The 144,179-nt window shown below is 43.9% G+C and overlaps 5 protein-coding genes across 14 annotated transcripts; 4 read left to right on the top strand and 1 right to left on the bottom strand.

Moving 5' to 3' along the window:
* Nucleotides 1-22,834: 22,834 nt before the first annotated feature.
* Nucleotides 22,835-83,887, top strand: LOC129855105 (neurogenic locus notch homolog protein 2-like). Of its 3 annotated transcripts, none has more exons than XM_055922436.1 (34): nucleotides 22,835-23,162; nucleotides 32,744-32,825; nucleotides 52,537-52,802; nucleotides 53,358-53,699; nucleotides 57,946-58,068; nucleotides 58,237-58,470; nucleotides 58,621-58,776; nucleotides 58,930-59,115; nucleotides 59,206-59,319; nucleotides 59,417-59,530; nucleotides 59,662-59,895; nucleotides 62,867-62,977; nucleotides 63,086-63,278; nucleotides 63,371-63,516; nucleotides 63,641-63,754; nucleotides 63,871-63,990; nucleotides 64,104-64,256; nucleotides 64,443-64,671; nucleotides 64,929-65,130; nucleotides 65,217-65,370; nucleotides 65,536-65,720; nucleotides 65,821-65,953; nucleotides 66,097-66,348; nucleotides 66,445-66,557; nucleotides 67,208-67,749; nucleotides 71,128-71,481; nucleotides 71,617-71,759; nucleotides 71,983-72,187; nucleotides 72,460-72,541; nucleotides 73,248-73,401; nucleotides 73,527-73,846; nucleotides 74,565-74,712; nucleotides 77,358-77,455; nucleotides 79,868-83,887. In XM_055922436.1, exons 1-34 carry the CDS (start codon nucleotides 23,090-23,092, stop codon nucleotides 81,239-81,241), a joined length of 7,449 nt encoding a protein of 2,482 aa, XP_055778411.1. In that variant the 5' UTR covers nucleotides 22,835-23,089; the 3' UTR covers nucleotides 81,242-83,887. The 3 variants fall into 3 exon arrangements, with proteins under 3 accessions (XP_055778411.1, XP_055778410.1, XP_055778409.1); XM_055922435.1 differs by having other exon boundaries at nucleotides 58,918-59,115; nucleotides 72,460-72,535; XM_055922434.1 differs by having other exon boundaries at nucleotides 58,918-59,115.
* A 3,118-nt stretch (nucleotides 83,888-87,005) lies between these two features.
* LOC129855102 (UDP-N-acetylglucosamine transporter-like) lies at nucleotides 87,006-94,470 on the top strand. 4 transcript variants are annotated; one of them, XM_055922431.1, is made up of 9 exons: nucleotides 87,006-88,410; nucleotides 88,896-88,995; nucleotides 91,022-91,261; nucleotides 91,456-91,610; nucleotides 91,933-92,055; nucleotides 92,162-92,348; nucleotides 92,890-93,008; nucleotides 93,342-93,475; nucleotides 93,577-94,470. In XM_055922431.1, the coding sequence occupies exons 3-9, from the start codon at nucleotides 91,072-91,074 to the stop codon at nucleotides 93,665-93,667; spliced, it is 999 nt and encodes a 332-aa protein (XP_055778406.1). In that variant the 5' UTR covers nucleotides 87,006-88,410; nucleotides 88,896-88,995; nucleotides 91,022-91,071; the 3' UTR covers nucleotides 93,668-94,470. The 4 variants fall into 4 exon arrangements, with proteins under 4 accessions (XP_055778406.1, XP_055778407.1, XP_055778404.1 ...); XM_055922432.1 differs by lacking the exon at nucleotides 88,896-88,995 and having other exon boundaries at nucleotides 87,006-87,543; nucleotides 91,046-91,261; XM_055922429.1 differs by lacking the exon at nucleotides 88,896-88,995 and having other exon boundaries at nucleotides 87,006-87,543.
* A 283-nt stretch (nucleotides 94,471-94,753) lies between these two features.
* On the bottom strand, nucleotides 94,754-100,665 carry LOC129855103 (protein FAM78B). Of its 5 annotated transcripts, none has more exons than XR_008759419.1 (3): nucleotides 99,359-100,665; nucleotides 95,884-98,195; nucleotides 94,754-95,851 (listed from the first exon to the last, which is right to left on the bottom strand). XR_008759419.1 is itself a non-coding variant. In XM_055922433.1 (2 exons), exons 1-2 carry the CDS (start codon nucleotides 99,619-99,621, stop codon nucleotides 97,673-97,675), a joined length of 786 nt encoding a protein of 261 aa, XP_055778408.1. In that variant the 5' UTR covers nucleotides 99,622-100,665; the 3' UTR covers nucleotides 94,754-97,672. The 5 variants fall into 5 exon arrangements, 1 of the variants encoding a protein (XP_055778408.1); XR_008759420.1 differs by having other exon boundaries at nucleotides 94,754-95,888; nucleotides 95,921-98,195; XR_008759418.1 differs by having other exon boundaries at nucleotides 94,754-95,920; nucleotides 95,953-98,195.
* A 27,887-nt stretch (nucleotides 100,666-128,552) lies between these two features.
* LOC129854758 (forkhead box protein E4-like) lies at nucleotides 128,553-130,160 on the top strand. Its single transcript, XM_055921909.1, has one exon. The coding sequence runs from the start codon at nucleotides 128,553-128,555 to the stop codon at nucleotides 129,801-129,803; it is 1,251 nt and encodes a 416-aa protein (XP_055777884.1). The 3' UTR covers nucleotides 129,804-130,160.
* A 4,501-nt stretch (nucleotides 130,161-134,661) lies between these two features.
* On the top strand, nucleotides 134,662-136,999 carry LOC129855101 (forkhead box protein D2-like). The gene has a single exon (XM_055922428.1). The coding sequence runs from the start codon at nucleotides 135,116-135,118 to the stop codon at nucleotides 136,214-136,216; it is 1,101 nt and encodes a 366-aa protein (XP_055778403.1). The 5' UTR covers nucleotides 134,662-135,115; the 3' UTR covers nucleotides 136,217-136,999.
* The last annotated feature ends 7,180 nt before the right edge of the window (nucleotides 137,000-144,179 follow it).

Below are 144,179 nucleotides of genomic sequence, written 5' to 3'. Positions count from 1 at the left end.
CTATAATCAACTCCTCTGAGGGAGAGGTTGTTGTCCTGGCACCACACTGTCAGGTCTCTGACCGCTTCCCTTTAGGCTGGCTCATCGTAGTCGGTGATCAGGTCTACCACCGTTGTGTCGTCTGCAAACTTGATGATGGTGTTGGAGTCGTGCGCGGCCACGCAATCGTGGCTGAACAGGGAGTACATGAGGGGACTAAGCACGCACCCCTGACGGGCACCCGTGTTGAGGGTCAGCATGGCAGATATGTTGTTGCCTACCCTCACCACCTGGGGGTGGCCCGTCAGGAAGTTCAGGATTCAGTTGCAGAGGGAGGTGTTTAATCCCAGGGTCCTTAGTTTAGTGATGAGCTTGTAGGGCACAATGGTGTTGACCACTGAGCTGTAGTCAATGAACAGCATTCTCACGTAGGTGTTCCTTTTGTCCAGGTGGGAAAGGGCAGTGTGGAGTGCAATAGATAATGCATCATCTTGTGGATCTGTTGGGGCGGTATGCTAATTGGGGTGGGCTTAGGGTGTCTGGGATGATGGTGTTGATGTGAGCCAGGAACAGCCTTTCAAAGCATTTCATTTCTACAAATGTGAGTGCTACGGGGCGATAGTCATTTAGACAGGTTACCTTGGCGGTCTGCTTAAAACATATAGGTGTTACAGACTCGGTCAGAGAGAGGTTGAAAATGTCAGTGAAGATACTTGCCAGCTGATTAGCGCATGCTCTGAGAATGCATCCTGGTAATCCTTTCATGCATGGCTCAGTGTTGCTAAACATGCTTTGTTATCCAACTGATCTTGTGTCCTTTCTAACCTTGTTTATTGCTACCCGCATCTAAACTATAAGGTTAATTATTTAGGCTACATGGATGATTCAAGGTGGAAGATTAACGCTGCTGCAAGGTTTGTACAGGTAGTCTATCACCTCCAGACCAGGTAGGCCTAGTCTATATGATGCTTTGTAGGCTGCTGTATGACTAGCTATAGTAAATTAAAATATTCTTGTAAACTGGCATTCAATTCATGAGATGCCATAGCCTACACACAGAAACGGGCTCTCCTATAATCAAACTCATGGCTCCTGACAAATAAGATATCAAAATTGTGCTATTTCTTACGGCACTTATCACCCAGCTAGCACATTACGTTCTGAGAACCATATGTTTCTTCGAGTTTGGTCTTTCTTAGAGTTTGGTGAGTTTTGTGAGTGTGGTTGTCCTGTGGTTATTTTGCATACAACCTTCCCACAACGTTCTGGGAATGGTGCAGGATAGTTACTTGGCTTTGGAACTTTCTCATCACATTTAAGGATCTTGACAAAATAACATTATTTTCTTGGTATTTCCTAAAAGTTCAAACATGGTTACATTTATTTACATTTTTGGTCATGTTCTAGGAATGTTCTCCATCTGGTTTGACATTGGGAATGTTCTCCAATAGTTCAGAGGATGTTAAGACACAACATTCTCCTGTGGGAATTTCAATAATTCAGCAAAACGTTTCCACCAGGTTTCTTCATGGTTCTATTTAAAGTCATGTTTTCTCTAATTGTTCTGACAACGTTAGGAAAAAACATTATTCTGTGAGAATTTCAGTACTAACGTTTAATTTCAGCATAACGTTTTCTACAAGTTTCCTAATGGTTCTATTTAAAGTCATGTTCTCAGAATGTTTAGAGAACGTTAAGAAACAACGTTCTTCTGTGGGAATTTCAGTACTTCAGCATAACATTTTCTGCAGGTTTCCTCATGGTTCTATTTAAAGTCATGTTCTCAGAACATTAAGAAAACTTTCCATTGAAACCACAAGAAAGCATTAATAACGTTCAAAGAACGTTCAAAGAATGTTATTTAAAAACATATACATTCCATTCTCAGCGTCAACAAAACTCTCTCTGTCCTCTATCTTGTTCAGTGTGTTCAGGTGTGTTGGCCACGCCCACTATTTACACTCCTAGAACAAGCAAAATGTTCTCTTCTGTTCTCAGAATGTTAAAAAAAAACATTCCGTTTTACCAGTCAGGAAACTTATGACTTCGTTCCCAGAACCAATGGGAAAGAAAAAACGTACGTATTCACAACCTCCAACGAACCAAACGTACTAGTAGGGCAAGGTTTAAAAAAACATAACTTCGTAAAAACCGACATAAAAAGCACATGAACTATATTTTTGAGCACATCTTATAGAATCACGTAGGCCTACCTTACTGTTATCCTCCATATCTCAATTATGTTGAAGGAACATCAACATCAACTTCGGTTTCGAGTAACTTTGTTTTAATCAGGCTGCTTCTTCTCCAATAGTGATCTCCTGCTTACTGAAGTTCATACATGACGTTCACTGCCCCTATCTCCCCTGTTATGTGTCCACATACTGTAAGTTCTCCAAAACTGTAAAAGTGTCATTTGGAAACAAAGTAGAAAATTAGTATGTGATGATTTATGCAATGTCTTCACCTCATGGTGGGAGAGCTGAAATGTCAGGCTGATAAAAAGACTGAAGGACTTGTGAGAGCAATATACTTCTCTACTTTCTGTCCTTTTTCCCTCCTCTGTATGTTACCATGGCAGCAGTAACAGTCATGTGAATAGGAAGCTGATTGGATTAAAATACTTTGTGTGATCAGGGGTCAGGAAAACTGCACACGCACTAAACGCACCATAAACGGATTATATATATATACACAGACACAGGCAGACACACACACAACATACGTACACACACATTCACGTTAAGTTCATAGCGCATAGCATCCAAATGTAGACCACAGTGACATAGACACAATAGGCAATGCATGCCCCGCTTACTTCATTAAAGAAGTTTACTGCAAAAAAGACTTACAAACAGGCGAATAGGTACCCTTAGTCCTTCATGTCTCCTGCACTTCTTAATTTAAAAAGCAGCAGCACCTTGAAATTTATGACATCCGAGCCACATTCTGTAGACCTTGTTTGAGTGGAAATTCAATAACAGATCGATATTTCAAGCTTATGAAACATGGATTCAGTCCAGACCAGGAGTCTTACTAGACAGGATGTGAGGATATAAAGGCCCACACACACAACTGTCCTGTGTAAATTACCCTGAGTTTAAATGTGCATGTGACCCTGAAACTTACAGGAAGTGGTATCAGTTTTTACTTTAGTAGTACAAGGCTCTCTATTGTAGTTCTACAACTTCAATATAATTATATTTACTATAACGGAAAAATATAATTTATAAAAGTTTTGTCACCTACTGTTATGGATAATTATATGATGCTGACAGTAAATGGGAGTTCCTCCTTTCCCCTGGTCAGTATTGAATAATATCAATAACAATCAATGTCATGCAACCAGTGTGTCTCCTCCCAGCTGTCCTGATGCTTCCCTGTCCCTTCCTGTTCCTCTTCTCTCACACTCCCTCCCATCCAGGCACATGGAGGCAGCAGCTGTACGGCAGTGGACGGGGTTGTAAAGTGAGGGCCGAAAGAGGAAGTAAGGGGGACCTTCTGAGTTATTACCCTCCAACGTACACACGGGGGCCTGGGAACTGTCCTCTTCTCACAGAGGACCACGGTGCAGCGTGGAGCAGGGCTGTTCTCCGGGCCTGCTTCCCCCATCACCCTCTGTGTACTTTACCACCCCATCACAAGTCCACAGCCGTCATAATGAGACATGAGAGTATACAGTATGGACAACAAGACACCGTTTGCTCCATAATAAAACCATTTGCTTACCATTGCTTTACAACAGATTTGTTCCCACCATGATCACATGCAGGTACTGCGTGGCCCTAAACACACGTCACAATGGGAGAATTTATGGCAAAGTCACAAGTCTGGCAACAGAAATAGAAAATGTGCACTATGTACTTTATGTCTGAATGGGTCAGATATTAGGTCACTGTCTGCCATTATATTGGATACACCGAGATGCGGACCATTTACAATTTCACCTGACTGTGGAGGCCTATGGTTCTTGTGTTGAGATGGTGATGCACCATCTGAGTTTATTAATAGTGTCCTATGTGGATCCCTGGCCTCTTCTCTGAGCTAGAACGGTGAGGTGTGAATACCAGTCATGCCTATCCTCTAACAACTCATGAATTTATGATACAATTAACCCCCGCCTGGAGAAACGACAGGCTCACTCACTTTACACTATCTCTAGGCTAGTGGCAAAGCCCCACATTTATTTTTAGATACCCATACCCAAGGTATAACAAAACACAAGCATGTGTTTTCATATCTGTAAGGTCTCTTTTTAAGGTCTCCCATGTACTGCAAAAGTGGATAGATTGATAGATATTCAGCGCTGTATAGTTCTGCCTGACAAAAATGCATACAGTTACAATGTTTTTGATGTTGTGACTTGTAATTGGCTCTAAGAAAACTAAGTGGGCTCAGACATGTTCCTTAAAGGATTTTGAAAATGTAGCCTCTAGTCTTGCAATTAAATCAGGTGGCCATCACAGATGATCTTCATATTTAGCCTCAGATCCAATATGGCGTCCAAAATCCAATATGGCTATCATAATAACTTTGATGGAGGTTAAATCACCTGTAAATATGTTTTTTTGTTATTATTGTGTACAACACTCATGCCTATAAATACTGTTGGTGTGAATAATTTTTTATCTGAATCCAATATGTCCAACATGATTACACTCAAACAGTCACCTGATTGTAAGTAGCCCCTGTTAATTTTGTATTGTGTTATTCTGTCTTTAAAATGGTTTCGTAAGGCTCTTGGTATATTTTATCTAGGACTATGAGTGGCACTGCCATGACTCTGTTGTGTTTGAATAGCCGAAGCCAACTAGTTTTTCAATGTGTGTTCATGCTTTAATCTCATTCACACACTTACGGCATATCAACAATGGGAAATTCCACAAAATATAATAACAAGCCTTTCACAACACGAGCACACATTAGTGTAACCAAGTTACAGGAAAGTAACCATAGTACAACAGTTAGCTACTCTAATAGTTTATATGTATAGCCCTCTTTTCCCAACTACAACTAAGTATGCAAGGTTGATTCAAAGTCTTTGAGGTGACCAGGACATGAGTGTGTCCTTAACGGGTGTGGAGACAAATTAGCAAGTGGTGGTTGAAGTTCTGGGGCCTGACCAGCAGCAAGTGGTGGTTGTAGTTCTGGGGCCTGACCAGTAGCAAGTGGTGGTTGAAGTTCTGGGGCCTGACCAGCAGCAAGTGGTGGTTGTAGTTCTGGGGCCTGACCAGTAGCAAGTGGTGGTTGAAGTTCTGGGGCCTGACCAGCAGCAAGTGGTGGTTGTAGTTCTGGGGCCTGACCAGCAGCCAGTGGGGGTTGAAGTTCTGGGGCCTGACCAGCAGCAAGTGGGGGTTGAAGTTCTGGGGCCTGACCAGTAGCAAGTGGTGGTTGAAGTTCTGGGGCCTGACCAGCAGCAAGTGGTGGTTGTAGTTCTGGGGCCTGACCAGTAGTAAGTGGTGGTTGAAGTTCTGGGGCCTGACCAGTAGCAAGTGGTGGTTGAAGTTCTGGGGCCTGACCAGTAGCAAGTGGTGGTTGAAGTTCTGGGGCCTGACCAGTAGCAAGTGGTGGTTGAAGTTCTGGGGCCTGACCAGTAGCAAGTGGTGGTTGTAGTTCTGGGGCCTGACCAGCAGCCAGTGGTGGTTGTAGTTCTGGGGCCTGACCAGCAGCCAGTGGTGGTTGTAGTTCTGGGGCCTGACCAGCAGCAAGTGGTGGTTGTAGTTCTGGGGCCTGACCAGCAGCCAGTGGTGGTTGTAGTTCTGGGGCCTGACCAGCAGCCAGTGGTGGTTGTAGTTCTGGGGCCTGACCAGCAGCCAGTGGTGGTTGTAGTTCTGGGGCCTGACCAGCAGCAAGTGGTGGTTGTAGTTCTGGGGCTTGACCAGCAGCCAGTGGTGGTTGTAGTTCTGGGGCCTGACCAGCAGCCAGTGGTGGTTGTAGTTCTGGGGCCTGACCAGCAGCCAGTGGTGGTTGTATGTCTGGGGCCTGACCAGTAGCAAGTGGGGGTTGTAGTTCTGGGGCCTGGCCAGTAGCAAGTGGGGGTTGAAGTTCTGGGGCCTGACCAGCAGCAAGTGGTGGTTGTAGTTCTGGGGCCTGACCAGCAGCAAGTGGGGGTTGTAGTTCTGGGGCCTGACCAGTAGCAAGTGGTGGTTGTAGTTCTGGGGCCTGACCAGCAGCAAGTGGGGGTTGTAGTTCTGGGGCCTGACCAGCTTGCACAGCTAACTGGTGATTCTGTGCAAGCTGACTGGCGGGGCATTGGGGCTGTGGTGTGATCCGTTTCCATTTCTACAGTTCGCTATAGGCAGTTAGCAGATGCAGCTTGCATACCAAAGAGAACCAATGACTAACAGGAATGCTATCAAAGTCTGAATGATGATGCTGGGGATACTCAAGTAGTAGAATGGGTGGTTGTCTGGTTCTGAAGGAAAGTCTGTGAAAGGGCTGTCACCAACAGACATTTCCAATGCCTAATTGTGGGTGGAGTTTTTTATGTTGAATGTGGCAACAAGTCTTGCAGGTGACATCCTACATATTTCTTTATATTCCTTTGGAAGTCAGATAGGATTATAATTTGGCTGATATTAACTGTGGGTGGTTGGTATTGATTACAGACTGTGGCATGCCCAGCAGGAGATGAGGAGAGTAACTGAACCGGTAAGGGTGAACTCAGGTTAATTAGAGGCTACTTGGAGTGTAGGTCATAGACTATGACTAAGAATCATTGGTTGTGAGGAACGAAGCACAGCTCCACACACATATACATTTTGATATACATCACTGGGCTTTGATGAACAGTAAAAGGGTTGCAGAGGAGGTGGAGCTGATGAAGCATGGTCCACAAAGACCACTATCTCACAGTCAATACCCAGCCACCATAAATGATCACACACAGCAAGTTTTACCATCCTACAGGGCCTCTTGTTTGCCATAAATGGCATGTCCGTACAAGGATGTTGGGATTACTGTAGTTTCCCAAACCAATGCATGAGTCACCCCAGCATGAATGCTCATTCTTCACATCTGAGTCCAGTTCAAGTGTCACATGGGCTGGCCAGCCAGGGTTAATAGCAAAATAGGTACATATGAGAATAATGCACGGCAGAAATTTCCAGACAGCATTTTCGCTGTGGAATGACCTCCTGACATGTGGCAGTCCAGTTCCATGGTGTCTCTGTCTCTAGTAACTGCCTGAGGGGAGGACTGATGGTGGAGTGGGCCTATCATGGACATTTCTGGGAGATTCAGGATGACATTGAAATTGGGGAGGTGTAAGTCCTATGACATGAAGGCCCAATAAGTTGATGGTATTTCTTATCGAATGAGTGTCAGGTTGTGTTGGTTCATTGTAGTGAACACCTGTCTTATGGCTTGTCATGTGTGGTTGCATCCTCCCCATACACCATAACTGTCACCAAGTCAACATATATGGCAACTCCAGGCCAGACAGTCAGGAAATTGGATATGATTGTCTGGAAGAAGCAAAGTGGCAGGTCAACCCAAACAGGATAAGAGTGCACCGGAACATCCTAAAGTGCATCACAAATGCAGTGAGCCAGCAATAAGGTTATGTTGGATTCAGGCAGATGTATTGGACTAGCAATGAATCAAAGCTCACATCTAAATGATAAGGAGGTGACTTAAGAGCCCAATCCTGGAGGGGCAAGTTATACCACAGTGGGGGCAAGTTGTAGAGTTAGGGAGAGGATGTTAGAGTCCAGGGGTGGATTTTCTTAACTTTCGTTGGAGCCTCCTAGTTGTCTTATTGATCCTCAAAGAGGCTTGTGACTAAGAATACTTGGTGTTGCCATGCCAAGCTGTCTGCTGCATTTTATATATCCAGATAAAGGTGTTTGAATGTATATGGTGGGCATATTGGATTCTTAACATACAGTAGTTGACATACACAAAAATAGTATTGAGTACAGGTCAGAAGTACAGTACACAAATCTGAAAAATGGCTCTCATTTAAAGCATGTACAGATACAGGTGATTAAACCACCGTTTAATGGTAATGTGGCAGCCATATTGGATTTGGAGTCAAATCTAGGGGGGCCCCCTAACGTAATTGCAAGAGTAGGGGCTAAACATATAACATCCACAGAGGAACCTTTGACTGGGAAAAATGACCATTTTCAGTATCTGAGCCCACTTGCCTTAGAGCTGGTTACAATGGCCATAACATCAAAAAACATGTATGCCTTTTTCTCAAGCAGGACCATACCACAGTAGGTTGGTGTTAAGTGGGGAGAACGGGCTTGTGGTAATGACTGGAGCGGAATCAGCGGAATGGTATCAAATACATCAAATGGTTTCCAGGTGTTTGATGCCCTTCCATTTGCTCCGTTCCGGCAATTATTATGAGCCATTCTCCCCTCAGCAGCCTCCACTGGCACCATACAGCACTGAATGAGAGCAAATTTGAACAGCAACCAAAAGGTGAGGTTTATATTCATCATAAATATTCATAGTTGATATTTCAGACTATTGTATCTGTGTGTTTACAGGTCTATATTTCCAAGATGCATTAAGATATCCTAATGTTGTTGTTTGTGTATGTAGTGCAGACAACTGACTACTTGCTCTTTTTTTTGCAATATCAGAGCTTGCAGTATTGGGTTACATGAGCTTAGGTCACTCACCACCCCTCCAGCCAGGCATTATTCTGCACTGTTTGAGTTAAGGGGGTGTGTCAAAAATATCTATCACTTTAACCATTTAAAAAATATTTGTATTTTTATATGGGAGACCTTAGTGAAAAACATGGCTGTGCTTTGTTATACCTCGGGAAGGGGAATATCAAAAACCAAAGCCCTTTTTGAGCATTGGCTACTAGCCTACTCAGTGTGTCAAACTCGCACACACAAACACATACAAGTACAAACACACACACACACATGCACTCATGCACACACCAGTGCATTCACTTGCACAAGCCTGATAAACACTCATCACTGACTTACAGCACCAGTACTTCTCTGTACAATGTTTTCCCGACATTTTATTTTCACTTTTTCTCTCTCTTCCCCCTCCCACTCCCTTCCTCTCTCACGTTCTCACCCAGTCAGTGTGTTAGTGTGGTTAAAATGTCATAGACTATGTTAAATTAGTTTGACCTCAGTGTACCCTGGGGCTAGAGAGGCAGGGGGAGGGAGCTGGCACTATGAACTCCAACGTCAGCCCATATACCAAATCAAATGACTCCAACATACACATGCATTTGTTATGGTGTAGTAAAGAGGTCCTGGTATTGACCTCAGTACGCCCCCTATTATTCCTCTAACTAATCTGCTCCAGTCACATCAGCTTCAACCCTACCACCCTACAAGCAGACCTGGACCCTGTGGCAGACAGTTCCACATTTCATGTCTTTGAGCCTCCAGGTCATAAATATTACTTTGAGAAATAAACCCTGCAGAACCCAGCTCACACTGCTGGGGCCATCCTTTTCCCACAGTGCAGTATAAATAGCCCAGGGTAGAGTAGGGTGGGGTGACGGCAGGGCCGCTCAGGGAAGATCCCATGCACAGCAGCACATTCTAGCCCACCTAGCTCTGCCAGCACCCAGGTCACCTTTCAGGACCTATGCCTCCCCTCCCACTTCCCCAAAGAACCTCACACCTTCAAACTGCTTCCCCGCCGACCACTTCTTTCTCCACACCCCCCTTAGCAGGACCCATTTGCTCTGAAGGCATCCAGCCTATATCCTGCCTGCCTGGTCACTGGGTCGTCGGTTCGCGCTCACTGACCCTCTAATCCTGACCACTGTGGAACGCCATGACTTGGCACGTTGGCGCGCCAATGACAACACAAGCACAAGCAAGAGCCTCATGCACTGCTAACCAACTTGTTCTGGTGAGGTTTTGAAATAAGCAGATTTGCATGTATGAACATCAAGTGCAATATGATATTGTGTGCTGCTGTAGAACCTGATGGAGTTTTGTATGGGATTTTGTAATTGGTCACTCGCTGTATATCTCAACCAGTGTGTGGAGACACTACGGAGACCAAGGTCTCAGGCCGCATCTCTTATCTAATGGACATTTACCCTGCCCCCAATGGACATTTATCATTGTTACAGTTGTAAATATGTATATATATATATATATATATATATTATTTGTTATTATTGTTTCATTCTCTTCTCTTTTTGACCTGCACTGTTGGATTTCTGAGCTTATGAGTTTCACTGCAATTACGTCTGCGAACCTGTGGATGTGACTAATAAATTAATCTAATCTAATCTAAATGTCAAATCTTATAGGAAGGTCAACAAAAGGAATGCTGTGGTAGCCATGCTGGTTGTGTGCCTTGAATTCTAAATAAATCACAGACAGTATCACCAGCAAAGCACCCCCACACCATCACACCTCCTCCTTCATGCTTCACGGTGGGAACCACACATGCGGAGATCATCCATTCACCTACTCTGCGTTTCACAAAGACACGGCGGTTGGAACCAAAAATCAAAAATTTGGACTCATCAGACCAAAGGACAGATTTTCACCGGTCTAACGTCCATTGCTCGTGTTTGCCCAAGCAAGTCTTTTCTCCTTATTGGTGTCATTTAGTAGTGGTTTCTTTGCAGAAATTCGACCATGACGGCCTGATTCTGTCACGCCCTGGCCTTATTATTCTTTTTTTTTCCTTTATTATTTTAGTTAGGTCAGGGTGTGACATGGGTAATGTTTATGTTTTGTTGGTTTTGGGTGTTTATTTGGTAAAGGGGTTATGGGGTGTAGTAGATGGTTTTGTGTTGAGTGTATATGTCTAGCGTTGTCTATGTTGGTTAGTTATCTAGGAGAGTCTATGGTTACCTGAATGAGTTCCCAATTAGAGACAGCTGATTTCGGTTGTCTCTGATTGGGAGCCTTATTTAGGGTAGCCATAGGCTCTCATTGGTTGTGGGTAATTGTCTATGTAAGAACGTTAGTAGCCTGTATGTTTGTGCACAGCGTTTGTAGCTTCACGGTCGTTTTGTTGTTTTGTTGTTTTGTTATTTTGTTAAAGTGTTTTTGTGTCGTGTTCATCTTCGTGTTGTTAAATAAAAGAAGATGGCTTATTTTCCAAAAGCTGCATTTTGGTCCGTTAATCCGCCACACGATCGTGACAGAATTACCCACCATAGGACCAAGCGGCATGGAAGGCGGCAACAGGACCTACCCACAAAGGATTTCTGGACATGGGAGGAGATACTGGATGGTAAGGGGCCGTGGGATCAACCTGGAGAATATCGCCTCCCTCGTGAAGAGCTGGAGGCAGCGAAAGCCGAGAGGAGGCGATATGAGGAGGCAGCACGGAGACAAGGCTGGAAGCCCGTGAGTACAACCCAAAAATTTCTTGGGGGGGGCCTTAAAGGGAGTGTGGCGAAGTCAGGTAGGAAACCTGCGCCTACTCCCTGTACTTACCGTGGAGAGCGAGAGTACGGGCAGACACCGTGTTACGCAGTAGAGCGCACGGTGTCTCCTGTACGCGTGCATAGCCCGGTTCGGTACATTTCAGCTCCACGTATCGGCCGGGCTAGACTGAGCGTTGAGCCATATGTCATGAAGCCGGCCCAACGCATCTGGTCACCAGTGCGTCTCCTCGGGCCGGCGTACATGGCATCAGCCTTACGCATGGTGTCCCCGGTTCGCCTACATAGGCCGGTGCGGGTTATTCCACCTCCCCGCACTGGTCAGGCGACGGGGAGCATAGAACCAGGTAAGGTTGGGCAGGCTCGGCGTTCAAGGGAGCCAGTACGCCTGCACGGTCCGGTATTTCCGGCGCCACCTCCCCGCCCCAACCCAGTACCACCAGTGCCTCCTCCACGCACTAGCTATATGGTGCGTGTCTCCAGCCCTTTACCACCAGTGTCTAAACCACGCACCAAGCCTCCTGTGTGTCCCCAGAGTCCTGTGCGTCCTGTTGCTGCTCCCCGCACTAGCCCTGAGATGCGTGTCCCCAGCCCGGTGCCACCAGTCCCGGCACCACGCACCAGGCCTACAGTGCGCCTCAGCCGGCAGGAGTCTGCCGTCTGCACAGCGTTGACTGAACTGCTCGTCTCCCCAGCGCCATCTGAGCCATCCGTCTCCCCAGCGCCATCTGAGCCATCCGTCTCCCCAGCGCCATCTGAGCCATCCGTCTGCAATGAGCCTGCAAAGCCGCCCGTCTGCCATGAGCCTGCAAAGCCGCCCGTCTGCCATGAGCCCACTGAGCCGTCCGCCAGACAGGAGCCGCTAGAGCCGCCAGCCAGACAGGAGCCGCTAGAGCCGTCCGTCAGACAGGATCTGCCAGAGCCGCCAACCAGACAGGATCTGCCAGAGCCGCCAACCAGACAGGATCTGCCAGAGCCGCCAACCAGACAGGATCTGCCAGATCAGTCAGCCAGCCATGAGCAGCCAGATCCGTCAGCTAGCCATGAGCAGCCAGATCCGTCAGCTAGCCATGAGCAGCCAGATCCGTCAGCTAGCCATGAGCAGCCAGATCCGTCAGCTAGCCATGAGCAGCCAGATCCGTCAGCTAGCCATGAGCAGCCAGATCCGTCAGCTAGCCATGAGCAGCCAGATCCGTCAGCTAGCCATGAGCAGCCAGATCCGTCAGCTAGCCATGAGCAGCCAGATCCGTCAGCTAGCCATGAGCAGCCAGATCCGTCAGCTAGCCATGAGCAGCCAGATCCGTCAGCTAGCCATGAGCAGCCAGATCCGTCAGCTAGCCATGAGCAGCCAGATCCGTCAGCTAGCCATGAGCAGCCAGATCCGTCAGCTAGCCATGAGCAGCCAGATCCGTCAGCTAGCCATGAGCAGCCAGATCCGTCAGCTAGCCATGAGCAGCCAGATCCGTCAGCTAGCCATGAGCAGCCAGATCCGTCAGCTAGCCATGAGCAGCCAGATCCGTCAGCCAGCCATGAGCAGCCAGATCCGTCAGCCAGCCATGAGCAGCCAGATCAGTTAGCCAGCCATGAGCAGCCAGATCCGTTAGCCAGCCATGAGCAGCCAGATCTGTCAGCCAGCCATGGGCCGTCCCTCAGTCCGGAGCTGCAGTCCCTCAGTCCGGAGCTGCAGTCCCTCAGTCCGGAGCTGCCATTCCTCAGTCCGGAGCTGCCCCTTACCCTGGTGCTGCCCCTTACCCTGGTGCTGCCCCTTACCCTGGTGCTGCCCCTTACCCTGGTGCTGCCCCTTACCCTGGTGCTGCCCCTTACCCTGGTGCTGCCCCTGACCCTGGTACTGCCCCTGACCCTGGTACTGCCCCTGACCCTGGTACTGCCCCTTACCCTGGTACTGGTCCTTAGTCCGGAGCTGTCCCTTAGTCCGGAACTCCCCCTTAATGCAATGGGGTTAATGTGGAGGGGGGTCGTTTGGAGGAAGCCTAGGAGGTGGTTAGGTACTGTGGTGACGTGGGGACTACGACCAGAGCCGGAGCCGCCACCGTGGAGGGGAGCCCACCCAGACCCTCCCCTAGACTGTGTATGGTGCGCCCGGAGTTCGCGCCTCAAGGGGGGGGTTATGTCACGCCCTGGCCTTATTATTCTTTGTTTTCTTTATTATTTTAGTTAGGTCAGGGTGTGACATGGGTAATGTTTATGTTTTGTTGGTTTTGGGTGTTTATTTGGTAAAGGGGTTATGGGGTGTAGTAGATGGTTTTGTGTTGAGTGTATATGTCTAGCGTTGTCTATGTTGGTTAGTTATCTAGGAGAGTCTATGGTTACCTGAATGAGTTCCCAATTAGAGACAGCTGATTTCGGTTGTCTCTGATTGGGAGCCTTATTTAGGGTAGCCATAGGCTCTCATTGGTTGTGGGTAATTGTCTATGTAAGAACGTTAGTAGCCTGTATGTTTGTGCACAACGTTTGTAGCTTCACGGTTGTTTTGTTGTTTTGTTAAAGTGTTTTTGTGTCGTGTTCATCTTCGTGTTGTTAAATAAAAGAAGATGGCTTATTTTCCAAAAGCTGCATTTTGGTCCGTTAATCCGCCACACGATCGTGACAGATTCACACAGTCTCCACTGAACAGTTGATGTTGAGATGTGTTTGTTACTTGAACTCTGTGAAGCATTTATTTGGGCTGCAATATCTGAGACCGGTAACTCTAATGAACTTGTACTCTGCAGCAAAGGTAAATCTGGGTCTACCTTTTCTGTGGCGGTCCTCATGAGAGCCAGTTTCATCATAGTGCTTGATGGTTTTTTGCGACTGCCCTTGAAGAAACTTTCAAAGTTCTTGACATTTTCCGCATTGGCTAACCTTAATTTCTTAAAGTAATGATGGACTGTCATTTCTCTTTGCTTATTTGAGCTATTCTTGCTATAATATGGACTTGGTATTTTACCAAATAGGGCTATCTTCTGTATACCACCCCTACCTTGTCACAACACAAGTGGTTAGCTCAAATGCGTTAAGAAGGAAATAAATTCCACAAATTAACTTTTAAGAAGGCACACCTGTTAATTGAAATGTATTCCAGGTGACTACCTCATTAAACTGATTGAGAGGCAAAGGGTGGCTATATTTTGATTTGTTTAACACTTTTTTGGTTACTACATGATTCCATATGTGTTATTTAATAGTTTTGATGTCTTCACTATTAATCTACAATGTACAAAATAGTAAAAGTAAAGAAACCCTGGAATGAGTAGCTGTGTCCAAACTTTTGACTGGTGCTGTGCACATGAGATGAGTAAAGCAGTATGTCAACATTATTTAAACATGATTAAAATGACTAGTTTTTCATTAGTAAAGTTGCCAGGGATTTGAAGTCTATATAGGGCAGCAGCCTCGAAGGTGCAGGGTTGCGTAACCGGGTGGAAGCCGGCTAGTGATGGCTATTTAACAGTGTGATGGCCTTGTGATAGAAGCTGTTTTTCAGTCTCTCGGTCCCAATTTTGATGCACCTGTACTGACCTCGCCTTCTGGATGATAACGGGGTGAACATGCCGTGGTTTGGGTGGTGATGTCCTTGATGATCTTTTTGGCCTTCCTGTGACATCGGGTGCTGTAGGTGTCCTGGAGGGCAGGTAGTTTTTCCCTGGTTATGCATTGCGCAGACCGCACCACCCTCTGGAGAGCCACGAGGTTGCAGGCGGTGCAGTTGCCGTAACTAAAAGGATATTGGGTTTGAATAATACTGTGAAATTGTGAGATTTTGTTTTTAATTGTGGGATAGAGTTTTGGCCTGCCTGGTGACAATAGACCAATACGGAAGAGAGTTCCAAAATTCTCTGACAATAACTGTCACGTTCCTAACCTTATTTCCTTTGTTTAGTCTTTGTTAAGTTGGTCAGGACGTGAGCTGGGTGGGAATTCTATGTTTTGTGTTTCTATGTTGGGTTTGTTGTTTGGCCTAATATGGTTCACAATCAGAGGCAGGTGTTTGTCATTGTCTCTGATTGGGAACCATATTAAGGTAGCCTGTTTTCACTGTTTGTTTGTGGGTGATTGTTCCTGTTTGTGTGTTCATCTGTTCTGTTTTCCCATGTTCAGGACTGTAGCATTTTTGGTTCCTTCTGTCAGTTTGTTGTTTTTGTTCGTCGTTTAAATATCCTAATTAAAATATGGATTATCATCACGCTGCATTTTGGTCCTCCTCTCTTTCACCCGAAGACAGCCGTTACAATAACAGTTCGTTTTCAGCTTTCCCCTCCACACTCAGACCACTCCCAGACAGTCCTAGAAAAATTATTGCTTGAGAAATTGCTCTTGCTAAGAAGGTATTTTTGTTTCTATTTGACCATTTTGATTGAAAACTATCACAGTAAGGTACTTAATTGTTACCTACAAATGATTCAATATTGAGAAAAAAACGGCTGCATTGGGCTTTTAACATTGGCTGATGTAAGCTCAAGTCACACCAATGTGATTCATTGCAATTTGCATCTTATTTTGGAATCCCGTTTCAGCTACTGTATCTCTTAATCTCTAGCATAGACTACAAACACTAAAGACATTTTGATGATATAGTAAGAAAACAGTTGCATCCAATGCAGTGTCCACTCTTGAAATATCTGTTCGGTGACCGTGGGCAAATCTTGTCTCTCATCTACTAGGATCTTGTAACTCATCTAGTCCTCTAACTGATAGCCACTGTATATCCACAGTACATACCCTTACTTTAACATCTTAACATGCAACGGTCCTGCTCAGTGCTCTGTCTTACAGACATGTATAGCTGTCTGTAAGTCTAAACAGGTCAGTGACAGGTCGGTGAGAAAGGGGTCATAATCTTCCCTAAATATACCCGTTGCTTCCTGTCACCCGGCTCCCATTTCACTTGAAGGGACATTAAGATGGGTGATGTTTCCGGCATGGTGTGCGTGAGGGTCAAGCCTGGGGGGGGGGGGGGGGGCATCGACACTTCAACACTTTAGGTCCACTGCCCTGTGGTCTTTGATCTTTGTTGGTCTCTGTTCTGTCCACCAGTCTAGGATGCCACAACAAGGGGCCATGTTTGATGAATGAGGTTAATTAAATAACGCCAGCTATCACTAACTGTAACTATTTCTATCCATTTGTATGTATTCACCTCTGTTTAGTGGATCAGTCCAGGAGGCCACTAGGCGAAATGTTTTGTAGATGAGTGTAGTGAATTACATGTAAACAACTCCACCAACCATCAGACTTCATGTCTACATGTCTAACTATATATTATATATATATATATATTGCCAACTATTCCCCTACAGAGCGTTATTTCCTTCTAGAATGACAACCAGTGATTTGGTTTCCCACGGTTATCAAATCGGGGTGGGGGAGTTGGGGTGTGAGGGGGGGACCAATCCACAGGCAATTACTCTGCAGCCCTTTATCTGCCCCCTGACACCAATGTCCACCGCTATAAATCTATTGTCTGACAGCAGGAGTCTTCCTGATGATCACTACACTGGTGTGAACTGCACTGCTCCAAAATCGATTGGCAAACACACATGTTGAATCTCCAGTACTACACATACACAGAACTATACAGAACATTTCAATATCTATTGGCCTACATCTTCCTTAATTGAACAGATCAATTTCTTTAACTTAATAGATTGTATCCTTGTTTTGCCTCCCACATCAGGAAATGGGTGCTACAAAGACAAATTGTTCAGGTCATCCTTTGTGACACTGCACTGTTCAATCAAAGACTCTGAAGTGAGTGGGGTAGTTTCCGGCTATATATATATACAGTGGGGAGAACAAGTATTTGAAACACTGCCGATTTTGCAGGTTTTCCTACTTACAAAGCATGTAGAGGTCTGTCATTTTTATCATAGGTACACTTCAACTGTGAGAGATGGAAACTAAAACAAAAATCCAGAAAATCACAATGTATGATTTTTAAGTAATTCATTTGCATTTTGTTGCATGACATAAGTATTTGATCACCTACCAACCAGTAAGAATTCCGTCTCTCACAGACCTGTTAGTTTTTCTTTAAGAAGCCCTCCTGTTCTCCACTCATTACCTGTATTAACTGCACCTGTTTGAACTCGTTACCTGTATAAAAGACACCTGTCCACACACTCAATCAAACAGACTCCAACCTCTCCACAATGGCCAAGACCAGAGAGCTGTGTAAGGACATCAGGGATAAAATTGTAGACCTGCACAAGGCTGGGATGGGCTACAGGACAATAGGCAAGCAGCTTGGTGAGAAGGCAACAACTGTTGGCGCAATTATTAGAAAATGGAAGAAGTTCAAGATGACGGTCAATCACCCTCGGTCTGGGGCTCCATGCAAGATCTCACCTCGTGGGGCATCAATGATCATGAGGAAGGTGAGGGATCAGCCCAGAACTACACGGCAGGACCTGGTCAATGACCTGAAGAGAGCTGGGATCACAGTCTCAAAGAAAACCATTAGTAACACACTACACCGTCATGGATTAAAATCCTGTAGCGCACGCAAGGTCCCCCTGCTCAAGCCAGCGCATGTCCAGGCCCATCTGAAGTTTGCCAATGACCATCTGGATGATCCAGAGGAGGAATGGGAGACGGTCATGTGGTCTGATGAGACAAAAATATAGCTTTTTGGTCTAAACTCCACTCGCCGTGTTTGGAAGAAGAAGGATGAGTACAACCCCAAGAACACCATCCCAACCGTGAAGCATGGAGGTGGAAACATCATTCTTTGGGGATGCTTTTCTGCAAAGGGGACAGGATGACTGCACCGTATTGAGGGGAGGATGGATGGGGCCATGTATCACGAGATCTTGGCCAACGACCTCCTTCCCTCAGTAAGAGCATTGAAGATGGGTCGTGGCTGGGTCTTCCAGCATGACAACGACCCGAAACACACAGCCAGGGCAACTAAGGAGTGGCTCCGTAAGGAGCATCTCAAGGTCCTGGAGTGGCCTAGCCAGTCTCCAGACCTGAACCCAATAGAAAATCTTTGGAGGGAGCTGAAAGTCCGTATTGCCCAGCGACAGCCCCAAAACCTGAAGGATCTGGAGAAGGTCTGTATGGAAGAGTGGGCCAAAATCCCTGCTGCAGTGTGTGCAAACCTGGTCAAGAACTACAGGAAACGTATGATCTCTGTAATTGCAAACAAAGGTTTCTGTACCAAATATTAAGTTCTGCTTTTCTGATCAAATACTTATGTTTTTAATTACTTAAAAATCATACAATGTGATTTTCTGGATTTTTGTTTTAGATTCCGTCTCTCACAGTTGAAGTGTACCTATGATAAAAAATTACAGACCTCTACATGCTTTGTAAGTAGGAAAACCTGCAAAATCGGCAGTGTATCAAATACTTGTTCTCCCCACTGTATATGTCCTTGGTTATTAAAAATACTTGAGTTTTTTGTGAGAACAGTAATTAATGAGCATGTGGCAGCCAGACACCAATGCACCAAGAAAGGATTGAAAAAACTAAAGCAGAGAGACATAAAGCAACCCGTATTCTAGTAGTACATCCATTGTTCAGAGTTGATGCTGAGGTATAATGCCATGTGTTATAGCTGACCAAGTAGGGGTTTTCCAACTCTATTATGATGTATTTATTTATTTTCTCTTAAGTCCCTGTTTCTTTTTCATCAGTGCAATAGTAATGAGGAACTGCAGTAATCGGCTAGTTCTGCACATGGCTAAGCTAGAGGCCCACACTCTCATACACACTTCGGAAGGCCACATCCGGAGTTACATCATATGAATAACAGTACACTAGACAGTGACCAACTGTAATGTTTCCTTTTACATTACTTTGGACACATATGACTGCAGACTCCATTGTGAAATGTATATCATAGTACCTGTTTAAGTCTGTGTCATTTTCATGTAACTTGGGATTTTCACATTTGGGATAGAGTGTTTTTTCACAGGGCCCACTCATGATTTATCATTAAACTCTTTTGATATTTTTTACTTGCATGAATTGTTTCTACAGCAGTGAATTTGTGTCCTGGCTGTTAAACTAGTGTTTCATGAAGCCAGATGGGAGAACAGAGAGAAAGATAAATGGATGTTACTGGAATAGAAAGCGAGCAAATGTGTGATCAGTTTTGTTCCTTTTTTTGTGCTTTACCTAACATTTACCCTGCAGCCTTAAGGCTTGTCTTAACATTGATTACAGCAACAATAGAGTTAGGTTGAGAGCATCCTGTCGGGCTGTATCACTGCCTGGTACGGCAACTGCACCGCCCACAAGCGCAAAACTCTCCAGAGGGTGGTGCGGTCTGCCCAACGCATTACCGGGGGAAAAACTTCCCGCCCTCCTGGACACTTACAGCACCCAATGCCATAGGAAGGCCAAAAAGATCATCAAGGACATTAACCACCTGAGCCACTGCTTGTTCACTCCACTATCACCCAGAAGGCGAGGTCAGTACAGGTACATCAAAGCTGGGACCAAAAGACTGAAAAACAGCTTCTATCTCAAGGCCATCAGATTGCTAAACAGCCATCATTAGCACATCAGAAGTGGCTGCCTATAGACATAGATTAGGAATCACTGGCCACTTTCAGAAATGGACCACTAGCCACTTTAATAATGTTTCCATATTTAGCATTACATTTACATTTAAGTCATTTAGCAGACGCTCTTATCCAGAGCGACTTACATTTAACCTTTATTTAACTAGGCAAGTCAGTTAAGAACAAACTCTTATTTTCAATGACGGCCTAGGAACAGTGGGTTAACTGCCTTGTTCAGGGGCAGAACGACAGATTTGTACCTTGTCAGCTCAGGGATTTGAACTTGCAACCTTTCGGTTACTAGCCCAACGCTCTAACCACTAGGCTACCCTGCCGCCCCAGGGTAGCCTAGTGGCTACCCTGGAGCGGCAGGGTAGCCACTAGTTTATACATCTCATATGTATAAACTGCACTCCACAATATTCTATGGTATCTTAGACAGTTTTAAATTGTGTTTACATATTGCATCACCCATTTCATATACATCTACTGTATTTTATTCTATACCACACCACTGACTGTTAAAAAGCCATCTCCAGCACATCAGAGGCTGCTGCCTATAGACATAAATTAGGAATCACTGGCCACTTTAAGGAAATGAAACACAAGCCACTTTAATAATTTCGGGGTGGCAGGTAGCCTAGTGGTTAGAGTGTTGGGCCAGTAACCGGAAGGTTGCTGGATCGAATCCCTGAGCTGACAAGGTAAAAATCTGCCCCTGAACAAGGCAGTTAGCCCACTGTTCCCCGGTAGGCTATCATTGTAAATAAGAATTTGTTCTGAACTGACTTACCTAGTTAAATAAAAATTGGAGGATGATCGCAACAGTCAACAAAGAGCTATTTGAAAGTTTAAACCATCAAATTGTTTGGGTTGGCGAGCACTGAAAGCGATCCTTGGTAAAGATTGCCACTCCCCCACATTTGGAAGATCTGTCTTGCCGAAAAAGGTTATAACCAGAAAGGTTAACATCAGTATTCAAAACACAAATTACCAACACATCTGGATTGGAGGGGTGAACCCATACTTTCAATTGATCCATTTTAGGCAATAAGATTCTACTATTAGACAAGTAATATCTAATAGTTTCACAACATATACCCAAAAAACACGTAAATCTAAGTAAGGAATGGATTGAGAATATATATACATATATGTCAGAGCGGCATTGGACTAAGATACAGTATAGTATAGAATACAGTATATACATATGAGATGAGTTTCTTTGTTGACCAAGAACTTTCTTTACCCAGTGGGACAGACTATGTTTGTTCTCACACTCGGGACTCTGACTCTCTATTGGTTACACAGACTTTTGGCAATATGTACAATATGATCAATGATCAATGATCTAGTGTTAACGTGCAGAAAACCCAGGCCTTTACAGGAGCAGAAATCAGTAAAGCAGATATCAGAGCAGAATTGGGGCTAGCAACAGTAGATGGGCCAGGATGTACATGCACATTTCCAGATATCATCAACAGTAATACAATCAAGGCACGGCATAGGAGAGGGGAGCTCTGCAGTGCTGATTTATGACATCTGAATGTGCATCAGACGGCAACAAGATCATATTGTACAGCAATTTCATCAGGTAACATGAATACAAAGCCGGCGAGAGGTGGTTAGAATGGGATGGGAGGCCAAAAGTCTGTGTAACCAATAGAGAGTCAGAGTCCCGAGTGTGAGAACAAACATAGTCTGTCCCACTGGGTAAAGAAAGTTCTTGGTCAACAAAGAAACTCATCTCATATGTATATACTGTATTCTATACTATACTGTATCTTAGTCCAATGCTGCTCTGACAAATATGTATATATATTCTCAATCCATTCCTTACTTAGAGTTACATGTTTTTGGGGAATATGTTGTGAAACTATTAGATATTACTTGTTAGATATTACTGCACTGTCGGAGCTAGAAGCACAAGCATTTCGCTACACCCGCAATAACATCTGCTAAACACGTGTATGTGACCAATACAATTTGATTTGATTTAAGTGGAACCCCTGAGGTGATCAATTTGCTCCCCCTGGTCCCAGCTCTTTCATGAGGGGTCAATAGGGACAGACGGACGTCCTGGATTTAATGTCTATGGTCCCAACAGCAGGGGTCCTGCAAAGTTTCTCTAACAGGGTGTGAAAACAAACAATGGGATGAGCTCTGTGTTTAGGTCATGGGTCAGTGATTTACACCTGAATCAGAATGATGTGACCATAATAGCCTGCAATAACTGTTGTTAGTATCTGTGAATATAAAATAATTCCGTTTATTGTTATATTGGAGGTTGAATGATACCAATAAAGTGCTGCTCTTGTTCTCAAACCTCATGATGGAAGTAGGCTATGATATCACAAATCACAAGACAGCCTATTTCTAATACTGTATGACAAGGCCTACAATTAGTCAAATGTATAGCCTATCACACCATATACTGTAGGCTACCAGATTGCACTGTGACTGCAAGTTTATTGATGTTGCTTATTTGTTTTACTAATCTGGTTATTGAAAGTAATATTGTTCATCAAAACAACATTGACAGTAAACACTTTGGTATAGTTTTTGAAGGGAAATATTCTGATCACCTTCATGAGTCACAAATACCAGTAAACCTGCCAATGAGGGCAACCTGTAGTAGTACAATTAGGAAAGAGTGGGAGTTAAAAGGCTGAACGGAAAAGCATCAACATCTAGGCCCAATGTGGGGAGAAAAAAATCTATGAACGGGTTAAATTTCAGTCATACGAAGCTTTGAGAGGTAGAAAATATGTGAAAATTCCTCCGCCGCGGCGAGAGAGAAAAATAAAAGTAAAATTCGAAAAGTGGAATTCGAAAACAGTTCCACAATTACAAACACTAAAATATCTCAGTAATCAATTTGTAATGCAATGTTGGTTTGGTGAGTGTCAAGTGTATCTTCAAATGTGCCGACACTCATATATACTGCTCAGATAGATCCTCCTCTGTAACTTCTGCGGAGGAATAGATTTTCCTCTAAGTGACTTCAGTGACGAGGTGAGGAGTGAAGAAACTGAATACAGTGCTGTTGTCTTTAATAGGAAAATAGAAACAAAAACGAAGATTTGAAAGTAAAAACAGACGTGGACGAAACAAGGGGAACGGGGCCTTTATTATTTTAACTCCGTAATAGTATTGTTCTTGACGACACATTTAGAAGTTTAGTTCACCTAACCGGAGACAGAGCTCAGCCTCGCGCTGGCGACTCTATGTGGATTTTACAGAAAATATGGGCCAATTACCCGTTTTCTCTTCGGGCAAAGTCTTAGTCATCGTCGTCTGCTGCGTTCGACTTTCTTTGGGTAAGTTACTGAGAGAAGTTTAGCTTTTGATATATTTCTATGACCTAAATCGTATTCTCTCGCTAATTACTTAGCATCTGTGTTGGTATGGGGCGAAGCATCTGCACACGCTTCTGCATAATAATATGGGCTGATTAGGCGACTTTTGGATCCAAAGTAACACATGTCGATATTAATACTTTGTCACGTGCCTCCTAACCATCAGTTTAGTAACTTTGTAACAAATAAAGTAGTCAGAAGCAACTCGCAAGGTGAAGAATGGGAAAAAGCTACAGCACAGCTGTACTGTTTTGTTTGGCAGTTTATTCTTTAGAGTACATTGTATACGTCTATCTTAAATCTAGTGTAACCGACAGTACACACACAATATCAAGTAAGATTTGTGGATGGTGTTTAATTACAAATTATATTTAGTTGCCACAATTTAGCTATTGACACCTATGCTCGATGTCTCGCAGCGCTGCCCAGATGTTAGTTAACCAGCGCGCCCGCCCAATATAGTTAGTGAAAGGAATTCAAAATGGTTTTGTTGTGTTACCTACAAATAAATATATATTTTGTCATTTGAGTTTGATGGAGTATAGATTTGACATTTTTGTTCTTCTTTAGTTCGTGTTGGGCGTGTTTTTAATGCTTAATGTGGATTGGCTACTTTTGGCTCATTTTTTATGACAACACAACTATAACATCACATATTGATGATAATCACAATTATCATAACTCTAACAGTAGTATTGTTAATACAGTACTTTTAATCGTTACACAATGAAAAATTGGGCTAATAGCAATGATATCCATACTGAAATTGTTACTATTACTATCTGCTCTGTACTATTATTGCTCCTTTGTGAAAGTTCCCAAATTCAACAAAGTACTTCTACAGACTCAAAGTCATAGCACAGAAATGGTGGTTAATAACAAAACACATTAATTCCAGCCAGGTAAGGGACATTAGCATAAAAGTGATTACACAAGCCATATTTCTGCCTCGACCTCGGTATGGTGTGTGACCATAATTTCTCACGTTTTGGACAGAGGATTGACACAAAAGAACACAAGACAACGTAAAGCTGCTGCAGGCAGGAGAAGAAATGGATGGAATGTTCCTGTTGGTGTTTCACATTCCTCCCTCTTTCTCTCTCTCTCTCTGACCCTCTCATGCTTTCTCTCTCTCTGACCCTCTCATGCTTTCTCTCTCTCTGACCCTCTCATGCTTTCTCTCCCTCCCTCTCTGACCCTCTCATGCTTTCTCTCTCTCCCTCTCACACACACACGCACACACTCACTCACCCATCCACTCTTACAGCATAGAAATCGTCTGTTGCCTCCCTATTGTGTCAAGCAGATGATGTCCCTTGAGGATGAAACTTCTGACTTTTTTTGTGGCACACGACTTGGTGCTGCCTGCCTGCCTCCACTGCGTGGGTCCATGGCTGCATGTATTTACTCAGTCCTGACAGGATACCTGTGCAATGAAAAGCCCCGTGATTGTGCCTGTTACTGCATTGCTTGTTCTGCAGTCTGACCCATGCTGGAGCCTGGTGTGAAATGTGATTTATCTGTGACATGCGGCGTCCTCCACGTGGAACACAAGCTTCTGTTTATTGACCTGCCTGCATTACTGAGCTGCTGAGCACTGGCTCTTCACAATGCCAGTGGAGGGCACAGTGGTCGGAGCATCAGTTCATCCCAGCTCAGTCTGCCCCCAGACAATTGTAATATTTTTCTATGTTTGTTGATTCATCTTCTTAACCCATTCTCCTCCCTAGGCTATATGTACATATTAGAAGAAAACACATGTTTTTTGCCTGTTTCTTTTGGTTGTTGTAGTAGTAAATTGCCTCAAGTTACAGCAGCAAAGAACAGCTGTGTGATAAGAACGGGATAGGAGTGTGCTTCAGATAGGTATTTAGTAGAGGGGAGGCGATCTGATGGAAAGGGGGGCTTGGTGTGGTTAATGGGAGGTGCTGCTGTGAAGAGTGGGGGTGATTACAGAGGGTTGTGACTGCACTGTTGAGCAGGTTAGCAAATGAACAGAGAATTAAGATGTCCTACATTCCTGCCCCAGCAGAGCTCAATAATCCTGGAGCCATGAGGGCAGAGTGCTGGTGCCCATGTCCACATCGCTACACTACACCCCAACACTGCAGTGTGAAGGCCACTCCGCCTGCAGAGGATGGCCCTCTGTATACACAGATTTAGATCAGGGGTGCTAATTCTTCTTCCTAATTGTAACAGCATGGTGTGTCACCTACCTCGCTGTATATCATCAGGACTTTACTGTTGCTGTTGGAACTGGGCAATTTGTAACGTCACCTCCCTTGCTGTATGTGACCTACTAGTCCTAGTACAAACCCAGCTTGATGTTGATGCTGCTGTTTTTGTGGGCCACAGACATAAGTAACCCTCGGGCAAAGTCGTTTAGCTTAGTTTCTGTGCATTCTAAGTCAACTAGGAGTAGTACTGTTGACCAATCACCGACGAAGGGGCGTAGACTTCAGTTACTGAACTTCGACTTGCCTCAAGATGTTTTTTTGTGTGCACAAACTGCTGGAAAAAAACCTTTCAAAGACCAAAATTAACCAAAACATCACACAATTTAGTCATAATATATGCGCAAACTGTTTCAATTTGGAAGCATACGGTAAGCTTTAGCCCCAAATAAATTAGCCTATGATATTAGTGCACATAAAGACCGGGGAAGTTTCTCTGTTTAAAAAAAAAAAAAAAAATTAAGATTCTGCAACCCAATATCTTTTTATTTTACTTATTCTTTTGTACTTTTAAACTTTTCTCTCCCCAATTTTGTCCAATTTGAAGTTACATTCTTGTCCCATCGCTGAAACTCCCATATGGACTCGGGAGAGGCGAAGGTCGAGAGCCATGTGTCCTTCGAAACACAACCCTGCCAAGCCGCACTGCTTCTTGACACACTGCTCGCTTAACCCAGAAGCCAGCTGCACCAATGTGTCGGAGGAAACACCATACAACTGGCAACCGAGTCAGCTTGCAGGTGCCGGGCCCGCCACAAGGAGTCGCTAGAGCGTGATCGTACAAGGACATCCCGGCCGGCCAAACCCTCCCTAACCCGGACGACGCTGGGCTAATTGTGCGCCGCCTCATGGATCTCCCGTTCACGGCCAGCTGTGACACAGCCTGGGATCGAACCCGGGTCTGTAGTGACGCCTCAAGCACTGCGATGCAGTTTCTTTGACCGCTGTGCCACTCAGGAGGCCCCTGCAACACTATTTTTAACAATAAAATATAACAACGATAGCTTAATTGTCAACCCAACATGCATGACAATCACTGGATTGGTTGCACATGAGAATATTTAGAATCACAACATGAAAAGATGAAACAACTTATTTCTTGAATACCATCTCAGTAGACTATTTGACCTTTTTAACAAATCACTGCGAATTACGTTATAAGATGATACTCATTTGTTCTATTGTGTGACGCTGTGGGAAAAAATTGGTGCAACCAAATCATGGGCTAGTGCCACGTACTGAAAAACTTAGTGCCATCAGGGGAAAATGTTAGTCTGGAGCCCTGCCATGGCAACTGTTTGCTTGTCGTCTGTTAGATATGGCTGCACTGTCGGAACTAGAACAACAAGTATTTCGCTACACTCACAATAACATCTGCTAACCATGTGTATGTGACCAATAAAATTTGATTTGTTTTGCCAATGGATATGGGCTATAGCAATTCCAGGAAACTGGGTTACTTCCTCAGTTGGTGTGAACAACTTCCTGTCTTCTCCAATATGGGACTGGAGCCTGTGCTTGGGGACGCCCATTCGTGTGCACTCTTTGTCAGTCCGTCACTCATTTCCTCCCCGCAATCAGACTCAACTAACAGAGCCTCCCCTCCCCAGGGGTTTGTAGTGGTTTCAGTGACAAAGCAGTGGTGCGTGTTGAGGGAGGAACCAACGTGTGCCAGCCAGCTGTACAGCCAAATACCAAGGCCCATGACCCTGACTAGACATACTCTTTGTTTGTATGTCCTTGATCTGTTCTTAAAATGGACAGAGAACAACATACAGTGCACAGAGACAAAACGAGTGAGAGGGAAAGAGAGCGAGCGAGAGATTCACTTCCATTTCTACGAATGTGGGGATTCCATTGTCTAGCCCACACAGTCTGTCTGACCACAGTCACACATGCTCCTGCTCGCGCCACTACACGTGTGTAGTGGAGTCGTCGTTACTGGCCCTTTCTCTGTGTGTGTGTCTGGCCTACTAGCCTGGCCTGAAGGACAATGAGTATGTTTTAGTCATCTCATCTGTGTGTTAAATACCATTTGCCCCCCCCCCCCCTCCCTTCCTCTTCAACCAACCCCAATTTCCTTTTTTTCCTTAGCCGCCTGGTTCTTATCATGTCTACAATCCCAAGAAAATTCCCCTAGACCAGTTTTCACTGATAGAATAGGAGAGCCTCCATTATGGAGAAGAAAGAATGTCAGTTGTAGTTAAACAGGCTGGTAAAAGTTATTTGTCAGCGGGGTCTGTGACGCGTGGTGGTATTGTTTGTTTGCTCGTTGGGTCTGTGTGAGAGCGGTGGGGCCGAGCTGCAATGGGGGGATCCTCTCCTCCCTCCCCACCCTCTCCCAGAGCCAGAGCCCGGGCTGGTGGCCTGCTTCAGAATGGAAATCGAGTAATTAGTGTCAGCCTGTCCCAAATCCTGTGAGATCATTACGCCTGGCGTTGTGACAGCGTGCGTGTATGTGGACTGGAGCTCGTCAAACCAGTCAGGGGAAAGAGATTTCTCTGCTGCTTACTCGCTCACTCTCTCCTTCTCACCCTGTCTCTCCCTGTTGCTCTTTTTAGCACTCCTCCTTATACTATTTTGATATCCTTATTAGAGGTCGACCGATTATGATTTTTCAACGCCGATATCGATTATTGGACGACCAAAAAAATGCCGATACCGATTAATCTGACTATTTATTTATTTATTTGTAATAATGACAATTACAACAATACTGAATGAACATTTATTTTAACTTAATATAATACATCAATAAAATCAATTTAGCCTCAAATAAATAATGAAACATGTTCACTTTGGTTTGAATAATGCAAAAGCAAAGTGTTGGAGAAGAAAATAAAAGTGCAATATGTGCCATGTAAGAAAGCTAACGTTTAAGTTCCTCGTTCAGAACATGAGAACATATGAAAGCTGGTGGTTCCTTTTAACATGAGTCTTCAATATTCCCAGGTAAGAAGTTTTAGGTTGTAGTTATTATAGGACTATTTCTCTCTATACCATTTGTATTTCATATACCTTTGACTATTGGATGTTCTTATAGGCACTTTAGTATTGCAAGTGTAACAGTATAGCTTCCATCCCTCTCCTCACAGCTACCTGGGCTCGAACCAGGAACACATCGACAACAGCCACCCTCGAAGCAGTGTTACCCATGCAGAGCAAGGGGAACAACTACTCCAAGTGTCAGAGCGAGAGACGTTTGAAACGCTATTAGCGCGCACCCCGCCCACTAGCTATCCATTTCACATCGGTTACACCAGCCTAATCTCGGGAGTTGATAGGCTTGAAGTCATAAACAGCGCAAAGCTTGAAGCATTGCGAAGAGCTGCTGGCAAAACGCACGAAAGTGCTGTTTAAATGAATGCTTACGAGCCTGCTGGTGCCTACCACCGCTCAGTCAGACTGCTCTATCAAATCATAGACTTAGTTATAACATAATAACACACAGAAATACGAGCCTTAGGTCATTAATATGGTCGAATCCGGAAACGATAATCTCGAAAACAAGACGTTTCTTCTTTCAGTGAAATACGGAACCGTTCCGTATTTTATCTAACGGGTGGCATCCATAAGTCTAAATATTCCTGTTACATTGCACAACCTTCAATGTTATGTCATAATTACGTAAAATTCTGGCAAATTAGGCGGCCCAAACTGTTGCATATACACTGACTCTGCGTGCAATGAACGCAAGAGAAGTGACACAATTTCACCTGGTTAATATTGCCTGCTAACCTGGATTTCTTTTAGCTAAATATGCAGGTTTAAAAATATTTACTTCTGTGTATTGATTTTCAGAAAGGCATTGATGTTTATGGTTAGGGACACTTTGGAGCAACGACAGTCCTTTTTCAAGAATGCGCATCGCATCGATTATATGCAACGCAGGACACGCTAGATAACTAGTAATATCATCAACCATGTGTAGTTATAACTAGTGAGTATGATTGATTGATTGTTTTTATAAGATAAGTTTAATGCTAGCTAGCAACTTACCTTGGCTTCTTACTGCATTCGCGTAACAGGCAGGCTCCTCATGAGGCAGGTGGTTAGAGCGTTGGACTAGTAAGGTTGCAAGATTGAAACCCTGAGCTGACAAGGTAAAAATCTGTCGTTCTGCCCCTGAACTAGGCAGTTAACCCACCGTTTTTAGGCCGTCATTGAAAATAAGGATGTGTTCTTAACTGACTTGCCTTGTTAAATAAAGGTGTAAAAAAAAACAATTAAAAAAAAAAAACATTTCAATCGGCAATTTCGGCATCCAAAAATACAGATATCCGATTGTTATCAAAACTTGATATCGGCCCTAATTAATCGGCCATTCTGATTAATCGGTCAACCTCTAATCCTTATCCTCAGTTGCTCATTGTCTGTCTTTCTTTACCCCTGTATATTTTGCTTCCTGCTTTCTGTCTATTTCTCTCCTTCGTGTCTAAAAAGTTAAGAATTGTGGCTGGCTGGAGCAGTTTTTTTCTGAAGTATTTCCTATTCAATGAGCCAATGTCAGTAGAGAGAGAGTGAAACCCCAGACGCGAACTTCACTGTTCAATCGTGCATATTTTTGGCACTTCTTTTTAACCACAGTAACCACCAATGAGACGGCATAGGAAAAGTATGTCTGCTTCTAGAGCTTCCAAATACATTTTAGGCCTAAGTACTGTATATCATTTCTTGACATGCATTTTCATGCAAATATCCCATTAATAATCAATGCATAGCCTATTTATGCCTATGGCTAAGCTATGTGCATTAACCGCATATCACAAGTTAGCCTTGAATGATCAGTCATATGGAGATGAAAGTGAAGGATCCAGACAGGGAGTGACCTTAGTGTGATCTGTGATGTCGTACTGTCTCGTAGCATGAATAATGGGGGGTGTTATGTTCGTGGTCAGTCATCATGCAAAGTCACACATGATATCACAGCCTAGCTGTATGCAGCACAGCAGTATCTGGTGTGATATGTCAGCTGATATTTACTGGCCTTATGAGATGTGTGTCTTGCCTCAGGTGTTCCAGTCTCATTCTGTTGCTCTAAATTGTAGTGTGGTTGTGTTTAATACTATTGTTCCTAAATTTTATTTTAACCAATAACCACTATGATTGACTGAGTTTATATCTGTGATTCTTGGACCTTGGGAGTCTGATTCCAACCAGCACTCGGTTGTTCAAATGACTAGGCTTGTCCTTTAAAATCGAAGTAGCTCCAGATGTGTGTGTGAGCGTTCATGTACTTCTTCCTTTCAGAGTGGTGCATACAATATGTGACGGTCTTGTCACAGGAAGTAGTGTTATGCTGAGCACACTTCCTGTGCATTGATGACGTAGCTGTCATGTGAGGATTGGCGTTGCTGTGAAGTCATTTGACCTGCCGTTTCTTCCAGGAAAGAGCGCTGTGTTTTGGGTTTCCCAAACTCGGTGCTGGGGCCCTCCCAGGTTGATTATAACAGTGAACCCCAGGCTAAGATTCAGACTAAGTTAAATCAAACATCAATGGAAAAAAAGCTGTTCTTAAAAAAAAAGGGTATCATTTCTGTTTTTACCTCAAACCTCCTGCGGGCTGGATTGAATGGGCCTTAGTTTGCCCCCCTCCCCCCTCCCCCCCACACACACCTTTCTAGGAGCTAATGATTTTCACAAACACATGTTCTTTTGCTTCCTGTTAAATATATATATATATATTTTAAGTAGGTACACGATGGTCTGAAATGCTGTCAGCTTTTTTCATACCTCAAGTTTAATCAACACTATCTGCCCACATATTAAATTGATATTGACAACATCAACATGCTATTTGGCATACCACCACTTGGCTTGGGCGGTATCCAGATTTCCATATTGTAATACAGTCCTCTTTTCCTGGGATTTCCGGTATTACTATCATAGCACACAACGGTGTGCTAAAAACGCAAGAAAAGCCCATTGGACGTCTCTTACTGGAATGCTAACAAAATGTGCACAAACTAATAGCGAAATCACAAAGACAACTAACAAACTAATTGCAAATCCAGCTCATAAAGTTGTACAAGAATAGCTAGTAGCTACCGACTGTCATTTTTAGTGAGTGTGGACATTTTACAAGTGAAAGTGAATGAGAAATTGTACAAATTAACAAAGTTGTCATGCTTGTGTTTCTGAAGTAATAGCAGCATGTGTACATTGAGCAGAGGGGAGAAGAACGGAGGAGGGGGAGAAAACACTAGTAGGAATCACAAGGAAAAAATTGGAGCTGTCCAGGCAACTCATCCAGAGCTCTTTGACTTCTGGCAGAAAGCCATTATAAGAAATCTGATGGCAAACATTTAGTAGTGAATTGCATACAAGTGAAACATCATCACCTCATGTTCGCAACACAACGGAGACTTGACGATAGATATAGAACGCTATGGACTTCTCCCATTGTGCTATTTACAAACAAACACGTGACTGGTTCAACTGTTCTGGGGAACTACGGTAAGCTTCATACTGTAAAATAATGTTACGGGTGAAATGAAGTACGCAATCTGCTTTCTCCTAACGTTCTGCACAAATTGACTGCAGGTATTCATTAATAAAGTAGATACAAAAACTTCAAATAAATAGTTTTGATGGTATTAAAAAAAACATCCCAGTGGCTTTTTCCAAATACCCTGGTATATGGTATACCGCCCAAGCCTAACTACCACCTGGTATGCATCAGGAGCACCGTGAGTGCCGTCTCTGGTTGCATCCTCCCCACACAATAGAGGATTTAAAAACATTTTTTTTTACATATTGTTTTTTAACCTTTATTTTGACAGGGAAGTCACGCTCAGCCTGAGTGTCTGATTAGCAGTTTCCCAGACCCCCTCCCCCCCAGGTGCACGTATATATTGTTTTTTGCCCTAGTACTACACAGCTGATTCAAATCATCAAAGCTTGACGAAGAGTTGGTTTGAATCAGCTGTGTAGTGCTAGGGCAAAGACCAAAAGGTGCAACCGGGGGGGCCCCAGCACTGAGTTTGGGAAACCCTGAAGTAGATGAGCATTGTGGTCTCTATCAAGGCTCACTGATGTCTCTGTCTGCTGCATGTTCACTGGCTGGCCCATGTGGCTCTTGTAGTTTCCTATATTACTATAATCACCTGGGGTTGGGTGGCAGGAGTGGTAAGATGTGCTTGAGTTTGGATGGCATAAGGCTGAAATATATTAGGATTTTTTTTAAATGCATGTTTTCAAGAGGATTCTGAATAAACAGATAGATGAAGGCCTATTGGAAAGAATCACAAAAGCTATTCATCAGGTTGTGTGTTCTTGACTGATGTGTTGTATTCCTGTCTGTTGCAGCTCTCCAGTGTCTGGATGCTGTTAAGCCGTGTGTCAACAATGCTACGTGTGCCACCTTCACCAACGGGACAGGATACTGCAGGTAAGACTGGCTTGGCTGAGGAGAAACCTCTCAGGTGGTTGTTGGGTCCAGTACCAACCCAAGGATCACTGAGTAATAACAATACTGGCAGCCCCACCAAAGCATACTTCCACCTCCAAGCTGTTTTTTTGTAGAGATTACGGGGGATCTCCCAAGTCGTACATTTTCAAAGGGGTCTCGTCTTGCCAAATTAATCAAGACTCTTCCACTGTATTCAATGGCAGTGGTTCAAGGGGTCACTGTCTAAATCCAGATTGGGTATTGCTTTTTAATGTTCTGTAAAGGTCTGCAGTTATTTTGGTTTGTCATGATATATGCCTAGTGCTTTTGACAGTGCTTGTAATTATGAATTTACTTAGCATAGAAAGAAGGGACACTCCCAATCTATACACCAATTATAGAAACACACAGCTGGGTCATGAACCTATCACGTTGCATGTAATGGGATGTGAGTCACGCTCTGTTTCTGTTCCCAGACCTGTGGAATCTGAAAAGTTTGCTGCTTCTGAAATAAATAGAAAACATTAGGCTATAGTCAATGTTTTCAATTCAACTATAAAGCAAATAATGTTCCCGTACAGGTGTATGGAGTCCATTATTAGGGCCCTATAAAGTCTGCTTTATCTTTTCCTAAATTCTGTTTCTTCCATTTTTGTTTTTCCAGGTTTCATTTTTGGGGGGTTTTCACTCTCAAAATCACATCTTTTTGATGTTTTAAGTGCTTAAACCCCATCAGGAGACCACTTTTGGGGTCTGGGAAAAATCTAATAAATGTAGATGCCCTTTAATTCAACTGAGCACCAGGAAGAGAGACTTGTTTGGTTAGCTGTGTTTCTGTACCACACATGTAATTGCAGAGTTTGCTAAATACATCGCCACTGGATAATCACATTTTATTGGCTACATAGACCGAATACAGCTGTTGTAGACTTTACTGTGAAATGCTTACTTACCAGCTCATCCACAACAACGCAGAGTTAAAAAGTAAGACAAATATTTGCTAAATAAAATCATAGTAACAGAATAAATAATCAATGCACAGGCATCCCTGTGTGTTGCCTCTTCAGAAAGTTGAAGGAAATACGAATCCCTGAATCATTTTTTAATGTCTTGGGCAAATTTAATACATGTTGTAGTAAGTTGAATACATTATTTGATTTCATACTAAGTTCAATACATTTTTGAATGTTGTTGAATTCCGTTTTAATGTCTAGATTCCGTGATTCCGTCTGCGTTCTCCGCTTTATGGATTTTATAGGATCCTACATTGTGTTCGCCTCTGGTGTAGAACAAGACACTGACCTAAGCTAGGCCTAGCTTTCACTTGCTGCGGGCGATTCCCTGATTCACCTCTACGCAGACGACACCATTCTGTATACTTCTGGCCCTTCCTTGGACACTGTGCCATCTAACCTCTAAACGAGCTTCAATGCCATACCACACTCCTTCCGTGGCCTCCAACTGCTCTTAAACGCTAGTAAAACCAAATGCATGCTTTTCAACCGTTCGCTGCCTGCACCCGCCCGCCCGACTAGCATCACCACCCTGGGCGGTTCCGACCTAGAATATGTGGACATCTATAAATACCTAGGTGTCTGGCTAGACTGTAAACTCTCCTTCCAGACTCATATTAAACATCTCCAATCCAAAATCAAATCAAGAATCGGCTTTCTATTTCGCAACAAAGCCTCCTTCACTCACGCCGCCAAACTTACCCTAGTAAAACTGACTATCCTACCGATCTTCGACTTCGGCGATGTCATCTACAAAATAGCTTCCAATACTCTACTCAGCAAACTAGATGCAGTTTATCATAGTGCCATCCGTTTTGTTACTAAAACACCTTATACCACCCACCACTGTGACCTGTATGCTCTAGTCGGCTGGCCCTCGCTACATATTTGTCGCCAGACCCACTGGCTCCAGGTCATCTATAAGTCCATGCTAGGTAAAGCTCCGCCTTATCTCAGTTCACTGGTCACGATAACAACACCCACCCGTAGCACGTGCTCCAGCAGGTATATCTCACTGATCATCCCAAAAGCCAACACCTCATTTGGCTGCCTTTCCTTCCAGTTCTCTGGTTCCTGTGACTGGAACAAATTGCAAAAATCGCTGAGACTTTTATTTCCCTCATAAACTTTAAACATCTGCTATCTGAGCAGCTAACCGATCGCTGCAGCTGTACATAGTCCATCTGTAAACAGCCCACCCAATTTACCTACCTCATCCCCTTACTGTTTTTATTTATTTACGTTTCTGCTCTTTTGCACACCAGTATCTCTACTTGCACATGATCATCTGATGATTTATCACTCCAGTGTTAATCTGCTAAATTATAATTATTCGCTCCTATGGACTATTTATTGCCTACCTCCTCATGCCTTTTGCACACAATGTATATAGACTCATTTTTCCCCCTACTGTGTTATTGACTTGTTTATTGTTTACTCCATGTGTAACTCTGTGTTGTTGTCTGTTCACACTGCTATGCTTTATCTTGGCCAGGTCGCAGTTGTAAATGAGAACTTGTTCTCAACAAGCCTACCTGGTTAAATAAAGGTAAAATAAAATACATTTAAAAAAAATCAGTGGCTGTAATGAGAGCGACTAGGAGGACAAGTGAGCCCAAGACAAAGAACACTGAACAGACCGCTTGAGTCACACACTGGTTTTAACGGTGACTTGTGTAACTGGCTGACTGCCCCAGAAGGAAGTTTCAACATTTGAGTTTGTCCCTCTTCTCTATTATCTATTTTAATTAATTTAGTCCTTTGTCCCATATCGGGCAGCGGGTTGCTCCTCCTTAAGAGAGGAGTCTTTCAGTCCAAGGCCAGTCGGGTGACAGAGGAGGGCAACTGTTAGACTGATTAACCAGTCAGACGGCACACACAGTCCCAGCTCCCTCCCTCCTGCCTGCCCGCTGGCTGACCTCAAGAGTCATTGTGTGAAAATCCCATTATATGTTTATTAGACTTCCAACATATTAAGGCAAGCAGTGAAAAAACAGTGCCTGGTCCATCTCCCTCAAGACAAGTGCAATTATGGACTGTGCAGCAGCCCAGGGGTAAGAGTTAATTATAAAGACTACTATTGTGTTGATATGCTGTCTTCGGACAAGGGCAAACATTGATGGGGGACGAGGGAGGCAGGCTGAAATGTGCTCCAAGACAGATTGATAGCTGCCAGTTGGCTTTTGTGCAAAGGGAACAGGAGGATACAGAGAAGGAATTAGGGGAACTTTCAGCTGATGCTTAGTAATGCTTTTTTGTGGAGGTGACACCCAAGCACTCATTTTTGTCTGTCTTTTTGCTTACTGGGAACCTAATGAGAGAAAGATGAGTCTGGGAGGGAGAGGCTGGCTGGCAGAGCAGGGTGTGTTTAAGCTGTTGAACCGGTGGGACTACAAGCCTTCAGCCAGGGTGTGAGAAAGAGGCGTGTGTCACCACTGTGTGTTTGTGTGTCACTGTCTGTTGAGCCTGGGCTTTCGTTAGTGCCCAAGTGTACTGGTAAGTCACAGCAAAGTGTGTTGATCTTTATTTATTATTTGATATATTTGACATGTGATAAGCCCACAGAGGGCCAGGGAGATGCATGTGATAATCTGATTGACTCAAAAGGGCCACTTGATGTCTTGAGAGAAATTACATCAAATCCTTGAGTTATCAAAATTCTGGTAAACTAAAAAGGTTTCCAATAAAAAATGTATATCTATCTCTCTCTTGCTCTCTCGCTCTCTCTCAGGATAGATTTAGAGTTGGGCCTATTACCTCATCACAGCAAACCTAGGGCGAGAGTGATGGCATCCAAACCTTTTTTTCCCTGAACAAGATCCCTTTGTCTACTGCAGTGCCATGGTGCAAACTGATTAATTATCTCTCTCTCGACTGAACAGAGAAGGAGAGAGAGAGTTTGGTGTGTAGTAGTTGGTTTGATCTGACAGAGAATTTTGCTTGGGGCAGAGAGAGGAAAAAAAGAGGGAGTAAAGAAAGGAGGATGCCTCTGTAGCAGTAATTTGAGGAGAGTATCTCAGAGCTAACTTGTCACTGATGAGAGGGGGATGGGGAGGAGAAAGGAGAGGGACAGAAATTACCCTGTCACTGCCCCTTCCTCATCACTCTGTCTATCAATCATCCCTCATTCCGCCGAGCTAAATGCCTCTGGACACATCTCACCTGGCCTCTTAATCCTTCGCTCTCCCTCAAAAAAAAAAAAAGGGGTAAACCCTTTTCATTATTTCCACCATCTCTTTCTCTTCATTTAACCCCTCCACCCTACTTTTTGTCTGTCTCAGACCCTCAAATCCTCTGTTACCCCTTGCCTTTGCCCCACTGACTTAACCTCACCCCATTTTTACCCCTGTCAATATATGTCAGTTCTCTTTCATCATGAGCTTGCCCTACAGAGAGCCATGATGTGATTTCCTATCCCCATTGAGCCTCCCATAGCCTCAGGTGAAACAGGAGAGAACCAGAAACTCCAGCACAAGGGAGGAGGGAGAGCTGAGTGGAGGAGCACTGCATTAGCTTAATCTCTCCCTCACTCCTTTCACTGCAACCACTCTGTTCCGCTTCTCCTCTACTCCAGCAGACCAGCACGCGCACAACCACAGTAGCTCATAACACACACTGAGTGGCCAGGCAAACCCATGACCAAAACCTGAGTTAACAAAACCCTGTGATTTTGAAGAAACAAACCCAGGCCGTTGATTTTCCACCCAGTCCACTTGCCCACCACAGCTCAATGAGATGTACTGACAGAATGAAACCACACAGATAAGAGACTAAAGGCAGGCCCGGGGCACCTTGAGACAAGATAATGCCTGGCCCTGGGACAGTGGGGCAGGGAAAGAGCTGAAGTGTGCCTGGCACAGAGGGCTAAGAAAGGGGTCTGCCGGTGGGGGTGTTGGTGGATGTTAGTGGGGTATGACTAGGCCTCTGTGTATGGTCTATGGCAGGGGTCTTGATGGGGTGGAGAAGAGACCATTCATCATTGTCAACTCACTAGATAGGGTCAGCATGGCCTGCTGGCCAAGAGGGACTGTCCCTTTTTGTGTGTTTCACCCATACACCCACTCTCAATCTGAAAGGGAGGAACCCCTACAGAATAGTGGGGAATGTAACAACCAGATTCTAAACCCACAAGACACTGCAATGGCAAGAGCTGTGGTGATAATGACAACAAAGTAGGCTAACCCTGTGAAGTTCAAATGCCCAGTGGTTGCATGACTTCAATGAAAGATGTTGGCCTCAGGCCTCCTAGAGATTCATAACTAAATGACACCACACAACAGAGGAAAACAGATGGAGCATACAGAATCAAAATGGATTCCTTATTTCATCTGTCAGATCTTGATTCTTTTGGAGTGTTCTTTTAAATATAGTGTGCTATTTTACCACAGCCCAAAGTCAGTCTCCACTCTCCGACAGTCTCTTTTTCTCTACTCTCCTCCTGCCTTTCATTCCTTCTCTCCCATCTCCCTACAAGCCACACATTTTCTCTTCATTTCTTGCCGTTCGCAACTTCGCCCCCTCCCCCCCCCCAATCGCTTGCTGTTTTTGCAGCCTTTCTTCTCTTATGAAAGTGTTTGCCTCCAAAAATACTACTCTAACATTTCCTCTGAGCATAGAAGGTATTGAGCAAAAAGGAATGAGAGAAATTGTTTTATTGTAAAGAAACCAAGGAAGACTTTTCCTATTATAGGAACATCTCAAAATCTCAACCTACACCATTATTTTTGGTTTTGAATTGAAACTTTCTACTAGAGGTCGGCCGATTTAATCGGAATGGCCGATTTAATTAGGGACGTTTTCATTTTTGGACACCGATTTGGCCGATTTTTTTACATTTATTTATTTATATATATATATATATATATATATATATATATATATATATATATATATATATATATATATATATTACACCTTTATTTAATCTTTATTTAACTAGGCAAGTCAGTTAAGAACATATTCTTATTTTCAATGACGGCCTAGGAACGGTGGGTTAACTGCCTAGTTCAGGGGCAGAACGACAGATTTTTACCTTGTCAGCTCGGGGGATTCAATCTTGCAACCTTACAGTTAACTAGTCCAACACTCTAACCACCTGATTACATTGCACTCCACGAGGGGCCTGCCTGTTACGCGAATGCAGTAGAAGCCAAGGTAAGTTGCTAGCTAGCATTAAACATATCTTATAAAAACAATCAATCAATCATAATCACTAGTTAACTACACATGGTTGATGATATTACTAGTTTATATAGCGTGTCCTGCGTTGCATATAATCGGTGCGTATCGTTGCTCCAATGTGTACCTAACCATAAACATCAATGCCTTTCTTAAAATCAATACACAGAAGTGTATATTTTTGAACCTGCATATTTAGCTAAAAGAAATCCAGGTTAGCAGGCAATATTAACCAGGTGAAATTGTGTCACTTCTCTTGCGTTCATTGCACACAGTCAGTGTATATGCAACAGTTTGGGCTGCCTAATTTGCCAGAATTTTACGTAATTATGACATAACATTGAAGGTTGTGCAATGTAACAGGAATATTTAGACTTATGGATGCCACCCGTTAGATAAAATACGGAAGGTTCCGTATTTCACTGAACGAAGAAACGTCTTGTTTTCGAGATTATCGTTTCCGGATTCGACCATATTAATGACCTAAGGCTCGTATTTCTGTGTGTTATTATGTTATAACTAAGTCAATGATTTGATAGAGCAGTCTGACTGAGCGGTGGTAGGCAGCAGCAGGCTCGTAAGCATTCATTCAAACAGCATTTTCCTGCGTTTTGCCAGAAGCTCTTCGCAATGCTTCAAGCTTTGCGCTGTTTATGACTTCAAGCCTATCAACTCCCGAGATTAGGCTGGTGTAACCGATGTGAAATGGCTAGCTAGTTAGCGGGGTGTGCGCTTATACTGTTTCAAACGTCACTCGCTCTGAGACTTGGAGTAGTTATTCCCCTTGCTCTGCTTGGGTAACGCTGCTTCGAGGGTGGCTGTTGTCGTTGTGTTCCTGGTTCGAGCCCAGGTAGGAGCGAGGAGAGGGATGGAAGCTATACTGTTACACTGGCAATACTAAAGTGCCTATCAGAACATCCAATAGTCAAAGGTTAATGAAATACAAATGGTATAGAGAGAAATAGTCCTATAATTCCTATAATAACTACAACCTAAAACAACTTACCTGGGAATATTGAAGACTCATGTTAAAAGGAACCACCAGCTTTCATATGTTCTCATGTTCTGAGCGAGGAACTTAAACGTTAGCTTTCTTACATGGCACATATTGCACTTTTACTTTCTTCTCCAACACTTTGTTTTTGAATTATTTAAACCAAATTGAACATGTTTCATTATTTATTTGAGGCTAAATTGATTTTATTGATGTATTATATTAAGTTAATATAAGTGTTCATTCAGTATTGTTGTAATTGTCATTATTACAAATGTAAAAAAAAATTAATCGTATCGGCTTTTTTTGATCCTCCAATAAATCGGTATCGGCGTTGAAAAATCATAATCGGTCGACCTCTACTTTCTACTGTAGAATATATATATATATATATATATATATATATATATATATATATATATATATATATATATATATATATATATATATATATATATATATATATATATATATATATCTACATACAGTTGGCTCCAAAATGACTGGCACCCCTGACTGGCAATGCACAAACAATACTTAAAAAAATATAAACAATATAATTATAGAGAGAAACTCAAAATACCAACATATGAGAAATACTGTACTTTATTAATGTTTCAATGGAACCAACCAAAATCATTCAATTATTTAATACAAAATAATTTTTACCAAAATCAAGGTTTCATAATTATTGGCACTCTTCATTTAGTACTTAGTGCAACCACCGCTGGCAAGGATAACAGCATGGAGTCTTTTCCTGTAATGTTTGACAAGGTTAAGGAATACATTTGGAGGGATTTTGTACCATTCCTCTATGCAGATCCTTTCAAGATCCTTCACGTTCTTGGGTTTGCGCTTATCAACTGCCCTCTTCCACTCAGACCACAGGTTTTCGATTGGATTGAGGTCCAGCGACTGAGATGGCCATGGCAGAACATTGATTTTGTTGTCACAGAACCATTTCTGTGTGGATCCTGAGGTATGTTTCGGGTCATTGGCCGTAGGTGGACTTTCCAACAAGACAAGTCCCAGCCTTCTGGCAGAGGCAACCAGATTGTAGCCAAAATTGCCTGATACTTGGTAGAATTCATTATGCCATCAATCTTAACCAGTGCCCTTGGACCTCTGGAATTAAAACAGCCCCAAAATATCACTGACCCCCCTCCATATTTCACCGTGGGTATGAGGTGCCTCTCCTTGTATGCATCTGTTTCGACGCCAAACATGCCGATGCTGTATCTGACCAAAACGTTCAATATTGGTCTCATCTGACCAGAGCACCTTCTTCCAGTCAAAAATTTAAATGACGTTTGGCAAACTCCAAGCGCTTGCGTCTGTGTCTTGGGGTCAGAAAGGGCTTTCTTCTGGCAACCCTTCCAAAGAGCCTGTGGATGTCGAGGTGGCGTCTGATGGTGCTTTTTGAAACCTGGTAAGCCCAAGACGTCACCAAGGCCTGCAATTCTTTCACAGTTATTCTTGGGGATTTTGTTGCTTCTCTCACCATCCTCCTCCCTATCCTGGGGGGCAAAATGCATTCGCATCCTCTGAGGTTTTCTACTTCCACATCTTTTGAATTTTCTAATAATTGCCCTGACAGTGCTCAGTGGTATATTCAATCGTTTGTGGATCTTCTTGTAGCCATTACCAGATTTATGAAGGTATACGACCATCTGTCTCTTTTTAACTGCTAGTTCTTTTGTTTTCTTCATGGTGTTGGATGACAGCGGGATATTGCATGTGTGTTACCTCATTTTTATACCCTGGTGAAACAGGAAGTGATGTAATGGCTCAATATAGTTCCTTAAGACTTAGATAAACTTAAATAAGTGTAATTTAATTAGTGGTTTAATTTTGGTGGATGTTATTTGCAATAATCTTTAAGGGTGCCATTAATTGTGAAACCTTGATTTGGAGGACATTGATTTTTAATTAATTAAATCAATAAATTATTTTGGTTGGTTCCATTGAAACATTAATAAAGTACAGTATTTCTCACATGTTGGTATTTTGAGTTTATCTCTATAATTATATTGTTTATGTTTGTTTAAGCATTGTTTGTGAATTGCCAGTCAGGGGTGCCAGTAATTTTGGAGCCCACAAATAAAAATATTGCAACCTGCAGGTAGAAAATATCCTGATTTAAAAAAATAAATCCTATAAATCACATTGGTTACACATGGCCTGTCTGCAACGAACTTGAAACATTGAATGAACTATTTAACTTGGGTCCACCTGAAGCTTGCACTAGTGAACTTTCAACATTGCATATAAAATTCTGGGTCGTCAGTTTCCTGCACCAGTGAGCTCGGGACAGACACAGCTTTAGGCAATTTGCGGAAGGGATAAGAAGCAATGTTTGACTTGGGCAGGAGCTCACCGGAGCTGAGTACCGGCACCTCAAATGTTCTACTGCTTGAGCACCTGTTCCTCTTTATAGAATATTATCTTAAAAGTATTGTGGAGCTCCTGCACCTAAATATAAACAGTCCCAGCACACAAAATGAGTACCAGAACCTATTTCAGTCCAAGTCAAGCCCTTGATAATAAGTAATCAGGTAGGCCAATTTTATGACGTTTCCACAGGATCAGAGCATGACATTTTTCTCTTTCATGCTGAGTGGTTATCAAAAGGGAAAGCGCTGGAAAGATATTTCATATAGGCTACATTTGAGAGAACTATTGTCATTCTCAATTGATGTAAAAACAGACTTTGTTAACTTTCTGTTTTTGAGGCTAATAAAAAAAATTCATGAGAAATTAAGACAATCAGAACTAGTATCAGATCCCCCAAATGTGCACAGTTTGAGCCTACATTTGCACGCAGGCCAGGTAGCCTAGGCCTACTTCTATGCATAATCAGGTGCGTGTCCTTAAATGCTAACTAGATCAGGCATGTGCGTGTGTCCGCCATCGCGCGCATGTTGATTTTGTCCAACCACACCAGATGCGATCAGGTTGAAATATCAAAACAAACTCTGAACCAACTACACTGCTCAAAAAAATAAAGGGAACACAAAATAACTCCAAGTCAATCACACTTCTGTGAAATCAAACTGTCCACTTAGGAAGCAACACTGATTGATAATAAATTTCACATGCTGTTGTGCAAATGGATTGGACAACAGGTGGAAATTATAGGCAATTAGCAAGACACCCCCAATAAAGGAGTGGTTCTGCAGGTGGTGACCACAGACCACTTCTCAGTTCCTATGCTTCCTGGCGGATGTTTTGGTCACTTTTGAATGCTGGCGGTGCTTTCACTCTAGTGGTAGCATGAGACAGAGTCTACAACCCCCACAAGTGGCTCAGGTAGTGCAGCTCATCCAGGATGGCACATCAATGCGAGCTGTGGCAAGAAGGTTTGCTGTGTCTGTCAGCGTAGTGTCCAGAGCATGGAGGCGCTACCAGGAGACGTGGAGGAGGCCGTAGGAGGGCAACAACCCAGCAGCAGGACCGCTACCTCCGCCTTTGTGCAAGGAGGAGCAGGAGGAGCACTGCCAGAGCCCTGCAAAATGACCTCCAGCAGGCCACAAATGTGCATGTGTCTGCTCAAACGGTCAGAAACAGACTCCATGAGGGTGGTATGAGGGCCCCACGTCCACAGGTGGGGGTTGTGCGTACAGCCCAACACCGTGCAGGACGTTTGGCATTTGCCAGAGAACACCAAGATTGGCAAATTCGCCACTGGCGCTCTTCACAGATGAAAGCAGGTTCACACTGAGCACATGTGACAGTCTGGAGACGCCGTGGAGAACGTTCTGCTGCCTGCAACACCCTCCAGCATGACCGGTTTGGCGGTGGGACAGTCATGTTGTGGGGTGGCATTTCTTTGGGGGGCCGCTCAGCCCTCCATGGGCTCGCCAGAGGTAGCCTGACTGCCATTAGGTACCAAGATGAGCTCCTCAGACCCCTTGTGAGACCATATGCTGGTGCGGTTGGGCCTGGGTTCCTCCTAATGCAAGACAATGCTAGACCTCATGTGGCTAAAGTGTGTCAGCAGTTCCTGCAAGAGGAAGGCATTGATGCTATGGACTGGCCCGCCCGTTCCCCAGAACTGAATCCAATTGAGCACATCTGGGACATCATGTCTCGCTCCATCCACCAACGCCACGTTCCACCACAGACTGTCCAGGAGTTGGCGGATGCTTTAGTCCAGGTCTGGGAGGAGATCCCTCAGGAGACCATCCGCCACCTCATCAGGAGCATGCCCAGGCGTTGTAGGGAGGTCATACAGGCACATGGAGGCCACACGCACTACTGAGCCTCATTTTGAATTGTTTTAAGGACATTACATCAAAGTTGGATCAGCCTGTAGTGTGGTTTTCCACTTTAATTTTGAGTGTGACTCCAAATCCAGACCTCCATTGGTTGATAAATTTGATTTCCATTGATCATTTTTGTGTGATTTTGTTGTCAGCACATTCAACTATGTAAAGAAAAAAGTATTTAATAAGAATGTTTCATTCATTCAGATCTAGGATGTGTTATTTTAGTGTTCCCTTTATTTTTTTGAGCAGTGTATATTAATTTGGGTCACGTCGAAATGCATGAAATATTCAGGGCCGTTTAGCTATCTAGATTGCTTTTGCTAGCTAATTTGGTTATTTATTTTACCTGAAATGCTCAAGGTCCTCTACTCTAATAATGAATCCACAGATAAAAAGGTCAACCTAGTTAGCTTCTGGTAATCTATCCTCCTTCAGTCATCTTCTGACTTTATATGGCGGTTGGCAACCAACTTTAAGGTTCATTACCACCACTAACTGGAATGGAGTGTGGACCGCAGTACAGTTTTCCATCACCCATGTGGGTATATGTTCCTAAAAACCAATGAAGAGATGGGAGTGTGGACTTGCAGCACATCAAGTGTAAACATTTATTTATTTTAGCACCAGGGTATGCAGCCGCGCTTGAGCAGTTTGGATGAAATGCTTGAATAACATGTACACTACCGGTCAAAAGTTCTAGAATACTTACTCATTCAAGGGTTTTTCTTTATTTTTACTATTTTCTACATTGTAGAATAATAGTGAGGACATCAAAACTGTGAAATAACACATGGAATCATGTAGTAACCAAAAAAAGTGTTAAACAAATCAAAATGAATTTTATATTTGAGATTCTTCAAATAGCCACCCATTGCCTTGATGACAGCTTTGCACACTCTTGGCATTCTCTCAACCAGCTTCACCTGGAATGCTTTTCCAACAGTCTTGAAGGAGTTCCCACATATGCTGAGCACTTGTTGGCTGCTTTTCCTTCACTCTGCGGTCCGACTCATCCCAAACCATCTCAAATTGGTTGAGGTCGGGGGATTGTGGAGGCCAGGTCATCTGATGCAGCACTCCATCACTCTCCTTCTTGGTAAAATAGCCCTTACACAGCCTGGAGGTGTGTTGGGTAATTGTCCTGTTGAAAAACAAATTATAATCTCACGGCATCCCATCTGGTTAGGGTTTAGTATCACTGCAGAATGCTGTGGTAACCATGCTGGTTAAGTGTGCCTTGAATTGTAAATAAATCACAGACCGTATCACCAGCAAAGCACCATCACACAACTTCCTTCATGCTTTACGGTGGGAAAACACATGCGGAGTTCCTCCGTTCACCCACACCGCGTCTCACAAAGACGGCGGTTGGAACCAAAAATCTCCAATTTGGACTCCAGATCAAAGGACAAATTTCCACCGGTCTAATGTCCATTGCTCTTGTTTCTTGGCCCAATCAATTCTCCTCTTCTTATTGGTGTCCTTTTAGTAGTGTTTTCGTGGCAGCAATTTGAACATATAAGCATGATTCACAGTCTCTTCTGAACAGTTGATGTTGAGATGAGTCTGTTACTTGAACTCTGAAGTATTTATTTGGGCTCCAATTTCTGAGGCTGGTAATTTATCCTCTGCAGCAGAGATAACTCTGGGTCTTCCATTCCTGTGGCGGTCCTCATGAGAGCCAGGTTCATCATAGTGCTTGATTTGACTGCACTTGAAGAAACTTTAAAAGTTTGTGAAACTTTATGGATTGACTGACCTTCATGTCTTAAAGTAATGATGGACTGCCATTTCTCTTTGCTTATTTGAGCTGTTTTTGCTATGATATGGACTTGGTCTTTTACCAAATAGGGCCATCTTCTGTATACCACCCCTACTATGTCACAACACAACTGATTGGCTCAAAAGCATTAAGAAGGAAATAAATTCCACAAATTAACTTTTAAGAAAGCACACCTGTTAATTGAAATGCATTCCAGGTGACTAGCTCATGAAGCTGGTTGAGATAATGCCAAGAGTGTGCAAAGCTGTCATCAATTTTGGCTACTTTGAATAATCTCAAATATAACATTTTGATTTTAACACTTTTTTTGGTTACTACATGATTCCATGTGTTATGTCATAGTTTTGATGTCTTCACTATTATTCTACAATATAGAAAATAGTAAAAAATAAAGAAAAACCCTTGAATGAGTAGGTGTTATAAAACTTTTGACCGGTAGTGTATGTCTACATTTTATTTTACGTAATGGGAGCGGTGTGGTCAGCATGTTACTCAAGATTGACAGTAGCGCTCCAAACAAAAGACAATGAATATATTGACAACTCTTAAAAGGAATTAAATAAGTGTAGCCTAGGTTGTGCGCTCTGCAAACATGTCCACTAGTACAATGACAACGATAAGACTGTAACAATAATATATTGAATGCAATTAACAGAAAGTACCGTAACCAAACAAACATTGTAAATGTGTGAATCAGACAGGTGTCTCATGTGCCATAATAGTTTTTTTGATATATTTGCCACTGCTCAACTAAAAGAATCTCTATCGACCAACAGCCTATCGACAAAACAATTAACCAGTCGATTAAATGGGGTCAGACCTACATCCAATCAAATTTTATTGGTCACAGATTTGCAGATGTTATCACCAGTGCAGCGAAATGCTTATGTTTCTAGCTCTCACAGTGCTGCAATACAATGACAGTAAAATATTTATCAAAAGAGCAAGAAATTGGACGTATCAGAATATATGGACAGTATATGAATAGAAAAGATGTTTACAGCAGTAGTTGTATAGGATGGCCATGACTAGAATACAGTATATGCATATAAAGTGGCCACTCCTGCATTGTTTTGGTGTGCTTAGGGTCGTCCTGTTGGAAGGTGAACCTTCACCCCAGTCTGATGTCCTGAGTGCTCTGGAGCAGGTTTTCGTCAAAGATCTCTCTGTACTTTGCTCCGTTTCATCTTTCCCTCGAATCTGACTAGTCTCCCATTCCCTGTCTCTGAAAAACATGCCCCATGATGCTGCCACCACCATGCTTCCCCGTAAGGATGGTGCCTGGTTTCCTCCATATGTGATTCTTGGCATTCAGGCCAAGGAGTTCAATCTTGGTTTCATCAGGCCAGACAATCTTTTTTCTCATTGTCTGAGAGCCTTTAGGTGCCTGTTGGCAAACTCCAAGTGAGCTGTCATGTGCCTTTTACTGAAGAGTGGCTTCCATCTGGCCACTCTATCATAAAGGCCTGATTGGTGGAGTGCTGCAGAGAGTTTTCCTTCTGGAAGTTTTTCCCATCTTTACAGAGGAACTCTGGAGCTCTGTCAAAGTGACCCGATTGCTCGTTCTAGGAAGAGTCTTGGTGGTTCCAAACTTCTTCCATTTAAGAATGATGGAGGCCACTGCATTCTTGATGACCTTCTATGCTGCAGAAATGTTTTGGTACCCTTCCCCAGTTCTGTGCCTCGACACAATCCTGTCTATTGGAGCTCTACTGACAATTCCTTTGATCTCTTGGTTTTTACTCTGACATGCACTGTCAATTGAATTTACCACAGGTGGACTCCAATCAAGTTTTAGAAACATCTCAAGGATGATCAAGGGGAACAGGATGCACCTGAGCTCAATTTTGAGTGTCTGAATACTTAAGTAAGGTTATGTTGAATACATTTGCAAAAATTTCTTAACCTGTTTTCACTTTGTCATTGTGGAGTATTGTTTGTAAATTGATGAGGATTTTTATTTGATAAATTTCAGAATAAGGCTGTAACGTAACAAAATGTGGAAAAGGTAATGGAGTCTGAATACTTCCCGAAGGCACTGCATATAGGAGAGTAGTCTCTAACGTGCAGGGTAGAGTACCAATGATGGAGTTTAGGCATCAGTGAGCGGGCGGGGGTCCATGAGAGAGTTGGAGAGGCAATCCCCAAGCCCTAACCCACGCCCCCATTGACAGGACAGGGAGAGGTCAGCCATCAGAGACCCGAGGGAGAGGAGGTGCATTGACGGGACCGGGGCTCTCTAATGTGAACCAGCTGTAGAAACCTGACACCCCGAGAAGAGAGGGAGAGGAAAGCTGCTGCGAACTGCACTTAGAGAAGGACAGGGAAGAAGGTTGAGTGGGAGGGAGGGAATGACAAATCCCACATGGAGAATAACAAAGAATCCTATAGATGAGTTTGGCTGCAGAACCACTGAGTTCTTCCTGAATGTAGAGCTGACTACTGTGTGGTGAGGAGCAGTCTGGACTGTATTTGACTGTAGGGCCTTGTGCACTGCTTTGTCCCATTTCTTTTTTTGTTAATGTCTTTTATTCGTTTCTTTCAACATGCTTCAGCACATTGCAGTGAACAGACTACACAGGCCAACATGGTTTGTTGTCTTATAAGTCATATTAGGTCCTCTCCTGTTTTCACCTAGAAACTCCCTGGGAATAATAATGGTGTTCTTTAGCCTTGTTCTTTAGCTGTAGGGGGATTTCTGTTAGGGTGCAATATTATATTAAATAGAGCATACAAAGCTGAAGGACAAGACATTTCTTTCTGTCAACAGAAATAGAAAGGATACAGAAATTATAAACCCAATTAAATGAAATCAAACTTATGTAATCTTTTCTTTCAACACAGTTGAATTCCAGAGAGATTTTATTTTTTGTTAAATATCATGTTCCCCATTACTCATACATTATAGGTCTTCTGAAATATAAAACGATTACCTACATGGACATGGTCAGCTTTATTTGACAGGCTGCTAAAGTGATCTATGTCAGGGGCCGTGTCATCATTGTTTCAGAGGGTTGAGAGGTTGCCTTGAAGTAGAGTGGAGGGGAGAGTAAATTCCCAGGGTAGCACATATTGTTGTGATATCATTGACAGGCTGTGCTTAGTTGTGTGTGTTTTTGGGTGGGGTGAGGGGATAGTGTAACCAAAGACGAGGAGAGGAGTGCTGAGACTGAGAGGAGACACGGGAGGGATGGAGGGATGAGAAGGTATTATAGGGAAGTAGCCTAGTCATGCCTGTGGAGCATGTCCAATCGGAGAGAGGTGAGGAGGTCTGTGTTACAGCTCTTTGAAGATCTGTTTTTTAAGGTTGTGCGTGTATGTGTGAAACAAGCATGTTAAAACAGGTATGTGAATCCTCTGAAGCCTGCGACTGTGTGATAAATTTTAGGGTTACACTTATACACTTTCAGTCGATCTACTCTGGAGTTCTCACTGTCATGAATCATGACAGCCAGAGTTTCCCATGCTCTCTCAACCTAATATTTTCAAGCTGTGTTTGGGTGTAGTGCAGAATATATATAGTACGTGTGAGACATTTAAAAATGATTCCCATCTCCATTTCAAAAGATTCACATTTTTCCCGTTTACTGTGCTCCGACATGTTTGTCATTCAATGATCTGTGAAATAAAAATGTATTCCTTTTTGAGAAAAGGAAGTGTGTGTGTGTGTGTGTGTGGGGGAGGGGGACATGTGTCAGTGAATGGAATTTATTCCGTTCCAGCCATTACTATGAGCCTGTCCTCCCCAATTAAGATGTCACCAGCCGCCTGCGCTGAGCCCCTCCAGGGAGGTAGGTGTGAAGACCTATATCTGATAGTCAGCCGTTTACTCTATGGCTGAGAGTCTCTTGACAGTATATTGGCAGTGTGCCAGACACACACTCCGGTGTGCTGAGAAGCAATAGAGCCCTGAGACCGTGTCTGTCTAGAGCAGCGTGACCACTGATCATGCTTCAACCTCCATCGGTCTGTGACCACAACCAGTAGACAGAACTTAAGAAAATAGACAATACAAAATACAATATACACAGACTTCGAGCTGACTACAGTACAAAATGACAATGTCAAACTGAGAGGGACATGTGAAGAAACAGTGAAAGTATGGGGCAGAGTGAGGGTTTTCAGTTGTCCTTTTGTGCAATATTGTAATTCCCACTCTGCTGTTAATCATGTCGTTAAATCACTTTACATAGGGCATTTCTTTCTCTGTTCTTCTCTCTATGTCTTGTGACTTAACACACACACACACATACACACACACACTATCTAGCGATGGTGAGCTGGCCTTATATGTCCTTGTTTTTATGTTTACAAGTATTTGTGCAACTTCACATACGATTGTTCTTGTTTTTTGTTTTTGCCACTTGGCCAACTTCCATCTAACACCACATCGTTGCATCCTTCTGCATTTTTATTTTTTAAACTTGACCTTGCTGTCACCCTTTCCCCTGCTCAGCTCTATTCAAATGATTTACAGTAGCTCCAGTGACATGAACATGATTAGTCTAACTATTCTGAACAAAAATATAAACGCAACATGTAAAGTGTTGGTCCCATGTTTCATGAGCTGAAATAAAAGATCCCAGAAATGTTCCATACGTACAAAAAACGTATTTCTCTCAGGTGCACCTTGTGCTGGGGACAACAAAAGGCCACTCAAATGTGCAGTTTTGTCACACAACATACCACAGATGTCTCAAGTTTTGAGGGATCGTGCAATTGTCATGCTGACTGCAGAAATGTCAACGAGAACTGTTGCCAGAGAATTTAATGTTAAATTCTCTACCATAAGCCACCTCCAATGTCGTTTTAGACTTTGGCAGTATTTCCAACAGGCCTTACAAACACAGACCACGTGTAACCACGCCAGCCCAGGACCTCCACATCCGGCTTCAATGCTGGCACGCTGGAGAAATGTGCTCTTCACAGATGAATCCCGGTTTCAACTGTACCGGGTAGATGGTGGGGTTATGGTATGGGCAGGCATTAGATACGGAAAACAAACACAATTGCATTTTATCTATGGCAATTTGAATGCACAGAAACACTGTGACGAGATCCTGAGGCCCATTGTTGTCCCATTCCTTCACCGCTGTCACCTCATGTTTCAGCATGATGATGCACAATTCCTGAAAGCTGAAAATGTCCCAGTTCTTCCATGGCCTGTATATTCACCTGATACCCATTGAGCATGTTTGGGATGCTCTGGATTGATGTGTACGACAGCGTGTTCCAGTTCCCGCCAATATCCAGCAACTTTGCACAGCCATTGAAGAGGAGTGGGACAACATTCCACAGGCCACAATCAACAGCCTTGATCAACTCTATGGGAAAGAGATCTTCCGCTGCATGAGGCAAAGGGGGGTCACACCAGATACTGACTGGTTTTCTGATCCACACCCTTTTTTAAGGTACAGTATCTGGGACCAACAGATGCGTATCTTTATTCCCAGTCATGTGAAATCCATAGATTAGGGTCTTATGAATTTATTTCAGTTGACTGATTTCCTTAAATGAACTGTACCTCAATCTTTGAAATTGTTGCATGTTGCCTTTATTTTTGTTCAGTGTAGTATTTTTCCCTGTATTCATTACATTTCCCACACAACCTCTCTGACTTAGTGAGCTCCAGAAGTATTGGGACAGTGACAATTTTATTGTTGTTTTGGCTCTGTACTCGAGCACGTTGGATTTCAAATGATACAATGACTATGAGGCTAAAGTGCAGACTGTCAGCTTTAATTTGAGGGTAACGTTTAGAAATTAAAGCACTCTTTGAACAGTCCCCCCCATTTTGCTGAGACTCAAAATTGAGCTCCAGTGCGTCCTGTTTCCATTGATCGTCCTTGATGTTTCTACAACTTCATTGGAGTCCACCTGTGGTAAATTTCCACTTCCATCTAACACCACCTCGTCGCATCCTTCTGCTTTTAAATATTTTGAGAACTTGACCTTGCTGTCAACCTTTACCCCGCACAAAATAATCTGAAACACAACCAAAACAAACGGCAAATGCATCCAACAAGTTTGCAGTCACAAGCTTGATGTAATCATTGCGTGCTATGAATATGGGACCAAATACTAAACTTTTGACTACTTTAATACACATCAGTGAATTTGTCCCAATACTTTTGGTAACCTAAAATGTGAGGACAATTTCTAAACGATTCACCCGATATGGATGGTTATACCCTCAAATTAAAGCTGACAGTCTGTACTTTAGCCTCATAGGATTTGAAATGATAAAATGACTAAGTGCTGGAGTACAGAGCCAAAACAACAAGTGTGTCACTGTCCCAATACTTTAGGAGCTCACTGTAAGATTCTTACGCTATGACTGATTTGTACTGTTGTCCACTATTGCTGCTCCTCTTCCTCTTTGATCTATAGTGTTTGTTCTGTAGGTTTCTATAGCTGATAATGTCCTGTTTGTGATGTATTGATGAGACAACTTCTATTGTCCTTTTGTCTACAGGTGTGCCGCAGGTTTCCTGGGTGATTACTGCCATCACAAAGACCCGTGTCACCCTGGTTACTGTCTGAATGGGGGGAATTGCTCTGTGGCTGTGTCGGGCATCCCGGGCATCCCTACCTGCTCCTGTCCCCTGGGCTACACCGGGCAGCTCTGCCAGACCCCCCAGAACTCCACCTGCTTCCCCAAAAACCCATGTGCCAACCAAGGAGTCTGCACCCTGCTCTCCCTCGACAAGTACAAGTGCCAGTGTGCCCACGGATGGACAGGTCAGCTTCTCTCTGACTCAAACTGCTTAATACTGTACGAGCGCTCCTGCTAAGTGTTGTGCAGTTCACTAGTCCAAATCCATTCTTTCCACTATGTCGTCATTTGTTTAGTGCATGTCTTCAGGACAGCCCTTAGCTTTTGCATTTATCAGAAGCTTTTGCATTGATCAGAAGTCTGTTGTGGCTATGATAAGTAACCAAGGACATGAGGCACTGTAGCCTAGCGGTTAAGAGCGTTTGGCCAGTGACCGAAAGGTCGCTGGTTTGAATCCCTGAGCTGGCAAGGTGGAACAATCTGCCGTTCTGCCCTTGAGCAGGACAGTTAACCCCCAACAACAACTGCTTCCCAGGCACCGATGACGTGGAGATTAAGGCAGCCCCCCACACCTCTGATTTAGAGGGGTTGGGTTAAATGCAGAAGACACATTTCAGTTGAATTCATTCAGTTGAGCAACTAACTAGGTATCCCCTTCCCCACTATTTCCCCTATTTCTCTGTTATATAACCTCGGCCCACTCATCTCTTTTTCCACTGCTTCTCTCCCTGTGCGTCCAGGCATGCGCTGTAATCGTGAGGACAGCTGTCTGTCGGGACCCTGTGCTAATGGAGGCACCTGCAGCTCTTTGTCTGGGGGCAAGTTCAGCTGTACCTGTCCTCCAGGTTACTGGGGTCCTCGCTGCCTCAACGACACTGACGAGTGTGCTGCCTCTGCCCCGGTATGTCAGAACCAAGGGGGGTGTGTCAACACCCCCGGCTCCTACAGGTGTAACTGCGCCCCCGGGTTCACTGGCCGCCAATGTGAGACCCCTTACATCCCCTGCTCCCCCTCACCCTGCCTCAACGGGGGCACGTGTCGCCCAACCTCTGAGACCAGCTACTGGTGCCACTGCTTGCCAGGTAAGAGAGAGCGAGAGGGAAAGAAAGATGGAGAAATGCCTAGTGAGGCCTGTATGAATGCAGCTTGTTGCAATCAATGTTTGAGGTCCAAGCACTAGAATCCTACGGGCGCTATAACACTAGACACTATGTATTAAATCCCTACTGTTCCCAATGGCGTTTTGTGGGCACAACAATCAACTGTCAACCCTAGCCCATGTTATCTGTTTACAATATAACTTGTCATCACTATGTAAATTATACATTATATGACAGAGATTGCCAGCAAGATTGATAGTAGTGAAATACTATATATAGAAAAGTATGTGGAGACCCTTTCAAATTTGTGGATTCACCCATTGTTGACAGGTGTATAAAATTGAGCACACAGCCATGCAATCTCCATAGACAAACATTGGCAGTAGAATGGCCCTTACTGAACAGCTCAGTGACTTTCAATGTGGCACTGTCATAGGATGCTACCTTTCCAACAAGTCAGTTTGTAAAATGTCTGCCCTGCTATAGCTGCCCCAGGCAACAAGTAGTGTTATTGTGAAGTGGAAACGTCTAGGAGCAACATCGGCTCAGCCGCGAAGTGGTAGGCCACACAAGCTCACAGAACGGGACTGGCGAGTGCTGAAGCGCGGAGTGCGTAGAAATCCTCTGTCTTCGGTTGCAACACTCACTACCGACTTCCAAATTGCCTCTGGAAGCAACGTCAGCGTAAGAACTGTTAGTCAGGAGCTTCATGAAATGGGTTTCCATGGCCGAGCAGCCGCACACAAGCCTAAGAGCACCATGCGCAATGCCAAGCATCGGCTGGAGTGGTGTAAGGCTCATTGCTATTGTACTCTGGAGCAGTGGAAACGTGTTTTCTGGAGTGATATACAGTGGGGAGAACAAGTATTTGATACACTGCAGATTTTGCAGGTTTTCCTACTTACAAAGTATCTAGAGGTCTGTAATTTTTATCATAGGTACACTTCAACTGTGAGAGACGGAATCTAAAAAATCCAGAAAGTCACATTGTATGATTTTTAACCTGTCTAGGATGAGGGTGCCGCTAGCGGCACTCCCCCCCCACCCCCACTGAAAAACCAGTGCCGCGAAATTCAAAATTTTTTTTTTTTTAAATATTTAACTTTCACACATTAAAGTCCAATACAGCTAATGAAAGACACAGATCTTGTGAATCCAGCCAACATGTCCGTTTTTTAAAATGTTTTACAGGGAAGACACAATATGTAAAGATGTACATCTATTACCTAAAAACACATTAGCATAATCCACCATCTTTTATTTGTCCACCAACACCAGTAGCTATCACCAATTCGGCTAAACTAAGATATTTATAGCCCCTAACCAAGAAAAAAACTCATCAGATGACAGTCTGATAACATATTTATGGTATGGGATAGGGTTTGTTAGAAAAAAGTGCATATTTCAGGTAGATGGCATAGGTTACAATTGCACCCACCGTCACAAATGGACTAGAAAAACTACATAGAGCAACGTGTTTACCTACTTACTAATCATCAAACATTTCGTAAAAATACACAGCATACACTAATCGAAAGACACAGATCCTGTGAATACAGACAATATTTCAGATTTTCTAAGTGTCTTACAGCGAAAACACAATAAATCGTTATATTAGCATAGCACATAGCACATAGCAGCCCAGCATTGATTCTAGCCAAAGTGAGCGATAACCTCAACATCGCCAAAATAAATTAATTTTTTCACTAACCTTCTCAGAATTCTTCAGATGACACTCCTGTAACATCATATTACACAATCCATATAGAGTTTGATCGAAAATGTTTATATTTAGCCACCAAAATCATGGTTAGACAATGTGAAATGTAGCCCAGCTGGTGAGAAAATGTCCGTGCGCCATATTAGACAGTGATCTACTCTTATACATAAATACTCATAAACGTGACTAAAAAATATAGGGTGGACAGGGATTGATAGACAATTTAATTCTTAATACAATCGCGGAATTACATTTTTAAAATTATCCTTACTTTTCAATACAGTTTGCGCCAAGCGAAGCTACGTCAAAAAACATGGCGTCCTAAGCCACTAACATTTTTCGACAAACACGATTTATCATAATAAAAATGTCCTACTTTGAGCTGTTCTTCCATCAGTATCTTGGGCAAAGGATCCTTTCTTGGGTCTAATCGTCTTTTGGTGGAAAGCTGTCCTCTTGCCATGTGGAAATGCCAACTGCGTTCGGGATGAACTGGAAGCGTGCCCAGCAATTCAGAGCGTTTCAGAAATAAATGTCCCAAAATCGCACTAAACGGATATAAATTGCTATAAAACGCTTTAAATTAACTACCTTATGATGTTTTTAACTCCCATAACGAGTAGAAACATGACCAGAGTAATATTACTCCCTCCACTAATGCTTGGAACAAGTGCGGGTCGATGTCCTCCAGGCGCATTACGCAGCAAGAAAAGAGTTCCTAGCTACAGGTTTTTTTTAATTTGTAGTGCCTGTGAACGCGCAATCGACCCCATTCAAATCGTCATCACGTAAAGGCATCCAGGGGAAGACGTAAGCAGTGTCCGTATACTCATAGCAATAACTGTGACCTTTTAACTGACTCCAGATCAGGGGCCAAAATTTCTGAAATCTGACTCCATGTCAGGGAAATTGCTGTAGAATGGGTTCTGTTCCACTTAGAGACAAAATTTCAACTCCTATAGAAACTATAGACTGTTTTCTATCCAATAATAATAATAATATGCATATTGTACGATCAAGAATTTTGTGGGAAGCCGTTTCAAAAATTACACGATTAGCATAAATAGTGACAACAGCGCCCCCATCCTCAACAGGTTAAGTAATTAATTTGCATTTTATTGCATGACATAAATATTTGATACATCAGAAAAGCAGAACTTAATATTTGGTACAGAAATCTTTGTTTGCAATTACAGAGATCATAAGTTTCCTGTAGTTCTTGACCAGGTTTGCACACACTGTAGCAGGGATTTTGGCCCACTCCTCCATACAGACCTTCTCCAGATCCTTCAGGTTTCGCGGAACCGTTACGTATTTTGTCGAACGGGTGGCATCCCTAAAATGCTGGCAAATTAATTACGGTCTTTGTTAGGAAGAAATGGTCTTCACACAGTTCGCAACGAGCCAGGCGGCCCAAACTGCTGCATATACCCTGACTCTGCTTGTACAGAACGCAAGAGAAGTGACACAATTTCCCTAGTTAATATTGCCTGCTAGCATGAATTTCTTTTAACAAAATATGCAGGTTTAAAAAAAGATATACTTGTGTTTTGATTTTAAGAAAGGCATTGATGTTTATGGTTAGGTACATTGGTGCCACGGCAGTGCTTTTTTTCACGAATGCGCTTGTTAAATCATCACCCGTTTGGCGAAGTAGGCTGTGATTCGATGATAAATTAACAGGCACCGCATTGATTATTTGCAACGCAGGACAAGCTAGTTAAACTAGTAATATCATCAACCATGTGTAGTTAGCTAGTGATTATGTAAAGATTGATTGTTTTTTATAAGATAAGTTTAATGCTAGCTAGCAACTTACCTTGGCTCCTTGCTGCACTCGGGTAACAGGTGGTCAGCCTGCCACGCAGTCTCCTCGTGGAGTGCAGTGTAATCGGTGTCCAAAACTGGCGATTACCGATTTTGTTATGAAAACTTGAAATCAGCCCTAATTAATCGGTCCACCTCTAGTTGACGGTGCTGATTTAAGAACTTAAACATGAAGTCATAAAAACAGCAGCTCTTTGCTGTATTCGTTGACAGTCTCTCTCTAGTCATGGTTTTAAACATTTTGAAATCTCACAGTATCAACTTTGCTGTAGATTTCTTATGCCTGCTACTTTACTGCAGACATGGTAATCTGAGCCATCCGATTGGTGAGAGGTAGGCCTATAGTGCACAAGGCTTTATCGTTGGGTTATTCACAGAAATGTTTAGCGATCGACTAGGAATGCTTTGGAGATTTCCAGTCGATGGCGAGTGACCGGTTGGTGACCACTACTCTAGAAAGTTGAGTGAAGGTCAATCTCGTTCTTCTCTCCGTGGGCTGATATTCTGTGCGGCAGTCTCGGAGCTACTGCGTGCCTGCCCGCAGCTAAGAGGGAACATTGGTGCCAACTGTACAGTTTAGTGGAGGAGGAATAATGGTCTGGGGCTGTTTTTCATGGTTCGGGCTTTCATGTAGTGTAATTAGCCTAAGTATCATATCTGTCTTTGTCTCTCTCATGGCAGGCTTCAATGGTACTAACTGTGAGAACAACATTGACGACTGCCCCGGCCATCAATGCCGAAATGGTGGGACCTGCATGGACGGTGTCAATACTTACAACTGCCAATGCCCCCCAGAATGGACTGGTAAGTATAAAGAATAGTCCATGGTTTTCTGTCTGTCTGGTTGGCTTTTCTTCTTTGTTTCAGTTTTTCGTTCAGTGTCTGTGTTTCTTTGTTTGTCTGTGGTTTCTCTCTGTGTCCAAATTGGGGGAGTTTTTTCTTCTCGAATGTTCAACTGTTTTCCCCCTACAGGTCAGTTCTGTACTGAGGATGTGGATGAGTGTCGCCTGCAGCCCAACACATGTCAGAACGGGGGGACCTGCAGCAACATCCAGGGCAGCTACACCTGTGTATGTGTCAACGGCTGGAGTGGCCTGGACTGCTCTAAAAACATAGATGACTGTGCTACGGCTGCCTGCACCAATGGCTCCACCTGTATTGACCGTGTGGCATCCTTCCTTTGTGTCTGCCCCTATGGAAAAACAGGTGTGGGACAAAGCCTGTCTATAGTATAGATATATACAGACATCTTTTATGGACAGACTGATGGATAAATAGAAAGAGTGTATTAATCCACAAGGGTTATCTATAAGCACAGAAAACACACAGGCTGACTGACTGAGTATTCCCTACCAGGTTTGCTCTGCCACGTGAACGATGCCTGCATTAGTAGCCCGTGCCGGGACGGGGCGCAGTGCGACACCAACCCCATCAACGGCATGTTCAACTGCAACTGTGCCCCAGGCTACATAGGAAGCACCTGCAATGACGACATCAACGAGTGCATCATAGGTGAGGGACAGATCAGAACACATGATACCTAGAGTGATTTTTGTAATTTGACTCTACAGACTATTCTTTAAGAAAAATCCTTCCTTTCCCTTTGGTACTTTCGTTACTCCTTTATAGTTCTGTGTATTTAACCTCTGTTAGGCTTCCCCTCAGGTCCAAACCCCTGTGAGCATGGAGGATCGTGTGTGAACACAGATGGCTCGTTCACATGTAACTGTGCGAGAGGTTATGGTGGGCCGCGCTGTGAGACAGACATCAATGAGTGTGCGTCCAGCCCCTGCCAGAACGACGGCACCTGTCTGGACCGCATAGGAGACTACAGCTGCATCTGTATGGAAGGTGTGTGTGATCAGTGATTCCCTATCTCTTTCTAATTACACACACACACTCACACAGTACTGTTGTGTAATATTCTCTCTCTGTTTCAAGGATTTGAGGGAACACACTGTGAGATTGACATCAACGAGTGTGCCAGCTCTCCATGTCTGAACCAAGGGATCTGTCTGGATCAAGTCAAACGCTACGTCTGCCAGTGCCCTCTAGGTTCGTCTGCCTTTTTCTAATCAAATTCATTTGTCATAGTGTTTCAGAAGGTTTGTATCTACAGTATTTGAAGCTGGGTTCCGTCCCTGGCCTTTAGGATTCAGTGGGGAGATGTGTCAGATCGACATTGACGAGTGTTCCAGCACACCATGTCTCAACGGGGCCAAGTGTATCGACCGTCCCAACGGCTACGAGTGTGAATGTGCTGAAGGTACTATACAGCCTTCACTATCTCAACTTTAATTAACGTACCTTTCTCACATTTTTAAACATGATGTCTAAACTAAAGCATTAATACAGGGAATCTTTAACTGTTACTCAAAGTTTGGTTTCCCCTCCCAGGCTTCTCGGGGCCGTTGTGTAAGGAGAACATAGATGACTGTGACCCAGAGCCCTGTCACCATGGGGTTTGTCGTGACGGCATCGCCACCTTCTCCTGTGACTGTGACCCGGGCTACACTGGCTCTATCTGCAACGTCCAGGTCATGGAGTGCCACAGCAACCCCTGCCAGAACCGTGGACGCTGCGTCGACCTGGTCAACAAGTACCAGTGCAACTGTCTGCCTGGCACCTCGGGTGAGCAGAGACAGAGAATGGGTGGACTATTTTCATTTTATTGAGCAAAAACTTTGTGATAAGAGGAAAGCAACAAGAGAATGTTTGGACAAACAGAAAATAAACTTAAATCTGCTAAACCATTGCCTCTCCCAAAAATATGAAGTAAAATAATAGGGGGAAAACGATCTCAAATGGCATTGAAATGACTATATACAAAAGTATGTGGACACCCCTTAAAATTAGTGGATTCTGCTATTTCAGTGACACCCATTGCTGACAGGTGTATAAAATCGAGCACACAGCTATACCATCTCCATAGACACACATTGGTACAAGAATGGCCTTACTGAAGAGCTCAGTGACTTTCAATGTGGCATGTTATAGGATGCCACCTTCCCAACAAGTCAGCTCATCAAATCTTTGCCCTGCTAGAGCTGCCCCGGTCAACTTTAAGTGCTGTTATTGTGAAGTGGAAACGTCACAGAGCAACAACTGTTCAACTGCGAAGTGGTAGGCCACCCAAGCTCACGTAGAAATTGTCTGTCCTCGGTTGCAACACTCACAACCGAGTTCCAAACTGCAACGTCAGCATAAGAACTGTTCGTCAGGAGTTTCATGAAATGGGTTTCCATGGCCGCACAGCCCCACACTTGCCTAAGATCACCATGCACAATGCCAAGTGTCGGCCGGAGTGGTGTAAAGCTCGCCGCCATTGGACTCTGAAGCAGTGGAAACATTTTCTCTGGAGTGATGAATCACGCTTCACCATCTGACAAATCTGGGTTTGGCGGACTCCAGGAGAATGCTACCTGCCCGAATGCATAGTGCCAACTGTAAAGTATGGTGGAGGAGGAATAATGGCTGTTTTACATGGTTCGGGCTAGGCCCCTTAGTTCCAGTGAAGGGGCATCTTAACGCTATAGCATACAATGACATTCTAGACGATTCTGTGCTTCCAACTTTGGGGCTACAGTTTTTGGAAGGCCCTTTCCTGTTTCAGCATGACAATGCTCCCATGCACAAAGCGAGGTCTATACAGAAATGGTTTGTTGAGATCGGTGTGGAAGAACTTGATTGGCTTGCACAGAGCCCTGACCTCAACCCCATCCAACACCTTTGGGCTGAATTGGAACGCCGACTGGGAGCCAGGCATAATCGCCCAACATCAGTGCCTGACCTCACTAATGCTCTTGTGGCTGAATGGAAGCAAGTCCCTACAGCAATGTTCCAACATCTAGTGGAAAGCCTTCCCAGAAGAGCGGAGGCTGTTAAAGCAGCTAAAGGGAGGACCAACTCCATATTAATGCCTGTGATTTTGGAATGAGATGTTCAACGAGCAGGTGTCTACATACTTTTGGTCATGTAGTTTACTTCATTTATAGTTCCTTCACTCTGACCTGTTTGCTAACAGTCATCGAAACAAAAGCTAGACAGTCAGGGAGCGTCAAAAATGCCAAAAGTGATGTATAGAGCAGGTGTGTTCAACCGGCGGTCTGCACTGCATGGGGCTCTGCATAAAAAGAAAAAAAAGTATTTGCTGTTGTGAAAAAAGTGTTTATTTAAAAAATATATATAAATATTGCTAGCAACAATAAACAAATGTAATTACATACAGTGGAAAAGAGAGATTTTATTTCTAATTACTTTATTTCTCAACAAATTACATTCACTGGCGTATTTGACTGGATCACTGGAGTAAAGTCTACACCCACTGTATTAGGCACATTTGACAAATAACATTTTATAACACTGCTTTTTCAACAAGCGCTGCTGGTTAGCTCTCTTGACTTGGTCATGTGTTGGCAAAAATGTATGTCTAACCTTTGATTAACCAGCTAAATAGCTGATCTTAGTGAAAATGTGTTTGGAGTTACCTTTCTAGCTTATTGGCTGTGTTAGTTTACACGTCCTCTTCCAATTATGTATGGACATCAAAACAATCTACCAAATCTATTAATTTTTAAATGTTGATCACTTCTCCTTTCCATTATCATTCACCTGATGATAAGACAAGACCTGTTAAAATGTTTTCTATGATGGGGTTCCCTGGGTCGCTGGTTTGCCTGGGAAGGTTCCCTGGGCAAGAAAAGGTTGAAGACCTCTTGGATAGAGGACCATTTTTTTGCGGCCCTCCGGACCTCAGTGAATACCAAATGTGACCCGTGCTGCAAAATGAGTGGGACACCCATGGGGTAGAGCAAGAGCACAAAGAAGGGAGAGAGGAGCAGCAGAGCACCTTTAAGTTCATACGTTTTGGAGTAGAATGTCCTTTTAAATTGTCACCAGAAATGGCCTCGCAGTCATTCTACCAAAAAGATCTCCTGGTGGGGTATCCCCCACCCCACTACCTTAGCGACCACTGCTGAAAAAAATCCCAGGGAAAACACTTATGTGTAAAACTCTGGTCTTGACCATGACCAAACTATAGTTTGTAAACTTTAGTAGACCATGACTTCATTGGTGTCATGTAGCCCCAACTTACACTGCTGCTCAGAAGGTGCTCTCAGCCCCAAAGCTATGTGCTGCTCTGAACCTGAAACACCAGCAGTTCCTACTCAGTTCTGTTGTGTTCTGTGGTGTGGAAGGGGCTTCCTGCAGCTCTCAGCACAATGCACTCAGACAGGAGTGGAACAGTCATAAGGGTCGTCCGAGCTCTGCCCTGCTGTGCCCAGCACGCTGCAGGGGCCTGGGGGGATTAGTGCGGCCAGAGCACTGGTGCTGTACACACACACCGACCGAGACAGACACATACAGCCAGTCAGCCAGCCAGTTAGCTAGCTTAGGTCACACACACTTTCACTCGCTCAGCTCTCTTTGGAACACGCCTGTTAAGCACTATCAGCTAGTCCACAGCTCCCCCTGGTGGAGGCCATTGGAACTGCGTCTACCTTGTGTAATGGAGAGCCTGTTCAAGTAACTTCAAAATGCATCCTTCCTTTCTTACATTAGACTCAAGACTAAATGGTTTGTCTTCTGGTTTTCTTCTCAGGGGTGAACTGTGAGTTCAATGTTGACGACTGTGCCAGTAACCCCTGTGAATATGGAGAGTGCCAGGACGGGATCAACGAGTACAAGTGTGTCTGTGCTCCAGGATACGCAGGTAAACACACACTTCTCCCTCTCATCTATTTAGATGCATTTCCATGTTAATGACAGCCTGATTTTTTTCCAGTGAATGAATTAACTTTCTGAATTCCTTCTCTCACAGGAGCAAAATGTGACGTGGATATCCATGAGTGTAATTCCAGCCCGTGTATGAGTGGGGGTACGTGTGTGGACAAGGTAAACGGCTTCATCTGCCAGTGTCCCCCAGGCACCCACGGCCCCTTGTGCCACTCTGGCACCAACCACTGTGCCCCCCAGCCCTGTGTACACGGAGACTGTGTAGAGCAGCAGAGCGGGTACGCTTCTCCTGACCTTATCTCTATCTCTTTCTTGAGTTACGTACTTCATGTAAAATAATATTCCTACCCCTCCCCTGGTCTGTATGTAGGTACAACTGTGAGTGTGATTCTGGCTGGGTGGGGCAGCACTGTGACCAGGAGAAGGATGAGTGCCAGTCCAGCCCCTGCCAGCACAGAGGCACCTGTGTGGACAGACTCAACGGATACTCTTGCCAGTGTCGCCCCGGATTCACAGGTCTGAATCAGGGTTTCATTTATCCTTTATTAATATACAGATGATCCCATTAAACTGCAGTACCTAACAGATACACGTGTTTTTCTGTTCACCATTTTAGTTAAAAACATCCCTCTCCCCTCAGGTGTGAACTGCGAGTTCAACATGGAGGAGTGTGCATCAAGCCCGTGTGAGAACCATGGTACCTGTGTGGACGGAGTCAACACCTACAGCTGCCTGTGTGATCCTCCATACTCCGGTAACAACACCAGCCACACTACTGTACTATCCAGGACACATTCCCTCTGTTGGAGCTGAGTTGATTTGTATCGTGGCCATTTTGGATATTACCAATATTGCTATGTACGTCCACAGGAAAACACTGTGAGGACGAGTTGGTTCCCTGTGCATCTCATCCATGTGAGAGGGGAGGTGTGTGTCAGCCAACCCCAGACTACACCTTTTACACCTGTCGATGTTCCAGCGGCTGGCAAGGTGAGTATTCATAGAAAGAGAGAAAAGGTTTGTTTGTGTGTGTGTGTTGGGGGACATTTTCTACCATTCAGTTGTTGCGTTGATGTTAATTGAAATGGTATGTTTGTGAATAGGCCCCCGCTGCACTGAGGATGTGGATGAGTGCATGAAGAACCCATGTCAGAACAGGGCCCGTTGCATCAACAGCCAGGGCAGCTACGTGTGCAAGTGTCGACCAGGCTACAGCGGTCTCAACTGCCAGACCAACATCGATGACTGCTCCCCCAGTGAGTTATCACACATTTCTCTTTTACTTTAATTTGTACTATCAACACGTATACTACTGCATATTGGGTACTCTCCATGAGCACCTTGTACACTCTCATCTCCGTAGTTAGTTACTATTCTGGGTCTTTTAAACTTCTTGTCTGACGCCAACCCTTTCTTTTTATGTGTCTCTCTCTCCCTCTCAGACCCGTGTCTGAACGGTGGTTCCTGTGTGGACGAAGTGGGAGGGTTCTCCTGTGACTGCCGGCAAGGGTTTGATGGTGAGCGTTGTGAGGCAGAAGTGGACGAGTGTGCCAGTCAGCCGTGCCAGAATGGAGCTGTGTGCCGGGACTACGTCAACAGCTTTGTCTGTGTGTGCCGGCCAGGTTTCGATGGAATCCTCTGTGAACACAACATCCCAGAATGCACTGAGAGGTGGGTTACAAAGGACTGTAACTATAGTCACAATTTTAAAGGGTTTAACGTTGAGATGCACTCAGAATTATTCTTCGATGAGTTTCCTTTTTGATATGTGGATTGGGACACATTTAGATGTATAGAACATGTATTGAAAATGAATTTCCTTTGCAACGCACAAGGAATTCCTATCTACCTACATATGTTCGACTTTCCATCATGCATGACTACATCTCTCTTTCTCTCTCCCTCAATTTGTTTCTCCCTTCCTCTAGTTCCTGTCTGAATAACGGGACCTGTGTTGATGACATCAACACCTTCTCGTGTCGTTGTCGTCCTGGTTTCTACGGCACCTTCTGTGAGTATGAGCAGAATGAGTGTGACTCTCAGCCCTGCCAGAACGGAGGAACCTGCACTGATGGCCTGGGCTCCTACCGCTGCACCTGCCCTGTGGGCTACAATGGACAGAACTGCCAGGTAGAGTGTGTGTAGTATGGTTCTTGCCTGGTTCTTCATTTGAAAATCAATGCTAAAATTGTACACTCACTTTTCTCTCCATGCAGAACTTTGTGAACCTGTGTAGCCAGCCACTGTGCCAAAATGGAGGGTCTTGTTCCCAGTCAGAGACCACCTGGTTGTGTCACTGTCCTGTGGGCTGGACTGGCATGTACTGTGATGTCCCCAACATGTCCTGTCAGGACTATGCTGCTCGGAACGGTGAGCAGGCAATGCCTCTATAGTACCATTTCTTTCATTCAGTCACCTCTCTGTCACCAGTGAAATATGAAACTTATATAGGTAAAGATATATTTGAGGTAAAGACCATTTGAAGATATATTACTCATAATGCGTCTCTGGTTAACGTGTCTTTGTCTCGGCCAGGTATACAAGTGGAGTTAGTGTGCAAGCACTCGGGTCGCTGCGTGAACGTGGGTAATGCCCACCAGTGTCAGTGCCTGCCTGGTTACACGGGCAGCTACTGTAACGAGATGGTGGATGAGTGCCTTTCCAACCCCTGCCGCAACGGGGCCACCTGCATGGACTACCAGGGCACATATGAGTGTATGGTAAGTTGTGTATGAATGTGTGTCTGCGTGTGGGATCTAAGTATTGCACTTACTGTACTGCACCCAGGGAAACATCTAAAAATGTATTAATCTGTTCCAGTGCAAGGCTGGCTACCAGGGGGTGAACTGTGAATATGATGTGGATGAGTGTCACTCTAATCCTTGTCACCACGGAGGAACCTGCATCAACCTCATAAACCGCTTTTCCTGCGCCTGCCCACCTGGCACTAATGGTAAGCAGATACCGGAAGATACTCTTGCTTTATCTATCTCTTTCTGGCCCATTGGTTTTGCATAATGTACAACTAGAATTCTGACCTCTGAACTGATGGTCTTCCCTCCCACTCTCCTCTCTCTCTCCTCCCCTTCTCTGTAGGTGTTCAGTGTGAGGTGAATGTGGACGACTGTGCTCCCAAGCCTGGCTCCTGGGAGCTTCGCTGTCTGAACGGGGGCCAGTGTGTGGACGGGGTGGGACGCTACACCTGCTCCTGCCCCCCTGGCTTCGCTGGGGAACACTGTGAGGGGGATGTCAACGAGTGTCTCTCTGGTCCCTGCCACTCTCCTGGTAGCCTGGACTGTGTACAGCTGGCCAATGACTACCAGTGCCGCTGTCGCTTGGGCTACACAGGTAGAGTGCCCCTCTGTATATGTTAGAAAGTATCAAGTTACCTAGCTTACCCCACATTCATGCTGTATAACATGACATGTCTGTCTGTTGTCCTAGGACGCCACTGTGAGTCCATGGTGGACCTGTGCCAGTCGAAGCCGTGCCATAACAGTGGCACCTGCTCCATGAACATGAGCTCAGTGCATGGATACACATGCATCTGTCAACCAGTAAGTCATATAACGTTACTCTACCATTTTCAATGTTTGTTTTCCAACTGCCAGACTGCTGTGTTACTAAGTACTCCATGTGCCAGCTTGCTGATCTTTCTCTCTTTGTTTTGAATGGATTTCCAACTGCAATTGCATTGTGCTGTATAAAATTGTAATTACCTCTAATGTAGATATGGAGTGAGTTTTCTTTCCCTACTGCAGGGTTTCCAAACACGGTGCATGTTTTGGTTTTTGCTCTAGCACTACACTGCTGATTTAATTAATCAGATTTAATTAATTAATTAACTCATCATCAAGCTTTGATAATTTGAATCAACTAGGTAGTGTTAAGGCAAAAACCAAAACGTGCACCCCTTGGGTTTCCGAGGACCGAGTTTATGAAACCCTGACCTGCTGGCTTGTTTTCCAAGCCACTAACCCCTTCCTTCTCCTTATTGTCACACTTGCTTCAGAGGGTGAAACAACACAGGTCAGGTATGACTGAGAACAGCAGTGTTCTAGGAATATACCAAAGTTAGTAGATTCTCCCAGCTTTTCTGACTAGTCAACTGCAGTAATGCATGTTAGATATGTAAAACGGAGACCACAGGTATCTGTCTAGCCAGTCTGTTCACATGTCTGATGCCCACTCTGTTCCGACCCCTCAGGGCTTCACTGGCTTCAACTGTGGAGAGGTGGAGGGCTACAACTGTGCCAAGCTGCGTTGCCAGAACGGTGGGCACTGCCAGGAGTCTCAGGTTGGTCGTCCGCACTGCCGTTGCCAGCCAGGCTTCAGTGGGCCCCGCTGCGAGACCGTCCACAGCTGCCAGAACCGGCCCTGTCTGAACGGGGGCACCTGTATGACGAACCAACCCTACCAGTACAGCTGTCACTGCCCAGCCCACTTCTCAGGCAGGCACTGTGAGAATGTCATCTTCGATCCGTCTCCCAGCACCCCCGCTTCCTGCCCCTACGTAGCGTGTGAGCAGCATTCTGGGGATAAGGTGTGTGACCCGCAGTGCAACAGCCATGAGTGCCAATGGGACGGAGGGGACTGTTCTCTATATTGGCGCCAGCCATGGGTCAACTGCACCACCCCGGTGCCCTGCTGGGAGCTGTTCCGCAACGGCCGATGTGACCCCGAGTGTGACAACTCTGGCTGCCTCTTTGACAGCTTCGAGTGTCAGGAGAGTGCACAGTCTTACTGCAAGTAGGTACAAGAGTTGGCAACAACATAAAGACATCAATACACATGTACACTGAGTATACCAAACATATAAGAACACGTTCCTAATTTTGAGTTGCACGCCCCCTTTTACCATCAGAACAGCCTCAATTCGTCGGGGCATGGAATCTGCAAGGTGTCGAAAGCGTTCCACAGGGATGCTGGCCCACGTTGACTCCAATGCTTCCCACAGTTGTGTCAAGTTGACTGGATGTCCTTTGGGTCGTGGACCATTCTTGATACACCCAGGAAATTGTTGAGCATGAAAAACCCAGCTGTGTTGTGGTTCTTGACACAAACTGGTGCGCCTGGCATCTACTACCATACCCCGTTCAAAGGCACTTCCATTTGTTGTCTTGCCCATTCACCCTCTGAATGACACACATGCTCAATCCATGTCTTAACTTTTTATGGCTGGGGCCAGTATTGAGTAGCTTGAATAAATAAGGTGCCCAGAGTAAACTGCCTGCTACTCAGTCCCAGAAGCTAAGATATGCATATTATTAGTATATTTGGATAGAAAACACTCTGAAGTTTCTAAAACTGTTTGAATGATGTCTGTGAGTATAACAGAATTCATATGGCAAGCAAAAACCTGAGAAAAAATCCAACCAGGAAGTTGGAAATCTGAGGTTTGTAGTTTTTCAACTCATCGCCTATCGAATATACAGTGGGATATTGGTCATATTGCACTTCCTAAGGCTTCCACTAGATTTCAACAGTCTTTAGCACCTTGTTTGATGCTTCTACTGTGAAGGAGGGGGGAATGAGGGCTCTTTGGGTCAGGGGTCTGACAGAGTGCCATGAGCTGACCACGCGCGTTCACGTGCGTTCCATTGCATTTCTGAAGACAGCGGAATTCTCCGGTTGAAACATTATTGAAGATTTATGATAAAAACATCCTAAAGATTGATTCTATACATCGTTTGACATGTTTCTACAGACTGTAACGGAACTTTTGTACTTTTCGTCTGCTCGCGCCTCATGAATTTGGATTACTGGGCTAAACGTGCAAAAAAAAAGGAGGTATTTGGACATAAATTATGTACTTTATCGAACAAATCAAACATTTATTGTGGAACTGGGATTCCTGGGAATGCATTCTCATGAAGATCATCAAAGGTAAGGGAATATTTATAACGCTATTTCTGACTTCTGTTGACTCCAACATGGTTTTGTTGTCTGAGCGCTGTACTCAGATTATTGCATGGTTTGCTTTTTCTGTAAAGTTTTTTAAAATTTGACAGTGAAATCTGACAGTAATTCTGTGCATAACACTTGTATCTTATATTAAAGTTTATGATGACTATTTCTGTAAATTGATGTGGCTCTCTGCAAAATCACTGGATGTTTTGGAAGCAAAACATTACTGAACGTAACGCGCCAATGTAAACTGAGATTTTGGGATATAAATATTAGAGGTCGACCGATTTTTATGATTTTTCAACGCCGATACCGATTATTGGAGGACCAAAAAAAGCCGATGCCGATTAATCGGCCTTTTTTTTTTTTTTTTTGTAATAATGACAATTACAACAATACTGAATTAACACTTATTTTAACTTAATATAATACAGCAATAAAATCAATTTAGCCTCAAATAAATAACGAAACATGTTCAATTTGGTTTAAATAATGCAAGAACAAAAGTGTTGGAGAAGAAAGTAAAAGTGCAATATGTGCTATGTAAGAAAGCTAACGTTTCAGTTCCTTGCTCAGAACATGAAAACATATGAAAGCTGGTGGTTCCTTTTAACATGAGTCTTCAATATTCCCAGGCAAGAAGTTTTAGGTTGTAGTTATTATAGGAATTATAGGACTATTTCCCTCTATACCATTTGTATTTCATTAACCTTTTGACTATTGGATGTTCTTTAGTATTGCAAGTGTAACAGTATAGCTTCCATCCCTCTCCTCGATCCTCCCTGGGCTCGAACAAGGAATACAACAGCTACCATCGAAGCAGCGTTACCCATGCAGAGCAAGGGGAATAACTACTAGAAGGCTCAGAGCGAGTGACGTTTGAAACGCTATTAGCGCGCGCTAACTAGCTAACCATTTCACTTCGGTTACACCAGCCTCTCTCGGGAGTTGATATGCTTGAAGCCATAAACAGCGCAATGCTTGACGCACAACGAAGAGCTGCTGGCAAAACGCACGAAAGTGCTGTTTGAATGAATGTTTACGCGCCTGCTTCTGCCTACCACCGCTAAGTCAGATACTTAGATACTTGTATGCTTGTATGCTCAGTCAGATTATATGCAACGCAGGACACGCTAGATAATATCTAGTAATATCATCAACCATGTGTAGTTAACTAGTGGTTATGATTGGTTGTTTTTTATAAGATAAGTTTAATGCTAGCTAGCAACTTACCTTGGCTTACTGCATTCGTGTAACAGGAAGTCTCCTTGTGGAGTGCAACGAGAGAGAGGCAGGTCGTTATTGCGTTGGACTAGTTAACTGTAAGGTTGCAAGATTGGATCCCCCGAGCTGACCATGTGAAAATCTGTCGTTCTGCCCCTGAACAAGGCAGTTAATCCACCGTTCCTAGGCCGTCACTGAAAATAAGAATTTGTTCTTAACTGACTTGCCTAGTTAAATAAAGGTATAAAAAAAAACGGCGCCCAAAAATACCGATTTCCGATTGTTATGAAAACTTGAAATCGGCCCTAATTAATCGGCCATTCCAATTTAATTGGTCGACCTCTAATAAATATGCACTTTATCGAACAAAACATACATGTATTGTGTAACATGAAGTCCTATGAGTGTCATCTGATGAAGATCATCAAAGGTTAGTGATTCATTTTATTCCTCTCTTTGGCTGGAAAAATGGCTGTGTTTTTCTGTGACTAGGTACTGACCTAACATAATCGTTTGGTGTGCTTTCGTCGTAAGGCCTTTTTTGAAATCGGACACTGTGGTGGGATTAACAACAAGTTTGTCTTTAAAATGGTGTGAAATACTTGTATGTTTGAGGAATTTTCATTATGAGATTTCTGTTGTTTGAATTTTGCGCCCTTCACTTTCACTGGCTGTTGTCAAATCGATCCCGTTAACGGCATCTTAGCCGATCTCAGCCATAAGAGGTTTAAGGCTTAAAAATATATTTTTTAACCTGTCTCCTATTTCATCTACACCGATTTTGAAGTGGATTTAACAAGTGACATCAATAAAGAATCATAGCTTTCCCCTGGATTCACCTGGTCAGTCTGTCAGTGAAAGAGCAGGTGTTCTTCATGTTTTGTACACTCAGTGTGTATGTCTTATTAATTACATTCAAATTTCAAAGCTTATTAACCCATAGGAACTCCTAGAGTATTCTGAATTCCCTAACCCTCTCCCTTGTCCTATATACAGGTATGATAAGTACTGTGCGGCCCACTATGCCAACAAGATCTGTGATAAGGGCTGTAACACGGAGGCATGTGGCTGGGACGGCCTGGACTGCTCTGGGGACACCCCTGCTGTTGTGGCTGATGGAACGCTGGTGATCGTAGTGTTACTGCAGCCTGAGGAGCTAATGAGAGACATGAGAGGCTTCCTGCGCTCCCTGGGAACCCTGCTGCACACCAACCTCCGTGTCAAGATGGACGACCAGCAGAAACCTATGTTGTATCCGTACTACGGCCTGGAGCACGACGATGCCAATGAAGTACAGCCTTCTACAATGAAGCTTAGAGGCAAACGGGAGCTAGACAAGGAGGTTATCGGGTAAGGAGATGTGTATTTATCCAGTCTGTCTCCCTCTTTCTCTGTCTCTCTCTCTTTCTCTACTAGATAAGATGAGGTGTGTGTATAGTCTTCCATGTTGGAAAGTAAGACTAACGGAAGTTGTGTTTGCTGCAGGTCTAAGGTGTACCTGGAGATCGATAACCGTAAGTGTTCTGAGCGCTCCATGGACTGCTTCTCCAGCACAGAGCTGGCTGCATCCTTCATCGCTGCTGAGTACTTGAAATCTGAGCTGCCCTACCCTGTGGTCTCTGTCAACAGTAAGTCCCTCTCCTTTCTTCCCAGTGTGATTTCTGAGACACATTTAAAACACCCTAATGGTTATGTTACATCAGCACACAATTATCTTTGATCACAGACCTGATTAAACCCACTTATCATGTTCTTTGGTACCAAATGGACACTCGGTTCCGTGCTCTGAATGCAGAGTCCATTTCAGATAGCATCACCTACTTAAGAGTTCCATGTCTCCTCCACCACCAGGTGACCCTACGGAACCCCCTGAGCCCCCCTTCCTGCTCTACCTGGCTGTGGGAGCAGCCGTCATCATCCTGCTCATCTTAGTGCTGGGCGTGCTGGCCGCCAAGAGGAAACGCAAACACGGCGCCATCTGGCTCCCCGATGGCTTCCTGGCCAAGAAGGATGACAAGAGGCGAGAACCCGTGGGCCAGGACGACTTCGGCATGAAGTGAGTGGAGAAAAGACAGAAGTTGCGTCTGAAATGGCACCCTATTCCATGTATAGTGCACTACATTTGACCAGGGCCTGCATACGGTCAATATATATTTATTGTTTTATTAAATTACTGCACTACACCGGGAATAAAGACAAATGTGTACCTCTATACTGTACCATACTCTAGTATGTTCAGAATGACACTGAACTGAGACAAATGTTTGACTGGTGTACCGTAATTCTCCTGAGCCACACACTGACCTCTTTTTCCTCTCCTCCCTGCAGGAACTTCAAGACCCAGGATGGAGGGATGATGGATGGAGGCCAGAGGTGGATGGAAGAGGAGGCTCCTCCAAAGAAAGTAAGGGTGAGCGAGAAGAGGAACCATTCTTGGCAGCCATTTTGGGTCAGAACGCTCACCATCTACTGCGTCGTTCCAGGAAATTAGTGACTTTTGCCTCCCTTTGATATTTTAAGTAGAAATGTTGGACAAATATTGAAATCTGAAAGCCTTGTATATTAAAGGAAGTGCCCTTTTAATATAGACTATATGTAAAATTTAATAAATCAGGGACATTTTGACATGTCCCTCTAAGCATCCTCTGTGACTTCTAGCAAGATTTTAAGCCACTTAACCCCAACTTTTCTCCAACATTGTAAAGACCTAGTTATTTTGTTGTTTTAACATAGTCATTTCGACAGGTTATTATTCATTTCATGTGATAAGTGATTCATTTTAAGGTCAACCTTTTTACGTGAACTGAACTCTTGTTTCCATATGGTGAAAATATTCCAAAGCAGGTGAGCTGGTTGTACTCTTTTTGTGGTGGAAAACTGAGCGAGTTGAGCATAACACGTCAACCCTGTTACCCAGAGTTAGCTTTTATTTAACCTCTTGAGATGGAAAAACATGTTTTTTTTATGTGGTCTTTATGACAGAAAGGTAAAATTAGGTGAAATCCACGAAGTTACAGTACTCTAAAGGCACCTAATTGGCGGAACAACCCTACTATACATAATGGTATTGAGTCAGTGTCTAAAAATCTCTCCCCCTTTGCCTCCCTCTCCTTCAGACTGAGGACAAGCCCCTGCTGCCCATGGGTGTGGATGGAGGAGTGGACAGACGGGAGTGGACCCTGCAGCACCACAAGGCTGCTGACATCTCTCTCACTCCACCACAGACTGATCTGGAGGCAGACTGCCTGGATGTCAATGTCAAAGGACCAGGTAGAGTTTAAGATTGAATAGGATTGGTGTCAATCAAGTGTAAGGATACCTAACTGAGAAGTGATTGCTGTGAATGTAACTCTGTCGTTTTTTGACTCTGACCAAATGGCAAAAATATTTTCCAGATGGCTTCACCCCCCTGATGCTGGCCTCTCTACGAATCGGAGGGGCATCTGATTGCGGCCTGCAGGCGGAGGAGGAGGAAGAGAGCGGGGGAGACGAGCCGGGACCCAACGCCATCTCAGACCTCATCACCCAGGGTGCAACACTCATGGCCCAGACAGACCGCACCGGGGAGACAGCGCTCCACCTGGCTGCTCGCTACGCCCGGGCCGATGCTGCCAAGAGGCTGCTGGACGCTGGGGCAGACGCCAACGCTCACGACAACATGGGTCGCACCCCTCTCCACGCTGCTGTGGCAGCCGATGCCCAGGGAGTGTTCCAGGTGAGAGGCTAGAAAAACAGACTCTCTTTGGAGCAGCTGCGCTCACATGGGCACCAGTTCAAAAATCTTATTGCGCTTATTGAGTTAAAGTCTCCATGCAGTCTTTTAAATGTTATTTTGAAATCATCACTGTATGTTTAATAAATCACTGTGGGTTTATGTAATGGAAAATAACTTGAAATATACTGAACAAAAATATAAACGCAACATGCAACAATTTCAAAGATTTTACTACGTTACATATAAGGAAATCAGTCAATAAATGATTTAGGCCCTAATCTATGGATTTCACTTTACTGGGCATAGGTGCAGCCGTTGGTGGGGCTGGTCAGAATAATCAGATTGTGATGTCATTCTGTGGCCAAAAACTCTATCCCACCTGAACAGATTGAAATTCCAGGTGTTTTTTAAATGTTTAATTAGGCTCTTACAATAAAAGGGCATTATCACCATTTTTGTTTTAAATTTCATTGTTATTACAACCTCAGTGTGGAAATATCATTAAATGTGCAATATGCAGAAGTTGTTCCGCCATTTCCTGGTTGCTAAATTTCTAATAGTTCGCCTAATTTCAGTTTGTGATAAAACAAGAAATGTATAGTGTAGAGAATCATTGTACCATCTAAACCACGGTTAAATATATACTGAGTGTACAAACATGACAGAAGAAAATAAAGTTTTTGACTGCACTGCCCCTTTAACACTGTTCCCCTCTCAGATCCTGATCCGTAACCGGGCCACGGAGTTGGATGCCAGGATGAACGATGGCACCACACCTCTGATCCTGGCTGCCAGGCTGGCTGTGGAAGGCATGGTGGAGGAACTGGTACATTGCCACGCTGACATCAACGCTGTCGACGACCACGGTGAGCACTAGCATTGTTTTTACATGTATCTTGTATGATTTTACATTTGTTTTATACAGGTGGGATTAGAGATTTGTTCTAAACTGAGACTAACTGTTCAGTAATACTTAAATAGGAAATGTTTTAGTGATTTTCTCATTGAGCACTGCCATACAGGGCAAGAATTAGGAAAGACCTTGGGACTGTAAGGTTCTATCTACGCAAAGCATAGTTCTGAGATTTATTATTTTTTTTACCTTTATTTAACTAGGCAAGTCAGTTAAAACCTCTCTAGGGTAGGTGGGATGTTAGCGTCCCACCTCATCAACAGCCAGTGATACTGCAGGGCGCCATATTCAAAACAACAGAAATCACATAATTTTAATTCCTCAAACATACAAGTATTTTACACTATTTTAAAGCTACACTTGTTGTAAATCCAGCCAAAGTGTCCGATTTCAAAAAGGTTTTACGATGAAAGCACACCAAACGATTATGTAAGGTATCAGCCAAGTCACAGAAAAAGACAGCCATGTTTCCAGCTAAAGAGAGCATTAACAAAAAGCATAAATAGAGATAAAATGAATCACTAACCTTTGATAATCTTCATCAGATGACACTCATAGGACTTCATGTTACACAATACATGTATTTTATGTTCGGTAAGGTTCATATTTATATCCAAAAATATGAGTTTAGGCAAGACGCTAATATCAAATTAAAGCTACACTGGTTGTGAATCCAGCCAACATGTCAGAATTCAAATAGGCTTTTCAGCGAAAGCATACAATGCTATTATCTGAGCATAGCACCATTGTAAACAAAAGAGAGAAAACATTTCAACCCTGCAGGAGCGACACAAAACGCAGAATAAAAATATAATTCATGCCTTACCTTTGACGAGCTTCTGTTGTTGGCACTCCAATATGTCCCATAAACATCACAAATGGTCCTTTTGTTCGATTAATTCCGTCGATATATGTCCAAAATGTCCATTTATTTGGCGCGTTTGATCCAGAAAAACACCAGTTCCAACTTGCTCAAACATAACGACAAAATATATCAACGGTTACCTTTAAACTTTGCCAAAAAATTTCAAACTACTTATGTAATACAACTTTAGGTATTTTTTAACGTTAATAATCGATAGAATTGAAGACGGGATGATATGTGTTCAATACAGGATTAAAACGATATGTAGCATGCCTTCTGTTTGATTGAAACGCATGTCTAGGACACCAGGAGTGCCTCGACTTCAAGATGGCCGTATTTCTTCATTACACAAAGGAATAACCTCAACCTATTTCTCACGACTGTTGACATCCAGTGGAAGCCGTAGGAACTGCAAGCAAGATGCTTAGAAATCTGGTGTCCCAATAAAAACGAATTGAAAAGACGGTGACTTAAAAAAATTAAAAAAAATGAATGGTTTGTCCTCGGGGTTTCGCCTGCTAAATAAGTACTGTTATACCCACAGACATGATTCAAACAGTTTTAGAAACTTCGAAACCCCGATAGAAAACATTCTATCCAAATCTACTAATAATATGCATATCTTATCTCCTGGCGATGAGTAACTGGCATGTTTTTCATCCAAACGTGAAAATGCTACCCTAGAGAAGTTAAGAACAGATTCTTATTTACAATGACTGCCTAGGAACAGTGGGTTAACTGCCTTGTTCAGGGGCAGGACGACAGATTTTTCCCTTGTCAGCTCGGGGATTTGATTTAGCAACCTTTCGGTTACTGGCCCAACGCTCTAACCACTAGGCTACCTGCCGCCCCTATTAAGCATCGTTTTCAGATCTCATAACTGTTTTGTAGTGAACTCTTCTTTCATAACCCATTAAGGTCCTCACCTTATAGGTACCTAAAGTGCAGAATATCAAAATCAGGAGACATTTGTAAATCAGTTTTAGGGGATGCAATTGAAGATAGAACCTTATGGCTCTGACATGTCAATCTGGGTTCAGCCACAAGGATCTTTCTGAATTAGACAGAAAACTGTAGCTATTTGAATACATGATAAATTATAGAATAGCATTATTTTACCAAGACAGTCAGAACACATCAAATACATCAAGAAATGTATTATGATAATCAGACAAATTACTGTCATCACTGAATGACTATGTGACAACATCATTTACTTGTTTTTTGCTTACTTGCCATTATTGCTGGCTAGACTAGCCCATACATGGAGAGAGATGGCAAGAACGTGTGCTGATTGGTCTGTCTATTTGTTCAGGCTTGTGATTGGATTGCAGATAGAACCTTCTAGTGGCAAGTTCAAATAGTTTTATGCGGAGAGGACTTTTTAGTTTTTCAGTTTTTCACTTAAAATGAACTATCAAACATTTTACTTCACAGACATATGAAGAACCATCTAAATATGAATTATGTGAATTTAACTATTTAAAAAAACAAAAAAAGTCTACTTTATAGTCCCGTGGTTTCAATCTCGCTCTCAATGGAGCCCAGTTACCATTACAATTCCATTAAAGCTGGGTCATGAGTTTGTATTGCGGTTTTGTCATTTGCATTTCGGTCATGCCATTGCTTGAGGACTAACCTTCTCAAAAAAATAAAAAGTGGGCAGTCAAAATAGTTTTGTGCCGTAACAGAGCAATTTGCATGTCTGTCTTTGACTCATATTCCTCTCTCAGGTAAATCTGCTCTGCACTGGGCAGCTGCTGTGAACAATGTGGAGGCCACTCTGGTACTGCTGAAGAATGGAGCCAACAGAGACATGCAGGACAACAAGGTTTGTACTACCTCAGTTTGCATTTCACGTCTCTACCTTGTATTGCACACGTTTTCAAATTTCAAAAGTAGTCTTTAAGTCAAGCTACAGTGCATTCAGAAAGTATTCAGACCCCTTCACTTTTTCTATGTATTTTTTAGTTACAGCCTTCTTCTAAAATTGATTAAATACATTTTTCCCCTCATCAATCTACACACAATAATACCACATAATGACAAAACGAAAACTGTTTTTTAGAATTTCTTATAAAAAAAATATTACAAAAATAACTTATTACTAAATTATTCAGACCCTTTGCTATGAGACTCGAAATTGAGCTCAGGTGGACATGATTTGGAAAGGCACACACCTGTCTATATAAGGTCCCACAATTGACAGTGCATTTCAGAGCAAAAACCAAGCCATGGGGTCTAAGGAATTGTCTGTAGAGCTCTGAGACAGGATTATGTCGAGGCACAGATCTGGGGAATAGTACAAAAACATTTCTGCAGCATTGAAAGTCCCCAAGAACACAGTGGCCTCCATCATTCTTAAAACTTCTTATGGCTGCATCCCGCTACCGGGATCGATATGACAGCAGCCAGTGAAAGTGCAGGGCGCCAAATTCAAACAACAGAAATCTCATAAATAAAATTCCTCAAACATACATGTGTCTTATATCATTTAAAAGGTAATCTTGTTGTTAATCCCACAAAAGTGTCCGATTTCAAATATGCTTTTCAGCGAAAGCACTACAAACGATTATGTTAGGTCACCACCAAACCACAATAAACACAGCCATTTTTCCAGCGAAAGATAGCTTTCACAAAAAGCAGAAATAGGGATAAAATGTATCACTAACCTTTGATTATCTTCATCAGATGACACTCATAGGACTTCATGTTACACAATACATGCATGTTTTGTTTGATAAAGTTCATATTTATAACAAAAAATCTGAGTTTACAAAATCTGCGCGTTACATTCACTAGTTCCAAAAACATCAAGTGATTTTGCATAGCCACATCGTTTCAACAGAAATTCTCATCATAAATGTAGATGATAATACAAGTTATACACATGAAATTATAGATATACCTCTCCTTAATGCAACCGCTGTGTCAGATTTTTTTTTTACTTTACGGAAAAAGCAAATCATGCAATAATCTGAGACGGGGCTCAGAAAAATAGCCAAATTAGCCGCCATGTTGGGGTCAACAGAAACCAGAAAATACATGATAAATGTTTCCTTACCTTTGATGAACTTCATCAGAATGCAGTCCTAGGAATCCCAGGTCCACAATAAATGCTTGATTTGTTCGATAATGTCCGTTATTTATGTCCAATTAGCTACGTTAGGGCTAAACAATTCCAAAGTCACAAAGCGCATCCACTATAACGTGACAATGTCCAAAAGTTCCGTAAGTCAGTAGAAACATGTCAAACGATGTACTGAATCAATCTTTAGAATGATGTTAACATACATCTTGAATAACGTTCCAACCGGAGAATTAGATTGACTTCAGAAGAGCGGTGGAACGAAGGTCCTCCTTGTGAACGCGCATGTGAAAGCGTGGTCAGCTCGTGGCAGACCTGACAAGATTCTCTGGTCTGATGAAACCAAGATTGAACTGTTTGGCCTGAATGCCAAGTGTCACGTCTGGAGGAAACCAGGCACCGCTCATCACCTGGCCAATACCTTCCCTACGGTGTTGCATGGTGGTGGCAGCATCATGCTGTGGGGATTTTCTTCAGCGGCAGGGACCGGGAGACTAGTCACGATTGAGGGGAAAGATGAATGGAGTAAAGTACAGAGAGGTCCTTGATAAAAACCTGCTCCAGGGCGATCAGGACCTCAGACTGGGGTGAAGTTCCACCTTCCAACAGGACAAAGACCCTAAGAGCACAGCCAAGAAAATGCAGGCGTGGTTTTGGGACAAGTCTTTGAATGTCCTTGGCCCAGCCAGTGCCCGGACTTGAACCCGATAGAACATCTCTGGAGAGACCTGAAAATAGCTGTGCAGCGACGCACCCCATCCAACCTGACAGCGCTTGAGATGATCTGCAGAGAAGAATGGTAGAAACTCCCAAAATACAGGTGTGCCAAGCTTGTAATGTCATACCCAAGAAGACTCAATGCTGTAATCGCTGCCAAAGGTGCTTCAACAAAGTACTGAGTAAAGGGTCTGACTACTTATGTAAATGTGATATTTACGTTGTTATGGGGTATTGGTAGATTTGAGAAGAGGGGGATAATAAAAAAGTATTTATTCCATTTTAGAATAAGGCTGTAATGTAACAAAATGTGGAAAAAGTGAAGTGGTTTGAATACTTTTTGAATGCACTGTATGTCCCATATTCTATCACGAGGATAATGTTTTATTAGCTTGGTACATGCCTTCATGGGTTGTTTCTCCTGTTGTGTTCCTTCAGGAGCAGACCCCGTTGTTCCTGGCAGCCAGAGAGGGTAGTTTTGAGGCGGCCCAGGTTCTGCTGGACCACTACTCTAATAGGGACATCACAGACCACCTGGACCGGCTGCCCCGCGACACCGCACAGGAGCGCATGCACCATGACATCGTACGTCTGCTTGACCAGTACAACCTGGTCCACAGCCCTCACAATGGCCCCAACCACATGGGCGGGGGACACTCTTCCTTGGTCTGTGGCGGCAATGGCGCTGGCTACATGGGCATGCGCCCTGGACCCCAGGGCAAGAAGAGCAGGCGCGGTGGGGCAAAGGTTGGAGGGGTGGGTGGGGCTACAGCAAAAGAGCTGAAAGACATGAAGGCCAAGCGGAGAAAGAAGCCAACGGGAGGAGAAGGGCCTGCAGTGGGAGGAGCCAGTGGCAACGGCACTAAAGCTGCAGGAGGGCTGTCGGAGAGCTCAGTCACCATGTCCCCTGTCGACTCCCTGGAGTCTCCACACTCATACATAGGAGATGCTGCCGGGGCCTCCAAAACGACCAACTCTCCTCTCCTGGACAACCCCTCCTCCAGGCCCCTGCTGCCCCCAGTCAGCCACATGCTGAGCCAGCAGCAGAGCTGGGTGGGCCTGAAGCATGGCTACGGTGGCCACATGTTCAGCCTCCTCCCTCAGCAGATGGGCAGTGGCCACCCTAGCATGTCCCAGCACCACGGCCAAGGCCTGCTCACCCCTATGAATGTCACCATGAGCCGTGAGCAGCTGCCTCCCATTGTTACCTTCCAAATGATGGCGCCGGGGGGCGGGCAGGCCCTGCTGAAGCAGCCCCAGCCTGGGCAGGTGCAGTCCCAGGGCCAGCCCCAATCTCAGCAGGGCCCTACTCACCTGCACTGCACCCAGGGCATGTTGTACCAGATGCCCAACATGAGCCTCCAGCACAGCCTGTCTCACAGCCTCCCTCACCCTCACTCCCATGGCCTGGCCCACGGCCACGGCATGGTGCAGGATGGCCAGTCACGCCAACAGCTCCCTCCCTATCAGGCTATGCAGAGCCCCGTGGATAAGTACCCAACCCCTCCTTCTCAGCACAGCTACGCTACGGCTGGCTCGGAGAGCACCACCCCAGGCTATCCGGCTCACCCGCCCAGTGAGCATCCTTACCTCACCCCCTCCCCTGAGTCCCCTGACCCCTGGTCCTCCTCCTCCCCCCACTCCAACTCAGACTGGTCTGACGTCACCACCAGCCCCACCCCCCTGGGGAACCCCCATGCACTGCTGCCTCTCCGCCACACACACATTCCGGAGCAGCTGCAGCCGCAGTCCCAGCAGACACAACAGAACCCCCAGCAGCCTCAGCGTGGCAACATGCAGGTGTTTGCATAGACAAGAGGACTCTCTTAAAGTGCCCAACTCTTAAATGCTTTGTTGATCTTAGTAGTTACAACACTTAAACTCTTATCCATCACTTCTTTCGTCATTTGCTCTTGTCTTATCGTCTCTCTGGTTACAGTAATCATTTTTACACTTCATTGTCACATAATTTTCTTCAATTTTGCACTTAAAGATAGTGTATAGTCTTGTATGAGTATTGTCAACTAAAACCAAAAACTGTTTAAGTACCTTTGACATTTAAAAGTGACGGATCATCAGAAATCAAACAAGGAACCAGAGCCAAACGGTGATCATGTAAGGAAAATGGACTGTTCAAGAAGACACCAAAACAGAATCGACATTAGATATTGCCTAACTCTGCTTCTTATTGTCATCCCTCTTGGGACGTTTCTTTGGGCTGAGACTTATTTTTTTACTTTTTTTAAGGAAATAATTGCTCATTTAACATGCTATCATTTTCATTTACTGGTTTATGTAGACCTCTGCCAAGGACATACAGTTTCATTGAAAATTAACTTGACTTTTTATATGATGGGTTGCGTTCGCTTATGTTAAGATGTGTTCACTAAGCGAAGACTGCCTTATGGATTCTTATTATGGAATGTTACTGATTAGGATGTGGTGATGCTATTTGAGGGGCTATTGTGTTTAGAAACACACACACAAGCTAAAAACATGCAGATACATCTCTTCAATGTGTGGTTCTAAGCTAAACTGTGGTGTAAATAGTTGTCATGTACACTGAGTATACCAAACATTAGGAACACGTTCCTAATATTGAGATGCACCCCTTTTGCCCTAAGAACAGACTTCTTGATACACACAGGAAACTGTTGAGCATGAAAAACACAGCAGCATTGCAGTTCTTGACACAAACTGGTGCACCTGGCACCTATTACCATATCCTGTTCAAGGACATTTGCATTTTTTGTTTTGCCCAATTCACCCTCTGAATGACACACATATATAATATGTCTCGAGGCTTAAAAATCCTTCTTTAACCTGTCTCCTCCCATCTACAATGATTTTTTTTTAAGTGATTTTAACAAGTGACATCAATAAGGGATCATAGCTTTCACTTGGATTCACCTGGTCAGTCTGTCATGGAAAGAGCAGGAGTTCTTAATGTTTTGTACACTCAGTGTAAGTTCCTGTATTCTTTTTCATTATTGCCTTTGTTACAGTGTAGCCTCTGTCTCTCCCTTACACCTTAGGGAGGATGTCAGTTAGTGGGGGCTGTGGTGTTCTGTGTCAGGAGAATCTGTGTTATTGAAGAGTTTAAGATGTATGGTACGGTTATGGATACAAAAGAAAAGATTGTGACTGAAAAATCAAATGAAAGAAAAAGGCATTGTTTGATGTTGCACTGTCTCTCTCCATGTTCTCTCACCATGGGGGTTTCACTATGGTGTGTGAAATAAGACGAGGACGAAGATGCTTTACATTATGTTACTAAGTCAATCACTTTGATAGAACAGTTGAGCGTTGAGGTACAGTATTTCTTCCAACATCATGTAATCACTTTTTTGCTTAATTACAATCAGTGTATTTGTGTATCTTTTTTTGTGATTCATAAACCAAGTCGTTTAAGATAAAAACAATTGTATAATGAGTATTGTTGTCATCCTAATGTTTCTCATATGAGCACAGCCTTATGTGAATGCTCTGTGATTACAGACAATCATTGATTGTTTCTATTTTGTACCGATAAATGGAACATAAATGTCTCTAAGACCAAAGTGATTCATTGCAAATCCATGACATTGGTGACTGTTGAAAGTGTTCTTTGGAAATGTTGCATTTTGGAGGTATTGTCTAATCAAAGTGGATTATTTTTACAATGTATTTGAAAGATTAATGTGGCTTTGACGGAGCAAAATCCAAATACAGTAATTGATTATTGTTATACCTTTTATTTAACTAGGCAAGTCAGTTAAGAACAAATTCTTATTTTCAATGACGGCCTAAGAACAGTGGGTTAACTGCCTTGTTCAGGGGCAGAACGACAGATTTTTACCTTGTCGGCTCGGGGATTCAATGTTGCAACCTTTCGGTTACTAGTCCAACGCTCTAACCACTAGGCTACCTGCCGCCCCGTCACACATGGTAAGGTATCATGCGAGTGCCTTAATGAGAACTACATACCAAAATCCCCAAAATCCTTTCCCATTCCCCCTATCTGGCACTTAATATCCCCCACTACAAATTACTTCTGATGTACTATCCACATAATCAAATCAGCAGAGCTCGTGGAGCATGGTATTTACACCTAAATGCCGCATTATGCAAGGCTATTTTTTTAAGTGCTGTATATAAACAAGTTTTGAATGTTTGTACTTTTTCTGCTAACCATATATATATATATATATATATATATATATATATATATATATATATATATACACGTTATATGAAGTAGCTTCCCCTCATATTTGTATGATGAGGAAAATATGCCTGTTTATAAAGATCAAAACCTGTCTGATATGAAATATACTAAACAAATGATGCATATTATAGATCTAAAAAGTCTGACTTTATTTCTGTATATCTGCCTATTGTGCACGTACGTGTCATTCTCATGGTAAAACACAGGAATTGTTTTTAGAAATAAATGAATAAACTGTTCAAAACAATGCATATTACAATAGATTTGTTTTCTGTATTACACTATGGCATTGAACCAATTCACTGATAAAGCAATAATTAAAGCAAATCATGGGCATTAATATGGAGTTGGTCCCCCCGTTGCTGCTATAACAGCCTCCACTCTTCTGGGAAGGCGTTCAACTACACGTTGGAACATTGCTGTGCGGACTTGCTTCCATTTGCCACGAGCATTAGCGAGGTCGGGTGCTGATGTTGCCACAAAACTGTTGCCACAAAGTTGCAGTCACACATCGTCTAGAATGTCATTGTATGCTGTAGCGTTAAGATTTCCCTTCATTGGAACTAAGGGGCCTAGCACGAATCATGAAAAATAGCCCCAGACCATTATTCCTCCTCCACCAAAGTTTACAGTTGGCACTAGGCATTGGTGCAGGTAGCGTTCTCCTGGTATCCGCCAAACCCAGATTCGTCCGTCGGACTGCCAGATGGTGAAGCGTGATTCATCACTCCAGAGAACGCGTTTCCACTTGGCAACGAGTCCAATGGCAGCGAGCTTTACACCACTCCAGCCAACGCTTGGCATTGCGCATGATGCTTTTAGGCGTGTGTGCGGCTGCTCTGCCTTAGAAACCCATTTCATGAAGCTTCTAACAAACAGTTTTTATGCTGACGTTGCTTCCAGAAGCAGTTTGGAACTCGGTAGTGAGTGTTGCAAATGAGGACAGACGATTGTTACGCACTACGCTCTTCAGCACTCGCCGGTCCCGTTCTGTGTGCTTGTGTGGCCCACAGGGTTGTGGCTGAGCTGTTGTTGCTCCAAGACGTTTCCACATCACAATTACAGTACTTGTTAACCGGTGCAGCTCCAGCAGGGCAGAAATTTGACGAACTGACATGTTGGAAAGGTAGCTTCCTATTACGGTGCCACGTTAAGTCACTGACCTCTTCAGTAAGGCCATTCTACTGCCAATGTTTGTCCATGGAGATTGCATGGCTGTGTGCTCGATTTTATACACCTGTCGGCAGCGGGTGTGGCTGAAATAGCCGAATCCACTAATTTGAAAGGTTGTCCGCATACTTTTAGTGTAGCATAGCTGCTTCATGTAAAAGTGGAGAACACAGTAAAGACCTAATTAATCCAAGTATGTGTACAGTAACTGCATATGTGGAATGTGTATGAAAGTGGGCATTACAAAACAAGTAGGAGGCTCAACACCAGTGGGTGTGTCAACCTAACAGCTAATTGGGCAGATTGGTTGCCACTCAAGACTGTTATGTGGCTGCTTCCTTCCTTGTATCCTTTTAGCTAAGAAGGTTAGGATCATTAATGTAGCAGGTTCGTATTATTAACGTGGCAGGTTAGGAATACTAACATAGCAGATTAGGAGAATTAACGTGGCAGGTTAGGAAAATTAGAGTAGCAGGTTAGGATAAACATGGCAGGTTAGGTGAATTAACGTGGCTGGTTAGGAGAACTACCCTAGCAGGTTACAAGAATGAGGTTAAGGTTAGGAAAATGATCTGTCCAATTAGCTGTTAGTTTTCGATAGACCCACTTGTGTTGATCCTCCCACTTGGGAGTGTTGTGTTCGAGACACTGGTTCAAGAGCATCAAATACATAATACACATTATAGGTGTCACACTTATGGGCATGTGGCAGCACTGTAGGATGGAGATTCAAAGATGTGGGACGTGTGCACAGAGAAATGCATAGTTTCGGTGAGAAAAGTTGTGTGTGTCATCTGTACAGGTGCCCATGTTGCTGGGGATCTGTGATGTCTGGTGCGAGGGAGGCAAGTTGAGGTGGCCAGGGTCAGAGTAGTGCAGAAGATGTCGTATGCTGAGACAGTGAAGGTAGAGGAGTGTAGATCAAGGGTGAGGGATCCTGAGAGGATCCCTGTGAATAGTAGATCTGTGCCAGAACAGAGGGATAGGCCAATGAGTGATATATTTCAGTAAGGTTGGCTTCCTAGTGTTCATAGTGTAACGGATGTGAAATGGCTAGCTAGTTAGCGGGTACGCGCTAGTAGCATTTCAATCAGTTACGTCACTTGCTCTGAGACTTTAAGTAGGGTTGCCCCTTGCTCTGCAAGGGCCGTGGCCTTTGTGGAGCGATGGGTAAAGATGCTTCGTGGGCGACCGTTGTTGATGTGTGCAGAAGGTCCCTGGTTCGCGCCCGGGGCGAGGGGACGGTCTAAATTTATACTGTTACATTGATGCTGTTGACCCGGATCACTGGTTGCTGCGGAAAAGGAGGAGGTTGAAAGGGGGGTGAGTGTAACGGATGTGAAATGGCTAGCTAGTTAGCGGGTACGCGCTAGTAGCATTTCAATCAGTTACGTCACTTGCTCTGCAAGGGCCGCGGCTTTTGTGGAGCGATGGGTAACGACGCTTCGTGGGTGTCAGTTGCTGATGTGTGCAGAAGGTCCCTGGTTCGCGAGGGGACGACGTAAAGTTTATACTGTTACAATAGCAATGGTTATCAACTGTACCGCAGAGATGGAACGTAAAGTCACAGAAAATAGATGTTGTGGTGGCAGCTCCAGAGAAGTACTTGGGGGTACGAGGTTTGAATTCAGGAAAAAATAAAATAATTACAGGGTGTGTTGAGTGGTATTGTACAGTCCTCTCAGGTCGTTGGCCTGGGGTAGGATCAGATAGGGTTACCGTCCTCTCAGGTCGTTGGCCAGGGTAGGGTCAGATAGGGTTAAAGTAGTGGAATAAGGTGGTGGGTTTTATTGTTTGCCCTTTTCTCATTTTGTATCACAAAGTGTAAAGGATTTGTCAAATCAAAATCAAATTTTATCTGTCACATGCGCCGAATACAACAGATGTAGTAGACCTTGCAGTGAAATGCTTACTTACAAGCCTTTAACCAACAAAGCAGTTTTAAGAAAATACCTTTTTTTTAAGTATGAGATAAGAATAACAAATACTTAAAGAGCAGCAGTAAATAACATTACTTTAGCTCATTTGGTGGCAGTAATGCAACATATTGGATGTCAACAGTCATTAAAATAAGTCACTCGGCAGTCTCCGACACTGACGAACAAGCCTGCCACCATGGGTTTTCAGTAGAACCCTGTCCACCCATCCAGCAGGTGGCAGTAAAGGGCGAGCGGAAGGTTAGTTCTTGATGTTCTTCTAATCAGATGAGGAAGACAAAAATACTGTACAAGTCGTGTTAGAATACTCATACTAACATACTGTATACTACATACTTAATGAGTATTTACTACATAATATTAGTTAATTTTAGTATACTGTAAACGAATGGTATCGTTCATGTGTTGAGCGTACTAGAGCTTCGCCTGTCTACCGGAAGTTGATGCTGTTACTATGCAACCTCTTGCTAGCATGACAAATGACTAGCTAGACATTTTACGATTTTGGGTGTGTTGGTAAATTCAATCTGGAGTGCCAAAGTGCGCCAGAGTTCGTAAATCGTTGTCAGATTGTCAGTTCATAAATTCAGAGTGTTTTGCTCTCGGAGCGCACACTGGGAGCTCTGGCCGAGGGGGGTTGATTGAGCGTTCAACGGCAGTCAAGCACCCAAGCGTTTCAAGGCTGTGTTCAAACAATGATTTATCAATGACCAGCTCAATTAATCCCTACCATTGTGACAATGAGTCATCATAATGCTGCATAAAACTTACATTATCCCAGGGGCGTTGGCAGACACAATGTAAGTAACTTCAATTATGTCCCCCTAATTACCTCTGTTGATCCTACAGCTATTGTATGCAGTAATCATGAGCCTATGAAACAGAGTTATACCAAATATGTTCTATGTATGCAGATGACTCAACACTTTACACGTCAGCTACTACAGCAACTGAAATGACTGCAACATTGAACAAAGAGCTGCAGTTAGTTTTGGGAATGGGTAGCAAGGAATAAGTTAGTCCTAAATATATTTCCTAAACTAAAAGCATTGTATTTGGGACAAATCATTCACTAAGCCGTAAACCTCAACTACATCTCGTAACGAATAATGTGGAAATTGAGTAAATTGAGGTGACTAAACTGCTTGGAGTAACTCTGGATTGTAAACTGTCATAGTCAAAACAGTAGCTAAAATGGGAGAAGTATGTCCATAATAAAGCGCTGCTCTGCCTTCTTAACACTATCAACAAGGCAAGTCCTACAGGCCCTAGTTATGTCGCATCTAGACCACTGTTCAGTAGTGTGGTTAGGTGCCACAAAGTGGGACTTAGGAAAATTGCAGTTGCCTCAGAACAGGGCAACAAGGTTGGCCCTTAAAAGTACACGGAGAGCTAACATCCAACAACGTCGGTATGAAGGGGCAATGGTAGAATACCGTTGTTGTGAGCCAGCCTGGGTCAATGGACGAGAGGACTTGAACCAAAGACAGTACAATATGGTTTAGAAACTCTGCTTGAAATGTGTGGCTAACAGACCGCTGAGTTAATTAGCTACTCAGGGCAGCTAAGCTAACGTTAGCTAGCTTGCACTACAACTCACACTTCAAGAATTACGGCTCAAGTTCAACTTTTGTATAACCTAGCTAGCTTTCTTCCGGTGCCACCAGGTAGGTCTGCAATCCTTGCATTATCAAACTGGGTGAGAATGATGAGTCAGTGGCGCGAGCGTAACGTTAACTTGCCTGCTTCCTTGTTGATGAATGTGAGAAGACGCCTGCACAAACTAGCTAGACAACTTTATAGGAAGGTGTCACTTGTTTTGACTGTAATTAAACTGAATAAACAAAAGTTGAAGTATTAATGTAGTCATTGTTGACTTTCTGTCATTATGCATGTAGCCTGACTTTTGTCTGTAAAATCATTGAAAAGGGTATTCTACAATCATGGCAATGTCCAAACGGACCTTACCACACTACAATTAAAAGTCAGTTAATCTTTGATGGACTAGGAAACTGTCATATATGGTATCTGCTGGTGCCCCTGGTCTTGTGGACAAAGAGAGCATTGTGTTGCTGTTTTTGAGCCAGCAGGAGGCCAGCATGTTTGTCTGGCCAGTGTCAGTGTAAGCTAATTTTTCTTCACACCACTGAAGCTTGTCTCCAGTGCCCGACCACAGGAGCAAGAGTTGCAGCCATTTGGCCCATTGGTCCTTCCTTTGAATGTTTCAAGACTGCCCCCTCACCTTGCAGCAGGTAGGCTAGTTGAGAACAAGTTCTCATTTGCAACTGCGACCTGGCCAAGATAAAGCATAGCAATTCGACACATACAACAACACAGAGTTACACATGGAATAAACAAAACATACAGTCAATAATACAGTATAAAAATAAGTCTATATACAATGAGAGCAAATGAGGTGATATAAGGGAGGTAAAGGCAAAAAAAGGCCATGGTGGCGAGGTAAATGCAATATAGCAAGTAAAACACTGGAATGGTAGATTTGCAGTGGAAGAATGTGCAAAGTAGAAATAGAAATAATAGGGTGCAAAGGAGCAAAAATAAATAAATACAGTAGGGGAAGAGGAAGTTGTTTGGGCTAAATTAAAGATGGGCTATGTACAGGTGCAGTAATCTGTGAGCTGCTCTGACAGCTGGTGAGGGAGATAAGTGTTTCCAGCTTCAGAGATTTTTGCAGTTCGTTCCAGTCATTGGCAGCAGAGAACTGGAAGGAAAGATGACCAAAGGAGGAATTGGCTTTGGGGGTGACCAGTGAGAAATACCTGCTGGAGCGTGTGCTACGAGTGGGTGCTGCTATGGTGACCAGTGAGCTGAGATAAGGTGGGGCTTTACCTAGCAGAGACTTGTAGATAACCTGTAGCCAGTGGGTTTGGCGATGAGTATGAAGCGAGGGCCAACCAACGAGAGCGTACAGGTCGCAGTGGTGGGTAGTGTATGGGGCTTTGGTGACAAAACGGATGGCACTGTGATAGGCTGCATCCAGTTTGTTGAGTAGAGTGTTGGAGGCTATTTTATAGATGACATCACCGAAGTCGAAGATCGGTAGGATAGTCAGTTTTTCGAGGGTATGTTTGGCAGCATGAGTGAAGGATGCTTTGTTGCAATATAGGAAGCCGATTCTAGATTTAATTTTGGATTGGATATGCTTAATGTGAGTCTGGAAGGAGAGTTTACAATCTAACCAATCTAACTAGGTATTTGTAGTTGTCCATGTATTCTAAGTCAGAGCTGTCCAGAGTAGTGATGCTGGATGGGCGAGCAGGTGCGGGCAGTGATCGGTTGAATAGCATGCATTTAGTTTTACTTGCGTTTAAGAGCAGTTGGAGGCCATGGAAGGAGAGTTGTATGGCATTGAAGCTCGTCTGGAAGTTATTTAACACAGTATACAAAGAGGGGCCAGAAGTATACAGAATGGTGTCATCTGCGTAGAGGTGTATCAGAGAATCACCAGCAGCAAGAGCAACATCATTGATGTATACAGAGAAGAGAGTCGGCCCGAGGATTGAACCCTGTGGCACCCCCATAGAGACTGCCAGAGGTCCGGACAACAGGCCCCCCGATTTGACATACTGAACTCTATCAGAGAAGTAGTTGGTGAACCAGGCGAGGCAATCATTTGAGAAACCAAGGCTGTCGAGTCTGCCAATAAGAATGTGGTGATTGACAGAGTCGAAAGCCTTGGCCAGGTCGATGAATACGGCTGCGCAGTAATGTCTCTTATCGATGGCGGTTATGATGTCGTTTAGGACCTTGAGCGTGGCTGAGGTGCACCCATGACCAGCTCTGAAACCAGATTGCATAGCGGAGAAGGTACGGTGGGATACGAAATAGTCGGTAATCTGTTTGTTAACTTGGCTTTCGAAGACCTTAGAAAGACAGGGTAGGATAGATATAGGTCTGTAGCAGTTTGGGTCTAGAGTGTCACCCCCTTTGATGAGTGGGATGACCGCAGCAGCTTTCCAATCTTTGGGAATCTCAGACGATACGAAAGAGAGGTTGAACAGGCTAGTAATAGGGGTTGCAACAATTTCGGCAGATCATTTTAGAGAGAGTCCAGATTGTCTAGCCCGGCTGATTTGTAGGGGTTCAGATTTTGCAGCTCTTTCAGAACATCAGCTATCTGGATTTGGGTGAAGGAGCAATGGTGGGGGCTTTGGCGGGTTGCTGTGGAGGGTACCGGGCAGTTGACCGGGGTAGGGGTAGGCAGGTGGAAAGCATGGCCAGCTGTAGAGACATGCTTATTTAAGTTCTCAATTATAGTGGATTTATCGGTGATCCCTGCAGACCAGAGTGACCCTGCTGTCCCCAACATGGTGTCGTCCAGGCTGAAGTACCTGTCTCTGTGGGTGCTGGTGTTCCAGACCACCTTTCTGGTGCTGACCATGCGCTACTCCCGCACGCTACAGGGGGACGGCCCCCGCTACCTGGCCTCCTCTGCTGTGGTGGTGGCTGAGCTCATGAAGATCATCACCTGTGTGCTGCTCATATTCAAGGAGCACAGTGAGTGTCCTCAAAGATAATACAACTGTTTAAAAATATACATGTGCAAGTATACATTTAGGCAAGCTGGCCCTCCATTTGTCTCCCTCTCAAGTTTCAAGTTGTATTAGTCATATATGTACATGATACACATGGCATACACTGTCCAATGAAATGCTTTCTTTCACTCTCTCCTGTCTGGCTGTGTTTCTTAGGCTACAATATTCGGGCTCTGAACAGTATTCTGAGGCAAGAGATCACTCACAAGCCTATAGAGACCCTGAAGCTGGCCATTCCTTCTGGGATCTACACCCTACAGAACAACGTGCTCTATGTGGCTCTGTCCAACCTGGACGCTGCCACCTACCAGGTAAGACAACCTGTTATGGAGTGTGTGCACAGGAGGTTGGTGGCAACTTTCATTTGGGAGTACAGGCTCATAGTAATGACTGGAATGGAATTAGTGAAATGGTTTCCATGTGTTTGATGCCATTCCATTTGCTCCGTTCCAGCCATTATTATGAGCCGTCCTCCTCTCAGCAGCCTCCACTTAGTGTGTGTTTGTCTCTTTTTGTAATTGTGTGGACACATGCATATGTTTCTGTGTGGGATATCTACTTGTGTCTGGGGTAGTGTACTTTTTATTGTCTTTAAATGGTGTCCCCTGCTTTCCCCTTGTCTCTCTCCACCAGGTGACGTACCAGCTGAAGATCCTCACCACAGCCCTGTTCTCAGTGTCCATGCTTGGCCGGAGGCTGGGTGTGTACCCGTGGCTCTCCCTGCTCATCCTCATGGCTGGGGTCGCACTTGTGCAGGTAAACTCTACTCTAACTCCTTTACAATCCACTTTTTTTAAACCTGCATTCAGTGACTAAATTGTTTTAGGGCAAGTGTGTGTGTTTTTGTGTGTCCGATGTCTAGTGGCCCTCTGAATCCCTCGGGCCACTGAGAAGGAGCAGATGTCTGAAGGGTCCCAGTTTGTGGGCTTGGTGGCGGTGCTGGTGGCCTGCTGCTCCAGTGGCTTCGCTGGGGTTTATTTTGCGAAGATTCTCAAAGAGACCAAATAGAGCGTCTGGGTCCGCAACATCCAACTGGGTCAGCATGAAAGGTTTCTACTATAGTAGGGTTTTCTTGCTATAAGGGCACTTTTTCATCCCAGAATTGCCCCATTCTTTTTAAAGATATGTTATTCATGACAGAGCTCCAGTATCTCTACCCGGGTCCATGAAAGGAGGTTTTACAGTGTTTTTTCCTTTTCACTGCTCAGAAACCCTGTGTTTGTCTCTCAGCTCCTTTTCTGCCAAATGAGTCTTCCTGCTGAGTTTATTTTTACCTCTGAACGTGTGAAGCGTGTGTTAATTCTCCTGTGATTCATTTCCTGGTGTGAACTTGTGCTAGTTTCCTGTATCAAGTGTATGTACAGAGAATAGACTTGATTCATCCTCATAAAGAATGGATGAGTGTAGTGTTTTTAGCATGAATGTATTCATGTCTATGCATGTAGACATAATTTGTCTTTGATTTCCAGTCAAGCACCACAGGTTATTGTTTTTTGATTAACGCAGGCAGGGTTATGCTAAATCTACTTTCCTATCAATCCTACATCAGTTCAAACTGTTATATCATCTGACCTGTGTGTCTGGCTGTAGGAATGTTTGGCCTGGTGTTTGGTCTGATGGGGATGTTTGCGTACGATGGGGAGAGAGTCCGAGAATCTGGGATGTTCAAGGGATACAACACAATCACCTGGACAGTGGTGGCTCTGCAGGTACATCTCACTATTGTCTTTTCACTTCACCTATCAGCTTTAGGGCAAATTTAGCCAAATGTAATACTAATTCGCAAGCTACCAATGTGGAGAAATAATGTTCCGTTTTTTATTAGTATATGGTTTCAGAGGCGAGAGTGTTACCCACTTAACCAGACTCCGGTCAAATAGTGTTCCGTTTTAAGTGAAAAAGCTTGCTCTGTTAATATTGCAGAATGAATATTGCCATGCCTCTTTACTAAGGGAATATTGCTTGATCTGATTATAGTGTCCGTTTTGCCCAAACTACCCCACTCTGCTCATCCAGTCCATGTCTGGTGTGTGTTTCTCTAGGCACTAGGAGAGCTGGCTATAGCAGCTGTCATCAAGTATGCAGACAACATCCTGAAGGGCTTTGCCACGTCACTCTCCATCATCCTGTCAACCCTCATATCCTACTTCTGGCTGCAGGACTTTGACCCCACAAGGTACACACATTCTAGCCAGGTTATTTAAATTTCCTATTTTAATGTCCCTTGGCTCTGACACGTGTAATGCTGTGTTTTTAATTTATTTGTGTCCTTTTCAGTGTGTTCTTCCTTGGTGCAGTACTGGTCATCGTGGCCACCTTCCTGTATGGCTACGAGGACAAGCCATCCCCCAACCCCAGCCGTACCTAGCGGACATCACCGAGGTCCGAAGGGGATGTCAGGGAAGAGAAAAGAAGAGGAGAAGAAAACAGTGGAGCGGAAGAGAGAAAAGAGGAGCGAAGGACACTAGCCTAGAGGCATTGTTGACATGGGCTTCAGACACTGGCTGCGTTTTCACAGGCAGCCCAATTCTGATATTTTTCCACAAATTAGTCTTTTGACCAATCACATCAGATCTTTTTTCAATCTCATCTGATTGGTCAAAAGACCAATTAGTGAAAAAAATATCAGAATTGGGCTGCCTGTGAAAATGCGGCTATATGTAAACATCGGTACAATGCCTGTGTAAACGCAGCCCAATAAGTTCCTCGACTAGAAAAGTGTGATCAGGAAGTTGCCACCACAGAGAAATAGACCCATGAGTCATGACCAAGCTCAGCAGTGTACTGGACACTCCTGCCAGGCAGGTTATTGCACTGAGTCAAAACTGGTTGGGTAGGGTCCCCTGTCTTTATATTATTGTCATCATCTTAATAATGAAGATGATGGATAAAACAAAAGACACAGGCGGGGATGTTTTCTGACTTGTGCATTTCCCTGAAGGCCATAATGTTCACTCATGGCTTGTGACAATAGTCTGGATGTGTTGGACTCCACAGACATACTGATGAACTATGTTACTGCTTCACTGCTGTAGACCTCTGTACTTTTCCACGCATTTGCGTAACGTGATTTGTCTGTTATTTGGGGAAGTGGGGAAGGTTGACTTTATTACTGTATTTACCAATCATTAGGAACACGAAGTCCATAAAGGAAATGTTTCCTACGTCAAAGACGAGTGTGTCATTCTATATCACGATTCTGTTGTTGTAACATTGTGCGTCATATAATGCTCCCTTGTAGAAGTTTTACAAGTGCTCTGAGCCATGATATGAACAGACACAGTCAAACTGATGCACTCCCTATTGTTTCTGCCACTAATACATTTTCTGAGTGAGTTCATATTGTGCATGAGACCCCCTGTAACACATACGTCCATGAACTCAATGTGCAACTGAGGGGGGAAATGATTACGTTTGCAGAGGGATTTAAATAGGTTCTATAAAAAAATACACATTTTACTTGAATCATTTTATTGAATTAAAAACACTGCTTGCATGCAAAAGCTCCCACCCATCCATTCTGAAACCCTGTAAAGTACCACCCCACGGTGTCCCACTACATCCTCCAGTCCGCGTCATTCTGTTCTCAGGCACGTCTTACTGTGAGTGACTGGCTCTCAATGGACGTTTGTCACCATACAGTGGCCACCATACACGGTATGTGATATGACCTCCAATCTAAACAAATGGTTTGTAATATACCACTCGTCCCTCTTATGATAATGACTTGGTTGTAGTCACAGAGGGGATCTATGAATAAGTGTGTGTCTGCATGTGTGTTTAGTCACAGAGGGGATGTGTGTGTTTGTCAGTGTAAAGGCTAGTATGGTTTGCACCTCAGTAATGAGCAGCATGAGGAATTCATATTGGTTGCATTCCACTGTTCAGACGTTGCATGCATCAACCAATGGTTGCGTGCCACGTCATTGACTGTCATCGACTGACAGATTGCTATAACGTAGGACGCGTCCCTCTACCCTGGCGTTGCTCACGCCTGCCAGAACTTATGCCTAGATAGGTATTTTACCTATCAGTTAACCATATCATATGATATGGCAATCTGTCAGTCGATGACACAGTTGATGATGTGGCATGCAACCATTGGTTGATGCATGCAACGTCTGAACAGGGGAACGCAACCATAATGCTGTGGTTAGCTGAAACTTAAAATATTCACACGCTGTAAGATCTGGCATGCGTCAGCGAAACCTGGGCAGAGGAACACGCCCATTACATTCTCAGTATGCTCTTCATCTACTACCTGGCCCACTCAGTCTCCTCTTCATCTACTACCTGGCTTGGCCCACTCAGTCTGCTCTTCATCTACTACCTGGCCTGACCCACTCAGTCTGCTCTTCATCTACTACCTGGCCTGGCCCACTCAGTCTCCTCTTCATCTACTACCTGGCCTGGCCCACTCAGTCTCCTCTTCATCTACTACCTGGCCTGGCCCACTCAGTCTCCTCTTCATCTACCACCTGGCCTGGCCCACTCAGTCTGCTCTTCATCTACTACCTGGCCTGGCCCACTCAGTCTCCTCTTCATCTACTACCTGGCCCACTCAGTCTCCTCTTCATCTACTACCTGGCCTGGCCCACTCAGTCTCCTCTTCATCTACTACCTGGCCCACTCAGTCTGCTCTTCATCTACTACCTGGCCTGGCCCACTCAGTCTCCTCTTCATCTACTACCTGGCCTGGCCCACTCAGTCTGCTCTTCATCTACTACCTGGCCTGGCCCACTCAGTCTGCTCTTCATCTACTACCTGGCCTGGCCCACTCAGTCTCCTCTTCATCTACTACCTGGCCTGGCCCACTCAGTCTGCTCTTCATCTACTACCTGGCCTGGCCCACTCAGTCTCCTCTTCATCTACTACCTGGCCTGGCCCACTCAGTCTCCTCTTCATCTACTACCTGGCCCACTCAGTCTGCTCTTCATCTACTACCTGGCCTGGCCCACTCAGTCTCCTTTCTGCATCTGAAAAGTTGATTTCCAAAACGCTATATCCACCAATTTTTTCCATTTGTATTTTTTCACCAGAAATTATTTTTTCACCTTCATGTGTTTATAAAATATTACTTTTCTCATATTTTTTATTCATAGATTTTAGATATGTATGAAAATGTTTTTGGGGGGGAAAACGCTATATATCCATTGTTTAGCTCAAATGGAATGTTTCTATCCTGTATATTTGACTGTGATATGTGGTTGTCCCACCTAGTTATCTTAAGATGAATGCACTTACTGTAAGTAGCTCTGGATAAGAGCATCTACTAAATTACTAAAATGTCAAATGTAAATGTTTTACATATAGATCTCATATTACTGTGTTTAATTATTTTTTGTAAAATAAAATATATAAAGATATCAAAAATGTATCATTTGTACATTTCTTTATTAAAAATGTAGCTATTTGTTACATTTCATTCTATAAAACCTAGCGTAACTACTTATTTCAAAGAGAGTGAGGTGGATATATAGCATTTTGCACAACAAAAATATAATTTGTCTCTCTGAAATGAAGCCATCAAGTGATAGATTTAAACAAATGCATGTCTGTCATTGAACATGCCATGATTAGATAGTGAAAAAACACATAAATCTCTTTCATTATTTCTTTAAACAATAAAAGCTAATTTACCAACATTTCTGAAAATGAATATATAGCGTTTGTAATGAAACTCCTCTACTACCTGGCCTGGCCTACACTGCTGTTCTCATTGGGCCTGCTGTAGATTGCTCTAGAGACCCTGTCTTTCCCCTCTCCCAGTAACACATCCATCCCTTTCTGTAACTGTACTGAGCATGAAGGCTGACTTTAAATGTACCACAATCTTTGTTCTTACATATAAAATACATTGTACACCTCAATCTCACCTGTATTATACCCATAAAGCCACATACATGTACTCTTGTGCCTCTCACACCTTGGGCTAGTCTCACATGGCAACGCATTCTCCACATACTGCATTACCTTTAACCAGAGCCAAAGAGTAATAGGGTGCCATTTGAGACACAGCCCTCTACATCACTGTCATAGACCCAGAGCAATCTGTGATTAAAGATGGCTGCTCTGTCATCTCGGTGAGGCAGCATGGTATGCAATAGGTTACAGGCTGCTCCCCTGGAGTGTAGCCTACTCTGAAGCCCGCTGGGCCTGGCACACCCACAAGTCATCCCTGCTTCTCCAGCTTTATTAAGGCAGAGGTCCATCTGTGGGTCTGTCCTGTATTTATACTCGATCCAAGCAATGGTCTTCTCCCTCTCTACTCAAAGGCAGTGGTGGAGATTTAAGGCAGTTGTCCATATTGATCTCATCATGGCTGGATGTCCGGACCCATAGTTCCACCTCCCCTCCCTCTCTCCTTCCTTCTCTACTTAGGAGGGATGACCACCAGAGGCGGGCCCTTCCTGGGCCTCCACATCAGCACCTGGGCGTCGTTGGCGTTGGGCCTCCCCAGGGCGTTGGGGGGGATAGGCTCCATGCGTGTTAGGACGCGAGGCTGGTCCTGGTGCGTCCGGCCCATCAGGGTGGCTCTGGAGCCCAGGGGCATGGAGGGGTCCACCAGGATGTCCACCCGCATGCGCCACTTGACCGTCTGCAGCAGGATCTTCTCCCGCGTGGCCGTGTTGAGGGCCACCAGCCATGTGGTGAAGCTCTGGTCCCTTTTGATGCGAGTGAGCAGGGGAAGGTTGCTGTCGCTGATGGGCACTGCCCAGGTCACACTGGGGTAGAAGTTATCGTTCATGCTGACAGTAAAGCGAGAGGGCTTGGAGGTGGGCCCCGCCAGGGTGACCGTCTCGGTGGTGTTGCCGTACCAGGGGTAGCTCACCCCATCTGAGTCACTGATGGCCCTCACAAGACCCTCACACAGCTCTGGTAGCTCCCAGCTAGACCTGCAGGAGGACAAAGGGTCAGATTACAGTTTAACAGATGGTGGGTTGGAGCCTGTTCTTAGTTGGTCCCTGATTGACATTGTGTTGTGGCTTGTAACACTGTAGGGTCACGAGAAGTTTCAAAAGGCTTTAGGTGTCTCACACAAACACATTTGGGAATTAGACATTCTTGAAGAGAACAGAGGAAGACAAACAAATACATACTGTATGTGTGATAAATGGAATCAGCATGTCCATCTCTATTCTACCTCAGAGCTCCATACTGTATGTGTTCAGTGCGTTAGTAGTAGATTCATATCTCATTGTTTGTTGGCCAATGAGGGGGTGTCAGCTGGTGTGACCTGATGCCACTGTCTCCCCCTCAGAATAACTCCATCTGTCTGTACACTGTGTTTTTCTGCACCCCAAGACACCCCACCTCCAGCCAGGGTTAAACATCCCCTCACATATGCCTCCTCCAGTGAAAAATACCCCCAGGCAGTGCTGGAGGCGGAGGTATGTGTTGCTCGTCAGTGGGTGTGTGATTGTGTCTCCGGTAGAGGAGGGAGCGTGGGAGTGTCAGTGCATCTCTCTCTCCCTCCATTGTTTCGGTGAACACAATGTGTCTAGAAGCAGTTGTTTAGCTCCTCAGTTGTTTCTATTTTGATGCTGAAATCACAGGAACAGAATCAATTGGTGGGCGTTTGAATGAAAGACGGTGACAGCATAGTTACCCTGCTGTGTGCACAAATGCTCTGCAACACATGCACCCACACAGCCATACATCAACTGTTGCATTGCATTCACGTCATTTTTGATGCCTCACAAAACCGATTTAGACATTTGTGGCATTTAAGATGTCTCTCTCTCTCGCTCTCACACACACGCACACGCACACACACACACACACACACACACACACACACACACACACACACACACACACACACACACACACACACACACACACACACACACACACACACACACACACACACACACACACACTGGAACAATGACTAAGGTCTGTTCCTTTGCTTTGGCACCTGCCCAATGCACCAGAGAGTGACAGTTTAGGACATATCATCAGGGGAAGGGTGGAGCATCAGTCCCCTGTGACAGAGGACAGTCAGCAGCTAGCCTCCTGATGGGGGAATTCAAAACAGGAGGAGAACTCAACTTACATGCCGATGTCGTTGTAGGTGTTGTAAAATTCCATCTGTGTGCATGCCTGGATCCAACCCACCACCCAAGTCTCATTACGGGGAATAGGGGGCATCACTATCCGTGCAGAGGCCTTGAAATAGGGCGTCTTGTAGCGCAACACTATAGGCGAGTTCTCCTCAATGATTGTTGGGCAGTGGTCGATAGTGGCGGAAACGTCGTAGACCACTATGTTTTCACGTTTGATGCGCGACTTACAGGTGATGCTCTGTATGCAGCCCATGATGAGGTTAGGGTTCTAGCCAGGGGGACTTGACGGGATGATAACACTGTGGACTTGGGATAAATGTGTCATCAATCTCTGTCACGTCCCATCGACTTCCAGACGCTATAGTTACAATGGCACATTAGTCAATGCATTTTATGCATCCAAAAACGCAATCAGTTCCATCCACATTTACGCACGAAGACGAAACAGATAGGTGGCCTGATCTTGGGATAGGGGAACAGATGAAATAACAGCAGTTGGTGATATGGGATCCTCTCTATGTCTCGTATCGCAGGTGTAGCCTGTCGGTGTCTGTGTGGCACTGCCCTCTCTTGCAGTCCGGGCTTCCGTGGGCTCCAGCCCCTCAAAATGATTGTTACCCTCGGCCTTTGTATTCAAATCCACACGTCCGCTTGCAGGTCTGTGCCGCTTGATCCTCTTCTTTCTTCCCCGGGCTGTCATGTCACAAGCCGGAGGAGAGCGGCGGACTCAGAGGCTTCGTGTCGATGTCCCCGTCGGGTGGTGGTCGTGATGCTTGTTGATGCGGCGCTGGCGGCTCACAAGGTGCACTTGATCGGAGCGATGACATTGACAATCTACACCACCCAGCATTCCTCACTATGACAGTAAAACGATGGATAAAAACAAGGCCAAAGCGGAGAATTCCCGCATTTTTCATTTAACGCTTGCTTCCTCTCTGCAGAATTGGCTGAACAACAGCCTCTCGCCTCGATAAATCAGCGGGTGTGAAAAATAATTGTTTAAGAAAAGAGAAATTCTATAGCCTACCACAGTTCTATCCAATCAGACAATCAATGTATCGAATTGTCGCCGCATGGCTTGATGAACTCAGACACATTACGGATTCATTAGGGATTCTGTCTTGTCTCCTCTTTTCTCCGCAAGCAATGCGTCCTCTGGCGCTGTTCAGCTTCCCTGGTGCTGATGATGATGAGTGAACCAATGAAAAGCAGAGGTAGACTGAGCGCGTGGTAGTGCCGGGGTCCATTATTTGGCAGTAACAGTCTGTACATTTCCTCCATAGCTTGAATGGCTATAGCGTATGCCTGACCAATTGATTATTTCATTTTTTATGCGCGACATACTCACACCAATTATGCAATGGCAGGCTTTTGTCTACTCTATGCCATTATTTGAAGGCAGCGCAATCAATAAGATTAGGCTATAATTGTATGATTATATCATATCATTTTAGGGCAAATTTAAATCGATTTTTGCAGGAGAGCTTGATATTCTTAAAAAATAAATAGCACTTTTCTGATTGAAGGACACAAGTTATACCCTTTATGAAAAGCCTACTAATCTTTGTTTGACATGATGATGAACCACAGTCGAGTTCTTAACATAAATAAAGGTAGGCGTGGCATTCTGAGCAGACAAGGACGCCCAATTTCAGTTAACTACGACAAATGGGAGGTTCTACACTTGTAGCGACATGTGACATGGCATTTCAGTTTATGGGATTGGCCCTGCCAGTGAATCTGATGTAGACGGTAATAACAAAGCACCTCCCATTACTGGCACGCTGGGACTTCAGTGATCCCTTTGCCAACACCTGACCACACCGCTCGCATGCTTGTTGATTTTGTTCACACACACAAGACGCGATCAGGACATGCAGGTTGAAATATCATGACTAACTCTGAACCAACTATATTCGTTTGGGAACCGGTTGAAAAGCATGAAACATTTATGGCAATTTAGCTAGCTTGCTGTTGCTAGTTAATTTGTCCTGAGATATAAACATTGGTTTGGTATTTTCCCTGAAATGCACAAGGTCCTCTACTCTGACAATTAATCCACAGATAAAAGGGTAAACTGAGTTTGTTTCTAGTAATCTCTCCTCCTTCAGGCTTCTTCTTCTTATCTGGACTTTATATGGCGGTTGGCAACCAACTTTAAGGTGCATTACCACCACCAACTGTGCTGGAGAGTGGACCTCAGTTCATCTTTCAATCACCCACTTGGGTATATGCTCCTAAAAAATGAGGAGATGAGAGAGGCGGAGAGGGGACTTGCAGCGTGTCAACCATCACAAATAGAACCAAGTTATATTTTAGAGCCTGGCTACACAGACGCTCATTGACGTGCGCGAGCAGTGTGGGTGCAATGATTGAATAAATGTACATGTACATTTATTTTGCAATGCTCGCGCACGCGACGCAAGCAGTGTATTCAGCATAGAGTTGGTAAAAGATTACTCCTGCCTTCAAGTACTTTTATAAAATAATTTGATTGTGATCAGTGGTGGAAAAGTACCCAATTGTCATACTTGAGTAAAAGTATAGATACCTTAATAATAAGTTACTCAAGTAAAAGTGAAAGTCACCCAGAAAAATACTACTTGAGTAAAAGTAAAAAAGTATTTGGTTCTAAATATACCTAAGTATCAAAAGTAAAAGTAATTGCTAAAATATGCCTAAATCAAATGGTGTACTTACTTAAAAGCCCTTAACCAAAAATGCAGTATTTTAAATTTTTAAATTTTTATTTTATACCCCCTTTTTTCTCCCCAATTGGTAGTAGTTACAGTCTTGTCTCATCGCTGCAACTCCCGTACGGACTCGGGAGAGGCGAAGGTCAAAAGCCATGCGTCCCCCGAAACACAACCCAACCAAGCCTTACTGCTTCTTGACACAATGCACATCCAATCCGGAAGCCAGCCGCACCAATGTGTCGGAGGAAACACCGTAAACCTGGTGACCTGGTCAGCATGCACTGCGCCCGGCCCACACAGGAGTCACTAGTGCACGATGAGACAAGGATATCCCTGCCGGCCAAACCCTCCCTAACCCAGACGACGCTGGGCCAATTGTGCGCTGCCCCATGGGCCTCCCGGTCGCAAAGCCATAATCTCTGGTGGCACAGCTAGCACTGCGATGCAGTGTCTTAGACCACTGCACCACCCGGGAGGCCCTCAACAATACAGTTTTAAGAAAAACAAGTGGTAACTAAAAAATTGAAATAAAAATAACATTTAATTAAAGAGCAGCAGTAAAATAACAGTAGCGAGGCTATATGTAGGGGGTATCGGTATAGAGTCAATGTGCGGGGGCACCGGTTAGTCAAGGTAATTGAGGTAATATATACATGTAGGTAGAGTTAAAGTGTCTATGCATAGATAATAAACAGAGAGTAGCATCAGGGTAAACGGGGGGGGCAATGCAAATAGTTTGTGTAGCCATTTGATTAGCTGTTCTGGAGTCTTATGGCTTGGTGGTAGAAGCTGTTAAGAAGCCTTTTGGACCTAGACTTGGTGGTCCGGTACCGCTTGCCGTGCGGTAGCAGAGAGAACAGTCTATGACTAGGGTGGCTGGAGTCTTTGACAATTTTTAGGGTCTGCCTCTGACACTGCCCGGTATAGAGGTCCTATATGGCAGGAAGCTTGGCCACAGTGATGTACTGGGCCGTACGCACTACCCTCTGTAGTGCCTTTGTAACGGATGTGAAATGGCTAGCTAGTTAGCTGTGGTGCGCGCTAATAGCCTTTCAATCGGTGACGTCACCTGCTCTGAGACCTTGAAGTAGTGGTTCCCCTTGCTCTGCAAGGGCCGCGGCCTTTGTGGAGTGATGGGTAACGATGCTTCGTGGGTGACTGTTGTTGATGTGTGCAGAGGGTCCCTGGTTCGCGCGAGGGGACGGACGTAAAGTTAAAACTGTTACACCTTGCGGTCGGAGGCCGAGAAGTTGCCATACCAGATAGTGATGCAACCACTCAGGAAGCTCTCGATGATGCAGCTGTAGAACTTTTTCAGGATCTGAGGACCCATGCCAAATCTTTTCAGTCTCCTGAGGGGAAATAGGCTTTGTCGTGCCCTCTTCAAGACGGTCTTGATGTGTTTGAATCATGATAGTTTGTTGGTGATGTAGACACCAAGGAACTTGAAGCTCTCAACCTGCTCCACTACAGCCCTGTAGATGAGAATGGGGGCGTGTTCGGTTGACCTTTTCCTGTAGTCCACAATCATCTCCTTTGTCTTGATCGTGTTGAGGAGATGTTGTTATCCTGGCTTCACACTGCTAGGACTCTGACCTTCTTCCTATAGGCTGTCTCATTGTCGGGGCTCAGGCCTACCACTGTTGTGTCGTCTGCAAACTTAACGATGGTGTTGGAGTCGTGACTGGCCCTGAGGAGCCCCCGTGTTGAGGATCAGCGTGGCGGATGTGTTGTTACCTACCCTTACCACCTGGGGACGGCCCGTCAGGAAGTCCAGGATCCAGTTGCAGAGGGAGGTGTTTAGTCCCATGGTCCTTAGCTCAGTGATGAGCTTTGAGGGCACTATGGTGTTGAACACTGAGCTGCAGTCAATGAACAGCATTCTCACATAGGTGTTCCTTTTGTTCAGGTGGGAAAGGGCAGTGTGGAGTGCAATAGAGACTGCATCATCTGTGGATCTGTTGGGGCGGTATGCAAATTGGAGTGAGTCTAGGGTTTCTGGGATAATGGTGTTGATGTGAGCCATGACCAGCCTTTCAAAGCACTTCATGGCTTCAGACGTGAGTGCTACGGGTTGGTAGTCATTTAGGCAGTTTACCTTAGTGTTCTTGGGCACAGGGACTATGGTGGTCTGCTTGAAACATTTTGGCAATACAGACTCAGTCAGGTACAGGTTGAAAATGTCTGTGAAGACACTTGCTAGTTGGTCAGCGCATGCTCGGAGTACACGTCCTGGTAATCCGTCTGGCCCTGCGGCCTTGTGAATGTTGACCTGTTTAAAGGTGTTACTCACATCGGCTACGGAGAGCGTGATCACACAGTCGTCCGGAACAGCTGATGCTCTCATGCATGCTTCAGTGTTGCTTGCCTTGAAGCGAGCATAGAAGTAATTTAGCTCGTCTGGTAGACTCGCGTCACTGGGCAGCTCACGCCTGTGCTTCCCTTTGTAGTCTATAATAGTTTGCAAGCCCTGCCACATCTGACGAGCGTCGGAGTTGTTGTAGTACGATTCAATCTTAGTCCTGTATTGACACTATGCCTGTTTGATGGTTCGTCTGAGGCCATAGTGGGATTTCTTAAAAGCTTCCGGGTTAGGTTCCCGCTCCTTCAAAGCGGCAGATCTACCCTTTAGCTCAGTGCGGATGCTGCCTGTAATCCATGGCTTCTGGTTGGGGTATGCACATACAGTCACTGTGGGGACGACGTCATCAATGCTCTTATTGATGATGCCAGTGACTGATGTGGTGTACTCCTCAATGCCATCAGAAGATTCCCGGAACATATTCCAGTCTGTACTAGCAAAACAGTCATGAAGCTTAGCATCTGCGTCATCTGACCACTTCTTTATTAACAGAGTCACTGGTGCTTCCTGGTTTAGTTTTTGCTTGTAGGCAGGAATAAGGAGGATAGAATTATGGCTGGAATATGTTCCGTGATTCCTCCAATGGCATTGCAACTGGATCCTGGACTTCCTGACGGGCCGCCCCCAGGTGGTAAGGGTAGGTAACAACACATCCGCCACGCTGATCCTCAACACAGGGGCCCCTCAGGGGTGTGTGCTCAGCCCCCTCCTTTACTCCCTGTTTACTCATGACTGCATGGCCGGGCACGACTCCAACACCATCATTACATTTGCCGATGACACAACAGTGATAGGCCTGATCACCGACAACAACGAGACAGCCTATAGGGAGGAGGTCAGAGACCAGGCCGTGTGGTGCCAGGACAACAAACTCTCCCTCAATGTGATCAAGACAAAGGAGATGATTGTGGACTACAGGAAAAAGAGGACCGAGCACGCCCCCATTCTCATTGACAGAGATGCAGTGGAGCAGGTTGAGAGCTTCAAGTCCCTTGGTGTCCACATCACCTACAAACTAACATGGTCCAAGCACACCATGACAGTCGTGAAGCGGGCATGACAAAATCTATTCCCCCTCAGCAGACTGAAAAGATTTGCCATGGGTCCTCAGATCCTCAAAAGGTTCTACAGCTGCACCATCGAGAGCATCCTGACTGGCTGCGTCACTGCCTGGTATGGCAACTGCTCAGCCTCCGACCGCAAGGCACTACAGAGGGTAGTGCGAACGGCCCAGTACATCACTGTGTCCAAGCTTCCTGCCATCCAGGACCTCTATACCAGGCGGTGTCAGAGGAAGAACCTAAAAATTGTCAAAGACTCCAGCCACCCTAGTCATAGACTGTTCTCTCTGCTACCACACGACAAGCGGTACCGGAGCGCCAAGTCTAGGTCCACGAGGCTTCTAAATAGCTCCTACCCCCAGGTCATAAGACTCCTGAACATCTAGTCAAATGGCTACCCAGACTATTTGCATTGCCCCCCCCCCCCCCCTCCACACCACTGCCACTCTCTGTTGTCATCTATGCATAGTCACTTTAATTAACTCTACATACATGTACATACTACCTCAACTAACCGGTGCCCCCGCACATTGACTCTGTACCGGCACCCCCCTGTATATATTGTTATTTTTTACTGCTGCTCTTTAATTATTTGTTACTTTTATCTCTTATTCTTATCCATAATTTTTTTAACTGAACTATTGGTTAGGGGCTTGTAGGTAAGCATTTCACTGTAAGGTCTACACCTGTTGTATTCTGAGCATGTGACTAATAAAATTGTATTTAATTTGATTTACAAATGATGCATTTGTGTTTAGTGAGTCTGCCAAATCAGAGGCAGTAGGGATGACCACGTGTTATCTTGATAAGTGTGTGAATTGGACCAATTGGACCACTTTCTCTATCTTTGAGCAGTTGACTCAAAGATAGAGAAAGACAATAGTTGATCATTTTGGATAAATGAGAAATAGCGAGAGAGATTTCGTAATTTTATTTTCACTTACTTAGCTAGCAAATGCAGCTAGCTACTTTAGCCTACTGAAACACCCTTCTCAAACAGAGGTATGCTGTGTTAGCTAGCTGGCTATGACTATCCAACACAACACTGGAACTTTTCCAAGTCAAGGTAATCTTTTGGGTTTACAAATGTATTGCCACCGGGGCCCGCCGGTATAACTGCTTACTGACTGTACACTGTAACGTTACTGCATGATTGCAGCAGGTTTACTAATGCATTAATTCTATTAGCTATGCTGACTATGATGTTACTTTCGTTAACATGGTGACAACGATGTGTGTAACGGTTTGGAAAAGTTTTTTCACCTGGTCACATTCAGCTGATGTGTTGTACTTTAAAGTCCACATGCGAAGGTGAGAGGACGAGAGCGCATAGATGCGAGAAGGAATACAACGTGGCTGCTATGAAAGTGAATTGTGTTTACGCTTGATCAGGGGTGTATTCATCCCTCCGATTCTGTTGAAAAACTTTTCTTAAACAGATGCAAACTGAACAAAACGGGGATAAACATACCTGATTTTGTCCAATGGAAACTCTTGTTTGCAACTGTTGGACTAATGATTACATCCTATATCAGCTAGATGCAGGCAAGAGTGTGCATGGCACTTTTGAATATCATTGTATGTCCATGTGTCACTGTCTGTCACCTCAAATTTGTCTCTTGAACTGTGTGCCCCTAAGTTGGTAACTTAGGTTGTAGCAAACTCATGAGTGTAGGGAAAATGTTGTAGCCTAAACATATGGCTGTTACATTGAACTGGGTGAATGGAGTATGAATGACAGTCATCCATTATGCTGTAATAGAAATAAGGCCATGCTCATAAAAAATGTTTTTGTCCCTAATCTTAAATGGCACTGACCGCAACTGATTTTAAGTCATAGGTGTCCTCCTGACAGGACTGGAACTCTGTAATAGCTACAGTCGATAAAAGTTTATAACCCTGGGAGCCAATAGGGGTTTCCCGTGGGGTTTATGTTCTACACTGACCTGGGTTGACCTGGGTTGGAATGTAGACATGTCAACATTGGGGTTCAAAGGGCATAAGCACTCACATAAACACCAGTCATTTCGGTCATACACGGTCCCTCCCTTTATTGACATCCAACAGAGGATAACCTAGTTTGAAAAGTCACAGTGCAGGTATTAACTATTCACTGCATTCCAATGCCCTCCTTAATGAAACAATTCATTGCTTTGACTTGTGTATTTTCCTTTTTTTCTTAGGTCTTCCCTTGTTCAAGTATTCCAGGCTTATGGCTGCACTCACCTGTCTGCAGGCGACCTCTTGCGGGCCGAGAGGGGTCAGGAGGGCATTGAATATGGACAGCTGATCGGAAGCTACATCAAGGATGGCAAGATTGTTCCTGTGGAGATCACAATCAACTTACTGAGGAAGGTACCTCATCATCTTGTTTGCAGTTAATTGAGTAAACCCTGCCTTATTGTTTTTTCCTTTTTCAAATTTGACACCTACATACAGTCATCAGATCCTGTTTGTACCCTCCCAACTCCCCTGCCCCCATCCTTCTCCCAGGCGATGGAGGAAACGATGCAGCTGGACCAGTCAAAGTTCCGCTTCCTAATTGATGGCTTTCTGCGTAACCAAGACAACTTCCAGGAATGGACCTGTGTCATGGAGGGGAAGGCTGACATCCAATTCGTCCTCTTCTTTGACTACATTTTTACATTTACATTTTAGTCATTTAGCAGACGCTCTTATCCAGAGCGACTTACAGTAGAGTGCATACATTTTATTACATTTTTTACATACTGAGACAAGGATATCCCTACCGGCCAATCCCTCCCTAACCCCTAACCCGGACGACGCTATGCCAATTGTGCGTCGCCCCACGGACCTCCCGGTTGCGGCCGGCTGCGACAGAGCCTGGGCTTGAACCCAGAGACTCTGGTTGCGCAGCTAGCACTGCGATGCAGTGCCCTAGACCACTGTGCCACCCGGGAGACTACAGCAATCAGGTGGGAGGCAACTAACTACATCTCCTGGAATAGCAGGGAAAGAGCTGTGTGATCTCTGATACGTTTCTCCTAAATGCAGCAGTCCATATGAAGAAATGATCTGACCCAAGACAAAGGGGTCAGTCTCTATTGTGTATGTGGTATTGTGAATGGTAAAGTCAGCAGGGTTGCCTGTGTGTGTGTGTGTGTGTGTGTGTGTGTGTGTGTGTGTGTGTGTGTGTGTGTGTGTGTGTGTGTGTGTGTGTGTGTGTGTGTGTGTGTGTGTGTGTGTGTGTGTGTGTGTGTGTGTGTGTGTGTGTGTGTGTGTGTGTGTGTGTGTGTGTGTGTGTGTGTGTGTGTTGGTGTGTGCAGGTGTGTGCAGGTGTGTGTGTGTGTGTGTGTGCAGGTGTGTTTTGACAGGTGTCTGAATTGAGGGGAGAGCAGTGGACGCTAAGACGACAACAGAGGGTGTCTAGAGAAGCGGTAGGGCCTCACCTACAACAAGCCTCCAGGCATTTATTCTTGTGGTACTGAGATGTCTTGTCTTATGGATATGCCAGGATGTGTGTCTCGTGTATGTTCCTGGTCTGCGCTGAAGGGTCCAGACATACCTGCAGTCAACCTGGCCCGTCGTAGAGCTGAATGAACAACAGAGGAAAGTATGCACCGTGGATGCCTCTCGCAGTGTGTGGAGGAGGTCAGTAAGGTCATGTACACACACAACACATACAAACACACACACACACTATATACTGTATATAGTCAAAATGTAATACTGTATATTACATGCAGAGTAATATGTTCCCAGGCTGTTCACAGTCACACAGACAGTGTCACATATCTGTTGCACTGTCTTCCTATGACCACATGCGGATCGCCACATCACTATGAGCTGCTGGGGCAACTCAGCAGGCCACCCCAGCTGTCCGAACATGTGTGGCTGACAAGTGAAACACTCTTCTCATTCTTTCCATGTACAGTGTTGTGTGATTGTGGTGTTGTTAATTGAAAATAATAATTATCCTCTAAAAGCTTAATTAATCGTATCCTGTCTCCTCCAGGTATTTGCCGAAGTCAAGAGAATTTACCAGCTTCCTGTCTATCCACCGATGCAATTAAACCTGCACTAACAGCAAGTTGGGTCTATTGAGGTTATGGTTACCACCACCAAATAAAATGAAATCCTATTTTATTTGTCACGTGCTTTGTAAATAACAGGTGTGGACTAATAATGAAATGCTGACTGATGGGCCCTTCCCAACAAGAAAGAAAATTGAGAAATAATAGAAAACGTTAACACATAATAATAATATTAGATACACAATGACTAGCGATAACTTGGCTATATACAAGGAGTTACAGTACTGAGTGGATGTACAGGGGTACGAGGTAATAACTTGGCTATATACAAGGAGTTACAGTACTGAGTGGATATACAGGGGTACGAGGTAATAACTTGGCTATATACAAGGGGTTACAGTACTGAGTGGATGTACAGGGGTACGAGGTAATAACTTGGCTATATACAAGGAGTTACAGTACTGAGTGGATGTACAGGGGTACGAGGTAATAACTTGGCTATATACAAGGAGTTACAGTACTGAGTGGATATACAGGGGTACGAGGTAATAACTTGGCTATATACAAGGGGTTACAGTACTGAGTGGATGTACAGGGGTACGGGGTAATAACTTGGCTATATACAAGGGGTTACAGTACTGAGTGGATGTACAGGGGTACGAGGTAATAACTTGGCTACATACAAGGAGTTACAGTACTGAGGGGATGTACAGGGGTACGAGGTAATAACTTGGCTATATACAAGGAGTTACAGTACTGAGTGGATGTACAGGGGTACGAGGTAGTTGAGGTAGATATATAACTAGGAATAAAGAGACAGCTAGTAAACAGTAGCAGCAGAATACGTAATGAGTCCATAAAAGTCCTTGTAAAAAGGGTCAATGCAGATAGTCCAGGTAGCTATTTGGTTAAGTATTTAACTAACTATTGCCTTGGGGGTAGAAGCTGTTCAGGGTCCTGTTGGTTCCAGACTTGGTGCATCAGTACCGCTTGCCGTGCGGTAGCAGAGAGAACAGTCTATGACAAGCCAATAATGATTATTTTGAATGAGTGTGTTATGCAAAGGGGTTTAATTATGAGGATTGTTGTAAAGCAGTGGCCTTTGGGGTGTGGGGCACTGCAGTCTGTTGTGTCAAGATATAGCCTGCCTGCACATAGTTTTTATCTATTTAAAGGTCCATAGCAAATAGCAACCACATGTTTTCATTTTTATTTGATATACTGTACATTACATTACCAAAAGTATGTGGACACCTGCTCGTCGAACATCTTATTCCAAAATCATGGGCATTAATATGGAGTTGGTCCCCCCTTTGCTGCTATAACAGGCTCCACTCTTCTGGGATGGCTTTCCACTAGATATTTGAACATTGCTGTGGGGACCTTTGGAATACATTCCAAAGGTGTTCGATGAGGTTGAGGTCAGGGCTCTGTGCAGGCCAGTCAAGTTCTTCCTCACCGATCTTGACAAACCTTTTCTGGAAGAACCTCGCTTTGTTTATGGGGGCATTGTCATGCTGAAACAGAAAAGGGCCTTCCCCAAACTGTTGTCACAAATTTGGAAGCACAGAATCGTCTAGAATGTAATTATGTTGTAGCGTTAAAATTTCCCTTCACTGGAACTGAGGGGCCTAGCCCGAACTATGAAAAACAGCCCACAGACCATTATTCCTCCTCCACCAAAGTTTACAGTTGGCACTATGCAGGTAGCATTCTCCTGGCATCTGCCAAACCCAGATTGGTCCGTCAGACTGCCAGATGGTGAAGCGTGATTCATCACTCCAGAGAATGCGTTTCCACTGCTCCAGAGTCCAATGGTGGCGAGCTTTACACCACTCCAGTCGACGCTTGGCATTGTGCATGGTGATCTTAGACTTTTGTGTGGCTGCTCGGCCATGGAAACCCATTTCATGAAGTTCCCAACAAAAGTCATTGTGCTGATCGTTGCTTCTAGAGGCAGTTTGGAACTCGGTAGTGAGTGTTGTAACCGAGGACAGATTATTATTTTTTCTACCCCCTTCAGCACTCGCAGTCCCGGTCTGTGAGCTTGTGTGGCCTACCACTTGGTTGAGACGTTGTTGCTCCTAGACGTTTCCATTTTACAATAGCAGCGCTTACAGTTGACCGGGGCAGCTCTAGCAGGGCAGACATTTGACGAACTGACTTGTTTAAAAGGTGTCATCCTATGACGGTGTAACGGCATTCCTCCTCCTCTTCATCTTCGGAAGAGGAGGAGTATTGAGGGAACCAAGGCGCAGCGTAGAGAACAGACATATTTTATTAACGAAACACGAACTTGATTAAACTAACAAAAACAACAAACGGTGTAGATAGACCTAGACGACGTACTTACATAAAACAAGAAAACGCACGAATAGGAACATAGGCTACACAAACCGTAAACAGTCCCGCGTGGTGTACAGACACAGACACGGAAGACAATCACCCACAACGAACACTGTGACAACGCCTACCTAAATATGACTCTTAATTAGAGGAACGCCAAACACCTGCCTCTAATTAAGAGCCATACCAGGCAACCCAAAACCAACACAGAAACAGAAAACATAGAATGCCCACCCAACCTCACGTCCTGACCAACTAACACACATAACAAACTAACAGAAATAGGTCAGGAACGTGACATAACCCCCCCATAAGGTGCGAACTCCGGGCGCACCAGCACAAAGTCTAGGGGAGGGTCTGGGTGGGCATCTGACCAAGGTGGTGGCTCAGGCTCCGGGCGAGGTCCCCACCCCACCATAATCCATCCTAGCCTCCATCTCCCCCTAAGAATGTCCACCCTCATTTTACCCCCACAAAATCCCCTTAGTAACATCAATGACAGGGACAGCACCGGGACAGAGAGATAGATCAAGACAGAGGGATAGCACAAGACAGAGGGATAGATCAGAATAAAGAGGTAGATCAAGATAGAGAGGGAGATCATGATAGAGGGGCAACTACGGACTGAAAGGCAGCTCCGGACAGAGAGACAGCTCTGGACTGAGGGGCAGTTCTGGGTATATAGCCTTTTCTGGCTGAAGGGCAGCTCATGGCTTACTGACGAATCTGGACGCTCATGGCAGGCTGACGGCTCTCGACGCTCATGGCTGGCTGACGGCTCTCGACGCTCATGGCTGGCTGACGATTCTCGACGCTCATGGCTGGCTGACGGCTCTCGACGCTCATGGCTGGCTGACGGCTCTCGACGCTCATGGCTGGCTGACGGCTCTCGACGCTCATGGCTGGCTGACGGCTCTCGACGCTCATGGCTGGCTGACGGCTCTCGACGCTCATGGCTGGCTGACGCTCATGGCTGGCTGACGGCTCTCGACGCTCATGGCTGGCTGACGGCTCTCGACGCTCATGGCTGGCTGACGGCTCTCGACGCTCATGGCAGGCTGACGGCTCTCGACGCTCATGGCAGGCTGACGGCTCTGGACGCTCATGGCTCTCTGACGGCTCTGGCTGCTCATGGCTCGCTGGCGGCTCTGGCAGATCCTGTCTGGCTGGCGGCTCTGGCAGATCCTGTCTGGTTGGCGGCTCTGGCAGATCCTGTCTGTTTGGCGGCTCTGGCAGATCCTGTCTGGTTGGCGGCTCTGGCAGATCCTGTCTGACGGACGGCTCTAGCGGCTCCTGTCTGGCGGGCGGCTCTAGCGGCTCCTGTCTGGCGGACGGCTCTGTAGGCTCATGGCAGACGGGCAGCTTTGCAGGCTCATGGCAGACGGGCGTCTTTGCAGGCTCATTGCAGACGGATGGCTCAGACGGCGCTGGGGAGACGGATGGCTCAGATGGCGCTGGGGAGACGGATGGCTCAGATGGCGCTGGGGAGACGGATGGCTCAGATGGCGCTGGGGAGACGGATGGCTCAGATGGCGCTGGGGAGACGGATGGCTCTGGCCGGATAAGGCGCACTGTAGACCTGGTGCGTGGTGCCGGAACTGGAGGCACCGGGCTAAGGACACGCACCTTCATGCTAGTGCGGGGAGCAGGGACAGGGCACACTGGACTCTCAAAGCCCACTCTATACCTGGTGCGTGGTACCGGCACTGGTGACACCGGGCTGAGGGCAAGCACATCAGGATTAGTAGGGGGAGAAGAAACAGTGTGTACAGGGCTCTGGAGACGCACAGGAGGCTTAGTGCGTGGTGCCGGAACTGGAGGCACCGAACTGGATACACGCACTACAGGGAGAGTGCGTGGAGGAGGAACAGGGCTCAGGAGACGCACTGGTAGCCTAGTGCGTAGTGTAGGCACTGTAGGTACTAGGCTGGGGCGGGGAGGTGGCCCCGGAAATACCGGACCGTGCAGGCGTACTTGCTCTCTTGAGCATTGAGCCTGCCCAACCTTACCTGGTTGAATACTCCCGGTTGCCCGACCAGTGCGGGGAGGTGGAATAACCCGCACTGGCCTATGTAGGCGAACCGGGGAAACCATGTGTAAGGCAGGTGCCATGTATGCCTGCCGAGAAGACGCACTGGAGACCAGACGCGTTGAGCCGGCCTCATGACACCTGGCTCAATACCCAATCTAGCCCTACCAGTGCGGGGAGGTGGAATAACCCGCACTGGGCTATGCACTCGTACAGGAGACACCGTGCGCTCTACTGCGTAACACGGCGCCTGCCCGTACTCCCGCTCTCCATGGTAAGCCTGGGAAGTGGGCGCAGGTCTCCTACCTGCCCTTGGCCCACTACCTCTTAGCCCCCCCCCCCAAGAAATTTTTGGGTGTTACTCACGGGCTTTTTGGGCTTCCGTGCAAGAGCGTTCCCTCATAACTCCGGTTCCTCTCTCTCTTTTCCTCCACTCTCCGAGCTGCCTCCAGCTGTTCCCATGGACGGTGATTCACCTTAGCCCATGGTCCTTCTCCGTTAAATATTTGCTCCCAACTCCACAAGTCCTGTATACTTCCCCGTTGCTCCAAATTACGCTGCTTGGTTCTGGATTCTTGGTGGGTGATTCTGTAACGGCATTCCTCCTCCTCTTCATCTTCGGAAGAGGAGGAGTATTGAGGGAACCAAGGCGCAGCGTAGAGAACAGACATATTTTATTAACGAAACACGAACTTGATTAAACTAACAAAAACAACAAACGGTGTAGACAGACCTAGACGACGTACTTACATAAAACAAGAAAACGCACGAATAGGAACATAGGCTACACAAACCGTAAACAGTCCCGCGTGGTGTACAGACACAGACACGGAAGACAATCACCCACAACGAACACTGTGACAACGCCTACCTAAATATGACTCTTAATTAGAGGAACGCCAAACACCTGCCTCTAATTAAGAGCCATACCAGGCAACCCAAAACCAACACAGAAACAGAAAACATAGAATGCCCACCCAACCTCACGTCCTGACCAACTAACACACATAACAAACTAACAGAAATAGGTCAGGAACGTGACAGACGGTGCCACGTTGAAAGTCACTGAGCTCTTCAATAAGGCCATTCTACTGCCAATGTTTGTCTATGGAGATTGTGTGCTCGATTTTATACATCTGTCAGCAACGGGTGTGGCTGAAATAGCAGAATCCACTCAGTTGAAGGGGTGTCCACATACTCATGTATATATAGTGAGTCTTACTGTGCACTGTTAACTCTATTACTACAGAATCTCAGTTATAGTTGCAACTCTGTAATCTAAGCAGCGAAGAATTACTTCATATAATAAACCACCTTGGATCAAAGTAAACGTGTTTAATTGACGTGGCCAGTGGAGTGCTCCTCTGCACTGCCTACAACAGTCCACTAGAGGGTAGTATGGGTGTGTCTGTAACTATCCATTGTCTCCATGTACAGATAGCCTTTCTGCTGGCTGACATCTTTCTAGTGAGTCCTAGTTTTGACATCCTGACCTGACCTCTGTCATATAATGCTTACCTTTTGTTTTATTCCCCATCTCAATGTTTGATGGTCCTCCTGACCAAAAATACATTGACATTACAGCTAACCCTAGAACTCATTAATCTATTTTGTAATCCACATTTATGTTTGAATAAAGTGATAGTAAGGAAGTGATCTTTATGAGTGCAGTCTACAATCCCATAATTCCTGGGGTTTCTCTGAGTTTTAGGATTGAATGCTTCGCTACTTTGCACCTCAGGAAGTGAAGTCTCCCTATTCCAGATATGACCGAATGGATGTCTCAGACTGGGATGACATGCACCAGCGAAACAGAACTTCTGACACTGCACTAATGAGGGGTGTGTGTTGGTGGCTAGCTAGGTGTCTACCAGGTGAATGGCCATTTGTGTGCCTAAAGTCTTGTGGAACATAATGGGTGCTGATCCCACCTCTTTGAGCTGGGCTTGGGCTCTTAAAGGACAATGGAATGACAGGGCGAGGGGTGTGGGGGAGGGAGATCTTTACTGGCTGTTAAGGAGATGTTATAATGACCATAATCCTGTGCAGGGGACAAATTTAATTTATACCAACATTTTAAATATTTAACATAAAATTGTTTGAAATCTATTTTTAATATCGTTTTTTTATAACTCTGGTACTATTTTCACAAGTATGTGGTAAAATGTCACAACTCAGTACAAAACTAGAAACCTATCATCAAAAAGGCTGTTTTTTCAAAACTTTAAATACATTTTCAATTGACAAAGTACAACACACAAAGTCCCACAGTAACTATTTCACCAACCAGTGTTTCATCTAGAAATATCTTTCATATAACATTATTGCCTTTCACAATGCAATGCTCACAATACTTTATATGATTCTCTTCTCCTTTGTTTAAATACATTTGACCATCACTTAATCCAACTGTGCTTAACGGTTAATAACCGCTTGGTAAACCTATAGATTTTAAACAGGTTGTCTACTATATATGAATTTTGAGAACTACAGAAATAAAATGTGTTTGTAAAGTATAAACATCTAAATGACATGTATGATACATGATAACGATACATAATGACTACTGGTTATTGCTAATTGATTTCACATAGTGGTAAGCACAGTTGGTCTCCATATGAAAGGGGGTGTGTGAACACTTGCAATTTCTTTCAACATGGAGCAGATAGACAGCAAGGGAGAGGAAGAAATTAAAGAGCCAGTGGACAAGGGACCCGTCAAAGAGGTCAAAGAGATGGGCATGGGCCCCGTCAAAGAGGTCAAAGAGGTGGGCATGGGCCCCATCAAAGAGGTCAAAGAGATGGGCATGGGCCCCGTCAAAGAGGTCAAAGAGGTGGGCATGGGCCCCGTCAAAGAGGTCAAAGAGATGGGCATGGGCCCCGTCAAAGAGGTCAAAGAGGTGGGCATGGGCCCCGTCAAAGAGGTCAAAGAGGTGGGCATGGGCCCCGTCAAAGAAGTGGACATAAGAGAGAGGGAGGCAGATGGCAGGGAACTGTTGTGTCTGTCCGGGCCATCGTTGCTGACCATGTGGTAAACAGAGGCTGCCAGATTAGTTCACCTCAATCTGAAAAGATCAACTCTCAATTCGATCATGAGAACATTTCGCCAAGAAAACCGGTAAGTCTGCATGATATGCACTATGCTTTAGCATTACGCTCACAGTAAATTACATATTGTAATGTATGTAAATTCACAAATCATGTTACAGTATTCTTACAGTATGATCTATTGACAGTATACTCTGTTCTACCCTCAGAATTGACAGAAGACCCCAAGGTGGTGGCTGTGGCCGTGTGCTGACCAACCAGCAGGATTGGGCAGTGGTGGAAATGGTAATGACCAGGAATGACATGAGCCTCGCCAAAATAAAGCAATCCATTGAGGAAAACAATAACAACTTTGCCAATGGGTAATCCATCAGCCTACCAACAATCAACCACCTTTTAATGGGTAATCCATCAGCCTACCAACAATCAACCACCTTTTAATGGGTAATCCATCAGCCTACCAACAATCAACCACCTTTTAATGGGTAATCCATCAGCCTACCAACAATCAACCACCTTTTAAAGAGGCACTAGGTATCTATGACACACATTTACCTGGTGCCTGTTGAAAGAAACAACGACCGGGTGAAACAACTGTGGGCCGAGTATGTTCAGGTGCAGCACTATATACCGTACTACTGTTACTATTTGATGCACATGCTACTTCACAATATCATATTGGAACTATACTGTAAAAATAACTAACCCAAATATATGTTTAGAGGGTGATGGTGCTTGATGCTGCTGTGAACCGTCACAACTATGTCTTTGTTCATGAAGCGGGCTACAACCTGGCCAAAACGCGGCACCGTGGGCGGAACCTCATCGGCCAACGGGCGACCTTCCAAGTACCTGGATAACACGTGGGAAACATCTCCATGTGTGCCGCTATCTCTGAAGATGGTGTGGTAGGATATCGGCCGTTACTTGGATCCTAAAACTCGGCACACCCATTGTGTTTCTCAGATAAATTGAGCAGGCCTGTCAAGGTGATGGGGTCACCTATGTCATTGTGTAGGACAATATCAGGTTCCACCTTGCAGAGGTGGTTCAGGCATGGTTTGGGGCCCATCCCCGATTCATGAACCTATACCTGCCCCCATGCTGTCCTTTCCTCAACCCTATTTGTTTTTCAGCATGGTGGAAGGTTTAGATCGCCATCCCGATGAGCGTGCCACCCTCTTGGCCATGGATGAGGCATGGACGACATCAATGTAGACCCATGTCAAGCTTGGATTCTCCATGCCAAAAGGTTTCTCCCGCGGTGCATGAACAATGAGGACATTCACTGTGATGTGATGAGAATGTATGGCCAGATGCTCAACATAGGCTTGATGCAAATGAATGCGTGCCAAACGTTATGTTTTATATTCATTCATTTCATTTGTTTCAAGTAATTGTTTACATTTCATTACAGACAGTACACGTAGGTTACAATTACATCTGAAAAATACAATGTTTTTTTTGCATGAATGATTATAAAAGATGATTGCATTGATCACACTTTTGATTACACATTGGATAGATATTATGGAAATTATAGATTTTTGGTAAATTTTGTTGGGTAATGTAAGTGTACTGCATAATGTGAAAACTGTGTAATCTACTTTCAGCACTTCTAAGGGTGATTTGAAGCCCGTATTTTGCATTGTTTGCTATTGGATTAACTGGTAGTTAAAACAACTGAATTGAAAAGATATCATTATGTTGTGGTGATTAAACCAATGTTCTCCTTACATTTCACAACAAACTTAGATTTAGATTTTGGTGTACAGAGTGTAATCACCTAGCCTGCCTGTGTACTAGGGAGGTGGGGTGTACAGAGTGTAATCACCTAGCCTGCCTGTGTACTAGGGAGGTGGGGTGTACAGAGTGTAATCACCTAGCCTGCCTGTGTACTAGGGAGGTGGGGTGTGCAGAATGTAATCACCTAGCCTGCCTGTGTACTAGGGAGGTGGGGTGTGCAGAATGTAATCACCTAGCCTGCCTGTGTACTAGGGAGGTGGGGTGTGCAGAGTGTAATCACCTAGCCTGCCTGTGTACTAGGGAGGTGGGGTGTACAGAGTGTAATCACCTAGCCTGCCTGTGTACTAGGGAGGTGGGGTGTGCAGAATGTAATCACCTAGCCTGCCTGTGTACTAGGGAGGTGGGGTGTACAGAGTGTAATCACCTAGCCTGCCTGTGTACTAGGGAGGTGGGGTGTGCAGAATGTAATCACCTAGCCTGCCTGTGTACTAGGGAGGTGGGGTGTACAGAGTGTAATCACCTAGCCTGCCTGTGTACTAGGGAGGTGGGGTGTGCAGAATGTAATCACCTAGCCTGCCTGTGTACTAGGGAGGTGGGGTGTACAGAGTGTAATCACCTAGCCTGCCTGTGTACTAGGGAGGTGGGGTGTACAGAGTGTAATCACCTAGCCTGCCTATGTACTAGGGAGGTGAGGTGTACAGAGTGTAATCACCTAGCCTGCCTGTGTACTAGGGAGGTGGGGTGTACAGAGTGTAATCACCTAGCCTGCCTGTGTACTAGGGAGGTGGGGTGTGCAGAATGTAATCACCTAGCCTGCCTGTGTACTAGGGAGGTGGGGTGTACAGAGTGTAATCACCTAGCCTGCCTGTGTACTAGGGAGGTGAGGTGTACAGAGTGTAATCACCTAGCCTGCCTATGTACTAGGGAGGTGGGGTGTACAGAGTGTAATCACCTAGCCTGTCTGTGTACTAGGGAGGTGGGGTGTACAGAGTGTAATCACCTAGCCTGCCTGTGTACTAGGGAGGTGGGGTGTGCAGAATGTAATCACCTAGCCTGCCTGTGTACTAGGGAGGTGGGGTGTACAGAGTGTAATCACCTAGCCTGTCTGTGTACTAGGGAGGTGGGGTGTACAGAGTGTAATCACCTAGCCTGCCTGTGTACTAGGGAGGTGGGGTGTACAGAGTGTAATCACCTAGCCTGTCTGTGTACTAGGGAGGTGGGGTGTACAGAGTGTAATCACCTAGCCTGCCTGTGTACTAGGGAGGTGGGGTGTGCAGAATGTAATCACCTAGCCTGCCTGTGTACTAGGGAGGTGGGGTGTACAGAGTGTAATCACCTAGCCTGCCTGTGTACTAGGGAGGTGGGGTGTACAGAGTGTAATCACCTAGCCTGCCTGTGAAACTTGTTTGCTGCTGACCTTTCTGCTTTAATGAAGTTTCATGGAGATAAAGGTTGAACTCTGGGACTGAAGCCCTCAGTGTGTGTATGTGTGTGTGTGTATGTGTGCATGTGTATCTGTCTGTGTGTTAGCGAGCACACACGTGCTTGTGCGCTCCTCTCCTGGCTCATGTGGGGTGAGCCTGTGTGCGTTTGCACAAGCATAAATGTGTAGGCTGGGATGGGACATTGTGATTGCTTATGTACGTGTGTGTAGCTCTCCCTATCTTATCTGTCTGAGTCTGTGTGTGTAAAGGCCGTGTTTTATCACTGCTCTTCCCTCTCTCTGGGGAATAAAGGATCAGGGCTGCAGGGTGTCTGCCGGTGGACTGTCTGTCTGTCCGTCTGTTTGTCATCACCAGGTAATGCCAGGGCCATAAGGTGCTTTGAGGTGAACAGCTAGTGCTTCTGCTGATGTCTAGGGTGATAACAGTAGGCTAGATTAGCACTCATTCAATCAATTTGGCCTTGGATTTAATAAATATATTTGCATATGGAATATACTGTAGCAATGACAGGAGACAACTTTGTGTCTACCTTTTGTATGATGCACTGTCATATACAGATGTAGGGTCTTAGTTTGATCACCCTGTTGCAGGACAACTTTCCTGCAATGCTGGAAAGGTAAAAAGTGTAAAGTGTTTGAGGTTTAAAAAAGCTTCTGAAGTTCGTAATTTCCACTTTGAAATTTCAGACTTGATTTTCCATTACGAAAAACCTGTCAACTGCTACAAAATTGTCCAGTAGTTATAATCCACATAATAATTCATATTTCCTGCTGCTGGAGGATTATTTTCCTGTTATAGTAAACTGGTTCAAATTAAGCTCCTACATCTGTACTGTAGTATTGATGTCACGTTCCTGACCTGTTTTTCCTTTTTCTTGTATTTATTTAGTTGGTCAGGGCGTGAGTTTGGGTGGGCTGTCTATGTGTTATTTTCTATGTTGGGGTTTTGTGTTCGGCCTGGAATGATTCTCAATCAGAGGCAGCTGTAAATCGTTGTCCCTGATTGAGAATCATACTTAGGCAGCCTGGGTTTCACGTGTGTTTTGTGGGTGTTTGTTCTTGTGTCAGTGTTCCGCCACACAGGACTGTCACGGTAGTTATTTTGTATCGCATATTGTTTTTGTTAATTGTTAAATCACTATGGAAACTAACCACTCTGCGTATTGGTCCGATCCGTCTCGCCTCTCCTCGTCCGAGGAGGAGGATTACGACTGCCATTACAATTAACCATGCAATATAATGATTTAATTTGTGTTGAGATGCTTTGGATATTCAGTAAAAACAACTAAATAGTCATAAATTGTATGCATGAAATATTGTATGTTATGATAGAGCAACTCTTAGTTGTTACCCCCTTTTCAGTGGAGAACAGAGTGGAATTCAGTCTAGTGCGTTGAAGAGAGAGGGAGCGAGTGAGAAGTATCTGTTGACAGCTAGCACTATGAAAAGAGATGGTGAGGAGACTTTGAAAGGATCTCCTTGTCCCCTCTCACAGAGCGTGATTCTCTCTCACCCCTCTGTCCTCTGAAACTCTGACGTCTAATGCCGTGTCTGCCTGCGTCACCTCACTGATACCTAATTTAGTCCTGCAGAACAATATTACTTGATAAACTGGGGGGGAAATAACTCCCATTTTCAGAACCTTGCGTTCTGACATTTGAAAGGTAGATTAGGCTACTTTCATAGATCTTCAGTCGACACCCCCTCCCCATCTCTACACATGCACACGCACACACCCACAAAGACTACCCAGCCACCCGATCCAAACCTCATCCCCTCCACTCCTGCCAAAAGCCGCTACTCATCCTCCTCCAGTCTGGGCCACATAGCCCCCCAGGAATGCTCCACACAGACTTATTTAGCTCCATCACAGCTTAGAAACATTCAGGGAGTTTTCATCTCACAGAAAAGGACAACATCTTATTTTAAGATCTAAACAACCTGTTCTTCTTCTTCCCCTAGAAACTCTCTGATGCAGAATGATCCTCTTGTTTGTCTTTCTCCTTGGTGGCCCTATGAATAGCAGGTAGTCCTACGAGACCCACCCTGTCAGACAGGAGCTCAGAGCATTAAGTTATTAGGCCCTCTTTGTTGGTGTGTGCCAAGTTAAAGCTAGAGTCCTTACTGTAAAAATAACAAAGCAGTTACCCCACCTCTGTTTCGGTAAAAAGCTGGGGGATGGGAGAAATGTAACCACTCTCAAATTCATATACAGAGCTATGGATGCAAGGACTGACCATCCATTATATAAAACGTATAGTTTTAACCATGTTTTGAGGCTTTACATTTACATTGTTCACAAACATTGGAGTAAAACAAGCTTATAATTTGGGGTTCTGATGGGGTACGACAGTTGAACTAAGCTCATGAGGCATTTAGAAGTTATATTCTTCAAGAATCAATGGGTAAATATAATTAATTTATAAGTCCAACAATGGAAGTAGCAACTTTAAACAGTGAGTATTAAGGGAATGTCTACAACATCTTAAACACCATTCTCTGAGCTCTGCAGGACATTCAGTCTCCCCAAAACTCTAAATCTAGATCAAATCAGTATTTTTTGGCTATTCCATGACCTTCACATGAAAGGCTGTTGAAATGCATGGGAGGCTTTCTATTTAAACACTTTTACAAACGTTATTTTGCACATGCATTATTCACATGAATAATAACTTTGAGTGATAACATAAGCTAGGCCTACATTAGGCAGTTAGAGCGTTGGGACGATAGTTTGAATCCCCGAACCAACAAGGTGACAAATCTGTCGATGTGCCCTTGAGCCTAATTAGCAGTTAGAGCGTTGGGACGATAGTTTGAATCCCCGAACCAACAAGGTGACAAATCTGTCGATGTGCCCTTGAGCCTAATTGTTCCAGGGTCACCGTTGATAATGTCAAGACCCTGGCCGTGACCCCGCTCTCCGAGGCTGTCTTAGGGAGAGTTGGGATATACCATTTTTTTTCTCCAACTCACACATTTGTATTAATACACACTTGTACATATGTGAAATAGGAAAATATAAGCACCCATCAAATTATTATTATTATTAGTTATTGGGTAGACTACATTAGGAAAACCTAATATGTTGACAAAATCAGTCTATTTTCATACAGACCTAAGTAAATGTACTTCTTGAGTACATTGATGATCTTCATGACTGAACGTTTGAGTTCATCCTGTCACAGATAAAAGGAATCATAAGAATAACAATGTCACATGACCAATTTTCCAAACGCTTATTGGGTGTGCAATAACTAAGCGACGCATGTCACAGGTGCAAAATACAGGAAGTATTGTGGCGCCAAATAATCAGCGAAACATTTTGTCCATGCAGGGGGGTCAGTTGGGCTCACATAGGGTGACAATGTTTCATAATGATTTTCTTCAAGGTCTATGACCCTAGAGTTGGAAAATGTGATAACAGTGGAGCAATGACAGCTTTCTCTGTGTTATCACTCTTTCTTTCATCCTTCCATCACATTCATTTTTCCTATAGGGATTTTACCCCATGACAATGCTCATGTTACAAAATGAATAACTAGCCTACTGATTTTGTTGCACTCGCTAAGTCTAGGGGTCTTAGGCCTAGTTAACCTGATTTAACATATGAATCTGTACCCAAGAGACAGCAAACTTTCAGAGTTCAGCGCCAGCTCCGTCTTGACCTCTTGGTTTGCCAGTCCAAGCAGATTATTTATATATTAATGGTAACAAAATAAATACGTACAAAAAACGAAACTAAGGCATACCCAACTAAAGAGGCTTAACTAACACAAGGAAACAAGCAAAGGCTGGCTGAGAAGCTTCTGGCCTCCTATCTCTCCCGGACTGATAATCATCCTGATTGCTCACACCTGAGTAATTATCAAGGCTTCCTGGCAGAGCACATCATCTAAACCGGTTGCTGCTGCCCCCTGGGGATGGAGTGTAGAAGTGGTAGTGTCTAATCATGCTCCTAACACCTGACCTACCTAACCTATTCCATAACACTCATATACCCTTTAATTGTAAAGTAGGCAAAGTAAGCAGGTAGCAATAGCCTACTTTGCAAATATGCACTTCGGCTATTGCCACCTGCTTATTTCAAAGATGGTATGTGGGAGCATGTTGCCTGTGAGTGGTAGGCCTATCACTAGCTCTCCAATCCTGCCAGGAGGTTGATTTGTCTGGGAAAGAACTGTTCACTCGACAAGGTGTGTATTTAGCTTTGATATAGTCCACAAAAACACAGTCATCATTTTATTTTATGCCAATTGAAACCGTATTTCCTTTCAGACCAAATGAAAGGAGAGGATGAAGGGTTATAAGGTAAATGGGTAAGTAATGAAGAGCTGGGGCCACGGTTGGTAAGTCAATGAGGCCTACATACGCTCCACTCAGAATTGGAAACAATGACAACACTGAAACACATCATCTGTTGTTGCTTGTATTGCTTGCCAACTAGCTGGGCTTTATAGGTAGGAAAGGGAGAGTGAGAATGACCCAAAAGCATTATAAAGTCAAACATGGCCAACAGGGCATGGCCAGTTCTTCAGTATTCCTGTTGTCTCAACATCTTCCACCTCGTCACCTGATTGTTGAACTGCTCTGCGTATCTGAAAACAGGACCTCCTTTTTGGTGTCAGTAGTTCATTCCTGAGGCATGAGCGCAGCGCTGCAGGGTGTGTTGCTCATACCTGTTAGAGAGGGTTTCCTGACCTGACAGAGACCTAGGGGACAAAGTCTGAATAAACCAGTGACAGCTGCTGTGGCCATTATAAAAATAGTTAACAGTGGAATTATATTTCAGTACATTATAGGTTTCATAGAGGTTTCATAATCTTTGTTAGCATTTGTTTGATTTCTATATGACCTATGACCCCAAATAACCCAGTTCTTTCGCCATTGGACTTGGCGCTGAGGCAGTAACAGTGAAGTTGAGTAACAGAACAAGTCCTTTGTCTCACTTTCTGACTCCGTATGCACTCTGTACATTCAAATATTTTGGTGTCTGATCTCCACAATGTATGTGTGTTAGAGTGAGAGGAGAGGTTGTGTGTGTGTGTGTGTGTGTGTGTGTGTGTGTGTGTGTGTGTGTGTGTGTGTGTGTGTGTGTGTGTGTGTGTGTGTGTGTGTGTGTGTGTGTGTGTGTGTGTGTGTGTGTGTGTGTGTGTGTGTGTGTGTGTGTGAGAACCATATGCGGTGCTATAGCAGGGCAGTGAGGCGTGCAGTGCAGGAGCGAGCAGGGCCTAGCCGGCCCAATAGAGCCCCAGTACTCTGATAATCCCTGTGTTTTCAAGAGCCCTGGCCCGTACTTGATGAGCTTGGGCAAGAAAAGGGTAGAATTCTCTCTAGCGTGTTTCTCTCTCTTTCTCTCTGTCCCACTTTCATTCCCCCTATTTTTCTCATGCTTCCCCCCTCCACCCCTGGAGCCGCTTCGCGAATGAATGGGTTCTAAGTGTTTACTCAGCAACTCTCTCTTTCCCTCTTTCTCTCTTTCTCTCTTTCCCTCTTTCCCTCTTTCCCGCTTTCTCTCTTTCCCTCTTTCCCTCATTCTCTTTCTTTCTTTCCCTTTTTCTCTCTTTCCCCTTTCTATCTTTCTCTCATTCTCTCTTTCACTCCTTCCCTCCTGACCTCTTTCTCTCTTTCCCTTTCTTGTTTTCCTCTTTTTCTCCCAAAGAGAGAAAGAGAGACAGATGTGGTGATGCTAAACATGTACCTACAGAGAGAGAAACAGAGGAGAGATTATTATTCTCTTTCTAGCTGTGAAAATTCTAAATGTCTGTGGAGTCTGTGAGTTGATGTAGTAAGAACTTCAAAGTGGTATTCAGACATGCTTGGAGAATCTGACACCTTGAGTTCTTCTTAGTTGTACATTAATTATAAACAGCATCTCAAAGGTTTCTTAACAGATCTATCAATATTCATGTTAATGTGTCATATTGTAAATTAATGACCAATTGAATAATTAGATTTAGATAAACACTTGCATGTTGCATATACCATACATTTGTTGCTCCCTCACAGTGCTTGGAGTGCACTGGTGCAATGTGTTGGTGAAGGGGCAGACTGTGTGTGTGGTCTTGACTTGTTCTTCTATCCTCGTGGGGACCAGAAATCCCCAAATGTCCCTACAAGGATATTAAAACAAGGACATTTATCCCTTGTGGGGACATTTCTCACATCCCCATGAGGACAAGGGCTATTTTAAGCTTGTATTTTTTTATTTTACCAATATTTTACCAGGTAAGTTGACTGAGAACACATTCTAATTTACAGCAATGACCTGGGGAATAGTTACAGGGGAGAGGAGGGGAGATGAATGAGCCACTTGGATGCTGGGTATGATTAGGTGGCCATGATGGTATGAGGGCCAGACTGGGAATTTAGCCAGGCCACCGTGGTTAACACCCCTACTCTTATGATAAGTGCCATGGGATCTTTACTGATCACAGAGAATCAGGACACTCATTTAATGTCCCATCCGAAAGACGACATCTTACACGGTTTAGGGGTTAGGTTTAGGATTACGGTTAGGGGTTAGGTTTAGGTTTAGGATTACGGTTAGGGGTTAGGGGTTAAGGTTAGGGGTTAGGGAAAATAAGATTTTTGTGTGTGTGTGTGTGTGTGTGTGTGTGTGTGTGTGTGTGTGTGTGTGTGTGTGTGTGTGTGTGTGTGTGTGTGTGTGTGTGTGTGTGCGTGCGTGCGTGTGCGTGCATATTTGTCTGTGTGTGTGTCCGTGTGTGTGAGCACAGGGAGGTGGGAGGGTACAGGGATTACAGTGAGGCCGTAGGCCCCAGGGCAGAGGGACTGTTTCCTGGCCATAGCCTCTGTTTGTCCTGCCTGACCTGGCAGCTCTGGGGGCAGATCCTGCTTGGATACACCCCTGCTCCCACGCCTGTCTGAAGCTGTTAGCCACTGGCTGAGATTGGCTAGCTGGGCTTAGTGCGTCTGAGCTGTAGGAGGGGTGGGTGCTGGGGAGGGACTTTGTGTTGGGAATGCTTAGTGGGGAGTGGAGAAGTGTAGAAGGGAGGGCGTTTATGGTTTATGACTTTGGTTTGATTCATTACACCATTTCTTTCATATCAGCCTGTGAGGGAGCCGGTAAATGAGCCCTGTTGGTTTAACCTTTGCTTTGAACACAGTGTCTCGCTGCCCCTCGTTCACACACACTCTGACTGACTGTCCCCCCTCTCTCTTAGCCTCTCTCTCTCACACACACACGCATGCACAAACACCTACTAACACTGTCACACTCAGATAAACAAACCTTCAGAATATCATTTTCACTGGCAAAATGTATGTCCTCCATTTGATGCAATTCAAATCGTTTTTTTAATAAAGCCATTGAAGCTATTTAAGATTATTTTTATGTTGAAAACGTATATCAAAATAGTTGTCTTGGTACATTATCTTCTGTGTCTTGTATTGGGTTATTAATGTAACACCCCCAATTTGACAAAATAATCAATTAGGAGTGCTATCATGTGATAGTGTTTTAATAGCTTGTCTGTATGGTGACTTTGTGCAATATGCTGTTCCTTATTACAATGTCCCAAAACATAACCCCTCCCCTCAGCCTTGAGGAAAGTTTCATTATCAATTTCCAAACATCCTAATGAAATGGAGGGATATTTTTCTTTTCTTCCCCAAAAGCTTTCACAGCTTAATTGCTTGTTTTTAATGGATTGTTATTATTTTTCAATTGGTGGATTGAGCGTTGGGTTTGGAATCCCATAGAGCAGCTCTGTCCATGTTGTTTCTGGCCTAGATATACACTGCAGTCCAGAGCAAACCCACAGAGACTCAGACACATGGAGAGAACAGAGAGGGAGGGAGAGCTCCCTGGTCCTTCACTTATCACTCACATAATACCTTGTGATTGGACCACTTAAACTGACTGTGTGTGCTTGTGTCAATTTAACACAATCACAACGTTTTACATTCACACTGTATTAAAATATTTTAGTAGCGTCTAACATGTTTGATCGGTTATTTGAATGTAATGTTGCCTATATGCATTCCAACTTCAGAATATGTCATTAAAAAATGTGTTTTAGCTGTTTTAATGTAACTGACATAGGTCACAAGAAAAAAAAACGAATTACGTTATTCATCCTAGAGTTACAGTGCAACTTCCTTACCACATATAATTTAGAAAAGTAGATTTACCGGTATCTGAAAATCATGATCTGTCAGGGGGCAGTACCCCCCCTTTTCTATCGCCAGTGTCGTCACTCGACCCCTGGTTTATAAAACTGTCCACGCCACGCACCTGGAAAGAGAGAATGCTCACTGACGGCGAGGTGGACAAGGACTCAAATTAACATAGGGAGGGACCCAAAACGCACGCACCGTCTCTGTACAAAACAATAGCAGACATCCCTCTCACTTTATGGTGCCTGCATTTTTTCAGGGGCAATTTGAATATTATTATTTTTTTTTTTACATTTCAAGCATACATTAAACATAATTTTTTATGAATCTTGCAAATTTCTCTTACTTTTCGGGCATGTGTAACATGACTGCTGAGTCCCAGCAGTCGCCAGCCGAGGCGGCCAGCCCGCTGGTCATGTCGCCTAACGTGAGTCTGGACTCCCCGTTACCGCCACCACCACGGATGCTGCAGGCCCGGACGAAGGACGGGGTTCTGATCAAGTCTGAGCCCCGGGGACCTAGTCCGAACACGAACCGAGAGGAGGGAGCTGCTCTGGGTCAAACCGAGGAGCTCAACCCCACGGGGAGTCGACGGAGGAAGAGGCCCGTTCAGAGAGGGAAACCACCCTACAGTTACATCGCTCTCATAGCCATGGCCATCGCCAACTCCCCCGAGAGAAAACTCACACTTGGTGGTATTTATAAATTCATAATGGAACGTTTTCCCTTTTATCGAGAGAACTCAAAGAAGTGGCAAAACTCCATCCGCCACAACCTCACCCTCAACGACTGCTTTGTCAAGATTCCCCGGGAACCTGGAAGGCCTGGTAAGGGAAACTATTGGACTTTGGACCCCGCCGCTGAAGACATGTTCGACAACGGGAGTTTTCTGCGGAGGAGGAAAAGATTCAAGCGCACTGACGTAAGCACGTATCCTGGTTACTTGCAGAGCTCTAGCGCGTTCACCTCGACCTCCATGGGCAGACCGGCATACCCCAACACCCTGTACCCAGGAATAGGATCGGGTTACGGATCACAGCTGGCAGGTTCCCCCCACCCGGGGATGCTGCATCATTATCAGACCTCTGCCGGGGTCAGTCAAGGGCAGCCAAGAATGTTCAGCATCGACAACATCATCAGCCAGCAGTCGGTGATGCAGGGAGGAGAGCTCAACCCACTGGGGTTAGGCGATGGAGACCTGGGCACCATGTCAGCTAGCTGCTCCCTCACTGGCACTGACCCCTCCAATTGCTTCCAGACGCAGACTGTTAATTCCTCAGGGAGTTCACTGGGCAGAGGCGGTGGGGGACTGTCATCAAACCTGGCACCCAGTTATCCATACTCTTCCTCAGCATCCCCTCCCCACCTGTCTTCCATGACGCAGTCCAGTTTCTCTCCAGGTACTTCTCAGGTGTACTGCACCGGGAACCGGATGTCTCTACCGGCCGTGCGCTCCGGGTCTTGCACCGAACACACTGAGCAACTATTGGGTCTCTCCAGCCCAATGAACTCTTACAACAACTCTTACATGAGGCAAGCCAACTTTGCGTCAGGACTAGATCGGTATATGTGAGAAACGGATTTTTATAGAGAAAAACAACAATAGAGCCTCAAAATACATTCCATTTGAAATAGGTGTGACACCTCTTCTTTGTTTGAAATGCCAAAATACATTCCATTATAGTTGTGTTCATTTCCCAGTGCTTTTGGTTCGTTTACCTTATGTGTTTTATGTAATTAATATTAATGTGTTCTTAAGATGTTGTGTAGCCTATCTGCGTGTACTTTTTTGTCCGAGAACAATTCCAGTCATTGTCACCTGTCAAAAAGAAGACTTCTTAAACAATATCATTAGCCACATATACTGTTCTATTTTGTGAAAGTAAATAGTTTATTTGTTTGTGAATTATGTTGAATAGGCCTACATTGCTATTTACCGTTTTTGGTTCGTGTAATAAATAAATGTTTTGATAAGCATGGTCTTGTTCCTTGCATCTGTTGAACTGAATATGCCTATGATCTGCACGTACCCCTCTGATTTAAATTATGCCTACTTTAAATTAATATTTGATTGCTCATTACAGTATAATACTTTAAATCCAATTCCCATAACCCGTATTTGTTTTTCCTGTGTACCCAATAGCCTATACACTTAAATTACCCAAACAAAATATTTTCTATTAATATTTCAGATATAGGCCTGCAGGGGAATTTCCACATTCATTCTGAAATATAGGCTACATACTTACTTTATAACTTCGTTAATGGTGTTGATATAATTCGTTTCCCGCGTGTAAATAAAAATGACCAAATCAGGAATCGTGGGCCAAATGTATCGTGTTGAATTAGTTCTACTCAACTGTCTCATAATTTAACCTTTTGTTTTATTACAAATTTCTAGGGAATATAGGCAGTATTGTATTTGCATGACTTGTAAGATAATTTGTATGGGTTGTTATAGTAGGACAGAAACGTCATGCTTTACAGTTATTTGAAGTAATGTCACAGCATAAAAGTTTGTAGTTCTATCATCATTTATCCATGTTTACGCACACGTTTCAGATTTGACTAAGAAGATCGTAGGCCAAACGGACCTCTTGATCTAGACATATTAACGCCTAAATAATATAGCGTTGCTGTTATTGTCAGCTTGTGTAGATTTTTTTGTATAATGTAGCCAAATCTATTGACCACATATAGCCTGCTGGCACTGCCACAATTGTCCCCCTCCCCCAACTTGGCAAGGACATAACATACATAAATGTATTTGTAAGTGGATCCATGCACCTTTGCTATTCTAACTGTCGAACTGTGCCTCTGACGAGTCTGTACATTATTAGTCTGTAGCCTAATAGATTACAATTTACCCGTAGTTGGAGAGACACCTGGCGGTCTCTATCAAAAGTTTGTCTGGAGTGATTTGTGGATTGGAATTGGTGCCGGATTCTACAGTTTGTCCACTAGGTGTCATGCAATACAAATAAGTCATAAACTGAAAAACAGAGTAGCCTAAAAAGGAAAAATAACGTATGGTAATGTGATGTTGTTGAGTTTGTTATGTTTCCGGTCCAAAGTCCAATATGGATGGAAGTAAAATATGTTCTCATCCCTTGAGGAAAATGTAATATTTTGAGGCAATAACAAAAAACGTTTAGGCTACCATGTCCACCACTATAAAGGCTGCACAAACCACTATTTTGAAGTTGGCAGTCCATGGTGGTCCCAATGCAATCCAGACAAACATTTTTGGTTTATATCCTGCAAATGCTATAGGCTATTACAGACTAGTTTGTTTCTTCGTGTGATTTTGAAATAGACCAAGGCTTATTACATGCCTCCTAAGTCATTCGTTCTTGTCAGTGCTTTTGTTTTTGGGTCTGGTGGAAATGCAGACCCATGAGATTGCCAAATCTAAGTCTTGGTTTGGAAGATGATTAATTGTAATTGTGCATCTATAATCAATGGCAGGGTTGGGTAGGTTACTTTCTAAATGTAAGCCATTACAGTTACTAGTTACCTGTCCAAAATTGTAATCAGTAACGTCATTTTGTATTACCAAAAGTCATTAATGTAATCTGATTACTTTTAGAAGTTTTAGAAGAAGATCAAAAGGATCCATCAAACGCATTTGGTGTGTCATCATAGTGGTCTCTGACTTGTGGTCAGACTTGCTCATCTGGAACAAACTTAAACTTGTGCCTTTTTTCAATGCTGAATTGAATGTCATTGAGAAAACAGAAAGGTGTCATTATGTTTTTTTCCCCCTCAAACATCCTTTCTATTTTTTTTAAGTAATCCAAGAGGTAATCATCTAGTTTTTTTAAAAAGTAGGCTATCTGTTATCTGATTACAATATTTTTGCTGTTAACGTTACTGATTACAGTTACAGTTTTTTGTAACCAGATTACATGTAATCAGTTACTCCCAAACCCTGAATAATAGGCAAAGGCTACATAATGTTATTTCTTGCCAAATCAACTCAAGTCTAAGATGGCGAGATAGCTTCTTGAGAGAACAATTATGAATTGAGATTTGGCCTTTCGCCCATGCAGTTGTCTGGTTCCTCAACTCAGCGATGTGAGCAATGCAACCTCTACCAGCTGACGGTCCGGCTCGACCTGCCCTGGCTGGAAAGGATTGGGATTGGGAAAGGGGTCTGTGGCGGATTTGCTGACTGAGTGAGTGTGTTTAGATAAAGTACAATTGAGAGGACCTCATGGTCGACTCCGGACACTTTCCCTTCCGCACGGTTAGGCTAGGCTATACCTTCAACCGCTCTCCACCTCCGTAACAACTGAACTTGAGAGTCATGCATCAGATGTAACATGTATCCAATTGAGTTGGCATGAATTGACGATATTTTTTATTCGACTTTAGGTAAATTAAATGTAGTTTATCATTGCTGTGCGATAACTTGCTTTTGCAGGTGGGGATCGCCTAAAATTTATTTCCCCTTTTTTTTCATGATATTTGGGCCTGTATAGGGAAAATCATGAAAGGTTCGTTGAAATATCGATTTGAATATTACATAAACAAAAGAAAGCATTTTTAACCTACACAAACGTTGCCAATAAAGTTGCTGTGGTGTTTTGGGCAGGAGAAGCATGTGTTAACATGAAGGGTCCTGTTAGCTGATGGTCCTGTACAGAGACGGATGAGGTGCTGATGTGTATTACAATAACGCCATGTTTCTGCAACATAATGAACTGGAATGCGAGCGCTGCTCCCCTGCTGTCATGAAACACACAGACGCATCATCTGTTCTGTCCATAGCATACATAGCGTACTCTGACGAAGACGAATTAAAGCAGGTTGCAGGCGCATATGTGTTTGTCTATATGTGAATGATGTAGAAAATGTAGATGGATAATGTTTTGACTTTTGACAAGTTAAACATAAAACCCGTGAGAAGTGATCGGGGAATTAATGGAACACATGTTCATGGAATTCCATAGCTCGTGCTGCCTTTCTCCTCTGAAAATAAATAATGAAAGGGCATATTATTATTAAAACTCTGTTATTGTTTGTCGTATAATTAGGCCTATCATTATTATTACACAGTAGTAGGCTAATTATACCATTTTATCATTCACGAAGGATTCTTTCCATGGAAAAAATTATCCCATAGTCTCAATTCTGAAAACATTGCTTTCAATTGTAAAACTTGCACTGTGGAGTTATATATTATTTACCTGTCAGTTTCGGCTGTGAATTACTATATCAGCTCCATGTTTCAAATGAATAATCTGAATATATATGTATGTATGTATGTGAAACTTTGTAAATCTCCCTTTCGATAACAGTTTCATGTTGGCTTCTATTCTCCTTAACTCTGAGAGGACAGAAGTCACAATTCATACGTTTGTTTAAACCCAATGGACTCAATAATAATAGTAATAATAATATGATTAATAATAATAGGCTAATACAAATAATACATTATAATAATAACACATTTGTACAGTTTAATAACACAATTATACTGTTTATAACATATGTCGTGATTTGACTGAATTAGGGTTTCAATATTGTAAAATGTACAGTTAATAATACCGTTTTTCAATTGTATTACAATGACTGTGTATTATCAATGACTGTGTATTATCAATGACTGTGTATTATCAATGGTTAATAGCATATGTGGTAATCAAAGTCAAAATGGTAGGCCAATAATATGGGATAATATTAGACCCAAACGCATAACGTCATAGAAAACAAAATAACCACTTATTATTAACTGCAACGATAATAAGCAATTATTGGAGCATTTTTAAATCGATTTAAAGCCATCGTGGATATTTGTATTGCATCTAAAGCAATATTTTTGTTTTGTTTAAAAGGGTATGAGAGCGTGCATAATTGTAAATTGGACAACGAAATATTTTGGATATTTTACAACACATTTTGAAATTGAGTAGGCCATAATTTGAATCATGTTGTAAATCACATTCAAGTGACAACTGAATTAATCCACTGACTAACAAACAAATACACGAAGATGTTTTAGCCTTGAAATCCTTCTTCATAAATATGCAAATTGTCTGGTATTGGACCTGGGCTGTGTTATGTAGTCTATTTATTATCCAATCAACTAACTCCGATTCTTAAGAATTGAACCCTATGAGGTGTCAATACCCCTGATACTATGGACACGTTCATCCTGTTTGTCTTTTCATATAGCTACAATGCATTCCAACAACATAAAACCAATAATTTTGATGATATTCCATATTTAGAAGATGTGTGTGAATTGGAGTATCGTTAACCCAAGAGAAGGTGTAAAGTAGTGCACTCACCATCTCCTCCCCGTGTCCGTCTTCCCTTCCCTTTTCCCTTTCCTTCAATTCCTGGTAACAGTGACACCGTGACCACGTGATTTGGACGGCTGAATAAATAGCTTTTGAGAGCTATGAATGGGAATAGTATGAAGCTCACGCAGGATACTTGCTCCGTGCCTGTGCGTAAAGATATTCATACAGATATGCAACAGTAAACTAACGACCTAAAACACAAATGAGTGCAAGGAAGAAACATTATTATTGTATAAATGCTTGTAGTGGTCTTCAAGTAAATAGCTTGACTGAATTTTCCATTCCAGTTTTGTTTTCCTGCGCTTGAATTCAGAAGAGTTTCATCCTCGGTTAAAGACACCACAGCCTCCATACCAACTGGTTGGAGTGGCGTTACACCTGGATCCATGCGTAGTCTTGCTCTCTTCTAGATTCCACTAATGTTTCTATGCAGCTTGGAGAAGTAAACAGGAGTTCGCTTTGGTCATCTGAAGAGCGGTTGAGTGCTTTACGCACGGACTGAGTACACTCAGCCTGGGAGCTGAAAAGACTCGGCACGGAACGAAAGGAAGGAAGAGAACCAGTCTCTCCAAGGATGACTCTAGGTACGGATATGTCCGACAACTCTGCTTTGTCTGAAGATGTGGACATAGATGTGGTTGGGGGAGACATCTCGGCTGGCAAGGATGGGAAATACCTTCATCACGATTTCCTGGACAATGACTCGGACGATAATTTGTCTCAAAACGCGGGGGAGAGGGGTTCCTCCCCCAGCCTCAGCAGCTCCGAGTGTCCGGCTGACCAGGTTGGAGTTGGTATAGATTCAGGGGCCATGATAGGTGATAAGCCTGGTAAGAACGCTCTAGTCAAGCCCCCGTACTCCTACATAGCCCTGATAACCATGTCTATCCTCCAGAGTCCCAAGAAACGTCTCACTCTCAGCGAGATCTGTGAGTTTATTAGCAACAGGTTCCCGTATTATCGGGAGAAATTCCCCGCTTGGCAAAACTCCATTCGTCATAATCTTTCTCTCAATGACTGCTTTGTCAAAATCCCACGTGAGCCTGGCAACCCCGGAAAAGGCAACTACTGGACCCTCGACCCGGAGTCCGCAGACATGTTCGACAACGGGAGTTTTTTACGCAGGAGGAAGCGCTTCAAGAGGCACCAAGCCAACGAAATCCTCAGGGACGCCGGGGGGTTCCTGCCCGGGTTTGGATACGGCCCTTATGGGTACAACTACGGACTTCAGCTGCAGAACTTCCATGCACATAACCCCTATCATCCGCACCTCCCAGCAGGCGCATTCCCTTTCCAGAATACACCTTGTGGATTCCCCTCGCCAGCCTCAATATTCCCCACGCCACATCCCCTGCCCTCTCTATTAGGGGCTGATTTACGAAAGCCATTCTACCCTCAACTAAGCCCGACCTTGCCCGGCCTGGCGCCTCTCAAGACGGACACTAACACTCCGACTCGGCCCTCTTTCTCTATAGACAATATAATCGGTGCAGCTAACTCCGTGGCCTCCCCGTACAGCGCACAGTCGGGCAGCCACAGTCAGGCTCAGATCCTGGCCATGTTGAACCCTACACTCGCCTCAGCTTCTAACCACTTGAACCTCTCGCAGGAAGCAATGCCTGGCTTACAGACATTCTCCAGCAAAACTACAAATCTAAACATGTGTCATTTCTAAACTGGCAGCAAAAGCAAAACGTTCAGAAATCCTATTAATCCATTATGGTTCTATTCGTCTTATGTGAAGGTAGGATAAACATTATTTGAGAAATAAGAGTGTTGCTCTTCCCGTTGTTTCTTAGATCTGATCGGAGAGAGGAAAGTGAAAAGGTGGCTATATTTATGGATTGTAAATATGTATAGGATACACTAAATGGAAGATTCATGATGAAGTCAGAAAACAAATTCTAAGACAATGTTCAGTGTATTCGTTGGCCTACATTGGCCTAGGCCCTCACCTATCGCGAGCAAAGTTCCAGCTATTTTAACGCAAGTTAAATTTCATGTAATCTCACTGTGGGGAAGATTTAATTGTTTCTTAACTATAATTGAGATTTTTATTATGGTTTATATTGTTTTATATATATTGTGTGCGTTGTGAAATAAAGCACTGTTAATAGGCTACCGAGACGCAAACTCAGGTTTTAATTGTTAGAAAGCACATTGAGACAAGGGGGGTTATTTAAACAAGTCTAACCTTTCCCACTACCCCTCGTTCTCTTAACACCGGTGTTGTGGTGAATTTGTATGGATAGTGTTTCATGTTGTCCGTGGACAGATATGTGGTTTTGGTGTAAAGCGCATTACCTCTCATCCTGTTAAACTGTTGTGCTTTCGTTCCTGTCTATTTCATTGAAATCAATCAGTGAAACGTATGTTATGTGTACAGACAGACACTTAATGTTCATAGGTCATTTTTTGTTGTAATGAAAATAATAATAAATGTTTGTGAATTTCAAAATACTTTCGTTAACTTTTTTATTGGAACGTTTTATTGGCCATATGCCTGCATACATAGGTCTACTCAAACATTTGAATACCCATTAAGAGTTCAAAGCCTAAAATCCCACAAGGAAATAAAAAATATGCTTACGTTTTTATTTATCTAGCTCCGAGGTCAAACTTCAATCTGTATGTGTAGGCCCAGTTTGAACGCTATACGCAGGTCTTTCATAGTCCTACTACGAGCCGCTTTCTGAAACGATTATGAGCGTTCATAGTCATTTACGCAATAGTGCCATAGGTTTAAATCTCAGTTAAATCTTGCGTGCAACGATAAGAGTATTTATTACTTCTCTATTATCAATTTTACATTTAGCCCATTTATTAGCCCATATACCACTACATCCAACAAGCGTTAAAATCCAGATGTGTGATGTCTGAACTCCCACATTTTGCTGTGAGATATATTCTGGAAGAGTGGGCATGTATTCATTCCTCTTATGTGGCTCTCAGGGCGTTTATAATGGACTCTTTTTTGGCAAGTAACAACGGGCTAAATGAATGGGAACATCGGGGGTTTTGGAGGCCTGTAATTGAATGTGAACGTTCTACATGGATACCCACGATCTCTTGGGGTTTCGTTGCTAATTTGTAGCAGCATTTTTCATCAGGATCCTAATCCACGATAATTCCGGCGTTTTGCCCGTTTGTTGATGTTGTCACTGAAGACCCATGCTCAATGCGCTCCCAGCGAGGGGTCCTCTCGGAGACAACCCACACACATTTGCCTCTGAAAAGCGATCTTCTCAAAAGGCGCGCGGTTGTTCGCTTTCATGTCGTTTGTGTTGTCTCCGGACAGATACAAAGGAGGTAGCGGGACAGGACTCGTCTCAGTGCAGAAAACAGACCGATTATTCCATTTCGAAGTTGGCCAAGCACATGTTCCGAGGCAGAGGGGGGCGTAAGAAGCCTCTTTTATTTACCAGATCTGTGGGCAAATGGTTAAATTACTCGGTGGGGTGTTTTTGACAGTTGATTATTAGGGATAAAGGGTGGGAGGGCTGACTCCCCTCTTCCACTTTCCCCTTCAGCTCACCCAAAGCCTTTGAAGAGAACGCAAACATGATAGTCATACTTTTATGAAGTCTCTTGCACTCCTTTTGTTGGTGTCGTGTTAATGAAAGCCCTTAGAGTATACCTTTTATATGATCTTCTTTAAATTAAGTTTCTGTGTCATAGCGCAACTTCAGCAAACGAATTAAACCAAATCCGTTTTGACAGAAGAGAGGAGAAGCTCACTTTAAGCATGGTGCCAAAAATCGCACTTAACTTAGGCTGTCACACGCACGCACGCACGCACGCACACACACACACACACACACACACACACACACACACACACACACACACACACACACACACACACACACACACACACACACACACACAACCTCTCCTCTCACTCTAACACACATACATTGTGGAGATCAGACCCCAAAATAACTGAATGTACATAACTTTGACATAACTTTGATCATGCACTGAAAGGGTCAGATTGTTGTTTTAGTTTACATTATATCGGCCTTTATCTCTGTCAAACGTAGATAACGGGCCTGCACCCCCCTGTTCACCCCGTGGCCATATTCAATGTTAGGTATTGTATCACATATTATATTCAATATAGTTTTGAGTCAAATATTCACTATAACACATGGACATGAAGGGATCAATTGCAGGCCCCACTGTCGATAGCCTCCGGTATCACAGGCTGCTGTAATCCAAACAAGACCGTGCCTCGTTTCCCTAACCCAGAGCCTTCGTAGCGTTAAGATCATCATTAGAACCTTCTTAGGATGTAGCTTTAGTAAGCCGAGCTGTTTTCCAGAGCCTTCGTTAGTAACGTGGCTCTTAAAAACCTTTGCACATCTACGAGTGATGGAGACCATTCCCAGAGCAGACAAAGTTTATAGTTAGATGCCTTTTAGCCTTTCCACGTTACTTCATTTACAGAAGAACTAAACATTTAATAATCAAGATATGTCTGGCTGTGACTGCCGATAACTTCAAAACGAAGTTGACTAAATACAAAGTGCCAAAGTATTTGCAATTGTTACAAACAAGTTAAGGATAACAATTATGCTTAAAATAAAAACCGAGATAACTGAATTAAAAGATACACAGGCCTATATACTATTTTAATCATATTGAAACCAATTTCATGTTCAATTGAGTTCTATTTTACGACTAGGTTACTGTCTGTCATTTTTGCCTCAATGTGTTTCATGATGTGTGACAACATGTGCGCAATGATGTGCCCAATCTGTGATTTTGTTAATGTAAATGTATGTAATAGCCTATTTGCAGCCATAGGTGGTAATATCTCTTTAGGAGATGATCCTTTGTCAGTAGACTATTGTGTAATAATTTGAATGTTAAGGTAAGATTTGAATGGAGATAGTGAACGTTCTCTCTCTACGTGCTTGTTTGGGAAACACTACTAAAAAGTTGTCTCGTAAATAATGATGCATCTCGGCCTGCATCTAGGCCAATCATCGTAATGCTTAAAGTGACCCACAATAAGAATACAAACATAGATTACTAATAATACGTCTTGCACGGGTCACAAATCACACAAATATAATTTAATCCAATTATATCCAAGGTAACTGGTTATCGTTTTAATAGCATGTTCATTCTGCTTTCATTTTTTCAATATGCCGTGTACTTGTCACAGGAGGACCACCCACAGTCTCGGGACAGAATGTGTTTCTTTATTTGTCTCTGCAGCAGTCGTCTGTCCTACAGTCGTCTGTCCTACGGCTTGGCTCACTAAAATGAGTTTGAAATGCTTTGAGTATATTTTAAACATGACAACATTATGACTAGACCAACTCCTAGCCTTCCCGAATGAAAGAAATGTAGCCTAAGCTTTGACATGGATTTGCTCACTATGGCGCCACACCAGTTTCCTTGATCGAAGGGTGCTGTCGATAGTTCTGCTCCTATTAAATTCGGCTACTGTAACAGGATTTCTTTGATTATGGAAAAGTAGATTAGATTATGCATTTTTACTTCGTTACATTGAATATCTTTAAAATATTTAGTTTGAGTAAACCTGTTAGGCAATGACTTGACCGAACTCTACAATATAATTTGTGCGAGTGTCACCTTGCTCCAAACCATCGCATCATCACCTTTCCTCGGCGCGCGGGCAGGGGATTACATGAAATCGTTGTGCTTAAACCATGCATATCCCACTCTGGCTCGTATGCTAATTACACCATCAGTCAATTTGTCACTGCTAGTTACGCTGTGAAGGACACTAACGACTTGTTCATTAGGGGGCATCACGATGTGTATCTCAAATTCTAAGAAAAAGTAATATTATCTCGTAATTTAAATGATTCAAGGTAGCTACTGCTCGACAACGCCCAGTTTGGAAAATGTTGTTCTTTTTTAAAAATGTATTTATACTGCAGGCCTAATGAGATATTCCGAGGAGTCAATATGTCCTTGTAGGACAGGTCTACCTCCAGGGAAATGATATACCCATAGGGACAGAATGGTGAATATTGAAAACGGATAAAGGGCATTAGGCTTCTTGTTCAAAATATTAATAGCATCTACATTTATAAAAACAACAATATTATAGGTTATAATTTTCAGATGATAAAACGTTATAATAATACATTAACAATTATTATTATTATTTGGCATATATTCAAAACGTCGGTTTTCTTTTATTAATGTAAGTATCTGTAAAATAAATAGATATTCAGGGAGTTGCAGAAAATAGCCTATAATGTCAAAATGTAATCCTATTTTTTGTTTTAACTACGTTGATAAAAAACCTATGGATATACAAGGTCTGCATTTACTATCATGTCTTGAAATGTATCATATAGGCAACCATCATTACTATAAAAATGGTTGTGGTCAGCTCTACGTTTAAAACAAATAGATGCCAGCAGCACCACAGTGAGAGGCAGTGTATTGGTGTGTTTATCCAACAACAACAAAAACAGTTACCATATCATCATGGCTTTGGCTAAAGTCTTTATGAGAAGGTCTTAAAGTTCCATTTCAGCTTTGTCAAAACATTACCGTCGGTCTATTAAATAGAGAATGGTCACCTGAGATGAACTATGATGAACGGACACCTGTTGCAGCCGGAGGCCAGACAGTTCTGTTTTTCTTTGTCATGGACTCCATTTCAAACGGGATTTGCAAAGTGAGTTCGGCCATGGGTAGGGCTACACGTTTCACTCCACGTTTAGGCACTATTAGGCTCTAGCAATATATATAAAAGGTCAATGCAGGTTTCATTCAAGGATTGTTCTATCAAACCTGCATTCCAGTATAGGCTATTGAAGCAGCATGTAAACATACAATTTCCAGTGGACAAATTCAATCCCAGAACGGAATAAATCAACAACGTAAAATATTGGCCCCTTTCAAAATGAGGACTCTTGTTTTACATGTACTAAAGATTGTATTTGAGGTTTTGCTATTGCACTCTTAGGCCTTGCCTGCAAAATGTTTTGGCTGTGTAGCGGTAGCCTGTAGGCTGAGGCTGTGAAATAGGCAGGCAGAGAAGGTCATTTTCGCTCACACAGTACAGGAATGTGATGACCGGGTCCCCAGGCGCATCGAGGCCTGCAGGAGAGGAGCCGCGGTCTACAATAAATCAAAACCGACCATCTCTACTGGTTAGTGCTATCCGGGATGCTTGGGACTTCAATAGCCTACTAAACCCTAACCAGAACCCCTTATTTTAACCATAACCCGTACCGTAACCATTTTAAATGTAAACTTCAATGGGGTAGGGACGTCCGAATTTCAATTCGCTCTGCTCCAGTAAGACAACAACAACTCGAAGGAACGTCCCACTCCAAAAGAAAAACAGAAGTGGCTAGGTTTTCCAGTCAATTTGTCACTGCTGTGATGGACACTAACGACTTGTTAATTAGGGGCATTCCCAATCGCCCCCTCCGTGTTTTTGCAGCGGACAGAGGAATATTCTGCTTAATTAATTTAGAATGTATAAATAAAGCAAAGACAGTGAACTGCCCTCATCTCTAGCAAAATATTACATTTGGAAGCGCTCGCCTTATCGACTTTGACACAGTGTGACACACTGACTGACACCTGCTGCTGGCCAGGCATCCCACACACAGAGAACATGGGGATTAATTACAGTGGATATTCAACTGCCCTGGTCACCAGACTGTGATAACAGCTGATCTAGCCCGCCGTTCACTTGCGTGTCTTGTAGCACTGCTCGTTCATGTACGTCCCATCACTCTCAGAGAGCACGCACATGGTGAGGGGAGGGATGTATGCATTTCTATGGATGTATGATCCTTTAATATGAACCCATAAGAGTCTAAGCCCTGTCTAAGCCAGGGAAGGGGGGGGGGGGGGGGGGTTCTACTAAGCTATATGGAATTGTTTTTAGGTCATACCAAGGATCATTTTGCTATTTGATTTTGAATTTTAAGACCCCTTTAAGTATGAAAAAAATATACAGTATATAAAAAATGATTTGATGAAAAATAGGTTTTGGCCTTACTGCTATTAGCCCATACAAACGCATAGAATAACAGATTCATTACATGGAACATAAGATAGTTTATAAGAATATAAAAAGGAAGTTTGTTCTGAAGTGTCTGTCCTATATCCGAGAGATATAACAAAGATTAGGAAACATATTTATTTATTTATTTTTACATGTATTTAACATGTATTTAAAAAAAAAAAAACGAAACAGTATCTGTATATACTTCCATACATTTGTTCAACTGGTACAGGGGACCTTCAGACGAGTCTTGTGAGGCCTGTGGGCGTCCTAGAGCAAAACAACTGACATGGACGTGTTCGTGAGAGTCTCACCTTTCCAGGTGAGGTTGTACAAAAACACTAATATTATAGCCCAAACTGTTCGGTGGCTACAGACAGAAGTTGACAGATTGGCTGTACCGACTTCAAAACAGAGAAATCCACCTTGTTCACGAGAGTCTCATCTTTCCATAGAGGGGTCATAATAGTTTGTAGGCCAAACGTTCGGATGCTACAGAGGATTTTGTGAGAATACCGATTTTCCATGGTCTGACAAACACCTCTCTAGCTCTATCACCATTCACTGCAGAAGTGTAACATAGGCGGATGCGGTGGATTGAGATGCATCCAATGCAAAAAAACAGATGTCTCTATCTCAAACAAATGAATTTCGATGGGGATGTTTTTATTATGCTAATTCGATTTCCGCGGGGGCACAGACATCGAACTTAGGGTTTTGTTAATATGATTATTAACTCCATGACAACCTAGGCACTCCTGTCTTTCTTTTGGAGTAGGATGTTCCGAGTTGTTGTTGGCTTATTGGAGCAACGCGTGGACTTATCGGTAACGTAATGAAAAGGCAAGGGTTTTATGTGACTTTCCCCGCTATTGCTTTGATAGAAAGGCACAGCTGGTGGCCTTTCTCGAACACACTGATATTGCTAACAGAAGTAGACACTAACAGACGGTAGGAGAGTAGGTCCATTTCATGCTGGGACACTGATAGGGTATAGCCCACGTTCCTTGGTACTTCGATGAGTGTGCATGGAACAAACAAGAATAAAATGGATTCTGGGAAACGGCGCGTCTCATGAGTTGGAATGAAAAGCCCTCCAAAAACTCGTAGTAGGCCTACCACAAATGAGTTAACCTCTATATTATGAGGGGCAATGAGGCCTTTTATTATCCTTGAGGTTAACTATTTATCCCTATGTTTTCCCCATAACTGCTGTTGGCCTATTTGTCAACCTATTACGCAGGAAAGATAGGCCTAATTACACAGCGGCCTATTTCACGACATGTCCTATAATTGCCCATAGAGCCTATTCATTAATCAGGGTTTTTATTTCATTAGGTAAATTCCCTTTCAAATTCTTAAGGCTTGATCCCGGAGCGCTCCAAACACAATTCTATTTTACGCACAATGTAACATTTCAATCTACTGCGTATCACAGGAAAATGAATGGTGACGACATACCAAAACACGAACATGTGCACTTGTTAGTGTGTTGATCAACTTTCTCCTGGAATGTCTACTCCTTTAAATCGGGAACATATGTCTTCCTCAGTGGTGTGCTTCCAATTGTTGCGTAGCCTACTACCCTGCAGTTTACTATATGAATATTATATCTTATTAA

This window comes from Salvelinus fontinalis, chromosome 5, assembly GCF_029448725.1.
Source record: "Salvelinus fontinalis isolate EN_2023a chromosome 5, ASM2944872v1, whole genome shotgun sequence".
Taxonomy (NCBI): Eukaryota; Metazoa; Chordata; class Actinopteri; order Salmoniformes; family Salmonidae; genus Salvelinus; species Salvelinus fontinalis.
Note: the sequence above shows the minus strand (reverse complement) of the source record. Positions and strands in the feature narration are given on the sequence as shown.

What these genes read in the sequence shown, in the direction of transcription:
- LOC129855103 (XM_055922433.1), bottom strand. Translation starts at nt 99,621, where the DNA reads ATGGGCTGCATACAGAGCATCACCTGTAAGTCGCGCATCAAACGTGAA. An exon ending in ACCTACAACGACATCGGCAT is followed by an intron (nt 98,196 to 99,358) that starts GTAAGTTGAGTT and finishes GTCCTCCTGCAG; the next exon opens with GTCTAGCTGGGAGCTACCAG.
- LOC129855102 (XM_055922432.1), top strand. Translation starts at nt 91,072, where the DNA reads ATGGTGTCGTCCAGGCTGAAGTACCTGTCTCTGTGGGTGCTGGTGTTC. An exon ending in CTGGGGTCGCACTTGTGCAG is followed by an intron (nt 92,056 to 92,161) that starts GTAAACTCTACT and finishes TCCGATGTCTAG; the next exon opens with TGGCCCTCTGAATCCCTCGG. An exon ending in CAGGACTTTGACCCCACAAG is followed by an intron (nt 93,476 to 93,576) that starts GTACACACATTC and finishes TGTCCTTTTCAG; the next exon opens with TGTGTTCTTCCTTGGTGCAG.
- LOC129855101 (XM_055922428.1), top strand. Translation starts at nt 135,116, where the DNA reads ATGACTCTAGGTACGGATATGTCCGACAACTCTGCTTTGTCTGAAGAT.
- LOC129854758 (XM_055921909.1), top strand. Translation starts at nt 128,553, where the DNA reads ATGAATCTTGCAAATTTCTCTTACTTTTCGGGCATGTGTAACATGACT.
- LOC129855105 (XM_055922434.1), top strand. Translation starts at nt 23,090, where the DNA reads ATGGGCCAATTACCCGTTTTCTCTTCGGGCAAAGTCTTAGTCATCGTC. An exon ending in AGGGCACATATGAGTGTATG is followed by an intron (nt 65,721 to 65,820) that starts GTAAGTTGTGTA and finishes AATCTGTTCCAG; the next exon opens with TGCAAGGCTGGCTACCAGGG. An exon ending in ACACATGCATCTGTCAACCA is followed by an intron (nt 66,558 to 67,207) that starts GTAAGTCATATA and finishes CCGACCCCTCAG; the next exon opens with GGCTTCACTGGCTTCAACTG.